The sequence below is a fragment of the Cynocephalus volans genome, chromosome X (assembly GCF_027409185.1).
Source record: "Cynocephalus volans isolate mCynVol1 chromosome X, mCynVol1.pri, whole genome shotgun sequence".
In the NCBI taxonomy this organism is placed as follows: Eukaryota; Metazoa; Chordata; class Mammalia; order Dermoptera; family Cynocephalidae; genus Cynocephalus; species Cynocephalus volans.
The window spans coordinates 20,034,802-20,178,980 of record NC_084478.1 but is presented as its reverse complement, the minus strand read 5'-3'; the positions used below and the strand labels follow the sequence as shown (position 1 = coordinate 20,178,980).

General features: G+C 36.0%; 1 protein-coding gene and 1 long non-coding RNA gene across 3 annotated transcripts; both read right to left on the bottom strand.

Moving 5' to 3' along the window:
- Nucleotides 1–4,570: 4,570 nt before the first annotated feature.
- On the bottom strand, nt 4,571–6,619 carry LOC134367787 (serine/threonine-protein phosphatase 4 regulatory subunit 3B-like). The gene is made up of 2 exons (XM_063084492.1): nt 5,413–6,619; nt 4,571–5,253 (listed from the first exon to the last, which is right to left on the bottom strand). The coding sequence occupies exons 1-2, from the start codon at nt 6,617–6,619 to the stop codon at nt 4,571–4,573; spliced, it is 1,890 nt and encodes a 629-aa protein (XP_062940562.1).
- Nucleotides 6,620–24,170: 17,551 nt separating this feature from the next.
- LOC134366629 (uncharacterized) lies at nt 24,171–123,071 on the bottom strand. 2 transcript variants are annotated; one of them, XR_010022351.1, is made up of 5 exons: nt 122,992–123,071; nt 122,806–122,893; nt 69,024–69,111; nt 44,593–44,663; nt 24,171–35,083 (listed from the first exon to the last, which is right to left on the bottom strand). It is a non-coding gene; the product is annotated as an uncharacterized LOC134366629 (long non-coding RNA). The 2 variants fall into 2 exon arrangements; XR_010022350.1 differs by lacking the exon at nt 122,992–123,071 and having other exon boundaries at nt 122,806–122,942.
- Nucleotides 123,072–144,179: the final 21,108 nt, after the last annotated feature.

Sequence of the window (144,179 nt, the reverse complement as noted above, 5' to 3'; positions counted from 1 at the left end):
GACAGCCATACTAAGACCCTCAGGTTTGCCTGTTATTTATTTATTTATTTTCAAAGAGAAAGACATTTTTATTGTTTTAATAATAAAAGATATAAAAATGGGATTGTTTACAGAAATTTACCTTTTGCAGAACAACCAGCTTGAACTCATGTATACTTCAAACAATGTTTACTGTACACGTGACATAATGAAGTTAGAGGGCACCATTGCAGTGGTGTCTTCTCCTAATCTTGCCAGCTGCGCACATAATTAATTCTTATTCGTGTCCATTACATTTGTGCTACTGAAACGTGGTCCATACACTGGCTGCCTGTCTGTGAACCGCCTGGTCCGCAAGATCAGCTCACATCAGAATGGAAACCGACTAAGGCATTAAGCACACTGTTTAGTCCAACTGACATTTTTTCCTTCACAGCAAGACTTTCTGCAGGAAGGACGCAGTGTGTTCTTTGACGTCCTGGCTCGAGCTCCTGCTCTCACTGTGGACCTGCTCTGCTGTGCCCCAATCACCACGTCCCTTCCCTTCACTCCTGTCCCACAGACGTCCTCGAACCTCCTCACCAGGGCCTCCAAGAAGTGAGCCCCAACCTCGATTGCCAGCGTGTGGTGCAGGATGCTGAGCAAGAGCACATGCTCAATCACCAGCCTGCTGGGCTTGGCCGCGTCACAGCCACAGGCGCCCAGTAGGGCAGCGGTCAGAGTGTCACTCACGTCTTTCCTGCTGGGCCATCACAGCGCCTCCCGCTGTCCCCTGATGGACGCTATGTCTGGTCCACTCAACCTGCTCATCAGACCCTTCGCCTGTTTCCTTCGCCTTTGCAGTTCTTCCTCTTCTGGACATCCACCGTCTGCTCAGCTCGCCTCCCGTGAGGGGACGTACTGAGGACTGTCGCAGAGCGCAGCTGCCCCGCCGTGTCCCCATCCTGCACGTTTCCACTCCTCTCTTCTTCTCCTGCAGAAGGGACTCTGTCTTCCCGCCTTTTCTCCTGCGCTCCACCTTCTGCGTCTGCGCCGCCTCCTGCCCGTCATCCTGGTCCCCTCCACCCCCTCATGTCCTCAGAGCCACTGTTGGAGCCACTCTCGGGGTGTCTGTCCTGGTCCCCTCGTCCCTCTCACGTCCTCAGAGCCTCTGTCGGAGCCACTCTCGTGGTGTCTGTCCGTCCTGGTCCCCTCGTCCCCGTCCCGTCCTCAGAGCCTCTGTCGGAGCCACTCTCGTGTTGTCTGTCCGTCCTGGTCCCCCTCGTTCCCCTCCCCGCCGCCCCCAGGACCGCCTGGCCTGTTATTTCAATTGCTTTAGGGGAAGGACCTGTGGTCTGTTACAAGGGACACGTTCTAGGTGACTGCTCTGCCTGCTGGGGTGAGGCATGGAGGGAAGAAGGCTGAGTGACTCTTGTCACCTCTACAAACCTTCCATTCCCTCTCCACGTCCCCTCCCACTCCCCTAATTTCCCTTTCACTCTTCACTCCTGTCACCACTCATTCCTTGTTCAACATGCCACACACAACGCTACCAAGTGTCCTCACTGCCACATGAGGGTCATTTTTCTTTTTTCTTTTCTTTATTTCAGCTGCACCTCAGCAGGGCCCATCGCATACACATAGACGTCTCGGCCAACCGGAACTGAACTCATTAGTTCTTAATCTATTATGTTGCTGTCAATCTGATCCAGAATATAAGATTATGAATTTTTAAGCATAATTTGTGATGTAAGTGCTTATAGCTGGCTTTGCCCCGCATCTACTTAAGAATGATTATACAGCTGCCGTTGTTGAAAATGAGTTTGAAAATCTATTTCTTGAGTATTTACTATCTTCTGGGTGATTTATACATAGTTTCTAATTTTAAGACAAGATAGAGAAACTGTGCCCAGAGAAAAAACAAGTGGACTAAGGTCATGGAATTGGTAAGCGTCCGAGCCTGCATTATCATCAAAGGCCGTCTCAATACGAAGCTTTTGCTTTATCTGTTATGTCACCCTCCCTTTCTGGTGGGTTTAGAAAGTCACCAAGACATACAAACTACCGGAAGTTGTTTGTTTAAAGCCCAGACCTTGGGCCGAGCCCGTGGCGCACTCGGTAGAGTGCTGCGCTGGGATCGCGGCAACGCTCCCGCTGCGGGTTCGGATCCTATATAAGAATGACTGGTGCACTCACTGGCTGAGTGTCGGTCACGGAAAAATGACAAAAATAAATAAATAAATAAATAAATAAAGCCCAGACCTTGATGAGTCCAGGGCACCTCTCCAAAAATGCCTGCCCGGAGTTTATAGTACATACAGTCCCATGTCAAACTGCTTCTTTTCATATCATTAATGACCTACTTAAGGGTCCTTTCGAAATTACTTCTCAAAAACTTAACTAGGAAATTACACGTTCTTGACATGGTTCTCTTCTCACACACCACAGCTAGACACACGGGACATTCTGATCAATGTTTCACTCAGTGTGTACACAGTAAGAATTGCTCTTCTGTGTTTTGTTGCCCACTTGGATGTTCTCTGCATAGTAGGTTCTGCCATCTGATGGGGAATTTGCCTTTGCACCATTTTGCTTGTCACACTGGTTCCACGAACATTAGGTAGGTGAGACTAGAAAAGGGCTCACAGAAGTTACTCAGCTCAATAGAACGCCTGTCCTGTTTTTCTTTTTGTACATTTTATTTATTTATTTATGTATTTATTTTTGCTTCCCATTCTTCTAAACCCTCTTTCATCTTTCCTTACAAATTCACTGTGAAAAATACAGCAAGAAATGCCAGTATTCTTTTTTTCTTTTAATCCTATTGTCCTCTTTTTTTTTTTTCTTTTCATGGCAGATTAAAACTAGCTGATAGGAAGAGAATAAACAGAAATAATGTCAAAAGAGAGATGTTCTTCTCTGTCCAGTCGTGAATAGCTGCTCTGCTAGGGACCTTCGGCTACACCCACCACAATAAAGACTTAAACATATTTTTTCAAAGCACAACTCTGTGTACATGTGTACTATAGAAAATCACCCCCATGACAGTCTAGCCAGAAGGAAATCATGAAATTCCTTTCTAACAAGCTATCTTTTTTGACATATAATCACAATGTGAATAATCCCGTTACAACATTTGATTTAACTAGCATGGCTTAAGAAGTGTAAAAATGCTGTTTCCCTACTGTGTTGTGTCCTCTGCAATGTGTATTTATATCTCCTGAGGTCATGTCCACACTCTAGTAGATGCTATATCGGATGAAATTATTGCTTGTTGTTCTTAGGAATATAGTCTCTTTGTAGCTTCTCAACTAGGCTCTTAGTTTTGCATAAGCTGTGTCTCCTGTTGGCACAATAGTAAATTTAATATGGTCTCTTTTATTTTTTGGAATTACAGGTCACATTTTAACTCCTAAATTTTATAGTTCAGCACGAATATCACCAAATGGTACAAAAAAGTACAGTGGTATTTTTAATATACGAAATAAATATCTGTTTTTATGGAAAACTGTACTTTCTATCTACATAGCACTAATTAACACTAACTCTGAAATCTTCAAAACACGAGAAAGTGCTTTTCAGTTTAAGAAATTCCAGGAAAAATAGAATAAGTTAACTTGTTCCTCTAGAAATGAATCCTGTTAACACTTTGCTACAACTAATTTTTAGAGATTCATCTGCATACACTCTTTTATAAAGTATTTTTTATAGTATACATTTATTTATTTACAGAAAAAAACTTCATGTGGAGTATGCTGACTTTGACACTTAGGTAACTTTTTCTTGGCCCAAAATGGTTTCTACATATGAAATGCCTTTTCATTCAGCAGTGTTTTTTTTTTTTTTTTTTTTGTATGTTAGTCTTTATAAATTACACTTTAACTCTTACCTCTGGTCTAGAAAGAACGATAAATTTCATTAATGAATCAGGAAATGACTTAAAAATATCTTTCACAATCTAGGCAGTTAAAAGTACTCAGTTCTACTTACTCCCAAGGTTCTAGAGAAAACCATGTGGGAATACTACCAAAGTGTTCCTTGCCATCTCTTGTCTAAGAAAAGAATTGGACCAACAACTACACATTTTGAATCCAGCTTGCTTTTTTTTATTCATGGAAATATACTCTGGAAGTTCCTTCCCTCTACCCATCAGGCTGAATTTTTGTTAAATGTTTGCAGAAAGATCTGGACAGCATAACTTTATTTTTTATTTTATTTGGCCTTGTTTTTCCATATAAATATAAACGTTTATTTCAAAAAGGCAACTGAAGGGAAGAACACCATGGCTACAACCATTGTGCAAGTAGACTTTGCAAGAACTGTCTAATATAAACCTCTGAAACAAAACTACATTAATATTACTTTATCAGCCTGTGTCTTCCCCCCAAACTAAGACTTTCTTGCTAACAAGTTATCAAGCAAGTCTGGTTACATTTGTTTTTTTTAAGGTTATTGAAAGTCTTGTTTTTTACAGAATTGAACCCTCTTAAGCTCATCATATATGCTATTGTATATCTCACACAAGAAAGCTTTTGGAATCAGATTTTTCTCAGCTCATTGAAATTTATACAATTTTAGTTGAAGCACATGTTGAGGGTCTTCCATAAAGATTTTATTTGCTGAGATAAGGTCTTTCCCTTGGGGATGTTTCTTCTTTTTTATCTTCTTCTTCATCTTCATCATCTGGATAATCCACTAAGCGAACTACGCTGCTACTGTTTGGGCTCCTTGTTCTATTACCAACAGCAGAAGGAGATGAAAACAATTTTAAGTCACCAGGTGATGTTCTTTTGGGAAGGCCTACCTCGTTCCAATCTTCTTTTGTTCTTTTCATCTCCATGAATTGATCATAAGAATCTGGAAAGTTATTTTCCAATGATGGCATGACTGCTACTCCCATATCTTCTTTAAAACACATTTCTCCCTTTACCTCCGAGACTTTGGCACCTCCTTGAGGTATGTTACCATATGGTATGGAACGCAAATAATTCTGTATTCGACTTTCTCTGTCTTTCTGATCGTCATATTTAATCTTCAATCCTTTGAATGTCTGGACATATTCAATCGATTCAAGTGCACTATAAAACCTTTCGACTATATGTGCAACAAGAGATGGGATATTTTCCACTCTTATGTATTCAAACAGCTCAATAATAGCTGAATTCAACATATTGTACCTGGTTCCATTATGCAGAAAAGCATTTACAACTGGGTCAAACAGATTTCCCCTGATGATGTAACTATTATAAAGTTCATCTTTAAGGCCAATCATCCTTCTCATAAAGCGAACAGCACACAAGACCAGGAAAGTGTGCTTTGAATTCATCAAAATCAAGACCCTTCTTAGCAAATCATTGCTCAAAATAGAGCTTTGTATGTAATGTGTGTGTTGTTGTAAGCAAAATGTGAGTAGGTCTAAAATTATAGCAAGCAGCTTTGCTGTTTGATAATTATTGGGGCAATTTTTGCTTTCGGTGGATATATTACCTCCTTCACGTTTGTCTTCTGAAGTGGTGGCCAAAAGTGGTGCTATCACGTTATGCAGACAATGTTTATAGAAGAAATTTAGAAAATCGCATCTTACGTTTTTATTGGATGCTGACAGCATGTTGTCCAGATCAAGCAAAGTGCGCAGATGTTCCATCACGTGCAGAGCACCTCCCAGCTCAGGATCAGTATCACAGGTCATTTGTTTAATCACTACATTAATGAAAAGATCATCACCTTCAGTCTTCTCTGCTTCCTCCATTACAAGTTTTCGGATCTTGGATGGACTGTACTCAACTAGATAAGTAAATATATCTGTAGCAGCCGATCTTATTAGCACATCATCAGCACTCATTATGATTTTAAGAGCAGGAAGAATTTCCAACTGTGTCAACTTTTGGAATAACTTATACTTGCTTTGAGGCCGTAATGTCTTAGAAAATGCACAGAAGTCCTTGAAAAAAAGCACCAATTCACGCCATTTGTCATCATCTAGAGTCTTATCCGTTAACTGTGCCAAAACTTCAGACAAACACTTGCGATCTTGCTGCAGCATGCTGGCTATCTCAACCTTCTTGAGGAAAATAAAATGTTTAAGAGTAGAAAGATTATCTGCAGATGTGGGTGGCTGAGGCACCAGAACGTCATATATGTACTGCACTCTGTACATCTGACGTATTTTTTGCCTAAGTTCAGAGTCTGTTATTGGTATAAATTCCTGGAACTTGGCAGTTTGGCTCAAGAATTCCCTATGCCGTCTTGGCTGAGCCAAAGCAGGATCGTATTCAAGGCATCCCATCACATCCATGATACACTCATCAGAAAGCATGATCTTAAAAAGAGGTTTGCTTTCGAAGGAGAACAGGCCTTTAATAATTGCATGTAAACGGTGTAAGCCTTCGGTGTTGTCTAGATTTTCACAAGTGCGGAACAGCTGCAGGAGTTTTTGAATATAATCCTCACTTTCCAGGACCAGAGCCAGCCTTTCCTTGCCGGTAGGCGAGGGGAGAACCGAGGTAACCAAAGCAGCGATTTGTTCAAGCCCATCGAGTTCACAGTTAGGCAGCTGGACCAGCTCAGTGGAAGCCCAGGACACGTCCCCGGGACCTACTTGGTCCCAGCGCTGGTCTTCATCCCGAACACAGACTCTGACGTGGCGCCGTCTGCTCGCCATGTCCACCTCCGGCCTCACCGCACCAGATCCGGGGTTGGCTCCGGCCACCGCTTTGCGTATCCTGGCAACGGTAGCTGCGGCGACTAGGACAGCTACGGTGGCTGAGGTGGCAGTTCGGGTTGGCAGTGGTGACAGGGGCAGCAGCGGCTCCTGGGAGGCCACAGGTCAGCAGGGTTCCCGGCGGCCCTGCTGTCTTCCACTGTCCCCACTTCAATCTCCCCAACCTCCATCCCTGCCTTCTGCCCTCCTTACCTACGATCTCCTAAAAAGGGAGTCTCTGGGCCTGCTCTCGGCTGTCTGAAATAGCCTCGATCCCGAAGGAATCTTGTGATCCCCACAGGATTCTGCCCCAAGAATGTGCTTATGTGACAGTAACTATACTTGCCACAGGGAGCTGCTGCTAAATGCACGCATGGAAGCTTAGAAGTTAGAGGATGTTCTTGCATAAAGGATTGTTGTCCCTCGGAAACATTTTTACTCATCTGGTGTGTGGGGATGGAGACTTAGGAACTTTGACAAAAGGGAAGCTTAATCCCTATGTCCTGACCAAGTCCACATCTGACGTTCTACAACAAGAAAAGGCTGGACCAAATAAGAAGCAGGAGCAAGTGACCTACAGACCATTAGCAAGAATCAGAGGAATAGGCTTGGGTCTCCTCCATAAGACTTGGCCTAAGCCTGGATCCCTCTCTTAATCCATCTTAGAGAGAGGATATTGTTCCAAGAGGGAATTGGGCAGCCCCTTTCCTCTGTTCACTTAGGCCTAAAGCTCTGTCTTCCAGCACACATTTTCTGACATTTTCCAATCCATAAGTTCGTTCCTTATTCTTAGGGAAGGACTGAGCCAAAGGGAAACGGTGAGTTGAAATTAGCTAAGAGTGGATATTGACAATTACAGATAAATTATTTTACTTCTTTTCTTAGTGATGATAATCATAACGAGCACAACAAACAAATAATAATAATTAGTGCTTATTATTATTATGAAGAAGGTAATAACATAATTGACCAAGTATAATATTTAAATGCTTACTATGTTCAAGACACTGTGAAAAGAATGTTATACATAATTTCTTACTTAATTTTCGTAATAATTCAGTGATACAGGAGTATTAAGAATCCTTTTAGAATCAGGAAACAGACTTAGGGAACTTAAGTAAACTGCCAAACGTCACACAGCTAATAAATTGAGGAACTCAGATTTGAACACACCTTTCTGATTCCAAAATTGGTTTTCTCAGCCATTGAACTGTGATTACCACTTCTTTTCTTGGCTTTCATCACACATTATTTCACATTCCTTCCATCTGTATAATTTGTAATAAAATTATCAAGACAAGATGAAAATAACGCACTTCCTCCTTTAGATACACATCTGTGTATGGCCAGCTTAAAAATAGAAGCTTGGATGTGGCAACTCTGTTAAATATAATTTTAACAGTAACCAAGTTGATTTTTGATGTAGCAGCAACTTCTGCAGTGTTCTTTTAAAAAATAATTCTCCAAAACCTTAACCCTGTTATTGCAAGGGAAAATCTGAAAACGGGGCCAAACGAAGCTCATTTGAGCTTGAATTGTCCTATTTGTAACAATCACTTCATTTTACATAGCATTGGAGATGTATGACAATTCTCAAGTAAAACAGAAAAACTTCCACACACCTCTGTTGTAGTGTTGCCTCCAGAAGATTCTGGCATGTTCCCTGGGACAGTATAGATGGGGTACACAGAGAATTGAATGTGAATTACAATCATTTTTTTTCTTTTCTTTTTCTGGTGGCTGGCTTGTATGGGATCTGAATTATTTACCCCAGTGTTATTAGCACCACACTCTACTGAGTGAGGTAACGAGCCAGCCCCCTTGTTTATTTGTTTGTTTATTTTATTTTGTTTTTTGTTGGACAGTCATTTCATGATAAAATTCAAATCAATGCCAGGATACTGCTGGTTTAGTAACATTTACAAATCATGAATAATATTTAAACATAAGAATTACTAAATGATAGGATGTGCCAATACACCGTAATAATAATGACATGGATGCTAAAGGCCCAATTTTTTCCTCTATTGTGCTTATATTAAAGTATGTATTAGAATCAATTCTAAAACTGTCAGTTCTCTGAATATGCCCTCAGGTTCTATTCTTCAAGAGGCATTCAGCACAAATCTGTGTGTTTTCATAATTTTGTATGCTTTATTTGCTTTTTCACTTAACCTTCATTCACTAATGGCATGAGGAAGATGTTATTACTGTCCTACTGGAGAGAAAAAAACTTGAAACTGCAAACTCAGTCAAATATTTGGTTTAAACCCTCACAGTTAGTGATGACGCCAGTATTTGAAACCAGGCCTTTTATAGAGTAGTTCCGACTCCCCACTTTGCTGTTCCCAATATGTAATGCTCTTTCTCAGACTATGAATAAATGGTTACAGCAGATGTTTACAACAATGCGATTTTTATCCCAATGATCACTGTTATTTGCTATTTCTCCATTTTGTTTTGTGAAGGAAAAACTTAAGAGCAGTTCAAAATCCAAATGGGTGGTATCAATCTTAAGACTCAGGAGGCTTCTTCCATGTTGGACGTCTGCTTTCCTCACACTTCTTCCCCCAGAACTTAAGGGAGTAAAAGGTATAGTTCTTGATGACTCTGCTCTGAAAATAAATACTTTCACACAAGGATTTTGCAATTCATCCACATCTTATGACAACTAAGAGCTTAATTTTTATACTTCCTGAGTTGTTTTAGAAGACATTAAAGAAATGTGTCACATATTTCTGAAGTTTAGATATAGGTAACCCAAGCAAATATATACAGATAGAATATTTAGTATTCTTTTTGTAGGAAGAAAGAGCATTTCATAGTTGAAACACAAGGCAAGCAGAGTCAACTCCATCCTTCCTTTTGTTCTTGTAAACAATATGGGGTCATTCTTGACTTTTCTCTTTCTGACTCTTTACGTTTAGTTTTTTCGTATATGCTGTCTGTCTGACTATCAAAAGGTATTCAATATCCTACTGCTTCTCACCACTACCACCAGTGTCAAAGCACCATCATCTTTCATTTGGAAATTTCTAATATTCTCTTCCCCTGGCTTCTACCTTTTTGCCCTACTAGTACATTCTCAGCACAATAACGAGAGCTGGGACTTTTAAAACACAAGTCATACCCTCCCACTTCTTTGCTCAAATGTGTTTCTACCCTACTTAGAATGAAAGCCAAAGTTCTACCTACGGTATATACAGCCTAACAAGATCTGGCCCCTTGAACTATGCAAGCTCTTCACCCTTTCCCATATTCTACGCCAGCCACACTAGCCACCTTGCTGTGTCTGAAGTACATCAGGCACACTCTTGCTTCAGGGCCTTTGCACCTGCCTTTCTTTCCATCCAGAACACTCTACTTCTCAGAATTGTATCTACGTGGCACACCCTCACCTCCTTCAAAAATTTATTCAAATGTCTTCCCGCTCAGTGAGACCTTCCCTAACCACCTCTTGAAAATTGTAATGTCCTCGCGACCCAACCTGCCCATCCCTTTTATATATATATATATTTATATTTTTTTCCTACATATCACTTAGTATCATCTGATTACTTTGTATTTCTCTTATTCTGTTTTTTAAACCAGACTATCAGCTGTATAAGGGCCGTGATTTTATTTTATTATTGTTTTAGTTTGTTCAGTTCTGTGTTTCTAGCACTTGCTGTAGGCATGGTTCATTATATTTTATCAACAATTATTTATGGTATGTATGTATGTATGTATGTATGTATGTATGTATGTATGTATGTATGTATGTATAAATATATAAATAAATTAAAAAACAAACAAACAAACAAACCTTTTTTTCTAGGATTATTTCAAATAATCCATTTATTTATTTCTCACATAGTCATTGAGCTGCCCCTATGTACAGGCCCTATATCAGGCACTGGGGACAAAACAGGGAATTTGAACTTTTATGTCCCGTCCTATTTTGGAATACTTTGATGGTTGTATCAGGAGATTTTTTTTTTTTTTTTGTCGTTTTGGTGACCGGCACTCAGCCAGTGAGTGCACCGGCCATTCCTATATAGGATCCGAACCCGCCGCGGGAGCGTCGCCGCGCTCCCAGCGCCGCACTCTCCCGAGTGTGCCACGGGCTCGGCCGGAGATATTTTTAATTTACAAGGTACACTTGGCATTTTCTCTGCTGCCCCAATTCCACCCTTTTGGATAGTTTACTTCTTACTGATAGTGACCAGGTGACTAATATCCTCCTGTTTTCAGCTTTTAGTTGCAAGAAAAGCTAGTGAATTGAATCAGGTGGATGTTTTCCTCCATGTTCTGTCAAATATTTCTTCCCTAACTTCGAGATTTCAGATGGAGGTTGCGGCTTTTCCATCCACTCTCAAGTACTGAAAGAACCTTAATTCTAGTATTGAAATGTTCAGTCTCTTTCAAGCTTCTGTTTGAGTCATATCTTGTCCAAAGAAAATTCATGGCCAAGACCAGAATCAAGGGATAAAAAAGTATGCTGCCCCTAGAGTGCGGGAACATAGCAAAGTTATGTAGCAAAGGACATGGGGAGAGGGAAGGGTGAAGAATTGGGTACATTGATGCAATCTTCCACAAACTTGGACAACAAGTATAACCCAGAACTTTTCTGGGCCAAGAGTGATGTGTGGTCCCTGTATACATAGAGTATTAGAGTGTGTGAACACTTAAAACCTTTTATTCTCAGCTGAAAGCGTCATCCTGTTGTGTGTGCACTGCAGCAGTACTGGCCCTCATCTTCCCATAGTATCAGAAGTGAGACTCAGTCTTAAGTATTTTCTCGGATCTACAGGCAGTTTGTGTCAGCACTAGCACATTCTCAGTTGTGTGCTTGGCTTCTGTGGAAGCTCCATAATCTTCTGCTCACACCTCAGAAACTTAGGAGAGGACGGAAAAGGAGAAAAATGTTGTCTTGGCCTCATGTAAATTTTAGAATCTCACTTTCAGTGCCATCCTCTCCTCTTTCTACTGTTCAAATACTTACTTCTACACTCATTTTGAATTTTGTTTTAAATTACATTATTCATAGATCTTCACTTCTTCTTCGTCTGGATAGACCAGGCTACTTCCTTTTCCCTCCTGGAACACTGGGAATAACATTAGCTGTCTTCTTACTAATTGTCCTATAACCATTTCGTATAAATAACAGCAAGGAGCCTAATTTGGAGTTAAAAACTGCTCAACTTTTACTTACAGATAGAAATAATCTCCATTTCTTCAGAAGAACACAAAACCTATTATGCAATAAAATATAAATTTTAATTTTATACGAAGCAGTTGATTTCAACTTAACATTTACTTCCATTATCATTTAAAAGAGTGCCTTGAATATAATATATTTGATATTTTGTGAGAGAATTGGACTGAGTCAGACACAGAAAAAAATGTTTTGATGATAAATAAGGAAAAATCCTAAACATCTTGGCTAATATAGATTTTGGGTGCATTGCTACGTGTGTGAAGATCTGGTTCATTCTTCCCGAGAAATAACCTTCTGTGTTTTGTTACTGCCAGGGGATCTGCTATCATTTTCTTGGGCAGGAGTGCTGGTATGGTGGTGTAGGAATGTATTTTTAAATTATACACTAAAATCACTCAAAAAATATCAAATTTTGGTTTCTAGTTACTTAAAAGTATAATTTAAGAGGCTTATCAGATTTACAGGCGATGCATAGAGTATCATGGTTTTTAGTACTGAATGTGTACTGCATAACTTCATAAATACAATAACTGTATTCCTATATCTTAGATGATTCTTACATGTTATGTTTCCCATGAAACAGGACCCTATGAAGTGAATTTTGTTAAAGATCTCAGGCCTGGAAAATGCCTACATTGGCTGGTTGGTTGATTATTGAGAGTAGGTGGAGTAGGGTAGTTCTTCTTTGTCCACAAGATGCCATTAGCACCCAGTCCCCCAGTTTTGACAACCAGAAGAATCTCCAGACACTGCCAAACATCTCTCTTGGGGGGGCGGGGGAAAGCAAAATTACTCCTAGTCGAGAAATACTGCTAGTAATAATGTTCAGTTCTTATCATTTACTAAGTTTCCAACATGTAAAAAGCAGCTTAAAAAACTCAAATATTACAGTTCTTATTTCATGTCTGATATAGTAAAACCAGCTTATTTGAACATTTGCTGTCCAAGATTTCTATTAACCAGGATCTCTGCATATTTATAATAAAACAGTAAATGTCATTTATTTTCAGGTCTTTCTCCAGGAAAATAATTAAAAAATGAATTTGTTTTAGTAATGTCTAGTGAGTGCTTATAGTTTTATGTTGCTTTGGCATCCATTTTTGAATATACGTTTACCTTTTTATACCAGAAGAAAAGTTCAGTCACCCTTGACACAGTTTCCAGTTCTATGCCCTGCCTGGATGGCTTCAGCTGGTGGCCAGAGGTAAAGACTTAGGGGCATGTCCTCTACCTAGCAGGCTGGGCTACCTGCTTTCCCACTGCTTCCTTTAAAGGGACCATTCAGACATCTGCCTGGAAACTTAAAGTGATGACCCCTCAGTCACAGCATGAGCTCCTAGAACTAATGCCTGCTTGCTTTAAACCCAATAATTAGAACTCCCTGCAGAAAACCTGTTTGGCTATAAAAGTGTTGGCCGAAGGGTCCCCACTCAGCCCACGTGGACTCCCTCCCTGACCTCCCGGTATATGTGGCCTCCTCCAGGCATGCCTTGTATCCACCAGGTTCGATAAGTACTAAAAACTCTTAAAGTTTTACATTGTGGTTGTGTCATTGAAGCCCTGCAGCAATTTGACCCCTGACACTGAGGCTCCCCTGCCCATGCAGCAACCCTCCACCCCCAGGAGACTCATGTGTGGACCTCTGGTGTCTGCTGGGGACAGTAGCTACCAAATAAATTAATAATGAAACTCAGGGAGTTGATTCAAGACACAACTCCCCTTCTGATGTCCTGCAGGTCTTTCCCTGCAGCAGGGAGAGCTTTCACACTTTCTACAAATCCACAGTCTAGAATTAGCAGGTCTCACCTCCTCACACTCATCTCCAACCCCTTTCCCCTCAGCCTACTGCTCATCTTGCTCACTGGCTTTCTTGCATATCTCTTTCCTATCTACGGCCTCTGTTCTTGCTGCTTCCACTGGCCAGAATTCCGTGCAACTGTATTTTCACATATCTCCCTCATCATCTTTCACATTTTGTCTCCAAAATCAGTCCCTGAAAAATACCTCTCGGCCTACAATCTGAGACAGCAACCCCTTCTCTTCTCTGACGTTGCCTTATTTTAGCTTATCAATAGAACTTTCTCAATCTGAAGTCACCACATCATTTGCTTACTTTTATTGTCTTATTCTGCCCCCACCCCACCAGAGGCAAAGATGGATCCTGGACAGTCTTATTCTCCCCTGTATCGCGTTGCCTAGAAGACAATAGGTATTCAGTGAATATTAAGAACGAGTGTATAAAAGAATGTGAAAAAAATCACTCTTTTCACTATGATGGAAGAATTCATTATAAAAAGAATTAAATTCCTTCTCATTTTATTAAAATCTATTAATTTAGTATCAATTTCAGAAACCAGTTTTTTTTTTTTTTTTTTTTTCAGGATCTTCCTTAAACTTCTTTCTGTCTGAGCGTATTGAGGTGAACAAACTTGTCCGTGTTTCCACAGTAAAACTCAGCTTAGATTTGAAACCTGGAGTCAGAGTCAAGAACCTGTGTGGTTAAGCTCTTTGCTCTACAGCATGTCACCGTTCTCTTTCCCTTCTCTTTAAATAGGTGCTGAAGCCAAGTTATATATCAATGTTATAAAATCATCAGGTTAGAATTCTCAGCTTTTCGGGACAGGCAAATATATGTCTCCATATGTCCCTTCCTTTCTCTCACCGCCCTCTTTTTCTCCTTAATGGAAAGAATAGAGGGCAATTAGGTATCAACTGCTTCTACTTGGTCATCTCTCTACCTTAAAGTATTTGTCTCCAAAACAGAACTATTCTTATCCTATTTCTTATTTTTGCTTTAAATAGAGGTAAACTAATTTTGAGTTTATTTCTTTTTTCCACATGCTTCTGATTGTACTAAGCTTCAGTTGAAATGCTAGCTTTACAAATGTGTGCTATTTGAATTTGCCTTCAGCATATCTTGCCCCTTGACTTTTCACAACTGTTTCTCTTTCCAAATGTATTTTTTCTCTCTTTATTTTTTCCCACTCTGAACTCATAAAAGATCTTTGTAAACATGGTTTTTACAGCCATTTGTCCCATTCACTCATCAGTAGGATCACTCTTTGTAGTAATCTCATTACGATGCTTGCCACTCATTTGCTCAAGCTGTATCTCTTTTAATGCAGGTGTATATGGAGAACTCATTTTAAAATTTTCCATTTGAGGGGCTGGCCCATGGCTCGCTTTGCAGAGTTTGGTGCTGATAACACCAAGGCCACGGGTTCAGATCCCTATATAGGGATGTCCGGTTAGCTCACTTGGAGAGCGTGGTGCTGACAAGACCAAGTCAATGGTTAAGATCCCCTTACTGCTCATCTTTAAAAAAATCCATTTGAGATTATCTCATTGATACTTTACTCTGTGCATCTCATGCCATCCATAGGTAGCATTAGATTACCTAGACTGGTTTTATTATACAGAGCAGAAGATTTTTTTTTTTTGCTTTTATTTTAAAGATGATGAAGTAAGGAGATGTGACAACTTGCATAGATAATATTTTCTAATATCATTCAGCTTGCACCAATGAGACCCTTTTTTTGCCTTTCCTCTCAAATAAACGTTCTGAACGTTCCTTTTGTAACTTCTCCTATTCTCTTTTCACTGCCCGAGGCAGAGAATGAGAGGTCACATGTGCTGAGTGGCTTCCTTTCATCAGAAGGTAAGCGCCAGTCTTCCCCAGGACAGTCACACCTGACCATGCCATTGCATTTATGGTGTCTGACTTTCTTGGTTGCATATATTTCTCTCTTCACAAAAGATAACTTTAGCAGCATATCTCAAGGAGAAATAGAATTCTACTATATAGCAATTCTATATATCTTCAAAGTACCCCCCATTATTCAAAAATTATATCTACCTAATTATCTAATTTCTGTGTCTTGTGTATTTATGCTGACTTCAGCAATATTAGCCTGTTTTTCACTTTAATTCAATAATGAAAATATGAGAGGAAGAATATGCCTTTTTTGTAATATTCTTGAGGTTGCTCTTGGCACATACTTATGGGAGTCTTTGCCATCTATTAAGAATAAGCAACAAAGGAAAGCAATGAAAAATGATAAGACATACCCATTCCCTAGGGCTCTAATGTTCAGGCTCAACTGGAGTCCCAAGGGTGTTTTAACACCTAAGGCCTCTGACTATAAATCTGTCCCTGGGGTCTTTTCAGTTACTTCAGGGAAGTGTCAGTTGCTTATAGTATAGGAAGCAATTACCCCCATGCAGAAAATAGATCAAGGAAAGGAAGGAAGAAACCTAGTTACTGGAATAAGGAACTGAAAAAAGAAAGCCTACAAGAAATGAAAATAAAAGAGCACATGGAAAAAAGTGCAATGACATATATTTACTATTTATTTTATACTTAGAAGATATATAAAGATAGATACAGTGGCATATAGTTATAGTCATCTATATGTTCATTTGCATCCATATTTATATCCCATCCACATATGTATACATATGCAGATCCACACTTCTCTCCTTATCTGTGTCTGTCACTGAGAGGAAGCAGTCTTGGTGATTAAGAGCTCAAACTCAAAAACAGATAGTTCAAGTTGAAACCCAGGCTCTGCCAGGCACTAGTCATGTGACATGGACAGATACCTAATATGTCTGGGCCTCCATTTCTGCATCTCTAAAGTGGAACCATTCTCTACTTCAGTTGATTGTTATAGGATTAAAATAGGTAACATGTATAAAACACAATGGTACCGGGTGAAGTCATTATTATACTATTTAAGGCACATTACTCCCGTTCAAAGAAAATGGGTCCAAGAAACTGAAGCCTTTTTGTTTAAGTGGGCAGAGTGGCTAGGAGTTAAATGCAAATTTATCAAGGCTTGCATATGCCTGTGAGCTGTTGAGAGACATAGTCTCCCTCCCTACTTCCTCAGCCCAGGCACTTTCTGAGGTGAAGGCAGCAAAAGGGAGGAAGCCTGTGATTAATCGGCTTAGAGCCTGGGAGGCTCTGGAGGAGTGGCTGGTCTAAGCTGTGTGCTTTAGAGCTGGATGGGGAGTTCTGTATAATAGGAGTCCTCTCAAAAGCCTGTGGTGCTCTAGGTGATCCTGCCATTTCTCAATACCCTTGATTTTAATTGGTTTTCTTGTGAAAATAGGTCAAATTGCTTGATTTCACTTACTGCTTGGGTCCAGAGCAGAGTCAATTTGTGCAACTCAAGTTTTCATGGGTTACTGCTTGTATTGCAGTGAGTTACTGTGAACTCACAGGTACAGGCAGGAAACACCAAGGATTAAAACAGGAAAACAGAGGTTATTGATATGCTGGCGTTGTCTCAGCAGACTCAAGTCCAAAGGCTGAGCTCCCCAACACAGTGGGGCAGTTATTTTTATATTGTAGTATTTCAGGGTTTCTTTGACTGAGCAAGAGCAGTGATCTTATGATCTTATGGGGGTATGACTCTGTCTCGGGGTGGAAAAGTACAGCAGGTGAGAAGCATGCTGAAAAATTCTGTTTTAGCAGTCTGTGGAAACCACAGGGTGAGACCTAGGGGGCCTGTAGCTGCAGCAGGGTGTTAGCAAGTCTGTGGTAACCACAGAGTGAGAGAAGGCGGGGTGACATGACATCTGGGTGGGGGTCTTGGTTACTGCATAGCGTGGCACAGCATGGATGTCTAACAACCCCAGCTGGGCTGGACACAGCCAGGTAAGTATGAGTGCCTCAATATATGCTTAGTTTTACAAACACACACAATCACACTATTTTGTTCCCTTTTATCTCCAGTTCTTTCTTGTGTGGGTTATTTCTATTATCCCAACTACAAGGACAAAAAAGGTAAAAGATATAGGTCTAAATGATGTTACTATAGACTGTAGGATGTTTAGCAACATTCCTGGCCTCTACCATTAGAGGCCAGTAGCACCCCTCTCTCCTGCCATTTGTACAACCAAAAATGGCTCCAGACATTGCCAAATGTTTTCTCGAGGACAAAATAACCCCCAACTGAAAACCACTGAGTTAAAATAGAATATTTTTGCACAGTGTTCTTGTCTCTCCATGCATGTAAATACTAATCAGTAATTTAAAGAGGATAAAATTATTTTGTTACCCAATTATATTGAAGATAGTGTATTAATATAAACATTTTGATGTTTATTATATAGTATACTGATTTTATTACAATTTAAACAACAAAGGATCACATTTCTTTAAAATTCTGTAGCTTGTACTCTAGAAAATCATTGATTGCAGCTATTTAATGAAAAAGTTAACCTAAAAAGTGAAAAGTTTTATCTTATAAAAAGTTTCCATGTTCAGTTAGTAAAGGCTTTATTTGATTTCTTTTAATGTGTCTCAGCCAGATACATTTCTCAGAACCCAATAAAAATATACAGAGTAATGTCACATTGGAAATAATTTCACAGTTTACTATACTAATTTTAAGCACTATAGGTTTACTAAATTCCTGTTTGTGACAATGAAACCGAATAATCAAGGTAAAAGTTTAAAAGCAACACTGACCCTCCCTACTTCTTGCTTTATTGCAGGTAAATGGAGCCTACGTATCCCCACATGCATTTATGGCTCTGGTGAAATTTAAAAGGCATCTTGCATGAACTGAAAGAATACACATTTTGTCTTTTTGTGTGATCTCATGTTTTACTTACTCCAGAGCAGTAGATCAATAGCTGTGTGCCCAGAAATCACTTTTCAGTAGTGTTGTGGAGTATCAAGAACATGGAGAAAGAGAATTTTTATTGTCTCAGGAAACTTGGTGCCCTTTTGTATTGCTCATGGCAACAGTAATCTGAACTTTTTAGTTACATTCTCTAAGCTCTGAACATTTAGAATTCAATGCTAGCATATTCAGAATGATTGAAACTGCTTTATTTGTCATCATTACCATGGTTACTAATAAGTTCTTAAACTCCCATACGTGAAATTGCTGAAATGAGCATTTTATGAAGCAAGTTACACAGATATAAATCTCAACATTTACTACTTAAAACTTGTATGTCAGAACAAATACTAATTTTGTGCAAAGTTTTGAAAAGTGTAAGCAAGTAAAGACATTATGTTGAGAGACAAGAACCCTAGTGTCTAGTTCTGTTTCCCATCTATTTTGTTGAGATCTCCATCAAGCTATATCACAATGAATTTGTTTTTAGTACCTTCCATGTGACATGTAACTTGTGGTGTCTTCATATTTGAAGTCGAGTTATTTACAGTGTCTCATATCTGTTATTTGAGCTTTTGGCTATTCCCCTGACATGATTTATAGAAGCCTGTATTTTGACTCATGCCATTTTGGGCTGCTGTTTCTTTTGCTGTTGTCAAACATTTTTTGAAGCAATTACTGGAATAAAGAAAAAAAATAAAACTATAATTGTAACCTATTTAGAAAATAAGAATGAGTACAATGTATATTTATATGTCTTATTTCATGTGGCCAATATAGTACTCCAAGAAAAAGTCATAGCTACAGATATTGTCGTTATTAATTGAGAAAGATTAAAAATAAATGAGCCTATTAGCCAAGTCAAGAGTTATCAAAAGAAGAAAACAAGTTTAATGACCACAGGACTAAGGACTTAACAAATATAGATAAGTCTGATGAATCAGAAAACAGAAAGAATAGAATTGAAAATTACATCCAAGATTTTTTTCTTTGATTAAACAACAACAAAAAATGGGTGAACTTTTGGCAAGTGTTATAGAAAAATGAGAAAAATGTATATACACACTAGAAAATATAAAGAGAACATAGCAACAAAGGTAGATATCCTATGGGAAATATTCTATAAATTCCATGAGAATACTAGAAATCTTAACACAATAAAATTTTCTTTTGGAACTGTAAACAGCCGAATTGGACTTAGAAAGAAGTATAAAACCTGAAATCAATGATGATGTCAGACGTTTTCAAAAAACTGTCCTCTAAAATATGCATGGTTCACTTAGATTCTTCATCTGTGAACTCATTTTTTTAATGCATTATAATTATTTCTAAACATAGACAATATTAGAAATCTTTCTATATCACTTTCAAGATGATAATGTATGTTCTGGGGGTGGGGGAAAGGGTTTCAAGGATCAGCACTTGAAAAAGAACCTACGTGATGTTCTTCTAAGAAAATTGGTTTTAAAATCCTAGGAGAAAACCCAGCAATTAATTCCAGCAACATGCTAAAAATAAACTTTAACAAATCCCAGTTTATGTAACGGTTGAATCAATGTGAAGAAATTTAATACTAGAATGCATGAAATGGTAAAAACTGTATGATCATGTTAATGGATACTGAAAAGACAGTTGATAAAATGCAACCTTAATTAGTTATAAATTTTTTTTTTTGTAATTGGAAATAAAAGGACACTTTTATCACATCATTATAAAGGGACTTACTGGATTGCATGGAGTAGCAGCATTCTCAGTAGATTAAGGAAGAAGACAAGGGGTATACGTTACTCCCGTCATTACATCACCCTATTCTGATAGTGCCACTACAATGAGACAAAACCACAACATCACACAAGAAAGTATAAGAAGACACAAGGCTAAGGAAATTTCCATTGCACCAAACAGTGGAATTGCTAGGACGGCTGGGCTCCCTTTTGGCTGCCTCTCCCTCTAGTACAGCTTTTCCTGACTCACTGTCCTTGCAAGCAAGGTGAGAGAGATGTGAAAAGCTTCCTGGGGTGGATTTATCTAACAGAAGTGCGTCACCTATGATAAAATACCAGACTTCCCAGGAGGGGGAAATATGTCTCTCAAGGCGCTGCAGAAGGGTCCGTGTGATTTTCCTCATTGTTGCTTTAAAAATCCAAATTTTCTACTTAACATCAGGGTTACCCAAACTGATTTTTCCATTCATGATTTTCGATGAGCGAGGTGTGATTTGGGAACTGAATTCATGAAGAGGCAGCACGGCAGAGAGAAAAGCCCTGACATGGACCATCGGGGGCTGCTGTGACATCTGTGGAACGCAACCCCTCTTCTACCACACCCCCTACCAGAATAATTATTTGCCTTGACTTTTATTCACTGGAACACTTTATTATTTTCCTACTTAAATATTACCTGCCTTTAGTATCTACAGTGATGGTGTTTATATTTTCACATTTTATTCTCCATCACTTTAAACTGGTTTCAAAGAACTTTGTGAGGGATAAGGAGATTATAACATTTTTAATTTATGCTGCTTGAACTTTGCGTATCTGCAATACTAGTGGACAAGGCATATTCGCACATTTGATACATAAATAACATGCTTTGACGGCAGGATATAATTACAAATCCCACTTCCCAGAAAACTTTCAAAACTATTTTTTATAAAATTATAATTAAAAAAATTTAAAAAATTATCGTGAATGCAATGATTACCAAAATGCAGAAATAATTTACGTGAAAGATACCTTCCTTAAAACAAAGTCACCTATGCTAAAATTCTTGTTGAACATTAATTTATGGTAAGCTCAAATGTCATTAATTTTCTACATCTTTAAAAAGTATTACTTATGGAACTTCATGAAGAACCAGTGCTTTGTATTTTAACCCTACATCTGCTACTGACTTAATTTCAGTAATTTTTTATATGTGATATATTGCAGTGCTTTATTTCTCATTATTATACAGAATTACCAAGTCGAAAATTAATAAATGATTTTGTACATTGCCTGGCTAAAGATCACCATGTCAAACATTTTTTTCCTTCAAACAATAGAGAGAGAATCCATTCAGATACAAACAACAACAACAAAAAACAGTTTCTAAAGGTCAAATAGTATTTTGTTTTCTCTGACTTACATTTCGATGAAAAATGTTAGCCTTACAAATCTGGTATACTAAAACAGCCCTTCACTAGAGAGAAGGAAAATAAAACAGAGGCCAGTCTTTTCATTTAAACGTTTCTGGACAAATAATAAATCCTTTTGGAAATCTTTTCTATTTATATTTACATTGCATATAGATGACAAAAGATCATTTAAGTCTCGCTACTATTATTGTGATGAAAGAATTGTTGACACTTTTAATTAGTTAAATAAACTCTTCTTTATTTAGAAACCAAGGAACTCATAAAGATAAAAGGATGATAAACATTTTGCTTCTTTTTACATATTCTGCATGCTATCTTCTATTTGTTCCAATAGATTTAACTGAGGAACAATAAAATAGTATTTAATAAAATCAAACAAAACTTTGTAAGACACATGACTGAAAACATATTTCTCCAGCTTATTCTCTATTGTGTATAGAAAAATAGATGCAAACTGACCATTGAACATCAAAATTAAAATTATAAGCCCTGGGCATTAAAATAAAAAAAATTTGGTTTCAGGATAGAGTATTTTAAGTACACTCTAATTAAATGAAAATGCATACTCTTTAGATATTCATTCAACTCTCCAAATATTCATTTATTCAACCAACCAACCAATAGGTTTCAGCATCTAATATGTGCTAAGAGCAGGAAAAGGTACAAGATAAACACTGACAGATAAGAAATTGTATTGTCTACCTGCAGAATCTAACAGGACTCAATATGGTTATGGATTCTATGGATGATAACAAAACAAACAGCGTAGATGGGGGCTCCATTCTACCTTGAAAGTTTAAGAAAGTCTTCATATATATGCCATTCTTAACCTCACCTTTAAAACTGCAAGTGGAAATTGAGGAAGTCCTGCTTAACACATCAAGTACTGTGAGCCCTAACATGGCTTTCTGAAAGACAATGCTACCAAACCTAAACATGAGGCTGAAGAGCTGGTCCAAGGTACAGATCGTGGAGGGATCGCTCAAGGCAACAGGAGCCACAAATGGGTACTTCTACCATGAACAGACATTCTGTTTTGAAGGACCAGGGTAGTGTGATTGTGGATGATGAATCTTAAGGATTTGAGTTTGGAGGCAGAGTGACAAGTCAAGACACCAGAGCAGGTGACTGCAGTGGAACTTGTGAAAAGCATACAGGTTTAAAAACTGTTTATAGCTATAAATGAATGGAATTGTTCACTAATTGAATGTGAAACACAGGGATTGAGGATGCCTCTTAGATTTTCAATTTTCCGAACTAGCACCTCACTTAGTTATCCCTGATAAATTGGTACTGACTTTTTAGATGCTAGGTCAGTCCACTGTACACAAATTTCTGCCAAAATGGTGGAGGAGTCCAACATTAATAAAGGAAAAGTATTTCACGGGACCTAACTTATAGCTCAGTGGGGCCACAGCCCTGTAGTTTTAGGCATAGCTTAACTTTTTCGGATTGCACGCAGAAATGCTAAGCTTGGGAAAAACAGAATACTCTCCCCGGACTAAAGTCTCTGTTGTAGATAAAAAAAATTGTAACACAGTAAAAATGTTGGCTTTAAGGGCAGTCGTCCTTGGTGCAGCTAAATCTAATGATGGGACACTATGTGAGCTAAAGGCTTCAAGTTTAATGGGTGGGGGATGTTTCACATCTTGCCTCCAGCTGTTTCTTTGACTTTCTTAAGGAACTAAGTGCTGCCATGATGATTATCTTACTGTTGTTTTTGTAACCATCTGTGTTCCTTTTCTGTAACTTTCTTGTCTGGACAATAAAAACTGAGAGAAAACCTGATTTGGGGTTATTTTCCTAGGAATCCTTCTCTCTTGAAGGAATTCTTCCTGGGATTAACCCTTTCAGGCCTCTCATTGCTCTGGAGAAATGGGCTTTGAGTAATCCTTTGTGCTCCATCACCCGGTGAGTGGTGACAAAAATAATTACTGTTGTAGAATAGTACTACATGCCAAAATATCCTCATCCCAATCCCATAACTTTTTGGCATATGTGAAATGTGAAAGTATGTTCTGATATAGTTTGAATGTTTATCCCCTCTCTAAAGCTGATGTTGGAACTTAATCCCCAATATGGTATTTGAAAGGTGGGGCTTTTAAGAGGACCATGCCCTCACAAATGGATAAATTAATAAATTAATGGTTTAATGGGTTATCAGGGAGTAGATTTGGGACTTTATAAGGAGAAGAAAGAATGTTGAAATGCCCTTGCTCAGCCATCTCACTATGTGATACCCTGCATTGCCATAGGACTCCATAGAAATCCCACCAAGAAGAAGGCCCTCATTAGGTGTGCCCCCTGAACCTTGGACTTTCCAGCCTCCAACACTGTAAGAAATAAATTCTGTTTCTTTGTAAATTACCCAGTTTTAGGTATTCTGTTATAAGCAGCAACAGAAAATGGGCAACACACGTTCTAAGAAAAGTCTTATGCACCACAGATAATCACAGATTACTCTACCACCTTCTTTTCATGCCTCCATATAGGGAATTCAAGAGATTTCAGGGCTGATCAAGGAAAAAGATAAGACCACAATAAGGCAGCATACACAAGCTTTATTTGGCCAATGCTTTGACAGGTTTGCATGTGGGGGAAGTCCCTCACAGCCCTAGACTGTCCAGAGGCTTCCGGGCAAGTGAGATACATATGGAGTAGTATTTCACTGATCTGATAGGCCATTACTTTCCCAGGGCTGGAAAAGTACACGAGCAAATGTTTGACTGTGGTGATAGTCTAGCATGTGCGGTAGGACTTAAACACAGCGGAAGTGATGCTCGGAATACCCAGTCAGTGACTTCCTACAGGCACCTTCACTGCAATCAACCAGGAGACTACACAGCAGAGCACTACTGGAAAGGTCATCAAGTGCTTGAGAAGAAAGGCATTGCCAAGGGCTTAAGAAAACTGGCACGCACTCAGGCTATGAGGAAAATGTAAAGCATCACTACATTAAAATGGTACACTATTTTCAGAACTGGTGAGGTACATTACCTCCAGTGGGTTGTGGTGACTGTCTCAGCAAAGCTGAAAGATTTTACCAAAGGGCAAGTGACTATGGCAATAACAATTCCAATGCACTGTAGTGGCAGCTACTTCACTGCCATCAAGTGAGGTGGCAAAAAGGCAGAGTGACAGTGGAAGGCATCACTCATATTGAGCAGAAAATTTCAGCAACATTGTCTTGGCAATCCTTTGGATTTCAGAGAAATACATGAGTCTTCATTACACTGCACTGATACACTGCCTATCCTGCCCAGGTCTGTACACAAACTGTACACAAACTCAGCACCGATTTTAACACTATTCGGTAGGTACAATAGGACGTAAACATAGAAAGTGATGTTTATAAAAATCAATGTAATGGATTGTAAACTGACATTGAAATTATCATCAAGCCAACCTGCATGCAGCAGGGGATTTAATAGGATAGATTTCAAACATCTGAACAGAAAGCATTCAGATCCGTTGGTAGGGCCGGACTGTGGCTCACTCGGGAGAGTGCGTTGCTGATAACACCAAGGCCATGGGTTCGGATCCCATATAGGGATGGCCAGTTAGCTCACTGGGTGAGCATGGTGCTGACAGATCCGTTGGTAAAACAGTTTTTCTGACCTGTGAGAAACAACAGAAATGGTACTACAAAGATATGATTTACTGTCCAGTCTTCCCAGTGCTGGTGAAGTAAATTCAGTCGGGTGTAACAAGTCAGATGTCACACATCTGAACAGAAGGGTGTTGGATACATGGATGTATCATTTTTTAGATGAAATGTGAGAAAAAAAACACAAATAGCACCACGCTGACTCGATAGATTGCCCTTTTTCCCATAGCTGAAAAAGTACATGTCTAGCAGGTGCTGAAAAAGGTGAACACAGGCAAATAATGGTTGGTAAAAACCGTCCAATGGAGTATAAAACAGGCACATTCATTGCCATTTAGTTGGGCTGTATCCAGCAGGGCATTATGGAAGAAGTCATCAAGCATTTTGATCAAAAGGGACACTGATTCATATCCATGACATAGCTTTAACTCTGCGAGGAACGCTTGAAGCAGCAGTATGATAATCTACTGGATCAGCCATTTTCTCTACTACTGCTGGAGTAAATTGACATATGGTTGGCTGTGGTCATTGTCCAACAGTTGCTGAAGAATATGCAAAAAGGTAAATTGACGCTTTACAAGACTAATTCACAGACTTCCTATAACCAATGAAAAAAAATGATCTCAGAAATACTTGTCGTCTTTGTCCAACAGATATGTAATGAGGTAAACAGGTGAAAAGTGATATTTTGAACAGAAATTCAGTGGATTGTAAGACAGGTACCAACGCTTCTTTCAAGTTTGTGAGCTTGGTAGAGTAACTCAGGAAAGAGAATGCAAGGTAAGTTCAGAGGACGAGACTGAGACTTGCTTCCATGAAATTCAAAAATAAATAGGGCACCTCTAAAGCAGAAATACTGATCACAAAGATGAACCATTTTTCTACATGAGATAAAATACAAGAAAAAAAAAAAAAACAACATCATTTCTGGTGACTATCCAACAAAGCCTGTAGAAAATGACCAACAGAGGGAGGGATGCTTGCAGACACTAATTCAGTAGACTCTCAGCAGTGCAATGTCATCCAGCAATACAGCAGGCAATGGGGATAGGAGCAAGAGGTCATGAAAAAACTAAACATGAAGAGAACGAGCCTCATGAGCAAAATACACCTTACCCACTAGTGAAACACATGAAATAAAACAAATGCATTGAAAAGAGAAAACCAGATACTTCAAAACCAGAAATCCATTGTAAAAAGTGATATGAGGTGCAACAGCCCTTCAGAAAATCAAGGCCGGGAATGCAGGGAGTGATTTTTGGGAAGAACCAGTACACTGCATTCTACCACATGCTCCACACATTCCTCCACAGGACAGCACCCAACTAACCTCCCCCTCATATCTTACACCACACGCCCAGCAATGACAAGCAAACAGTCCGTGCTGGGGTAAACGAAAGACAAGGCGCTTGGCACTGAAACCAATCACACCCTGCAGTCAAAGATAGGCACATAAGGGCCAGCTAGGCTGTGTCACCCGAAGGAGGCTGAATTCACAGCCCAAAGTACTCACTCCAAAAATGCAACACCTAAAAAAGGGACTGGAAGAGGAGACAATAAAGGAAAATAACTTGGATAACTTGATGTCTGAAATGCCAATTCTGGGCCCACACTTCTCACCAATCAGGGAGATACGGGCTCGGCCCCCTTCTGTACCGTAAAAGAACATCACACAGCAAAGCAAGAACATGACCCGAGTTGGGAACACAGGACAAGTAATTCTCAGGGAGACACACAAAAAGGCTTTGGTTCAGACACCCGCAATTCTAATACAGTGGAGGGAAACCCCGGGATTGGAACACAAGTGCAAGTGAAGCAATTAGAAGGGAAGACAAGCAAGCCCCGCCAGCACTATGGATTATATTTCTCCCCCCGCCGTGAGAAAACAAGGTGTCAAGGAAGGATGCATGCATTCATCTCACGGAAAAGACAATCTTGACTACCGTGCCAAGAGGTGTGACACTGGGGATGAGACCTATGGATGAAATATCTGCGAAGGATTGTACTAAAGGGAATTTCATTTCCTTGGAGGATAATGTCACACAATGGGAACATACGTGACCATTCCCAAAGCAGTACAGAACAGAAGATAGTCAGACTCTGGGGGAGAACGTCATTGAGACAGGCATGGGAGCCAGGGGAACAGGCCAGAGTGCACAGGAATGGCCAGCTTCCCTCACGGGAGCTGACAGAAAAGCGAACCCTGCCCGCAATGGACACGCCCCGCAGAAACAGGAAGCAGTCAAAGTGGGGGAACTGGCTCTGGGGTAAAACTGACTTTGCCTTCAAGGGAGGGCTAATCCTCTTCTCTCATAGGGAATAGGGAATATCTTGGCAGATGTGCTTTCCCAGCAGGGTGCACATGCTATGAGCACCCCGCTATGAGCCTTTGAGAGGAGTGAAATAGGACCTGTCGTGGAGGACACAACCAGGGTGAATACGAACCTACCATTCTAAGAATAATCACCATAGGGACAGCCGGTGGGGACAGAAGCGAGAGTCTATCCACTTGCTGAAGGACAAGAGGAGGAAGAGCAACTGCATGACATTTCTTCCATTACTGGCAACACCCTTCAGCAGCAGAAATTCTTGGAAATGTGCCAACACCTGTCTTCATACAGGACATTGACTAACCAGCTCCTTAGGGGACAACAGCACCTGAGAGACTGAAGGCCGTGAATGCAGAGAGTCATGTTCGGGAAATCCAGTACAAAGCATTCTACCTTCTCGACCATCACATTTAACCCTAGGGGACCTCCACATGGTTCTCCTTTCATATCCCACAGCACATTCTGGATGATTTCTAAAACTGGGTCCTTCGAGGAGCATTTACTCTGTGAATCATTCTGCACTGAAGGGATACCCTCTGTATTCATGATTGGAACTGTCTTTGTGGACAGGCCTGGCTCATGCAGTGGACGCTCCGTTTCTAGCACCAAAAACTTGGTGCACTGCGGCTGCAGCATGCACACTGGTAATCTAAAATAACATCTCTGACACCGAGCCCCAACATGCTGATACAGGCAACTCTACTGCTCTCATGTCCAGTGTCTACAAACAGGCACTTGAAAACCTGCCACCATACTCCTGGACGAGAGGACCCAGGAATTCTGGCTGGATAGAAGCTCGATTTCGGACCCTACACACAGCATCAGAGAGCAGTGCCAGCACCAGACTTAAGTTGGAAACACAGGACAGGTAATTCTCAGGAAGACCCACACAACGGATTCGCTTGAGACACCCTCATTTCTAATATAGATGTGGCAAACCCCGGGATTGGAATACGAGAGAAAACGAAGCACTTTGAGGAGAAGGCAAGCAAGGCCCGCCACCACTATGGATTACAGTTCTCCCACTTCTGAGAGAAAAGCCAGTTGTCAAGGAGCACGCATGTACTCATCTCACGGAGAAGACAGGCTTGACTACCCTGCCAAGACGTGTGACAGTGGGGATGAGACCCATGGATGAAATATCTGTGAAGGATTGTACTAAAAGTAATTTCATTTCCTTGGAGAAAAACTTCACACAATAGGAAGATGCGTGGGCGTTCCTGAAGCAGTACAGAACAGAAGACAGTCAGACTCCAGGGGAGAATGTCTTTGAGACAGGCATCAGAGGCAGGGGAACAGGTCAGAGTTCACAGGAATGGCCAGCTTTCCTCGCGGGAGCTGACGGAAATGAGATCAGTGGCCTCATTGGACAGGTCCAGCAGAAACAAGCAGTCAAAAAGGGTAACTGGCTCTGGGGTAACACTTCCTTTGCCTTCATAGGACCGTGAATCCTTCTTGGTACATAGGTACTAGGGAATATCTTACCAGATGTGCTTACCACCATGATGCACATGCTACCAGTTGCCCGCTAATGCCCTTGAGAGGACTGACACAGGACCTGTCACAGAGGGGGAGACAACCAGGGGGAATCCCAACCCACCATTCTAAGAATCACCAGTATAGGGACAGCCTGTCGCGACAGAAGCGTGAGGCTATCCACTCACTGAAGGACAACAGGACGAAGACTAGGGGCATGACTTTTCTTCCATTACTGACAACACCCTTCAGCAACAGAAATACTTGGAAATGTGCCACCCCTTGTCTTCATACAGGACATCGACTGTAACCAGCTCCATAAGGGACAAGAGCCCCTGAGAAACTGAAGGCCGTGATTGCAGAGAGTCATGTTCCGCAAATCCAGTACAAAGCATTCTACCTTCTTCACCATCATGTTCACCTCCACGGCATATACACGCGGTTCTCCTTTAATACCTCACAGCACCTTCTGGCACATTTTTACAACTTGGACCTTGGAGGAGCGTTTACTCTGTGAACCATTGTGCTGTGAAGCAACACCCTGTGTATTCATGAATGGACCCGTCTATGTGGACAGGCCTGGCTCATGCACTGGAAGCTCGCTCAGTCCATGACACCCAAAACTTTTTGTACTATGGCTGCAGGGTGCATGCTTTTGATAACTAATAAATTCTCTGATACGGAGCCCTGACAAAACGTCACACAATGGGAACATAGATGGGCGTTCCCGAAGCAGTACAGAACAGAAGATAGTCAGACTCCAGGGGAGAACGTCTTTCAGACTGGCCTCGGAGCCAGGGGAACAGGTCAGGGTTCACGGGAATGGCCAGCTTTCATCACAGGAGCTGACAGAAATGCAATCACTGCCCGCAATGGACACGTCCGCAGAAACAAGAAGCAGTCAAAGCGGGGGAACCGGCTCTGTGATAAAAGTGCCTTTGCCTTCAAGGGACGGCGAATCCTCTTCTCACATAGGGAATAGGGAATATCTTTCCAGACGTGCTTTCCCAGCAGGGTGCACATGCTATAAGTACCCAGCCATGAGCCTTGAGAGGAGTGAAATAGGACCTGTCGTGGAGAAGGAGACAACAAGGGGGAGTCCAAAGCCAGCATTCAAAGATTACTGTCCCCACTGGCTGTCCCTATGGTATTGATTCTGAGAATTCTGGGTTTAAGCAGGTGGGGACAGAAGCGAGAGGCTATCCACTCACTGAAGGACAAGAGGAGGGAGAGCAAGTGCATGACGTTTATTCCATTATAGGCAACACCTTTCAGCAACAGAAATACTTGGAAAAGTGCCACCTCCTGTCTACATACAGGACATGAACTGTAACCCGTGTTTAAGGGTACAAGAGCACCTGAGAAACTGAAGGCCATGAATGATGGGAGTCAAATTCCCCAAATCCAGTACAAAACTTTCTACCTTCTTCACCATCACGTTCACTCCCAGGGCACCTTCACACAGTTCTCCTTTCATAACCCACAGCACCTTCTCGAACATTTCTAAAACTTGGTCCTTGGAGGAGCGTTGACTATGTGAATCATTCTGCTGTGAAGCAACACCCTGTGTATTCATGAATGGACCCATCTTTGGGGACAGGGCTGGCTCATGCACGGGAAGCTCAGTCCAAGACACCCAAAACTTTTTGTACTATGGCTGCAGGGTGCATGGTGTCGATAATTAATAAATTCTCTGACACCGAGCCCTGACATGCTGATTCGAACAACTCCACCGCCCTCACGTCCTCAGTCTCCCAACAGGCACTTGATTACCTGTCATCACACTGATGCACGAGAGGACCCAAGACTTCTGGCTGGATAGAAGCTCGCTTTCGGACCCTACACACAGCATCAGAGAGCAGTGCAAGCACCAGACTTAAGTTGGAAACACAGGACAGGTAATTCTCAGGAAGACCCACACATCGGATTTGGTTGAGACACCCTCATTTCTAATATAGATGTGGCAAAACCCGGGACTGGAATACGAGTGAAAACGAAGCACTTTGAGGAGAAGGCAAGCAAAGCCCGCCACCACTATGGATTACATTTCTCCCACTTCTGAGAGAAAAGCCAGTTGTCAAGGAGCACGCATGTACTCATCTCAGGGAGAAGACAGGCTTGAGTACTCTGCCAAGCGGTGTGACAGCGGGGATGAGAACTATGGATGAAATATCTGCGAAGGATTGTACTAAAGGGAATTTCATTTCCTTGGAGGATAATGTCACACAATGGGAACATACGTGAGCATTCCCGAAGCAGTACAGAGCAGGAGATAGCCAGCCTCCGGGGGAGAATGTCTTTGAGACAGGCATCAGAGGCAGGGGAACAGGTCAGAGTTCACAGGAATGGCCAGCTTTCCTCGCGGGAGCTGACGGAAATGAGATCAGTGGCCTCAATGGACAGGTCCAGCAGAAACAAGCAGTCAAAAAGGGTAACTGGCTCTGGGGTAACACTTCCTTTTCCTTTCTTAGGACCTTGAATCCTTCTTGGTACATAGGTACTAGGGAATATCTTACCAGATGTGCTTACCACCATGGTGCACATGCTACCAGTTCCCTGCTAATGCCCTTGAGAGGACTGACACAGGACCTGTCACAGAGGGGGAGACAACCAGGGGGAATCCAAACACACCATTCTAAGAATCACCAGTATAGGGACAGCCGGTGGCGATAGAAGCGTGAGGCTATCCACTCACTGAAGGACAACAGGACGAAGACTAGGGGCATGACTTTTCTTCCATTACTGACAACACCCTTCAGCAACAGAAATACTTGGAAATGTGCCACCACTTGTCTTCATATAGGACATCGATTGTAACCAGCTCCTTAGAGGACAAAATCACCTGAGAAACTGATGGCCGTGAATGCGGGGTCATGTTCCGGAAATCCAGTACAAAGCATTCTACCTTTTCCACCATCTCGTTCACCCCAGCTGCACCTCCACATGATTCTCCTTTCATATCCCACAGAACATTTGGGAAGATATCTGTAACTTCATCTTCAGAGGGGCATTTACTCTGTGAATCATTCTGCCCTCATCAATAACCTGTGTGTTCATGACTGGCCCTGTCTTTGTTGACAGACCTGTCTCTTGTGGGTGAAGCTCTGCTTGCAGCACCCAATACTTGTTGTACAATTGCTGCAATGAACCTGCTTGCTATTTAAAATAACCTTTTGCAATCTGGTACCTGACATAATACGACCAGTATCTCCATTGCCCTCTGTCCTTTTGGAGCGGGAAATCATGGTCCCAAGAGGGAGGGATTCAGTCCCATCGCTCAGACCTTCATCCACCAATGCCAGGAACCAAGGAACCCCTGAACCACCAGTACTGTGCAGTGGTGATAAAGGTGGTCTGGCCTGTTCTTAGGAGTAGGTACACCCATAGGGAAAAGTTCTACTGGGATGGCACTCCTGGGATCATTAGGCACGCTTGCTGGCCACCATCAAAGCGGCATGATGCAAAGGGAACACACAAGAGGCTTCAGGATGTTGTGTGAGGAGGTGACAATTAGCCTCATGGGCAACCATTTACATCTGGCCATCACAGCATGGAACCTTCATTTCCCTGGGATCTCCTGGAAATAAACAGGTCGCTGTGTGTTTAAAGCCCACATGCCATGAGGAAGGATGATGTGTAGAAGCTCTGACCGGGGTGCACACATGACCAGTTATTAACCTGAGCACTGCTCCAAGGGAAAGATGGTCTTTTCTTGCCTGTGCACTAGATAGACTTGTGGTAGAATACTTCTAATAGTGCCTGCATGGCCCTGTCAATAAACAATGAGAAAGTATAGATCTTAGAAATCAGTGGCTGACATAGGAAACCTGGAGCATCCCCGTCATCAAGTGTTGTGGTATGCACTAGACGTAGGTTCGTATAGCACTGCACTTTTTGGCAAATGCAACAACCCCCTTTGATTGTAGATGACAAGGATGTCATTCTCTGTGAGATTCATGTAATGAATGTTCAACAGAGCCTATAATTTTCCTCATGCTGCTGGTTTAATGAAAATTTAAAATGTAGAAATGAAGAGTTTTAAGAGGAATTTAATCATCTCCTTGGATAACGAAAGTCTTTCAGTAATGTGAATATTCACTGAATCCCCCATACCTTTAACTGCTAAACAGGGCTTTCTTATGCGGCCCTGTAGTGTGCTGAATAAATGCTGCAATCTTAGGTACTTTTCCACGTTATTTTTAACCAATGTACCTGCATCACTCCTGTGGGGAGTCACCATGCTATGGCAGCATGCATGGTAGTTTCCAAATCAGTAGTGATAGAGGTCAATCTGTCTCTCTCATGGGCATATAATTTTTAGGCCCTAATTCAATCTCTATAGCAGATATAACGAGACCAACTGTTTTTCCTCAGGGAGGTGAGGGAAAAAAAACAAAACAAAACTCAGTACCAATGTTCACCTAGTTCAGCAGAAATTGAAGGTAGCCAACATATGGCAAGTGGTTCTAGTGAAATTATTGCCTGGTATACATAATATGGCACCGTTTATTTTCTCACATAGAAAATATTGTGCTGGGTAAGTGTTCAAAGCCTGCATCATATGCTGCATATATGACCGTAAGTGGACCCGAGGAAAGTGAACACGGAACAAGTCATTCATATGGAAACCAATCCAATAGACTGACCTTTTAAGTGGCATCCAGTAAAGGGGCAGGGCATGGGATGACAGAGGACAGCTCACCAAGCACCATGAGAAGAAGAGTTGGAGTTTCCTGAGCATAATTTTCACTCAGGCACTGGGGAAACCCCTGAAGCAGCAGTTCGTTGACACTAGACCACACTAGACCAACAATAAATTCTGATGTACACAGTAGTTGTAGTGAGTTACATGTGAGGTAACATCCACTAGAAACTGAACGTCATGAACATAGGGACTGATTCCGAGGAAAACAAATCCACTGCTTTCTATACCACACTCTGTATTATTCTCATCTATTGGACTTGCACCTGGTCCACTTTTTATGTCTTAAAGGACATACTAGAAAATGACTCCAAACAACCCTGAATAGGATAAATACTGGGCAAGTCATTCTGGAGTGGAACAATATCCGCTTAGGTAAGACCAACACATCACGGTAATCAAGCCTGTGTCATCCAGGGGGAGCTGTGTTCAGAGCCAACAACAATTGCTGGCCCTGTTAGGGTTCAATAAAAAAACAGGGAATCTGGGAAACCAATGACTGACATGCTAGTCTTGACAACTTCATTGTCAACAAGTCACGTGGCCTCCACTGGCTTCATGTTCACATCCGACATCACCACTCGACAATGGCAACAATTGGCTGAGTGGATAAATGCGAGGGAGCTAGTTTTCTGTTCGAATCATGCAATGGATTTGAGCCAGGCTTTATAATTTCCATCATGCTGTCAACATGAAGTGAACATTTAAAATGAGTTGATATGAAGCACTTAGGAAGGGAATCACCTCTGTTACTATGACGTCCTTCCAGTAACGTGAGGAATCACTGAAGTACCAGCACTGTGAATGTTAGACTGCTAGAGCAGTTCATTTTGTCTCACCTAAATTCCTTCTGGGAAAAAAAAAAAAAAAGCAACTCAACCTACGGAACACATTGGTATTAACAGATGTTCTCTGCTTAAATATTTGGCCCTACATTTCTCCTGTTTCCCATTTCTACCCACTTTACACACCAGGGACATTGTGAGGACCAAATTAAATAGTCATTTTGAAGTTACTTTAGAGTGATAAAGCAGCTTCTTGAACCTCATCTCTGCCGGACAATTACAAGGAGCAGCAATACCGTGAAATGACAGATCAGCCATTCTCCGCGGGTTTGGTGAAGTACGCGGGTCCACGGCGAGTTGTAGCTGTCGCTTAGCAGGCCGTGAAGGATTTGGAGACAGTGTGAATGAATCTTGGGAAGAACAATCCGACGCAGTGTATACCTGGCAACATCACTGTCACCAAGCTGAGAGGCACGAAGCAGGCATACAGGAGAGTTCATCGCGTGTTTTGAGCAGAAGGGATTCAGACTCACACCCACGAAGTTCCTTATGACCTATGAGGAAAACTGGAATCAGCATTACAATGACTCTAGAGACTGCCCGTCCTTCTTAGGTCTGATGAAGCACATGAACGCCGGCCAGCTGTGGCCACTGCTCAGCAGGTGCTGAGGGCGGTGAATGCAAAGGGGTTGTGAAGATTCCTAGTACGGGTTGAATCTCCCTTTGTGTTCACCACCTATGAAAGGAAGAGTAAAATGGTTCAGAAAATAATAGAAATAATTACAATATAATATGGTTATTGCTTCCATTGAAGAAGTGTGGAAGTTGGTGTAAAAGCACAGAGAATGAGAAAAATATTGTCCATTCATGTTTCTCAAACTTAGGCTGCACCACAATGACTTCAGGCTCTTGTTAAAACATAAACCTCAAGAGTTTCTGATTCAGTAATTTTGTTGTGTGGCTTGAGAATTTACATTTCTATCATTTTCCCAGGTACTTATGCTGCCTGTTTGGGGTCACAATGTGAGAATCACTGACTTACACTAATGGGGGACACTTGTAATGAGGTCAAAGTCGAGCTGGGTCTTCCAGAGCATATAGAGTCCCCACGGATGATTTTAGCAGAAGGATATTAGAGACAACAAACAGGCATCCTTTTAAGCCACGAAACAATAGCTATGGGGAGTACGGATCAGGAAAGACCTCACAGATACCGGGTTTCACAATTGAAGATGGAATATATGTTTACAAGTGAGACAAAGAGTAAGAATATTCCAAACAGAAGAAAAATATAACATATGCAGAACAGGAGAAGGGGAAAGAAGCTTGTTCCATTCAAATAATTTCTAATACTGAGATCATTCGTGAGGTCAGCAGAGGTGATGAGGACATGAATGAGAGATGTTCATAAAGTCAAAACCTGAGGTCGCAGTAGTGCGGGTGTAGAAGAAGAAATAAAGGTGCAAAACAAGGGAATCCTGAGGAATTCATGACCAGTTAGATGAGAGTGAATGAAAAAGCGAAGTACAGAAAGGAGTTTGATTATTCGTGGACTTTTCAACACGATAGTTTGTAAATGTTAGGTCTTGCTAGAGAAAACGTGAGGAAAACTATTCTGTGAGTATGTGTGTGTGTGGCAGTGCTGGGCAGGGGAGTTTGGTGGGTAGGGGCTGTTATGTGGAGAGGTTTGAAATGTATCAAAGAGGTAGCAAGATGATGAAGAATTCTCAGGCACAGATTTATGACGTGAGAAAAAAAAGAAAGAAGCCCACTACATTGTACATTGGGATAGTTGTGCTCTGGTGGCATTTACACATCCTTAAATGACCACCTGAGAAGATATTTTGCACTTTTGTTGGCCACAGGGAGATAAATGGACAGTGTGAGCCTGGGATCTGCTAGGGATCAAGTAAATGGTTAGTTCTTTCTATTTTTGGGATCGTCTGTTGATTTTGTGACTGACAGGGCATTTTTAGAGACTAAGGAGAAAAAGCAATGGAGAAGAAATGGGTGAAGATAGAAAAGGTCGGAGAAAGACTGCCTTCGAAGAACCTGTCCTAATTCCTAACATAAGTATGTTTTCAGCATACGTGTAAGTGATATATTTCTCTCTCTCACATACATGCATGTATAAAACAGAAGGACGCTGGTTTGGGTGTAAAAAACAATCTATTATGTAGCCACAATGAGTAGCTTTACCACTAACAAAGCATTCCTTATTGAAGTGTTTATCACTTTGGCTTCCAGGGGACTGTCAGATTTGGCCTTAGTGAACACTTATATCAACATTTAGGCAATTAATAATCATAGAATTAAATTGTAATTTTATCCGAAAATGTGCATAGATTAGATTAGTTTTAACATTGTATACTGAACTTAAGGAATTTTAATATAGGCATTTTATACTGGAAAAGAAAATATTATCAAATAATACTACTATATGAAATATTACAGAATTATAACTTTGAAAACAGTGAGAGTTTTTATTTTATATAATTTTAAATCTCAAATTATTTAACGAGGTTTTTGTTTTCTCATTATTTCTAAAGAACATGTGCTATTGACTTTCTTCCTGCACTCTAATGGATCAGGCCGCATCTCTCTGCAGGTGCCCTCACTCGACCTTGGTGCCGCTGTCGTGTGTCAAGAACCTACCGTAGATTCACGGGCCTCCTGACCACTGAGCTTGTTCTCTGTGCTCCCAAAGGATCCTCTGTGCCCTTTTCTCACTACTTGATATCATTTCCTACTCTGTGAACACTGTTTGTTTGCTTCTCCATCTCTCTCACTAAATGGTGAACCCAAGAGAAAAAGTTATGCCTTATTTTTCCTTATAAAACAATATCTGGCAAAGAGTAGATGTTCCATAAATGAGATGGGAGGTGTACAGCAGATAAGAATGTAGGAAAACGTATACACTCAACAGACATTTTCACCAAACAGTGGTAAAATGATATTTTAAACAATAAAAGATTGTAATATTTCATCTGTCATAAGAGTTTTCTCTGTAATAATACAATCTACTTAGTATATGCAATGACCACATTTGTATACAATATATATTTCTAGTTATTTCCAGATGATGATGTGGGCATTTCTTTTTCATTATAATTTTTCTCACGGACACTTTCAAAATTACTACTATGTAACGACACACACACACATACATTTTATAAATGCTACTACATAATCTAATATATAGCATTAGAGTAGTATATTAATATATTCATATAATACACCATGTATAGATACTTTATTCATCAAATTTAGACAAGGTACCTCAAATTTTAATATATCTGCATTTAAAAAATAATAATCATGAAAAGAAACTTTTTCTGCTTCTCTTCATAAAATATTTTATGCTTTCCTTTCTTCAAACTTAAAGACAAATGTTGACTTTTTTCCCAAATAAAACTACATTTATTTCGGGTTACACCCTTTCTAAGCATCTTCAATTCTCACCAAAAAGCACTCAGAGAGAACCAAGCTACAGCTCACATAATAGCACAGCAAACAACCAATTTTAATTCAGTTTTTAATTATTGCCATTTTTAAAATTTAGGTAGGCGAATCTCATATTGTAGAGAATAATCATGCTTTACCACTCATATATACTGATTATGATGATGGCTATAAAGATAAAGGAGGAGCAAGAAAAAAGCAAAGGGAAGACAAGGAGCAGGAGAGGAAAGAAGAAAAGGGAGAATAAAATCCTACACAATTATCAGGATATTATGAAGCCACAATGTCCTTACCGAAATTTCTGTTCCTAAGAACAAAAACTCCATCTGTGACTTGCCTTTACAATGAAAGTGCAAAAAGAGCAACTTCTGGAGTTCATTGTGTCAAGACTTAATTCTCAGCTGCATCAGTTTCCATGGCCAGATTACGTACGCCTTAAACCCCAGTAACGTCATCAAACACATAATATCGATCTGTTAGTGTCTGTAAAAATTAAAGTAAATAACCCACTGCAAGTTCTATGTGCGACACCTGGCACACAGTAGGCACTCAGAAATCGGGGCCTCTCATTATCACTGGTTCCATTCCTCTGTAAGTAATATCCTTCCCTTTAACACAGTATTGCTGTTGCTTAGGCATTTTGGTTTCATTGGTTAATTTGGATGTCCACTTAAGCAATGCTAAAACACAGTGAACATTTTCATAAGCCTGTAGCTATTGATCACATAATTGTTCCTTGATGAATTATAAGTGCCCTTTGAAGCTGAGATCAAGTCATGTTTATCTCCTAATGGAACAAAATAGGATATTCTTTTGATAAATATTCTTTCTGTGACTGCACCCATTTTCCTTTTATTGCTCCTATAAATGGCAGTACCTGGCACCAATAATGAAACAACAGGTTACAGTAAAACCACCCTTTTACAAAGCTAAGGGGAATGCAGAAAATGGTATCACACAAAGAGTACATTAGACAACCTGCTCGCAAAAGTGAATAATTGAGAGAAAAGTTGTAAGGAGATTTCAGCACCAATTCTTACTCTGTTATTACATTATGTGAAGTAAATTAATTCCAAGGCACCATTGTTTTTTCTCTTCTGTGTGGAAATGTAACCATTCTATTGAATAACCAGTACTCAATCTGGGACACAAAAAAATGTATTCCCTGGGCCTTCCACTGCCTATTTAAATTTGTTCACTGTCTAAACTGTGCACCCCATGGATAAAATCTAAGTATGTTCACAACTTTTTCATTCACTGATAGAAAAAATTATCTTCTGGCCACTTTGGTATACAAAAAAAAAAAAAAAGACTCATTTTAGTAAGTAACATATTCAAGTACGTATAATAAAGGTAAAAACTCAAATATTTATTTAAAATTATATCTTCTCTGTCTACCCTGAAAATCAACAACTCCGCTCCTAGCATGTACCCATGAAAAATAAGTGCTTATTTTCACCAGGACAAATGTACCACAATGTGCATACACCCTTATCCAAAGTAGCCACAGACAGGATAAATTCAAATGCCAGGCAACAACAGAATGGACAAATATCCATGTGATGGAACATTCAGGCAATAGAATACTACACACAAAAAGCAAATGGAAACTGATCCTACAAACGACTACAAAGATATTACTCTTAGAAAAAGAAGCTGGATACAGAAAGTACATATTATGTGTCCAGTTAAAAGAAGTTATCTCTTTAAAATGTTTTATTAGCAAACTATATATGTGGCATACACATGAAATACAGAAATTATTAATGAAGTGAACACATGTATACCTACCAGAAAGAGAACATTACCAATGTCTTTGGAACCCCATACATACACATCCAAAATTTTACCACTCTGCCTCCTAGAAAAACATACACAAACATACAAACACACATACACACACACACACACCAAACATTTAGTGATGATATTTCCTTGGTTTTCTAGGTAATATTTATTGTATTTATATGTCCTATGTATTTGTCTTTCATAACATAATATAAACAGAGAAGAGTGAAAAATACCAAATAACCAGATCCATGTACTTAAGGAAAGAGAACACAGCTTATAAACACCACTCGGGTGGAGAATGAAACATTGTCAGACTTCCAGAAGAAGAAAGAGAGATAATTCCCTTTACCACCTCCCATCACAATGCCTTCCCTTTTCTCCATAGCTAATCACTGCCCTGCCTCCTAACATTTTAGACGGATTTTGCATGTTGTAGAGCAAAGGAATAAAAGAAATCCTGTAACTATTTCTTCTCTACCTGGAAAGCCAGGTGGGAGGAAATGACCTCCTTATAAAAGTGCTAATGACATTGGTAATGACTCTTTGTAAACATGCTAATAGTTATCACTGTCTTACCAGAGCACAACTTCTCTAGCTTGTTTATTCTAAATAAACCTAGAAGGGCAGACTTCAGGAGAGATGTGCGAGGATCTGGGTGAATACTAATCCCTGTAAAACAATCATTGAACTGGTGAATATTATATCAAAAACATTTGAAGTTTCTGGAAGTTAAGGGCACATAGCAAACAGAAAAAGAAACATTCAATAAAATCTACTAAATCTTGGTAAGAACAGTAAGAGTCTATGACTGTGACATTTGAGTTATGATCTGCTCTCATGCACCCTCCTTCCAGCTCTGTTACAGAATCTCTACTGCAGGAAGTGAAGACAAGAAGACAATCACTCCCTCCTCTCACAGCATACAATGTAGAGCTCCAATTTCACCTTGGGAGGACAGGCTATGTCTCTCATTCACCACCTCCCCTACAAGCCCTCTGCTGAAGAAGCTCTATTCCAGGAAAGCACTGTCAAGATGACTGGGGTACATTTTTCTCACCTAGCTCCCGCTTGTAGGGCAAGGGCTCTGCCCCAGGAGGTAATTTCCCTCTCCTGTGTGTCTTGTTGGGCAGAAGTTGAGTTTTGGAGAAGGCAAGCCAAAAAGGCCAGGTGCTATCTCCTTCCCCCTCCAGTGCCCATTCTTACAGCAGAGATGTCACTCTGGCAGAAGTGGATCTCTATCCCCTACCCTAACTAAGAGACTTAGTAGTAGTGAGGTTTTGCCTACGGGAAGAAGTAGGCTGTACGGACTAGTATATCTGCAGCTGTGCCTAAGGGTACTGACTTTGTATGGGACAGAATGTGGACAGTTCATGCCCATGGGCTTCAAAAGCAATGGAGACATTGGTGACAAAATATTAAGGGGCTGCTGGCTCCATGGAAGTAGTAGCAACAGGGAAGTTGGAGAGCAGCTAGAAAATTAACAGAGAGAACCAGAGAAAGAGAAAGCCAGGAAGGGCCTATTTGTGATCACACTTATGCTTGGGGGTCCAGAAGGATGTTTGCATGTTTGAGGCTGCATCCACTGAGAAGTTATTGGAGTAGGATGTGGAGGAAGACTTTAAAGCATTCCCAAATTACAAACAGGTCAATCAGCAAAAGGTAAAAATCTCAAAGGCTCAAGTTGCTTAAACATAATCTGACAAATCAGGGGCTGAAGAATAAGCTATTCTCAACCCGGGGGATTCCTATAAAGCCAAGCTGAAAAATAAAATTATATTCAGTCTGTTCTTTCTGATGCTAAAAGATAAAACTTTGAACCTGGAATGATGAAAGCAGCCTCCAAGCAGCAAATAGATCCAAAAGTAAAGGATGAACATTTTTCCACTTTAGGGGCTCAAGTACAACTTTTCACCAACAAGTGTTTTCTGCCGATAAAGGGAGGATCCCTAGGAAGCCAGGCTAAAAAGATAAAAACAGAGAGAAAATCTGAGCAAGGATATCAGAAGCTTCACTATGAAGTAGAAACAGACTTCCAGTCAAGTCACTCAACAAACAATAAGCCTGTTTGGAGAATAGTATCCAGATATAAAATATTACTAATATGTCCAGTTTTTAACAACAACAACAACAAAACCTGAAGACATGCAAAGAAATAGGAAAGTGTGATACATATACAAAACAACAGGCAAACAATAGTCAATGCCTTTAGGGGAAACCATATGTTGGACTAGCGGAAAAATAGTTCATAACAGCTATTACATGGGGAGTTATTGTTTAATGGATCCAGAGTTTATGTTTACAATGACAAGAAAGTTTTGGAAATAGAGGTGATGGTCACACAGCACTGTAATTGTAATTAATTTCATGAATTGTATGTTTAAAACTGCTTAAAATGACAAACATTATGTTATATACATTTTTACCACAATGAAAGATATATGTATATCAGCTTCAAGTAAGTAGAGAGATTAAGTGTGTTTAACTGAAGAGTAAGTTTTACATATTCTTTAAGATCATTAAATGAAAAAATCAGCTTTGATAAATAGGTTCAAAGTACTAAATAAAACTATGTTTAAAGACTTAAGGAAAATGTGATAACAATGACTAATCAAATAGTGAATATCAAGTAAAAACAAATCCAGACTTAGGGAGAGACTTTCATTAGAAAAAAAGGAAAAGAAATCATTAGAAAGAAAGGGTAATAGGGAGAACACTCTGATCTCATTCTTTGCAAGTACACATAAAACATTGTCAAGAATAGACGATACATTAGGCCTAAAACAAAGCCAAATTAATTCAAAGGAATTGTAATAAAGCAAAGTATGTTCTCTGACCACAACGGACTTAAATTGGAAAACAACAGAAGGAAAATAGAGAAATTTACTAATAAGTAGATATTGAACCACACCGTGAAAGACACAGTGAGACAAAGAATAAATCACATAGAAAATTTGAAAATCTTTGAGATGAATGAAAGTGCAAACAAAACATCACAACAAATTAGGGGATGAAGCTGAATAAACAATTAGAGGAAAATTTATAGCTGTAAGCATCTATATTCACATAGTGAAAAAGATCTCAGATAAATGACTTTACCATAACTAGAAAAAGAAAAGTAAATTAAAACTAATAAAAGCCGAGGGCAGAAATAAATAAAGATTGTAGAAGAAATAAACGGACAATATAAAAAAATAAAAACATCAATGAGAGCAAAAGTTGATTCTTTAAATATACCAACACAATTGATAAATGTTTAGGTAGACTGACAAAAAAAAAAAAAAAAAAAAAAAAAAAAGCTAAAATAACTAAGATCAGGGATTAAACAGAGGAAATCACTCTCAAATTTGCACAAATAAATAAAAGGCTTATAAGAGTTTACTATAAACAACTACATGCTAAAAATTAGATAACTTACACAAAATTGACCAATTCCTAGAACGGCATGAACTAATCAACTTTTTCAAAAAAGAAAAAAACAAAACAAAACAAAACAAAACAAAAAACCAGAACTTCTGGATAGAACTATAACAAGTAAAGATACTGAATTAGTAACTTCAAAGTAATATCTTCCCATGAAGAAGAGCCCATACCCAAATGGCTTCACTGGAAAATTTTAAAGAACACTTAAACAATAAATAACAGTGATTCTTCACAAAATGTTCCAGAAAATTTAAGAGGAGAGAACACTTCCCAACTCATTCTATATTGCCAGTACTACCCTGCTACCCAAACCAGACAAACACATCACAAGAAAAGTATAGACCATTATCTCTTATGAATACAGATGCAAAAATCCTTGACAGTATATCAGCGAACTAAATCCAGCAACATATGAAAGATTAAACATTATGACCAAGTAGGATTTATGCTAGGAATACAAGATAGTTTCAATATCTAAAAATCAATCACTGTAAAACACCACCTTAACAGATTAAAAAACTAAAATCATATGATCATTTCAAGATATTCAGAGAAACACATGACAGTATACAACACACTTTCATAAAAGAAAACAAACTAGTAATAAAAGAGAACTTCCTTAACCTGAAAAAATGCATCAACAAAAAACCTACAGCTAACATTGCACTCAATGAGAGAGGGTATGTTTTCCACCTAATATCAAGAACAAGATAAATATGTCTACTCTGACCATTTTTATTCAATATGTTTCCCAGAAACAGACATAAGGTATACAGATTGGAAAGAAAGAAGTAAAACTATCTCCATTGGCAGATAACATTAAACTATATGAAAATTCTAAGAAATCCACTAAAAATTAGGAATAATAAATCAATTTCACCAAGGATGCAGAATATGAGGAAATACACAAAATCCATTGTATTTTTATACAGTCAATGAATAGGCCAAAACTGAAATAAGGAAAACAATTGTTTACATCACAAGATATTAATTACTTAGTAATATATTCAATTAAACAAATGCAAGACTTACAGATCTAAAAGCACAAAACAATGTAGAAAGAAATGATTAAAGATTTAAATAAATGAGAAACAATCATATTTAGAGATAGCAAGAATAAACATTTTTTTTTTTTTTTTGTCTTTTTGTGACCGGCCGTACCGCATCCAGCCAGTGAGTGGATCGGCCATCCTTATATAGGATCCGAACCCGCGGCGGGAGCACTGCTGTGCTCCCAGTGCTGCATTCTCCCGAGTACACCACGGGTTCGGCCCGAGCAAGAATAAATATTTTTATGATGGAAATACATCAATTGGAAAAGAATGTTTTCAACAAGTGGTACTGGGACAACTGGATATCTACGTGCAAAAGAAAGAAGTTGGACCCTTACCTCACTTCACACAGAAAACGGAACTCAGGTGGATCACAGATCTAAATGTAGCTGTCACAACCAAAAGGCTCCTGGAAGAAAGTACAGGAATGAACATGTGTTACCTTAGGTTAAGCAATGATTTCGCAATTATGACAGCAAAGCACAAGGAATAAAAGACTGATAAGTTGTAACTCATCAAAACTGAAAATGTTTTTGTTTCAAAGAACATCATGAAGAAAATGAAAAAACAATTCACAGAATGAGACAAAATCTTTAGAAATCATATGCCTGATAAGGGATCTATATACAGAATATGAAAAGATCTTTCTCAGTAAGATAAAGACAATCCAATGTTTTTAAATTGGCAAAGAATTCCAATAGGAGTTTCTCCAAAGAAGATACACAAATGGTCAATGTTCACATGAAAAGACGTCAAACATCATTAGTCCTTAGGGAAATGAAAATCAAGCCCAATGGTATACAACTTCACATCCAAAAGAATTAGTATAATCAAAAAGACAGATAACAAGTATTGGTGAGGAGAAATTGAAACCCTCATATGTATCTCTACAGTTTGGTAATTCTTCAACAAGTTAGACAAACAGTATATGACCCAGAATTTCCAACCTTACCTGTCCACTCCAGATAACTGAAAACATATGTCCATGCAAAAATTATATCCAATTGTTCATAGCACCATTATTCATAACAGCAAAAAGTAAAAACAACCCAAATGTCTGTCAACTGATTAATGAACAAACAGAATGTGATAGAACCATAGGATGGAGTATATCTGCTATTAAGAAACCTGAAATACTCATCATTCTGAATCTTGGTAAAACTCAGGAAAATTAGGCTGAAGTTATTCTCTGCACAAAATAGTGTATACTTGTCTCTCCTTGCTCCTTTCCACTAGATACAGCCAAAAACCCTGGAAAGAATACAAAACACAACTAAAAAGAAACTCTGAACAGTGGTCAGAAGAGGGCAGGCATCTAAGTGGAGGGCAAAGTGAAGGAGGGCAGAGCAGCAGGCATTTGATGACGACCCACCCTACAAAAGAAGGTGACCTAGACCTGGTATTTCTCAAAACCCAGCAAAGTAACATAGTTTGGCCCCTGGAGGCTCATTTCTCCCCAGGATCCAAGAAGAATTCTGCCCAAATCGCCAGACTAGCCAGATGGAATCAAAAAGAGGGGTGTTATTGGAAATACTGATGACAATAAAGAGCCAAGGAATGTGCTAGACTTCCCAACTTGACCTGAGACCCTGTTCCAATCAGTGCATGGCAGGATGCGCTGGCAGGGATCCCGTCACAACAACAGTTTGTATGTAGAAGAAGTCTGTTCATATTCATTGGTGAATGGCATTACATTGTGTGATATAACTTATGTTACCCATTCTTAGAAATGGTGAACTTTTAGATTGTGCCCAGCTACTAAGTATTACTGTTTCTATACATGTTTTGGCACAGAGGTGCATTTTTAGGATAACTATGTAAGTTAGAGTAGAATTACTGAGTCGTATTGTATGTGTCTATTCAGCTTAATAGAATCTGCCAAAATTGTGCCAGAGTCCTGGCTCTAATTTCTCTTTCCACAAACTATGTATGAGAGTTCCTCACTGACACAAGCTATTGTCAAGGTGAGAGATTTATGTTCGCCCAGGCTCTCTGGATGAGGCAATTTCACCTATGGCAGGAAGTTGGAAACAGGTGGAGCATGGCAGAGTTGTTAAGCTGATGAAACAGAGATTAAAATTCGAGGCTGCTGTGCACCTGAGATTTACGTGGTACGACACTCTAGATGAGGGAGCTGTTCACAGGACCAAGACAGAAGTCGGTGTGGAAGTTTACTATAGGTCCTTGGTCAGGGCCTGGGCTGAACATGTGCACAAGACTCATCAAGGCATAGCAGAAAGTGGATGTGAGGCTAAGAGAGGAATGGAAATAACAGAGGTCTTGCAGTGCCCATTGACTATGGGAAACTACAGCAACCTACAGCAACCTACAGCAACCTGTTAGATAATATTCAATCATCAAACATATACTTAATCAGAGTGCAATATGAGGAGGGAGAGGAACCGATCAGGAAAGAAAACCATATGATTTGTAGAAAAGAGGCAAAAAATTCCCAACTTTCCAAAAATATATTCTAATTAGAAATCCAAGATTAAAGGAACCAAAAAATCAAACTAGATATGCATGTGGTACATCATACTTAAGCAGCTAAAGCCAAATAATAAAACTCAATGTGCCAGAGAAATACAAATGAATTGCCTTCCCATCTGGGAATAATGATGTAAATAATGGCTGCTTTCTCAAGAGTATCCACGGAGAGCTGGAGAAAAATGGACCAGCATCTTTCCAATGCTAAAGAAAAAATAAGATTGTCAACTCAGAATTCTATATCCAGCAAAATTATCCTTCCAAACTGAGAATGACATAAGAAACATCCACATAATCAAACCTTAGACAATTGGCTGCTGGATAACCTGTAATGCAATTAATACTACAGTAAGTTCTTCAGACTAAAGTGAAGCAACACTTCATGGAAATTAAAAATTACAGGAAAAAATGAAGAGCACACACAATAAAGAAAATAGGAAAATATGTGGTGAGTGATCTTTTTCAAGGGCTGCTTGATTCAGTTTGATAGTATTTTGTTGAAATTTTTTGCATGTTTCTTCATGGGGATATTGGTCTATCATTTTCTTTTTCTGTTTTTCTTCTTGTCTGTTTAAGGAATTATCCCAGGGATGCAAGAATGGTTTGACATTTAGGTTGGTTCTGCATTTTGGCTATTTTAAGTACAGCTGTGATGAACATGGGAGTGCAGGTAACCTTCCACATGATGTTTTCCATTCTTTTGCATATATTCCTAGAAGTGGGATTGTACCCCCAAAACATGTACAATAAATTATGCTCCAGTTAAAAAACAAAAGAGTGGTTCAACAAATGCAAATCAACAAACTGATACATCACAGCAACAAAATCAAGGACAAAAAGCAAATGATCATCACAACTAACTCAGAAAATGTATTTTATAAAATTCAATATCCCATTATGACAAAAACACCAACAAACTTAGTATAGAGAGAACATACTTCAACACAATAAAGGCCACATATGACAAACTCACAGCTAATATCATACCAATGTGGAAAAGCTGAAAGGTTTTCCTCGAAGAACAGGAATGACACAAGGATGCCCACTCTCACCACTCTTACTTAACACAGTACTGGAAGTTTTACTGATAGCAATTAGGCAGGAGAAAGAAATAAGGGGTATGCAAATTGTAAAGGAGGAAGTCAAATTGTCCCTGTTTGCAGATGACATGATCTTACATATAGAAAATCCTAAAAGCTCCACCAAAAACTCTTAGACGTGATTAATGAATTCAGTAAAGTTGTAGGATACAAAATGAACATACAAAAATCAGTAGAGTTTCTATAAACCAATAATGAGCAAGCTGAAAAAGAAATTAAGAAAGCAATTCCATTCTCAAAAGGTACAAAAAAAGATAAACTACCTAAAAATAAATTTTACCAAAAGGATGACAGATCTGTACAAGAAAAACTACAAAACAGTGATGAAAGAAAGTGAAGACACAAAGAAATGGTAACACATACACATTCCACATTCACAGACTGGAAGAATCAATAATGTGAAAAATACCACACTACCAAAAGATGTCTATAGATCCAACTCAATCCTTATCAAAACGCCAATGACATTCTTCACACAAAATAGAATAACAATCCTATAATTCGTTTGAAACCACACAAAAACCCTAATAGCCAAATTAATCCTGAGCAAAAGGAACAAAGCTGGAAGCACCACAGTACGTGACTTCAAAATATATGCAAAGCTATAGTAACCTATACAGCATGATACTGGCATAAAAAAAGACTAGAAACTAATAGAACAGAATAGAGAACCCAGAAATAAAGCCACATATTTACAGCCAACTGGTTTTCTTTTTTCTTTTTTCAGACTATAAAATGATTAGTTGATAACTTTAGTTAAATCTTGAGTAATTTTTTTTTCTGTTGTACATCACAAATTATATATGTCATAGAAACGATTTTTTCTTCTTATTTTTATTTATACATATTTAGGGGGTTCATAGTTGATTACCAGTATTTGCGTATGGTGTGTGATGATCAAAACAAAACTGATTATGGACAAAGACACTAAGAATATTCATTAGGGAAAGGACAGTCTCTTCAATAAATGGTGCTGGGGAAACTGGATACCCATATGCAGAAGAATGAAGTTAGACCCTACCTCTCACCATATACAAAATCAACTCAAAATGAATTAAAGGTTGAAATGTAAGACCCAAAATTACGAAACTACTAGTAGAAAACATAGAGGAAATGCTTCAGAACATTGGTCTGGGAACAGACTTTATGAAGAAGACCTCAAATGTACAGGGAACAAAAGCAAAACAAACAAAAAAACAAACAAACAAACAGACAAATGGGATTACATCAAACTAAACAGCTTCTGCACAGCAGAGAAAAAAAATCAATGGAGACAACCTACAGAATGGGAGAGAATATTTACAAACTATGCATCTGACAGAGGATTAATATCCAGAATATAAGAAGAATTCAAATAACTCAAAAGAAAAAACCAGCAAATGAAAAATCCAATTAAAATATGGGCAAATAAGCTGAATAGACATGTTCCAAAAGATGACATGTAAATGGGCAACAGGTATATGAAACAAAGCTCCACATCAGTAATCATCAGGGAAATGCAAATCAAACCTACAATGCAATATTACGACATTCCAGTTAGAATGGCTAATATTAAAAAGACAAAATACCAAAGGCAGGCAAGGAAGCATAGAAAGAGGAATTCTTACATACTGTTGGTGGGAACGCAAATTAATATAGCCATTATGGAAGGCAGGACAGAAGTTTCTCAAAAAACTAATAATAGAACTACCATGTGATCCAGCAGTCCCACTACTGGATATATATATATAAACAAAGGAAAGGGAATCAGCATATCGAAGAGATGTGCGCACGCTCATGTTTATTGCACCACTGTTTATAATCACAAAGATATGGAATCAACCTAAGTATCTATCCACAGTTGAATGGATAAAGAAAATGTGGTATGTGTACACGTGATACTATTTAGCGATTAAAAACAGTGAAATCCTGCCATCTGCGGCAACACGTATGAGCTTGGAGGACATTGCATTAAGTGAAATAAGCCTGGAGCAGAAAGAGAAATACCACATATTCTCATCCATATGTGGAAGCAAAGAATTTTTATCACGTGTAAGTAGAGAATAGTATGGTGGTTACCAGAGATTACCATGCTGAATTCTTACCAGAAGGATAAAGGGGTAGGGGATAGTGAGAGTTGATTAACAAACACAAAATTACACCTAAGTAGGAGGAATAGGATTTAGTGTTCTATAGCACTGTAGGGTGACTGTAATTAAGAACAATTTATTGTATAAATTCAATCAGCTGGAAAAGAGGATCTTGAATGCACCTAACACAAAGAAACAAAAAATGTTTGAGGTAACAGGAAAAAAAAATACCAGTGGTTACCAGGTTCTCAGGGAGAGAGAGAGATGCACAGATGAACAGGTGGAGAACAGATGCTTCGTGGGGCAGTGAAACTATTGTGTATGATACTGTACTAGTGAATACATGACATTACACATCTAGCAAAACCCACAGAACTATACAACACAGAGAGGGAATCCTAATGTAAACTTTACTTTATAATAGTTTATCAATATTGTTTCATAACTGTAACAAATGTATCACAGCAACGCAGGATATTAATAATAGGATAAACTCTGTGTGTGTGTAGGGGGGTATTTTCTGCTCGATTTTTCTGCAAACCTAAAACTGCTATAAACTAAAGTCTACTACTCAAAAAAAAATAAAATGTATGGGGAAATATAAGACAATTTTTCTATTGTTTTTAAAATGCATTTCAATGTATAAAGCAAAAAATGAAAAAAATAATAACGTATATGGAAAATATATGACACCAAGACCACAAAGTCCCATGTCATGAGGGTACACTTACATGGAGTGGTACAAACATAACTCTCAGTACACCAGGGCAAGATAAAGGTTGATATGCCACTCCCTAGAGCAACAATTCGACATGGTATAGGTAGTAATCTGGTGACTGGCTGTATAATTCATTCCCCCAATCTAATCTGTTTAGTATACTCATTATTTACTGTTTTTGTTTCCTAACAAACTATACCTCAATAAAAGTACTTGCATCATATGGCTCATACCTTGTGCATGTTAAAAACTAAAGAATAATTTATTAAATCTATGAAATATTTAACTTGAAAGAATTATGTATAATGAAACAGAGAAAAAGCACTCTTCAGGAAGATCATTTGCCATAACAGCAATTGTTTATCTTATGGAAATATAGACTGAATTAACTTTCTATAAAAGAAATAAAATGTACAGATTCAAAACTATTTCAATAACTACTATTTGTAGAGATAAACTCTTGCTTAATAGCACACCAGCCTTTTCAGCTCAACCATCCTACTGAGAAAAACTAGGAAAGCTGGAAGATATTAAAGATATTGTTTGAAGGCACCACAAATCAAAGGAAGAAAGCATTCAAAAAGACAGAATCTCAATTAGGAGGGAAGACTTTGTCACGAGAACCATTCACATTTGTTACCGCTTCTCCCTTGAAGGCTTTTGCTGATTCCAAAGATGTGAGTGACGATCCAGGAGGCTTCAGCAGAAAGTTGGAGCTGAGCAGCTAAGCAGCTGAGAAAGACTTCTGGCAGTCTCACCTAACCAAGAGGACACAGGTTCAACCTGACAGTTCACAGACGAAACGAATCACAGAAAACAAACCAAGGGTTCATTTGGCATATCCCCAAGGGGTTATGTCCTAAGGTCAATATAAACCTAAAATAGAAAACTCCACACAAAGCTCGAGATCCAGCTTTAAAAGGACTCAATTTCTGACCGCAGCTTGATTAACTGTCCCCACCCTAACTGCCTGTCAAATGCAAATGTATGCCAGAGAATGATAAAATCACCCAGAAACTCCAGTTACCTCTACACTATTTCATACAGAAAATCCAGCCTGCAATCAAAAGTACCCACACATGCAGAAAGGGAATGGGGTAGGAAAGGACTAGCATCAGGATTGGGATCAATTTTCTCCATATAATGAGGATGTCTGGAACAGAAAGAACTAAGACTTGGTGATTCCCACACAATTTACAGCAACAGTGAGATACCACTACACACCTGCTAAATGAGAAACAATGAAAAATACTAACCATAATAAGTGCTGACAAGTACCTAATCAAAGGTGACTCTTTTACACTGCTGGTAGGGTTTAACACAGTATGTTCACTGCAGAATATTTACACAATTTCTAAAGTATCTGAAAGGCACAACTATCATGTGATCTAGCCATTCTGTTCCTTGAAATTTTTCAAAAAAATATAAAATTTTATGTCCATATAAAGACTCCTTCAAGAATGTCCATAACGCAGGAAAGAGGGGAGCGCTAGGGCAGGATGACAGGGGAGCAATATGAGGTTCATAAGGAACCTTGGTGGAAGAGGAGAGGATATTTATGTTATCTTGATTGTGATGACAGTTTCATTAATACATGAAAGTCTTTAAACTTTTATGATGACTTTAACATTATGTGGTTTATTTTAAATCAATCATACCTCAAAAAATTATTCAAAACGTGCAGTATGCACCAAATATGTGTCTCAAAGAAATTTCAGATCATTTAATTCAAAAAAGGATGTACTAAAATTTAGAAATCTGATAATCAAGCTCAATTATTTGTAAAAATACCCAGTAATTTTAATCTAAAAAAAAATGAAAAAAACATTAAGATTAAAGGATGAAATTTTTTCAGTTATAAAAAGTTGAATCAACATATCCATAAGTTATTTTAAGATGTTACTTTTGTTGTTTTTCTTTTTGGTAATAGGTTTAAAAATGATGAACGCTTGAGACACTTATCAATACAAAAACCAGACATTATTACCAGGAATGCAGAATTATCTGTCCAGATCCTTGAGACATACACATAATATTTTAAGCAAACTTACGCTGATAAATTGAAGTTACATGAAATCAGTAAATTGTTTAAAAAAATGAAATTAGAGAAAAATTTAGGAAGTCTCAATAATCTTACATCTATTTGAAAAATTGCATCTGTAATTAAATATTTCCTCCCAGTGATTCTATTCTACACCCTGGTGCCTGAAGACTTGCTGTTTTCCATATAATGAACAAGAACCCCAATCTTGCACAATTTTTTCCAGATAAAAGAAATGCTTCTCAATTCTATTATGAGACTGGTATAAACTTTACACAAAATCAATACTATAAGAAAGATAAGAAAATAAAATCAGTGGTTATAGTGGAGAACAGGAGAAATATAGCACCATCTTTCCAATGCTGAAGGAAAAAGTAAAACTGTCAATTGAGAATTCCATATGTAGAAAAATTATGCTTTCATGGAGAGTGAAATAAGAAACAACCAAACTTAAGACAATTTACCACTGGGAAAACTGTAAAAGAAGTAATACTAAAAGAAGTCATTCAGTCTGAGGGTAGAGTTATCTCTCCTGGTGCAAACTAAGAACTGCAGGAAGAAGTGCAAAGCTCTGATTAAGTAAAATATGTGAATAAATACACGATTATTTAATTCATAACTGAGTAGAGCTAACTACTCTGTTCAAGCAAAACATCACAACAAAATAGAGTTGCCATCTTCAACTACGTTATGAAAGGTCCACCCTGACCAGGCTGTATGTAGCTAGTTAACTCAAATCACCATCACACGGCATCCATAGTGGTGCAGTTGGAAGCTGGTACGTTCATACTTGCTGTTAGTAAAGAGTGCACCCTCCACCACACCACAGTGTTAATGGAGAGCAGGTAGAAAGTTTGCACTTCTACTCTATTGGAGTTAATGACATACTGCTCCCCTTCTTGCTGAAGTGCTATCAGAGGAAGCTCAGAGAAGAGTAACAGTTTTCACCACAGCCCATGGTAAAGAAGTCACTCTATATGGTGTCAGTAGTATGCCCATGAGGAGCTGTGACCTGCCACTCTCAGTGGAAGCCTAGTGGGCGGACAGAACTTCCAACCCTTCCCAGGAGTAACGAGGAACATCCCCCACTCAGGAGTCAATGGAGGCCAAGGGTTGAATCTGGACTTCTACAATCACCTGGCAACAGAGGCCGTGCCTTCACTTTCCCCCTGTTGATGTGGTGCAAAGGAAATAATCATTGACACTGAAGGCAGAAAAAGAGTAATTACCCAGTCAGGAAACAGAAAGGAAATACGAGTAAGGGGGTTGGTAGGAGAACAAAGTCTCAGAGACCTGTGAGTCAATAACAAAGGTTCTAACATTCCTGTCATTAGAATCCCATAAGGAGTGGACAGAGTATAGTACTGAGAATACTTTCAAAAATAATGCCTGAAAACTTCCCAATTTGTCAAACAAAATTTATACGTACAAGGCCTTAACAAAATTCTCTCAGGATGAACCTGTAAAATTCCAGACCAAGATACATCATATCAAAATTCTGAAAACTAAAGAGAAAAAAAAATTTATTGAAAGCAGCAAGAGAAATCCCATCTTACCTATAGAGGAAAAAAAAATACAAGAACATTCAAATTATGTTGAATTTATCATCAAAATCCAGGAAAGCTAGTAGAAAGTGCCACATTTTTCAAGTGCTGAAAGAAAAGAACTGTGAAATTCTAAACCCAGTGAAAATATCCTCAGGATTCAAGTGAAAACCAAGACATTCTTCGATGAAGGAACCCTAAAAGAATTTACTGCCAGTACAACTACCCTAAAATAATAACTAAAGGAAATTTTCTGAACAGAAACAAATAATAAAGTCAAAAAACTTGGAACATCAGTAAAGGTAAGCAAAAGACAGGTGAATAGAGTAAACCAAGTTTCTCTTCTTGAGTTTTCTAAATTATGTTTTACATTATAAGTAAAAATTATAACACTTTCTGATGTGGACTCCAAAGTATGAAGAGGAAGTATTTATGATAATTAAAAATAGGGAGTGGGTAGAGAGATGTAATAGGAGATAAGGTTTTTAACACATCACTAAAAGTGGTAAAATGATTACACCCGATTGTAATAAGTATACATATACATATATTTATATATATGTAATGGTCAGAGTAATCAGTAAAAAGAGTAAGGCAGAAAGACACACTCAAATACGCTATAGATAAACAAAAATAAAAAAAATGAATTGCTAAAAATTTTTAAAGTACCCACAGGAAGGCAGACAATAGAAAACGAAAAAATAAAAACAGAGAAAACAAACAGAAAAAATGTTATACCACACTTAAATCCTAACATACACATAATAACATTAAATAAAAATGACCTATACAATTGTATAACAACTAAAAGACAAATATTGGCTGAGTGAATTAACAAAAAAATGACTCAACTATTTTCTGTCTACAACAAACTTGCTTTAAATATAATGACATCAGCAGACTGAAAGTAAAGGATATGGAAAGATATACCAAAAATAATCAAAATAAAGCAGGAATGGCAATAAGAGTATTAGATAGAGCAGAATTCAGAGCAAAGAAAATTACCAGAGACAAAGATGGACATTATATTATGTAATAACAAATGGCCAATTCAACAAAAAGATCTAGAAACCCTGAATATGTACAAAGTATGAGAAGCAAAACTGATACACTTGAAAGAATAAATAGTTGAATTCACAATTATAGCTGGAGTCTTCAACCACTATATCTCAACAGTTGACAGAAAAATTACATAGATTCAGCAAAATTTCTGAAGAAATCAACACCACCATCATTCAACAGGATGTGTTTCACAATTACAGAACACTGCACCCAACAACAGCAGGAGACAAATTTGTTGCCACTGTACATGGAACATACACCAAGGCAGATCATATTGTCAAGCATAAAATAAACCTCAAAAAATTTAAAAGGACTGAAATCACAAGAATGTGTTCTGTGACCATAATAAAATCAAATGGGAAATCAATAACAGAAACATAACAGGAAAACCTCCAAAAACTTGCAAAAAAAAAAAAAAATTCACTCGCAAATACTATGCTAATAGCTTTATTTTCTGTTAAGCAAACAGAAAGACAAGCTACATACTGGGAAAAATATTTATAAGCCAAATATGTGACAGAAAACGAGTATCTGTAATATAGAAAGTATACTCATAACACACATTTTGAAAAATCCAACTGTAAAATGGTCAAAAGAAATAAAGAGAGATTTCACCAAAGAGAATATACAAATAGCAAATAATCACATGGAAACATGTTTAACATTATTGTTATTTGGTAAATGCAAATTATAATCACAATGTGATATCACTACACAGCTATCCGAATTCCTAAAATAAAAAATAGTGACACCATAAAATGCAGACAAACTCAGACAGTATTTCTTGGAATGTAAGATGGTGCAGCCACTGTTACAAATTTCAGCAGTCTAAAAAAAAAAAAAAAAAATCCCTGACTATGCAAGTACCATATGACAGAGCATTGCACTCTTTGGTATTTAGCAAAGAGAACTAAAGACGCATGTTTCCAAGGAAACATATACAGAAATGTTTGACCCAGATTTATTTGTAATAGCCCCAAAGTGAAAACACCCAGATGACCCTCATATAGTTAAACAAAATGTGGTATATCCATACCATGGAATTCTACTCAGCAATAAAACTTTAAAAACCTATTTATACACACAACAATCTTTATGAATCTCCAGATAAGTATATTGAGAGAGAAAAAAAAAAAAATGTCCCAAACATCACATACAGAATGATTCCATGAATATGATTGTCAATAAAATTTTTAAAAATTACACTAATGAAGAACAGATCATTAGTTGCCAGAAGTCAAGGATGGGGAGACGAACGACAGCGACCTGCCTATAACAGGGAAACGAGAGGGATTCTTGTGGCGATTGAAATGTTCTCTATCTTGACTGTATAAATATTAATATCCTGCTTGAGATAGTGCTCCATAGATTTCAAGATGTTAAAACTGGGTAAAAGTAAGTAAAAGGTACATGGATCCCTTCATATTAATTCTTGTAACTGCAAATGAATGTACACTGACCTCAAAATAGAAAGTTAAGTTAATTTTGTTCATAGTCTTGATATAGAATTGGGATTAGTTGGCTATGGGAGGAAAACACCTATTAATTAAAACTTATTTTAAATAATAGGTTTTTAGGGAAAAAAACCTGCCTCCTGTAATAATCTACGAGTCCAAGCATCCTGCTGAGAAAAACTGGGAAAGCTGGAAATATATGAAAGATATCCCTTTGAGGTATTACAAGTTTAAGGGGGCAAGAATTAAAGGTTCACAATCTCAGGAGGAAGAAAGCCCAAGTGGTGAGATCTAACTTTGGTATCATCTTCGCCACAAAGTATTTGTTAATTGAAAGATCTGAATGAGCACTCAAGATGCTAAGCACAAAATTGAAGCTGAGAAACTAAGCAACTGAGCATCTTCCAGTACTACCTCCATCACAGGCAGCACAAATTCAGCTCAGAGCCCACAAAGCAGAGGGCTAATTATTTTTTTTTAAATTTTAGGTTCTTTTGACATACTAGAGGGGCTATGTACTAAATGTCTATGTGAACAAGAAATACAATATAACTTGAAATCCAGCCTCAAAAGTTCTCAATGTCAGAAAGGGCATTCCACCAGGTTACTGCCTCTCAATAGCAAAAGAAATGGTCCCTGGAGGAAGATAAAATCACCCAGAGCCTGCAATTATCCCTATACTACATCAAATAGAAAATCCAGCATGCAATAAAAAAGAACTATACATGCAAAACATGAATGGAAAGGATTAGCATCAGGCCTTTAATCTGTTTTCTCCATTTACTGGGAATGCTTGGAACACAAAGAACTATGACTTGGTTACACCTTGCAACATAAAGCAACAATGTGATACCAGTGCATACCTATTAGAAGGGCTACAGTTAAAAGTTCTGACCATGACAAACAATGGCAAAGACGTTGAGCACCTGTGACACTCATATTGCCGGTAAGCTGTAAAATGGTATAATGTTGCAAACTACCTTGTCATACTGTAAAATAACTTAAAGAAACCCTAATCATGCGATCCAGTCATCCATTTCTGGAAGTTTACTTTTTTTTAAGAAAATGAAAGTATATGTCCATAGAAAGACTTACACAAGAAGGTGCATAGCATGGGGAAAATGTGGAGTGTTTGGGCAGAACCAGCAGAGAGGGAAGACATATATGCACAAGAAAACTTGGAAAAGAATGTGAGATGGATAGTTACATTATCTTGATTATGGTGACTGTTTCACAAATATATAATATCTCAAAACATATATTGTTCATTTAAAGGTTGTGCAGTTTTTTAAGTCAATTATACCTCAATAAAGCTATTACGAAGTATGAGTTGCACCAAAATATGTTTACATGAAAATAAATAGCATTACTCACACAAGTGGAAATACTGAAAATTTAAGATATAACAGCTCACCTCAAGAAATTGAAAACTGTGTAATTTACTAGTAAAAATAATTGAAGACACGAACCAATAAAATTAAGATTGGTGAATGAAATTTGAATGATTGCAAAGAGAAGATTGACGAATCCCAAATTTTTATTGAACTGAAAAGAAAATTGACAGATCCCTTGCACAAATTATGGAGAAAAATAAAAGAAACCCATTACCAGAACCAGAAATGTAGACTGAATCATCACTACCAATCCTGTAGACAAACACATAATACTACAAATTGATATTTATATAAATTTTATGCTAACAAATTTTTAAGTATATGGAATGATAAATAATTTTAAAAGGTTGGGAAATCTCAATAGCCCTTCAATTATTAAATAAATTGTGTCTATAATGAATATCCTTTTAATGAATGAATTCCAAGTCCTAGTGCCTGAATTCCTGAACTTTTCCATATAATGAGAAAGAAATAACGCCAATCTTGTACAAACTCTTCCACAGAATCGAAAAACAATCCCCCAAATGTTCTAGGAGACCCTTATAAACTTTACATCAAATTGAAGAGGATAGTATAAGAAAGTAAAATCATAGGTTTATATCCTGCATGACCAAACACAGAAAACAAGAACTTATGTTGGATAAACAAAATCAAAGATGCATCAATTATAAAACGCAATGAACAAATTGAAGTTAATCCCAGAATGAATTCTTCTTGGTTTAACATTTTGAAATCAAACCACTTAAAAAAAAAGAAAGAAAAAATTAATGTACTATTACAATGGGTCTAAATCATTTGACATAATTTGCCACACTTATGATTAAAAACTAAAACTCAGAACACTGCAACAAATATCATACTTAGTGAAAAAATATTCAAAACTTCCCCCTGAAATCAGAAAAGATACAACAATATCTCCTGTCCCCTGTTCTATTCAACATTTTATGGAGGTCCTAGTCAGGGCCATAATGCAAGAAAAAATGTAAAAGACCAGAAATTAAAAAGGAAGATATGCAAACATCATTATTCCCAGATGACATGTTTGTTTCCAGACTATCTAAAAGCAATCTGTAGAAAAATGCATTAGAATTAATAAGTGTTAGCAAGACTGATGGACACTAAAGTAATAATCTGGTTATTGTGGCTGTAGAATTCATTCCCCCAAACTTAGCTGTTTAGTATACTCATTATTTACTGTTTGTGTTTCCTAACAAACTGTACCTCAATAAAAGTACTTGCAATATATGGCTCATACCTTGTGCATGTTAAAAACTGAAGAATAATTTATTACATCTATGAAATATTTAACTTGAAATAATTATGTATAATGATAACAGAGAAAAAGCACTCTTCAGGAAGATCATTTCCTGTTCTGCACTAACTCAAAAAAGAAGAAAGAAAAGCATATGCCAACTTTTTTCTATTTCTTTCATTTTTCATTTATTAATTACACATACATCGTATGCTCATTGAACACTCTCCAAAATGCAGATCTACATTCCATTCACAAGTAACCATGAGCAGCAGTGAATTGTGTGTATTAATAGATCTACACACACATATGTATTCACATTAATAGTATATTTACAGATTGGAAAGTAAATTACAATTTGCTTACCTTTATAATAATATATCCTGGAAGTTTTTTCCATAAGTCTACCTCTAGATTGGTTGAAAAACCTACATAGTATTCATGGTACAGACAAAGCATAATTTACTCAGAAATAACAGTTTTGCCATATTCGGACGCATAATTTAATGTACATTTGTGAATAATTGTGTCAGATGTGGTATTAGGACGTGAATTACTTTATAGAACTTTAAGTAAAAAAAAAGCCAAATGAATTTCAAATAGCCAGTTCTATTTTATACCACTTTGATAACTTCGTATCAAGATATTATAGAGTCTTGCTATGAATAACTTGAACTAAGTATTAAGCATATTTAAGAGATTAATTGCCAATTTATACTTAGCTTGTGTATACATCAGTACTTAGATGCAATGTTAAGTCCATTTGTTAACCTATCATTATAATTATTTTAAATACCAAAACTATTACATATTAAGCCTATCAAATTGTTACACATATCCTCTCATCACTGGCCTGTGTTCTATCTGTCCATAGGAAGTATATGTCCATACTGACAGATTCGGCTTGCTACTCATAGATTCTGATATTTGCTACATTTCTATGAATCGCTTCTGATATGGTTTTGCCAAAGTTTAATGTTACCGAATGCTGTAGAATAGCCTTAGACATAAAATATTTTGCAATACAAGTGTCACTTCCTTATTCTCCCTCGAGGGGTTTTCGCATTTCTCATTCAATTTCTCATCCAAGTCACAAGTAATACCAGATCAGCAATAATAAGAACAAACCATTGGATGTTTTATGTGGAAATGTGCTTAATTTATTTCAAGTTGTGCACATGCAGATACCTTTACGTATTGAAGATAAAATTAAATGTTTGCTTTTTGGCTTTTTTTATTTTTCATACCAGCTATATGTTCTGCTTTTCCTTTGCTTTATTGTTACTGTCCAATAAATTATCCTTTTATTTACACATATGGAATAATCTGCATTCACATAGAATATATAGAAGTTTTTGAAGTCTTAGTAAACTATATATTTGACACCTATGTGAAATATAAGTAATATTAATGAAATAAGCAAATGTATACCCACGAAACACTTCAGAGAAATAGATATAAGTTACCAACCCATGAACAATGATTTAAATGACAGCTGCCTTCTTAGCAGGATCCATGGAGAACAAGAAAAATGGCATGCAATCTTTCCAATGCTTAGGGACAAGGTAAAATTTCAAACCCAGAACCATGACAGCAGTACCCTAGCCACAAACACAACCAGAGGTAAAGGATGAATACCTTTTTGGTAAGAAGCTTAAAGATAAAAACTGTGACAAAACAGTGTCTTACACTGACCAGACGAGGAACCCAAAAAAGCCAAGCTAGAAAATGACAACATGGGGGAAAATCCGTGAAAGGATATCAGAAGCCGTACTGTGCAGTAGAAACAGACTTCATAAAATTAGTCCAGTTATGTCACCAAACAAACACCAGACAAATGACAGCACCAAGCCAGGTGGGGGATAAATCCCCATAATTCCTACCTTATATTATCTAACATGTCCACTTCTTAACAACAACAAAAATTATGAGACATTGAAAGAAACGGGAAAGTGTGACACATATACAGGACAAAAGGCAAACAACAGACACTGCCTTTGAAGGGACCCAGATGTTGGACTAGCAGACAGATGTTACAACAGCTATTATGAATATGTTCAGAGAACAAAAGAAAATCATGTTTTAAAATTTAAACACATACAGTAAGAACAATGACTCATTAAGTACAGATTAATAAACACATCGAAATACTTTTTAAATTTTTTTCCTTTAATTTTATTTTGTCTATATACAATGTGGTTGATTATTGTGGCCAATTACCAAAACCTCTCGCCCTCCTCCCTCTGCCCCCTCCCACCCAACAATGTCCTTTTTGTTTGCTTGTCAGAAATACTTTTTTTAAAAAGCACTAAATTGAAATTCTGAAGCAGAAAACTATGATAAACAAAATGAAAAATCCACTAGATGACTACAAAAGTAAATTTGAGATGACAGTAGAAAAATCACCAAACTTAAAGATAAATCAATAGGAATCATGCAGTTGGAAAAACAAACGGGAAAAGGAATGAAGAAACATGAACAGAGCCTCAGATAAATTCTCGATGCAATCAAGAATACCAATATACACATAACTAAGAACCAGAAAGAGGCAAGAGAGAACAGGATAGAAAATATATTCGAAGAAATAATAACTAAAAACCTCCCAGATTTTATAAAAAACACTAAACTATACACCTAAAAACCGAATGAACTTCCAAGAAGTTAAATTTAAGGAGATTCACATCAAGAGATATCACAGTCAAAATGCTGAAAGCCAAAATGAAGAGAAAATATTGAAAGCAGGAAGACAGAAGTAAATCAGCACATAGAAGTGGTCATGGATAAAACCAGCAGATTATTTTTCATCAGAAACGCTGCCAGAATGCACTGGCATGACATATTCAAAGTGCTGAAAGAAAAAAGAAACTGTCAACCAAGATGCCTGTTTCTAGCAAGGCCATCTTTCAAAATGAAGGAAAAATTAAAACTTTCTCAGATAAATAAAAACAAAGAATTTGTTGTTAATATTTGGCAATGTAAGAAATGTTAAATGAAGTTCTTCAGCAGGAGAGGAGTGACACTAGATGGCAGGTAGAATCTGTATGGAAAAAAATTAAGATCTCCAGTAATAGTAATTGGGTAGATAATGATTAAACAAAGCATAGTGACTTACTGAGGTTCCTTTCTACTCATAACTGACTTAAAGGACAATTGCACAAAACAATATCAATAAAACTGTATTTTGGTCATATAGCGTATATCAATGTAATATATTTGACAATAAGCACATGATAAAGGGGTTTGTGAATGAAACTATATAAGAGTAAGAAATTAAGACCAGATGGTAACACAAATTCACAGAAAACAAATGAAAAAATTCAGAAGTAGTACATAAGTTTAATACAAAACGAAATGAACTCTACAAATATAATTCACTCTCCTTTCTTCTACCTTCTTCAATGGACATTAGATTGTATACAGCAATAAACATAAATGTATTTTGGGGTGTGTAACATACAAAAACATATGCATAAAATAATAGCACAAAAATGAGGGAGTTTAATGGTAGTAAATATTCTGTATCCTACTGGATAGATGTATAGAATGCATGTATAGCCTAATTTCGTGTAAATCTGAGAAGTGGTGGACTAATGTGTACAAAACTATGCTCTCTGTCCTAAGTGAATCATTGGGCAGTACATGCATGTATTGAATCAACACACTGGACCCCACAAATATGTAAAACTAAATGTTCAAATTTAAAAAATAGTGTACATCCAAACTAGATTCTGATAAAATTTATACTGTAAATCACAGAGAAACCATTAAGAAAATAACCCAAAAGTCTGATCATAATTATTAAAGAAATTAAAATGGTACACACAAAAGTCTACTTAATAAAAGGAAGTAAATGCGGAGTACAAGGAAAAAATAGTCATAAGTCATATAGAAAACAAAACCAAAATAAAGTGAGACATAAATCCAACCATATCAAGCACAATATTAAATGTGAAAGGATTAAGCAATCCCAGCAAAGGAAAAGATTGTCAGACTAAATAAAAGAACATATAACTCTATGCTGTCTACATGGGACACATTATATTCAAAGTTGCAAATATGCTGAAAGTAAAAGAATGGAAGAAGCACCATACAATGCACAACTGTGAGAAAGCTGGAGTGGTAGAACAGAACATGTAGGCACAAAATCAGGCAAAAAATCAACAATTATATGCAAGATGTGAACAACATCATAAAACAAGAAGGCCCAAAAGACACCTGTATAATACTCCATCCAACAATTGCAGAATACACATCCTTTGCATGTGTACATGGAACATTTCCAGCGTAGACCTCATACTAGGTCGTAGAACAAACCTCAACACAGTAAAAGTACCGAAGTGCAACCAAGTTTGTTCTCTAGCACAACACACAGAAATTACAAATCAACAACAGACAGAAATTTGGAAAATTCTTAACATGTAATAATTAAACCATATTGTACCACATAAAAATATGTCAAAAAGAATTCAAATGAAAAATTACAACATTAAAAAGACAACTAATTTTGCTAAGCAAAAATGTGAAGTAATATTTCATATATAAAATATAATTTATAAAATTCATTGGAATGTTAGATTCAGATCTACACATTTAACTGAATATTCAATTTTCTCATTTAAAATATTAATGGAAAATTTCCACAAGATATTTGAATATAATATAGGACAAAAAGACCACAAAGAAAAGGGGGGATAAATGGAATTTCCCTGTTAGGAGGTTGCATTTACATAAAGTGCTACTTTCTTAACTCTAAGTAGATCAAGATAAGTAAAGGATTCATTTGCCAAACTTTATTGCAACCAATAAACATAAATCACAACACAAAAAGGTATATGTAACAATTTGGTTACTAATGTAGCCTAATAATTACCATAAAACTTATATCCTATAATATATTCCAAATTTACTTCTCTGCTTTACACTATGCTATACCTCAATAATGTACCCCCACCACATGATCCATACCTGGCACATGTTGGCAACTGGAGAAACATTTAGGCAATCAATGAAAAATTTAAGTGCAGTACATTAAGCAAAAAAAGACAGAAGAGATCCACTCCTCAGAAGACTACCTGCCTTTAAAGAAAATTTATCTTATTGTTATAAAGATTAGGTTGATTTGGTATGAGAGCAAAAACAACTAAATTTCTACCATGCTAACCATTCTCTTGAGAAAAACTAGGAAAACTTGAAGACATTGAAGGCACTACAAACCCAAGGAAGCAATCATTTGAAGAGACCAGTTCTCAGAAGAGAAGCCCAAGGGATGACATCTAATTTTGGTAACTCTTTTTTTCCTTCAAATATATGCTAACTCAAAGGAGGTGATTAAGAACCCAACATGCTATGCAAAAAGTTGTAGTTTAGAAACTAAATAGCCGAGCAGAGATTCCAGCAGTCTCAAAAGTTCAGCTCAGGGGACACAAGTTGAGCTAATGGTGAACTAAAGAGAAAGGTTCTGGAAGACAACCCAAGGGGTCATTTGGCATCCCTCAGTGACTATGCCATAAATGTAATACCAACCAGAAATAGAAAACACCTCACAAAACCTGAGATATAGATTCAAAAGAACTAATTCCCTGAGATGAACTATGAGATGAACTTTCTGCATGCTAACTGCCTCTCAGAAGCAAAAGTTTCCCAATGTTTATCGCAGCACTCTTTACAATAGCCAAGAGTTGGAACCAGCCCAAATGCCCATCATCGGATGAGTGGATACGGAAAATGTGGTACATCTACACAATGGAATACTACTCAACTATAAAAACGAATGAAATACTGCCATTTGCAACAACATGGATTGTCCTTGAGAGAATTATATTAAGTGAAACAAGTCAGGCACAGAAAGAGAAATACCACATGTTCTCACTTATTGGTGGGAGCTAAAAATTAATATATAAATTCACACACACACACACACACACACACAGAAACCGGGGGGGGGGGAAGAAGATATAACAACTACAATTATTTGAAGTTGATACGACAAGCAAACAGAAAGGACATTGTTGGGGGGGAGGGGGGGTTAGAGAAGGGAGGGAAGTTTTGGTGATGGGGAGCAATAATCAGCCACAATGTATATCGACAAAATAAAATTAAAAAAAAAAAAGAAAAAGAAAAAAAAAATTAGCAAAAGCAAATGCTCAGTAAAAGAAGAAAAATCAATTCAGAGTTCTGATTATTTCTATTGTATTTCACACAAAAAATAAAGCGTACAATTAAAAAAATACATACATGCAAAAGTGTAAATGTGGGGAAAGGATTAGCATAAGATTGTCATCCATTTTCTCCATTTATTGGGGATAACTGTGACAGAAAAAATAATGACTCATGTACACCCGTACAATTTAGAGTGACAGCGAGATATCACTGCACACCTATTAGAGGAGCTATAATTAAAAACACTGACCATAAATATCTGTGAAATAACATCTCATATGACTCAGCCATTCCACTTCTTGAAGTTTATCCAAGAAAAAATGCAATTACACACCCATCAAAAGACTCATACAGGAATGTGCATAGCGTGGCAAAGTAGGGAGGGCTTGGGCAGAATTACGAGGGGAAAATCCAAAAGTACACTAGGAAGTCTGGGGAGCGGGATAAATATGCTCATCTTCTTAAATGTGGTGATGGTTTCTCTCTCTCACACACACCAAAATATATAGTGTTTATTTTCAATGGTGCAGTTTATTTAAAATCAATCATACTTCAATTAAGCTGTTAAAAATTGCGTGGTATATACCAAAATACATGTCTAATGGAAAATTTAGAGCATTAATGTAAAAGGTGAAATCCTGAAAGTTTAAGATTTAAAAATAATTTTCATAAAATTAAAAAATAAATCAGTAATTTAAAGCATGAAAAATTAAAGTTAACATCAGTTAATGAAACCAGAAACAAACAAAAAAAGGCAAATGCAAGAGCTGTCATTTTTTGTGAAACGATAAAAAGGTGATAAATCCCTGGCAACACTGATCAAGGGAATACAAAAGAAGACGCACATGATCAACAGCAGGAAGGTGGACGGGATCATCATGAGGATACTGAACACACGTGCATCACGTTATGAGCAAATTTGTGCCGATAAATTTAAAATCCATGAAATGAATTCAAAAAATATTTAAACTAGGAAATCTCAAGCATTCTTTATTCAATAAACTGCATCTTTATAGAGAAACTTTCCTATAAATGAATTCCATCTCTTGGAGCCTGAATTCCTGAGTTTTCCCATGTAATTGAGAATTAAATAACAGCCAATACTGCACAAACTCTTACTAGGAGAGAAACAGCAAAAACTGTCCAAAATCTTTTACAGGTCCTCGATAAAATTGATACCAAACTGATAAAGATATCACATGAAAAAATCAAATTCTGGATGCCTCATAACAACCATAAATTTAACTGGAACTAAAAGTTTACGTTTAACAAACAGAATTCGAAGACACTACAACTTCAATGCACCCCGAACAAGTTGGATTTAATACAGGAAGGCTGTTCTTGTTGGTTTCACACTTTCAAATCAAACATCTTTGACAAACAAAATCAGGTCACTCTGACAGCAGATACAGAAAAGCCGTTCGAAATAATTTACCACCTACATATGAGGGGTTTTCTTCCTAAAAAAGGACCCACCCAAATCTAGAAAACTACAGCAAATATAATGAGTGGTGAATGACTGAAAAACTTCTCCTTCATATCAAAATAGAGACAAGGATGCCTACTACCTCCAGTTCTATTTAGTCAGGGAAATAATGCAAGAAAAAAAGAAAAAAAAGCATGATGATTGGAAAAAATGAAACGAACCCAGCCATTATCATCCACACAATTATGCCTTCAGAGAATGTAAAAGCAACCTGTAGATAATGTAGTAGAATTAATAAGTGAATTTATAAGGATTGATGCATACCACACAGTTAAATATAAACACATTTTTCAGACAGTAGCAATTCTTAATACACTTTTCATACACATTATAAAACAGGAGAATAACCACCCTGCACAAGGTTATATTTTTAAGATTTTTTCGATATGCTTATCAGATAAAATTTGAGTCACCATAACTCTAAAGATTTCTATCATCTTTTCTGATATCATGAAAATAGAGGCCCTAACATATACAATAAACTTTTACAGAACACTTGACATTTAATACAAGGGGAACAATGAAAAGATCATTCTTTGTGCAAATTTTCCTACAGTCTTTTGTTTAATGATCTCACTGACTACTTAGACATCGGCTTCTTTAAAGTGAATCATAACTTTTTTTCTTATTTCTTAAACTTTTGTTTTCTTTTTTCTTTCCTTTCTATTTTCTAGTTCTATATTTGAGCATGAATTCTTAACTGTTTCTGTACTACATTAAAAGGAAAAGAAAAAAGGCAAAGGGTAGTTCCTTATAAAACAAGCACTAGGTACATGCAATCGTGACTATTTCCTTAATTTTATTTTACTACTTAAATTTGGTCAATGTTCAGTAAAATTTTCAAAAAAGGCAGATGTATCTTTCCTCTCAGAAGTAACGATGATGATCAGTGAAGAGTCTCCCAGAACAGATATTCACGTATGTTTGTATTTACATAAAGATTATATTTATACACGTGTGCACGCATGCAAAATTACAATTTGCTTTCTTTTTTTTATTGGCAAAATATACTGACGACATCCTCTGAAACTATATAAACTCTACCTGATTCGTCATATACCCACAAAATATTCATGGAATGAAAACGATGTATTAAAAAATCACTTTTGTTAGTTTTGTAACCATACACTTCTGCCCATTTGTAACTAGGTGTGTTCCATAGTCTTAAAAGGCAATATTTTCTTTACGTAGGTGAAAAAATACTTTGCTAAGACTAAATTAATTTCAAAAACCACAGTACCATTTTATACTCCCTCGATTATCTGTTATCGAGGTAAAGAAACATCTTGTAATTTATTTAATTTGTACTAATTATTAAGCATATTTTAAGAGTTAATTAAAATTTATGCTTATTTTCTGTAAATTGAAGTATCTTAGAACTACATTTTTAGTTAATAATTTAAAAATATTTTAAATCCCAAACATTTTATATATTGAACTTGTGCATATACTCTTCTCACTGTCACTTATGTTCTATATTTTTGCCTGTTACTGAATCAACTCCTATGTGTGCTATATTTAATCTATTTCAGACACGGAATATGATTTGACAAAGCAAATATTTTGCTATAGGTAATACAAGTGCCACTTTATTATTCTTTACAAAAAGTTTTCATTCCTTCCCACGCATTTCCTCATGCATGTCAATATCAGCAACACATGAGCAATTATAAAAACAACTTTTAGGTTTTTCTTGGGAATGTGCTTAAATTATTTTATTTTGTATATAAGTTGTAGATATTTATATACTTAAATAAAAATTAGATGTTTCTCCATGGGAGCTTTTCCTTTCCTTTGCTGTGTTTTGTAGTGATTGTCAGTCAAAATATGTTTTCTTTTCATTTACATAAATGGAATCCTCAGATTGACACCATAGGTATTGGAATATTTGATTTTTTTTTAATTAAACTATATGTTAGGCATCTATATGAAATATACAGAATATCAGTGAAGTGAGCAAATGTATACCAAGTGAAAACGTCTGAGAAATAAAGATACATTACCTATCCCAGAGGGACGATTGGAAAGACGGCGTCCTTCTAGACAGAATCCATGCAGAACCGGAGAAAACCGAGCAGAATCTTCCCAGTGCTGAAAGAAAAAATAAAACAGTCAGCACAGAATTCTACATGAGGCAACATTATCCTTTCAAACTGAGAGTTAAATAGGACATGGCCACATAATCAAACCTGAGACAATCTGTGGCGGGACAACCTGTACTTTGCGTTGTTACCTGAAGTCCTTCTGGCTGCTGGAAGTGACCCGTGATGTAAATGAGAATCTCGGGAATCCGTGAAGAGCACCCGGCGCGAGGGCCACGACGGCGCCCTCCGCTGGTGGCAGTTGGTAATGGCGGGTGATAGAATTTCAGCCCAGGAATTTGTGTAATGTCACAACTGCCCGCATTGTATGGGTGACCAGAGGCACTAAGCTTTCTCCAGAGTCCAGACAAGGGGCCATAAACCCTACTCTTGAAAGAAGGACGTGGCATAGAATGGGTGGGCGTGTTTTTAAAATGTGTCAAATAAAAATCCAATGAAGGAATTTAAATTGAAGAATAAAATTTTCGGTGATCCCAAAAGTAGACATGGAAGGTGGAATAGAGAAAAAAAAAGTGATGAAAATAAATAAAAAAATAAAAGACTGGCAAAATGGCCAACTTTAAATCAAACAATATTAATATAAACATGAATTTTTTAAAAGTCTAAACATTCCATTTAAAATGCAGAGTTTTTCAGATTAAGAAGAAATAAGTCCCAATTATATGCTAAATGAGAGGCAATTACAAGGAAAGGCACAGTAAGGTTGAAAGTAACAGTACAGATGATGATATACCACGTAAAATTAAGCATAAGACAACCGGAACTGGTAGAGTAATGCCAAACAAAGTAGACTTTCCGGAAAGGAAAGTACTAGAAGTAGAGAACACTGTCTTATGATTAAAGAATCCATTTATGAAAAATGGAAGAAACACATTATTTACAAAAGAAATATCACTACAGAATCTGGAAACAGACAAAATATAAGCATTTACATGCCAATAAATTTGAAATTCTATGAAATGTAGAACTCCAAGTAAACCCACCTTAATGAAAAACAAAACTGAGAAGGTCTGCATAGTCTTAAGTTTGTTAAATAAATTACACTTATGATGGAAAACCTTCCTCAAGTGAGTCCCGAGCTCTGGTCATGGAATTGGTGAATTTTCCCCTGCAGTTGAGAAATACATGACACTCATCTTACACAAGACACTGCAGAGAATAGAAACAGCAGGCATCGCCTCCAAATCTTTTATCTTTACACTGAACTGACTACATAAAATGAAAATGATAGGGTTATATCTTTCATGACCAAATGAAACAAAAAAGTTAGTTTAACAAACTGAATCCAAAGTTATATCAAGTCTGATACACCATGAAAACCTTAGATTTTATCCCAGAATTGATTCTTGTTGGATTAACACTTTGAAATCAAATGACTTCCATAAAACAAAGAGATATATAATAATGCTATGATTATTACAATAGATGCAAAACATTGACACAACTTATCTCCCACTTAGGATGAGGAAAAAACCATAAAGCTGCAGCAAGTATCATAATCAGTGATGAAATAGGCACATCTTCTCTGTGATCAGGAATGAGAAAAGGATTCCTACTATCATCAGTTCTACTCAATATTTATTTAGGGCAATAATACAAGAAAAAGAAAAAGAAATACATAAGGATTGGAAAGGAAGAAATGAAACTGCCCTTATTCACATATTGAATGTGTATATTTCTAGAGTAACGTCAATCTATATGTTACATATTAGAATTAATGAGTGAATATATAGCAACATTACTGGTTACCTGGTTAAAAACAGATTTTAACTGCAATTCCTAATACCAGCAACAAAAAATTAAATTAATTTTCTTAAAAATACCATTTACAACTGCATTAAAGTTTGTCAAACTCCTCAGTAAAATTTTAATGAAAGCTGGGCAAGATCATCACATAGCAAACCACAGGAAATTATTGAGAGGAATTCATGGAGATATGAATAACTGGAATGGTGAGCAATATTTACTAATGGAAGATTTGGGTTTTTCAGGGCAATCAATTCTTCCCACATTTTTTTTGTTCATTTTTTATTTTTATTTCTTTATTTTTTAAAATTTCATTTTATTTTATCAATACACAATGTGATTGTTTTTTGTGTCCCTTTTCCGAATCCTCCCTTCATCTTCCCACTTCTGCTCCCTCCCATCAACCTCATATCTAATCTCTTATCTTAACAATTTCAAGGAATTGGGATTTTTGTGTCTTCTTCCCTACACCCCCATTAGATTGTGTATTTATTTATATATTTTTCGCTTCCACAAATAAGTGAGAACATGTGGTATTTCTTTTTCTGTGCCTGACTTGTTTCTCTTTATATAATTTTCTCTAATTCCATCCATGCTGTTGAGAATGGCAGTCTTTCACTCTATTTTTACAGCAGAGTAGCATTCCATTGTGTAGATATACCACTTTTTCCATATCCATCATCTGATGATGGACATTTGAGCTGGTTCCAACTCTTGGCTATTGTAAATAGTGCTACAATGAACACTGGAGTACAGGGATGCCTTCGACATGATGATTTCCATTCCTCTGGGAATATTCTCAGCAGTGGGACAGCTGGGTCATATGGTAGATCTATCTGCAATTGATTGAGGAACCTCCATACCATTTTCTGTAGAGGCTGCACCATTTTGCATTCCCAACAAGAATGTATGAGAGTCCCTTTTTCTCCGTCACCTTGCCAGCATTTATCATTCACAGTCTTTTGGATATTAGCCATCCTAATGGGGTGAGATGGTATCTCAGTGAGGTTTTGATTTGCATTTCCCAAATGCTGCGTGATGTTGAGCATCTTTTCATGTGTCTATTGGCCACTCATATATCTTCCTATGAGAAAGGCCTATTTAGCTCCTTTGCCCATTTTTTAATTGAGTTACTTGTTTTTTTGCTGTAACGTTGTTTGAGGTCCTTGTATATTCTGAATATTAATCCTCTGTCAGATGTATATTTTGCAAATATTTTCTCCCACTCTGTTGTTTGGCTTTTCGCACTGTTAATTGTTTATTTTACAGAGCAGAAGCTTTTTAGTTTGATATAATCTCATTTGTTTATTTTTCCTTTGGTCACCCATCCTTTTGGGGTTATATTCATGAAGTCTGTACCTTGTCCTGCTTCCTGGAGTGTTTCCCCTCTGTTTTCTTTAAGAAGTTTTATTGTTTCAGGGTGTATATTTAATTCTTTAATCCATTTTGAGTTGATTTTTCTATATGGTATGATGTATGGGTCTAGTTTCATTCTCCTGCATATGGATATCCAGTTACCCAAGCACCATTTGCTGAAGAGGCAGTCTCTTCGCCAGTGTATAGACTTGGTGCCTTTGTCAAAGATCAGATGGCTGTAGGTGTATGGGTTGATTTCTGGATTCTCTATTCTATTCCATTGATCCGTGTGTCTGTTTTCATGCCAGTACCATGCTGTTTGGGTTATTATAGCTTTGTAGTATAGTTTAAAGCCAGGTAGTGTTATGCCTCCAGCTTTAGTTTTTTTGCTCAGAATGGCTTTGGCTATGCATGGTCCCTTGTTATTCCATATAAATGTAAGGATAGTTTTTTTTTTTTTTTTTCCATTTCAGAGTAAAATGTCATTGGAATTTTGATGTCCTCTATTAAGTATTTTATATCTACTTGATTTGTTGTAGAAGCTTCATAGTATTCTTGGTATGGACACAGCATAATTTATCGAAAAATACCTGTTTTGACTTTTTTGTGCCCATATTCTAATGCACATGAGTGAGTAGCTTTGTCAGATACAGTCCTAGAAGGTGAATTACTGTGTCAAACGGCATGTAAATTCATAAACTTTTAAAGAACATGACAAATTACACTCCAAAAGCCCATTACCATTATATCCTCTTTTGATCAGCTGGTATCAAGATTTTAAAAGAATATATTGTTACTTAAATAACTTACACAAGGTATTAAGCATACTTAAGGTAGAAATTGTCCATATATATTTATTATTCATCTACTATTGGATACACACTATTGATCCCATTTTCTATTGTTTCATAATTTAAGTTATGAAACAATATTATTATACATTACAGGTAAAAACATACATATTTACAAATATCTACACCTGACTTTTTTTTTGTTTTATATACTTCCTTGTACCAAACAGATTTTCATACATACTATATGCTGTTTTATATAAATTACTTTGCTTTTACAATACATTGTATTTATTAAAATTATGATAGGTATAAATGTTTTGATATAGTTAATACAGTGTCTTTTCATTATTCTTTATCAGAAGATATTGGCTGTTATACATTATTACATTCATATCAACATTACCACAGGATGGGAAATAATAATAAAAAAGTTCGGCTATTTTATATTTGTGATGAAAATATTTTAATTTGTATATGAACAGTACAGATACATGTATGTATTTTAATAAGAAAACTATTGGTCCTCTTTTGGTTATGGTAGTTTTCATGCAGCTTATCTCTGTTTTTCTTTCTTTTTCTATTGTTGATCAAAAATTAACCTTTTTTACACAAATGGAATCATATTTGTTTACAACATAGCTAGCGAAGATTTGAAATAGTTCATTAGCAAACTATATACTTGGCACCCCTATAAAAAATAAAGTATTTTAATAAATTGAACAAACGTATATCACCAAAACCTTTAATAGATACACTACCTACCTGAAAATGATGACTTAAACGTTGCCTGCGTTGTCCACACAATCCACGGAGATTTGGAAAATAAAACACTATTTTTCATATGCTGAAAGATGACACAGAATTTTAAAACCAGAATTCTATATCCAACAAAATTGTCCTTCCGAACTACAAGTGAAGTAAGTCACATGCAGATAAGCAAAACTGAGAAAATTTGTTGCTAGTCAAACCTTAAGCAATGCTACAGGAATGTATTAGTTTCTTAGGGCTGCCATGATAAAGTCCCACTAACTAGGAGGCTTACAATTAGATGGCATTTAAAAAAAAAAAAAAACAGGAATTTTTTGTCTCATACTTCTGGTGGCTGGAAGTGTGAAATCATGGTGTCTGCAAGGCCACGCTCTGTTTGAAACCTGCAGCAGACTCCTTCCTTGCTTCTTTTGAGTTTCATGGTGTTTGCCAGCGATCTTTGACATTCTTTGGCTTGCAGCTGAATCACCCCAATCCTCCATCTTCACATGTTATCCCCCTGCATGTATCTTCACATAGACTTTCCTCTCTGCATATCTGCATCTGTGTCCAAATTTTCCCTTTTTGCAAAGACACCATTCAAATTGGATTAGGGCTCATCCTAACAACCTTATCTTAACCACATCTTGCAAAGACCCTATTTCCAAATAAGGTCACATTCTGAGGTAATGGGAGGTGTAGGACACTTTTGGGTGACAGAATTCAACAAGTAGCAAGAAAGTTCTTCAGGCTGAAAGGAAATGACACCTGATGGAAACCAAAAACTACAGGACTACAAGAAGGCGAGAAGAACACTGGATGGGGAAAATAAGTGGATAAATATAAAAGACATCTTTTTAAAATTTATTTAAGAGATATTTGCCTCTTTAAAACAAAAATGATAAACGTTGCTACTGATCTAAACTATAAAGCAAGAACTCAAAGGAAAGAGGAAATAAATAGAATTGTAGTGTAGTAAGGGTACATACTCAGGACGTGACACCACCTAATTCTATGACGATGAGGAAAGTAAAGAATTTAATATCATTCAGTCCCTGAGGAATCACTAAACACACCACAAAAATGTATACATAATATTCTAGTTACTATCACAGGATAACAAATTATCACAAAATTTATTTTCTATAATATAATCTATATACAGTTGTCTGTTTTTTCATTAGGCTTTCTAGCTCAACAGTGTAACTATACCATATCATCTGTACTTGGCTCACATTTGAAATTGAAGAAATACTTATGGGAGGAATAAATTAACTACAATGAAAGAAATTAAGCAAATCACTGCCAAAAAAAATGAAAAATTAAAAAGATCCACTGCTTCTTCATAAAGATCATTTGGTAAAAAGAAAAAAAGATGTTGATGTCTGCTTTCAGAAAGATGGAATATTTTCCCTATTTCTTCCCCTAAGTCCAACTTAAATCCCTGGATATTATATACAGTGAACATAAAAAGGTGGAAAAAATAGGGAAGACTGACTAGGATCCTCAAAACTCAGGAAACAACGTGGTGTTTCCACAGTCTTTTGTTTTGTCTTGTTTTTGCCTCATAAATCCAAGACCTGGAGCATAAAAATCCAACAACTCGAAAACACCGAAACGTGCTAATAAAAGCCTTTAAAGCCTGTTCTCTCTAAACCAAGGACTAGGAAAGTCACAGATAAAAGAGACAGAAAGCTTGTAGACAGTAAGTGCTCTATGCCAGACAAACACCATCGTCATCCACACCAGCAGAGACTCTGTAGTGAACCTAGACCCGGTGAGGACCAGGCTCCAAAGAGTCACCCTTAAATGTCTCTCCCCATGCTAATTAATTTTTCCATTTACTGGACACGCATGGGAAAGAAAGAACTATGACTTGATTACACCTATGCAATTTAGATAAATGGTGAGATACCACCACACACTTATTAGATGAGACACAGTAAAAAACAATGGCCATTACAAGTGCTGATAAGAGTACAGAGAAATTGAGACTGTTGGTAGGATATAAAATGGTACAACCACTTTGCAAAAGTCTTTGACATATTCTGATATAACATAAAGGTTCACCCACCATGTGATCCAGCCATCCTTTTCCTTCATCCCCATCCAAATAAATAAATATATATAAATACATATACATATACATACACAAACACACACACAAACCTGCCTATACAAAACCTTGAACAGTAATGCATACAGCATGGTGTCTGAAGTCATGATCTTATCCATATAACAGTAAAAGAAATAACATCATATTTGCACAAGGCTTTCCACGTAAAAGAAACTGTAAAAGTGCTACCCACAAATGCATTGTGAGAACCATATCAACTTTACGTCAAAATGATAAGAAAAATGAAATTCAATGGTGTGCATCCATCAAATCCCTAGCACTTCCCAACACCCAATCACTCCTCTCCCAAAACACAACTTATGTTTGACAAACAGTACCCAAGGGTACTTCCACTATTCATGTACCATAATCATTATGGGTATATCCAAGAATACATTCAAATCAGATAAAAATTTTGGTATCAGACAACTATAACACACAAAGGGCAACATTATGTCACTGTCACTATCACAGTAGAGAAACAATATGGCCAAATTTAGCATCCAATCACAGAAAACACACAACACAAAAACTGCAGCAAATAAACTTAGTCGTGAAATATTGAAACTTCTCCCTGAGGTCACACAGTGGAATCAATCGGTAAATTTAGCAAGACTGTCTGATTAAATAAAGTTAAATATTAGCTCATATTTCCAAGAGCAGCAATTGTTACTAACCTGTTTTTACACATCATAGGAAATGGTAGAAAACCCTACACTACAAGGTCACATTTTTATTGCTTTTTCCGAACAAAACTTGACAGGGTTTTAACCCTTATTATTGTTGTCATTTTTTCTGCTATCGTGGTAACTGAGACCCTGAAATATGAGAAAGTTTACTATACATTTGACAGTGTATAATTCTAGTGGAACAATAAAAAGATGATTCTTTGTGACCATTTCACAAATGGCCCCTCGTCTCATGATCTTACTGACTGGAAGTTCAACTTTACAATTCAATTAAATTTGTTCTTATTTTTATTATTTTTCCCTTCTAACTCCTTTTTTTCCTTTTCTGAATCCTCTAACTTTTGCCTAACTTCCTATCTCATTCTGTACTACATTAACATAACAAAGCAAAGTTCAGGTTTTTAAAAAATTAGGAAATGTCATCACCATGGTGCTTTTATATATGTTATTATATATATAGTTTATTATGTATATAAGTATGACATCTGTTCAGTGTAAAAGTTTCAAAACCTGTGATACATAACTGTTTTAGGAAGTAATTATGATTAGCTATAAAGTATGCATATTAAACTGGTGTAAACATATACATATATTTACATGAGTAATATATTTACTAATTGTACACATATCTCTATGTAAATTACAATTTGCTTCCCATATTAGCAACATACCTTGAGAATGTATTTTTGAAAGTACTTAACATACACCTATTTGGTTTTAAAAGCTTCATAGTACTCATAGTATAGACACGGCACAATGTATCAAAAAATAGTTTTGAATTTTGGGGCCCATACTTTATTGCTGTGTCACGTATAGTTCTGGAAGGTGAATTATTATGTATTACTGAAGGTTAATTTATACTAAGGTAATTTATACTAAGTATAGAGCCTAACTAATAGGCAGTTGCCCATTTAAATTTATTTTTGTATATCCTTTGAAGGGTAATACTAATCCCACTTTTAAGAACTCTATCAGTTCATAATTATTTGATTACTGAAATTATTATATATGAAGTCTATATACATTTATATATATACACACATATGAATCATATATAGATAGTATTACATACATTCATAAACCATCATTGCTTTTACTTACGTTTTATATATTGCATTGTACCTAATACTTGTGTATTATATTTATGTAAATAATTTTACACTTAAAACAAATTTTGCCAAAGCACAACAGTACTGTATACTACAAGAAGCAATACTATGTAACTCTAGGTAGAAAATAAAAGGTAAAGAATTCAAACATCAATCCCTTGAGAAACCACTAAAAGTAACACAAAAATATACATTAATATACTAGTTACTATTACTACATAAAAAATTACCACAAAATTTATCTGCTATTATATATTCCACATTTAATTGTTTGCTTTCCCACAGGGCTCTCTCAATAATAAAAATGCAGCACATAATCCACACCAGAGACACTATGGGAACTGAATGAATATTTATGGGATGAACGAAATAATTAGTTTGAAAGAAATTAAAGAAATGACGGGCAGAAAGAAATCCACTGTTTATTAAGATCATTGTCTAAGAATATTCTTGAATGTCTGTGTGTGAGAAAATGGAGTAGACACACCTTTCCTATTTTTCGCTCTAGGTAACACTAAAAATGTTGATGTTATATATAAAACAAACATGAGAAGGCTTGGACAGGTGGAGATACGATGTGAGATTTGTTAGGGAGCTTATGACCCCATTAAACATCATGATGATATTTTCCGTATTTTTCGATATTTTTCCGTATTTTCCCTATTGCTGTTTGTTTGTTTCTATTTCTTCATTTTGTTTTGGTTTGGTTTAATTTTGCCTTATACATCGCAGATCTGTAGCTGAAGATTCCGGCAACCCAGAAATGCCAGAGTGTGTGACAAAAAAAATAAACAAAAAAACAACAAGGCTTGCTTTCTGAAACAAAGTGCAAGAAAAAGGACAGTCTGACATTACGGAACACTTTTAGACAGTAGCCACATGACTACAGCCAAACTCTATCCTCACCCATGCCTGAAAACTTTTAGACAACAGACACATAATGACAGCCAAACACTATCCTCACGCATGCCAGCAAAGGCCAATTGAGAATCTAGAATTCACACTTTCTGGGCTGTAAGCAGTCACCTCAAACTGCCCCCAATGTTGTCATGGATGTCTCAATAGAGAGCTGGGACATTCACCCTGGAAGGATAAAAATAAAGAGCATGCCACACAACATTCAGTTAATGCATCTGTACCTGGATAGGATAAGGGGAGCCTTGATTACCATTCTCCCTGGGAAATCATAAAGTTCCTCTTCTCTCCTTGCTGGAGTGGTGTCAGAAGCGGCCTGATGGAGATTAATAAGTACTATGGATTGAATGTTTGTGTGTCCCCCAAATTAATATGCTGAAGTCCTAACCCCCAATGTGATGGTATTTGGAGATGGGGCCTCAGGCAGATAAGTTTAGATAAGGGCATGAGGGTGGGGTCCTCATGATGGGATTATTTGTGCTTATAAAAAGTGGCACCAGAAAGTGTGTACTCTCTCTCTCTTTCCTTCTCTTTCTGAAACAGTGAGAAGGCAGTTCTCTGCAAGCCAGGAAGAGAGCCCTCACCAGAATCCAGCCATGGTGGCTCTTAGATCTTGGCTTCCCAGCCTCCAGAACTCTGAGAAGTAAAGTTCTGTTGCGTAAGGCACCTAGTCTACGGTATTTGGTTATGGCTGCCCGAACTGACTAAGAATGACTTTTAAAACAGCTTAAAGGAAGGCAGAAAACGGAAAACAGTGAAAAAAAAAAAAAAAGAGACAACGAAGAGAAAAATAAATAGATGGCAGACTAGAGCAATAACACATTAATAATAACATAAATGTAAATGGTGCACACATAACATTTACAAGACAGACACTGGCACAGTAGATTAAAACAACATTCCTCCACTATTGGATGTCTACAAAAAACACTTTAAATACAATGATAGAGGCAGACTGAAAGTAAAAGATGAGAAAATATGTATCATGCCAATGATAAACAAAAGCCAGCAGAAAATAGCTATCTTAATGTCAGATAACAGAATTCAGAGCAAAGAAAATTCTCAGAAACAAAGAGCATTATATAAGGATTGAAAGTTTAATTCAGTAATTAGACACAGCCATCCTAAGTGCATACACCCTAAATAACCTATCCGCAAAGTATGTGAACTAAACTGATAGACCTAATGGGAGAAATAGAAGAATCTAGAGATTACTGCTCCCCTTTCACAATAATTCATAGAACAACTGGGCAGATTCAGCAATAATACAGAATATCTCCACAACACTGTCAACCAACAGGTTCTAATTGATAATAATTGAACACTTCTCTCAACAGCAGCAAAATTCCGTATTTTTCAAATCTCTACAAAACATACACCAAGAAGGAACATATCCTGGGACAGAAAACAAATCTCAACAAATTTAAAAGAACAGAAATCATACAGAGTTTGTTCTCCCATCACAATCTAAGCAAGCTGAACCCACCGAAACATAAAGGAAAAACTCCAAAACTTTGCAATGTGAACAATATACTTTATACGTAACCCATGAGTCAAAGAGGAATTATCAAGGAAAATCAGAATATCCACTCAAATAGATGCAAACGCAACATTTCAAAATTTAAAACAGAAAACAGAAATAGAAAATGAATAAAGAAAAAATGAAACACTTCTCAATTCATTTAATGAAACCACCTTTACTTTGATAAAAGCAGAGAGAAACATTAGAGAAAAATAAAAAATACAGACTAATATCCCTTGAATATAGACACAAAATCCTTAATGAAATATTAGCAAAAAGAATCCAGCCATATATAAAAATATTATAAACTATGACCAAGCAGCATTAATTCCAGTGACACCAGGTTGAGTCCATATTTGAAAACCAATGAATGTAATCTACCATAATAACGGGCTAAAGAAAAATAAAAATCACATGTATATCATATATATATATATAAATATATATATATATATATATATATATATGATATACATATATATATATATTTTTTTTTTTTTGGCAACTGGCTGTTACAGGGATCCAAAGCCTTGACCTTGGCGTTACAATGTCATGTTCTAAGCAACACAGCAAACCAGTAAGCCATTTAAAGGAAATGTATTATTTCATTAGGGAATCTAAATCTAATATTTTATTTGTGGAAAAGCAGAATATAATATGTGCCCAATTCTTTCTTTGTTTACCGAATTTTTGTATTAACAATTTATTTATTTATTTTTCTGTGCCTGGCCAGCATGGGGATTCAAACCCTTAACCTTGGTGTGATAACATCACCCTCTAACCAAGTGAATATGATTGTATCAATGGATGAAGAAAAACAATTAACAAAAAATCAAAACCTGTTTATAATTTTTTAAATGCCCTCATGAAAACAGGAGCAGAGAAAAACTTTTGAGACTTTATAAAGAGCATCTAGAAAAACCCATAGCTAACATTATGCTTAATTGTGAAAAACTGAATGCTTTCCCCTTAGGAAACAGGGAGGGAACGTGTACTCTCTTCACTCTTATGCAACACAGTGATGGAAGGTAAGTTAGGGTGGTAAAGGAACAAAAAAGGTGTAATAGGCATACATAAAATTGGCTCTATTTGCAGAGGGCATGATGTTTATATAGAAAATCATAAGGAACCTAAAAATAACCTCATAGAAGTAATGACTCAATTCATCAAGGGCGCAGGACAAGACAAGCTTACATAATCAACTCTATTTATGTATACTAGCAATGAATATACACTGCTTTTAAAAATACAATAAAATTTATGATTGCTGAAAAAATAAAGCACTTTTGTATAAATCAGATGAATCATGAGTAGGCCTTATATGCTGAAAACTTCATGATGCTGATAAAAAATAATCAAAGTAGATCTAAACAAATGCAGAGACGTACCATGTTTGTTGATGAGAAGACTGAACACAGTAACATTACAATTCCCTCAAATTGATATATTGGTTTAGTAAATTCCTAACAAAACCATAACAAGATTTTTCTTTTTACATGCAGATAGGATAGTTCCAATAAAAATGCAAATGCAAAGAAATGAGAATAGATAAATTTCAAATTAAAAATAAAGTTATAGGAATCACAGCACTCAATTTCAAAATGTATTGTATAGCTACAGCAATCAACAAAGTGAGGTACTGGTGAATGGATAAACATATAGATCAACAGAATGGAAGGACAACCCAAAATGTCCCCACAGCAAGGCCAGCTGATTTCCAATCAAGCTGGAATGGGAAATCAACAGAGGAAAGCATAATCTTTCAACAAATAGTTCTGGAACAATAAGATATCCAGAAGCAAATACATGAACCTTGATCTAAACCTCACAGCTCATACAGAAATTCACTCATAATGGATCATAGATTTAACTGTAAAACGTAATTAAATAAGAAAAGGAAATCTCTGGAATAACGCAAAAGAAAGAATCCTTAGGCTTGATACCAAAAGCATGAACCATAAGGGAAACACTGAGAAATTAGGCTCCAAGAAAACTGAAGACTTTTGCTATTCAAACAGTTTTATCCTGTGCTAAAAACATGAAAAGACAAACTGCAGACTGGAAGAAAATATTTTCATGCCATATGCCCAAAACAGACTTCTATCTAGAATATATAAAGAACTCTCAAAGCTCGACAGTATAAAAGGAACAATTTGAAAATGAGAAAAAGACATAAACAGAAACTTCACTAAAGAGGCTGTACAGATTGCAAATGAAAATGAAAGGATGCTACTGGCCATCGCATCTTGGGCACAAGTGGTGACAATCAGCTCTGTATCTCATAACCAATACAATAACGTGGTAAGAAAAAAAATGTAAAAAGAAATAGAAAATGAAAGTATGCTCAACATCACAACCACCAGATAAATGCAAATGAAAACCACAGTGAGCCATCATTACACGTATATCAGATTTACTATTTTTTTTTTCAAATAGTGACCTCACCAAAGACTGAGAAGGCTGTAGGCAGTCCAGATCACTCACACATTGCTGTGGGAATGTAAAATGTCTCATTATGGAAAACAGTTAGGTTCTTTAAAAATAAAGAAACTAAACTTGCAAATATCATACAATACAGCAATTGCAGTCTAGGGCATTTATCCAAGAGAAATGAAGACTTTTGTTCACGTGGAAACATACATGTTCATTGCAAATTTTTTAAATTTTGAATTTTTTTAAGTTTATTGTTTTCATTGTATATATTTATGGGGTACATTTTTTTGTTTCAATACATGCATATATTCTATAATGTCTAATCAGAATAATTAGCATATCTATCATCTAAACAGTTATCATTTCTTTGTACATATAACATTCAAGATCCTCTTTTCTGGCTATCTTGAGATATACAATACAATATTATTAGCTATTGTCACCCTAGAGCACCAGAACTTATTCTTCTATGTAACTGTAACTTTCTAACTTTCTACTGGCCTACCAACCTTTCCCCGGGCCCCCCATCCACTCACTTTCCCGGGCTTTGGTAATCACTATTCTATTCTCTATTTATCTCTTTTTTTCTTCTATTCCTTATTTATTTTTCTTAATTACATAGTAGATTTATCTGTATTGCCTAAACCTGAAACAACCTGAAGTCCATAGAAGTGTAAATGGTTAAACTAAATGTGGTACAGCCATATCAGGAAGTACTATTTAGCAAGAAGAAGGAACAATCTACTGATACATGCAAAAACCTGCATAAATCTCCAGCAAATTACGCAGTGAACTAAAAGAAATACCAAGCTGACATACAGTATTATTCTATTATACAGCATTCCTGAAATGAATCATTCATGTATACACATGCACACACACATACATATATGATGAACAGATTATTGGTTGCTGGAAATCAGGGATGGCAGGGAGGTGGGGGCTGGAGTGGTGGGATGTGGGTGGATTTGTAAAGTGCAACACGAAGATGCTTCAGACGACTCAAACATACTTCAACCTGGCTGGATCAGTGTTAATACCCTGGGCGGAATATTGCACTATGGCACTGCAAGATGATAAAACTGGCTGGAAGTGGATAAAGGATTCTTGGGATGTCTCTGTATCAGTTCTACATTTGCAAGTGAATCTAGGATTATCACAAGATGAAAAGTCCCAGTGACATTTTCCAAATTTAATACCCCTCCCTCCCCATAGTGTCCTAACTCAAAGGAGGATATTGAAGACCCAAGATACTAAGTAGGGTGGCACTATATAGCACTGAACACCTATCTGCATTTTAAAATAATGACCATAACAAGTGGTAACAAGAATAGAGAACAAATGTAAATCTCATACACTGCTAGTAATCTATGTAGAGTATAAAATACACAAAAATATGCAAAAACATTAAAATTTTCTAAAATAGCCACACCATGTCTTCATGTTTATACAATAAAATAAAAACATCCATCACACAAACACTTGTAGACAGGGTACACCTTATATGAGAAGGACAGGGTTATGGCAGGAGGAGGAGCAGGAAATATAAAATTGCACAATGAAACTGAAGTAGAGGGATGAATACACACATGGCCTGGCTTTTATTGATGGTTTCACAAATAAATGTACATATGTATGTGTGTACATATCTATATACTTATTTATACATGAGAGAGTACTTCCAAAAGTTCATGAAAAGATTCCTGTAATCTCTTCATTGTAGTTTTCCTGAACTTTTTGAAGTACGCTTGCATACACACATATGAAGCTTGTATTATTTGAAGTTGAAAATTTTATTGAAATACAATTATATTCCAATGAATCTGTTATAAAGAGTAAGATGAACCAGTATATGCCCTAAAGGGACATCTATAGCAATAAATGCAAAATGGAAATCCTGGATATTTGTAATCTGATAATATATCTCAAGGTATTGAACAAAAAGCAGTAATTTAATATTAAAAATTGGCAGAAATGAGACAAAACCTCTAGTTCCTAGGAGACATGTAAGGTGCTTGGAAGGTGTCACTCTCATCCTCACAACAAGAAAAGAGCTGAACAAACTGGAAATTAACTCTTCTTAATCCATTTCACAACTGATGATGTTACAGTGTGAAACGCTGCCCCAAGTACTGAAGAGAGGAAAATAAAGAGTCACAGCTTGCTGAAGCAAAAGCCCAGGAGCAGAAGGCCACCGCTGCAGCTAGTACCAAGGGTATTACAATGCAAAGAACTGCACATCTCAAACCTTATTTAAGTCTCTAGGGAAACTAAAAGACAACAGGGAGTCCAAACAAGGACCCTGGAAAAATTTTTGACCTATGACACCTACAGCTACAACTAACAGTAGATGCAGTCTAACACTCAGCCAGATAAAAACATAACACCTTACACTAAAGACTTATTTACCTCAGTTCCTTATACCCAATACCTTATGTTGGGCTTTCAACTAAACATTACAAGGCACGCTAAAAGGTCAGAAATAAAATAAAATAACAGTTTGAAGAGTCAGCATCAAAAGCATCAAAATAAATCCAGATATGGCAGATATTTTGGAATGCTCAGACTGGAAATTTTAAATAACTATAACTAATACGTTAAGGGTTCCAATGGAAAAAGTGGACAACAAGCAAGAGCAGATGGGTAATGTAAGCAGACGGATGGGAAACCTAAGACAGAAGCAAAGGCAAGTAGAACAATATAAGATTAGAAAGAGATATTAATTTTAAATTAAAAAGAACAAATCATCTAAAAAATTTTATTTTCATAAAGGATTAAAAAAATTGATAAGTCCCTAGCAAGACTGATCAAAGAAAAAAATCTGAATAATTTATATCAGCAATGTAAAGGAAATCCTCACACAACATCCTGGATGCATATACATAATTATATAGGAACATTTATACTAAAAAATATGATATTACACACAGTGAGAAAGTTCCAAGAAAAACAGAGCTCGACAAATCACAAAACTAGGAAATCTCAATTGCCCTGCAGCTCATAAAAAAATTGCCACTATATTGAAAAATACTTTTACAAATGAAATACAAATGAATTCTATGCCTGAAATCATAAATTTTCTATATGATGACAATAAAATAAGAACAATCTTTTAGAAACTCTTCCACATTATAAAAACTGTAGAAACCCTGCCCAGATGTTTCATGTGACCTTTATAAATTTTATGTCACAATGACAAGTACATTATAAGAAAATAAATTCAAATATTTATATTCCTCACGAAAGCACACTGCCCAACCAACATCTCCTCCCGCCCCCCATCTCCTCCCGCCCCCCCCCCCCAAATAAACCAGAAACGACTTATGTTTGACAAACAGAAACAAAAGCTTCAGTGATATAAGATCATGAATAAACTGGGTAGAATGCAAGCACGAATTATTGCTGGATTAGCATTTTGGAAAGAAACTACTTTAATAAAGCAAAGGAGAGAGTTATATCACCATCATAATAGATACAGGGAAACCATATGACAAATTTACCATTCTGTTATAATTTTTTAAAAAAATTACCAAACTTAAGTAAATATCATAATTAGTGGTGAAATATTGAAAACCTTCCCCCTGAGATTATAGAGATAAGAATGCCTACTATAACCAGTTCCATACAGAATTTTAGGTAGGTTACATAGCCAGGACAATAATGCAAGAAAAATAACAAAATGCATAAACATTGGAAAGAACAAAATGAAACCCCCTTTACTCACAGATTGAATGATTATGTTTTCAGGCTATTAAAAAGCGATCTATAGGTAATACAGTAGAATTTTGAAGTGAAATTAGCAAAAACGCTGAAATTCACAGAGTTAAACCTTAACATATTTTTTCTAGGAATAGCAATTCTTATTTAAATTTTTTAACACACATCATAAGAAATGGCACAAAAATCATACAAGTTCTTAATTTAAACATTTTTTTCTAGGTATTCATCAGCCAAAATTCAAAAGTCATTCTACCCAGATTCCTGTTACCATTTTTTTCTATTATCATGGGAACAGATGCTTCTAAATGTATGATAAACTGCACAAAAACATACTTAATATTTAATCCTAGTGGAACAAATAAAAGGGCACTCATTGTGACAATTTTAGTTGTGGCCACTAGGTTAATGATCTTGCTGACTAATTAGAGATCAGCTACTTCTAAATGTTTCACTATTAAATTATATTCTTTTTCTACATAAATTCTTTATGTATTTTCTTATTTCTTTTTTTTAACACTTTACTGTTTCTGGCTTTAAATGTTAGTGTCTTACCTGTTCTGTACTATCTTACCAGGAAAAAAAAAAATGAAAAAAAAGAAAACAGTAGATCCTCCAAAAATATCACTAGGGATGTGCCTTTATATCATATTTCTTTGATTTTTCTCTTACTAATTATCAACCTGTCATGTACTCAATGTAAAATTTTTAAAAAAATAATGTAACTGTATATTCCTTCACAGAAGGAACCATGATTAGCAGTGGGGTGTATTTTTAAGCAAGATACATACAAAAATATTTACATATGTAATACATTTATACACTCATGCACATGAGTGAAATAAAGTAGTTTGCTTCCCTTTTTATTTCCTTGTGATTGCTTTTGCAAGTATATTAGATCTACCTAACTGGTTGTAAAAGTTACATAGTATTCATTGTATTAACACAGTATATGTTATTTAAAAAATATTTGTTTTGCCTTTTTGTATCCACACTTTTATGCACACATTTAACAAGGTCTGTCAGACACAGTGGTAAAAAGGCAATTACCAGGATAAAAATAAAATGATCCAGAGCATACAATTATCTTTAAAGTATTTCATACAGAAAATTCAGCATGCAATAAAACATAAGTATACATGCAAAATGTAATGGGAAAGGGTTAGTTTCAGGCCAACAATCTATTTTCTTCATTTACTGGGGGTACCTGAGACAGAAAGACATACGACCTGGTAATTTACAGTCACGGTGAGATACAAAAGAACTAACTATAACAACTGCTGGCAAGGAGGTAGAGCAACCGCAACTCTTACTGCTGGTAGGATGGAAAATAGTACACTCACAACCCAAGACACTTTGACATGTTCTAGAAAAAATTAAATATACAACTCTCATGTAATCCAGTCATTTCTTTCCTTCATGTTTTTCCAAGACAATACGAAACAAACAAACAAGCAGAAATACCCAAAGCATATGTTAATACGAAGTTCTGTGCAAGAAGACTTCTAATAGCATGTGAATGGTGAAAGGGCTTAAGTAGAAACAGGAAGGAGAAATACAATGGCCGAAAAAGAAACTTGATGAGGGCGGATGGACATTTACATTATTTTGCTTGTGGTAGGGATTTCATAAATATATAAATATTAGAACTTGTACTGTTTCTTTTAAAGTTGTACAGTTTACTTTAAATCAATTATAGCTCAATAAGTTATCAAAAACTGTGTAGATGCATCAACACATGGGCATAAAGGAAAATTCATGCCATTATTGCAAAAGAGGATGTACTGAAAATTTAAGACTTGATAAAACACAAAATTAGAAAATAAATGAGGAATATAAACCAAAACTTGAAATAAAAACTTAAAAGTATGATCAATTAATCAAACTAAAAAATATTAAATAATCAACAATACTCAATGGATTTTTCCCTAAGGTTAAATATGTTAGATAAACCCTGGCAAGACTGATCAAAAAAGAACACCACCACCTGCACCACCAGCATCACCAGCAGACATACAGAAGGGATCATCACTATAGATTCTGGAGACACAATAATTATATTACAATCAAGTTTATACCACTAAATTTTAATTTCATGTAATATTAAAAAAACAATAAAAATAAAAACACCACTCATAAAACAGATAAACTAGGAAATGTCAGTAATTCTGTATTTATTAGATAAAATGCATCTGTACTGAGAACCTTCTTACAAATGAATTCCATGTCCTGATGCCTGAATCCCTATCTTCTCCATGTAACTCAGAAAGATGTAACCACCAATCTTGCACAACCTCTTCCACAGAAAAATAACGTCAAAACACTCCCAAAATGTTTTATGAGACCCCTATTAACTTTGGACCAGGCTGATAAAGACATTATACATAGGGAATCTACAAAGGTTTTTATGCCTCATGTCAAAAAAACAAACAAAAATAAATAAATAAAATGTAAAGCTTTCGTTTTACAAAGAGATCAAGAAAAATACCCTATTCAAAAAATGTGTTTCATCCAAGAGAAGATTTTTGTTGTCTTATCATTTTGAACTCAAACTACATCGGCAAACAAAGGAGTAAAATCATATCACTATCACAACTAAAGATAAAGAAAACCTTTGGACATAATTTACTACTAATTTATGATTTTTAAAAACTTAGAAAGCTGCAGCAAATATTGTAACTATTGGAGAAATATGGAAAACCTCCCCCTGAGATCAGAAGACAGAAGAATGCCTACTGTCACCAGATCTATTCAACATTTTCTAGATGTCATAGCCAGGGCAATAATGCAACACAAAGAGGGGGAAAAGGCATAAACACATTTTTCTGAGAATAGCAATTCTTTCTTTTTTATACACATTTTAAGAAATGGCACAAAAACCTACACAAAAAGGTTATATTTAAATGTTTTTTCAATATGCTTATTAGATAATATTTGAGAGTCATTATAACCCTGATTATTGTTGTCGTATTTTCTGAATCCTTGTGAATAGATGCCCCAGAATGTAAAATGAACTTGATAATACACTTGGTGTTTAATCCAAGGGAAATGAAAAAGCATTCTTTTTGAGAAGTTTACTTATGGCCTCCAGTTTATTGATCTCATTTACTAATTAAATATTTGCTCTGTCTCACTTTTAGGTTTGTCTTTAAGCATAACTTCTCATCTATTCTGTACAACTTTAAAAGGGAGAAAATTACATCATTAGTGATATCCCTTCATGTGACTATTTCTTTGATTTCCTTTTACAAATTAAAAATTTAGCAGGTGCTCGGTGTAAAATTTCCAAAATTGCAGATCATATCTCTTCACGGAGGTAATAATGATCAGCAGTGAAGTTTTATATGAACAGATATACACATACACATTCACTTGCACATATGATATAGTAATACAAATGCACACACGTATGGAACAAACTACAATTTACTTTCTTTTTTCGTTAGTGATATAACTTGGACATATCTTCGGCTAATGTATAAGAACTACCTGATTGGTTGCAAAGCTTTAAATGCTATAAACCATAATATTCATGCTTTGAATAAAATATAATTTACTTAAAAATAGATCTCTTGTCATTTTTTAACCAAATTTTTATGAACATTTACGAGTAGCTTTGTTGACTGTAGCCCTAGAAGGAAAATTACTGTTTATAAACGGTTGACATTTTCTAAAATATCTTAAACATACAAATATCATGGGATCCAGCCATTCTATTCCTTGATGCTTTCCATGAAAAATGAAAGTGTCTGTGCACATCAGGATTGTATTAAAATTTTCAGAGTATGAAAAATGGGGAAGGGCCCGGGCAGGACCAGAAGGGGTAAATCCAAAGGTGCACCTGGAAACCTGGGTGAAGAATGAATATGTTCATTCTATTAATTGTGATGATGGTTTCACAAATATGTACATATCTCAAAACGTTATATTATTACAAAGTTCTGTAGTTAATTTTATGTCAACTATAACAAAATAAAGTTGCTAAAAATGTGTAGAACCCATCATAATATGAGTCTAAAGAAACATTTCAGCATTAAAAGCAATAGACCAAATCCTGAAAATTTAAGGTCTGACAGCCACCTCAAAACTTGGGAACAATAGAGTCGATGTAAACCAAAAGATAATTGAAATAAAATAATAAAATTAGAATCAGTTAATGAAACTCAGAAGAAAAAGGTAAAATCAACAAATCCAAAAGTCAGTTTATTTTTAATTGCTTTCTTTTTGAAAAGGTTCAAAAATTATAAATCCTGACAAGACTGATTGGGAAAAAAAAAAAAAAAAAAGGAAGACATACATTATCAACTCCAGAAATGTAGAGTAGATCATCATTAAAGATGCTGGTGATGCTTATATAATAAATGAAATTATACGAAATGACAAAATTCCAAAAAAAAAAAAAAATACATCTTAACAAAACACGAAATTCAGAAAATCTCAATGATACTTATGTGTATTAATTGAAGCCCATAGTGAAAATCCTTCCTACAAAGTTTCCACAGCCTAATGCCTGATTTTGTGAACTGTGCCATACAGTTAAGAAAGAAAGAATACCAAACACGCACAAAATCTCCGCAGAATAAAAACAGTAAAAACACTCCACAGAATGTTAGTAAGATAATTATCAACTTTACACTTAACTAATAAGGACACTAGTATAAAAGAAAATCAACGGCTAATATGCATCATGACAAATTTTTTTTAAAAATCATATGTTCGACAAAGGGAATCCAAAGACACTTTCAATTATAATACCCCATGCACGAACTGGGTTTAATCCGAGGGACTGGTATTGGTTTAGCACACTGAATCTCTTTAACAAAACAAAGGACAAAATCATGTCATGATCACAACAAATACACAGAAACCATTTCATAAATTTACCGTCTAGTTATAGTTAAAAGAAAAAACTCAGCATACTGCAGCAAATATCATAATTAGTGATGCAATGTTGAAAAGCTCACCCTGAGATCAGGATTGAGACAAGGGTGTCTACTATTTCCATCTATTCAGCATTTTACAGAGGTCATAGCCAGGGCAAAAATGCAGGGAAAAAAATGTGTAATGACTGGAATGGAAGAAATGAACCCACTTTTGTTCACAGATTTTATGTTTATGTTTCTAGCATATCTAAAAGCCATTTACAAGTAATAAATTAGAATTAATAACTGCATCCAGCAAAATTACTGGATTTCATACAGTTAAATCTAAGCACACTTTTCTGAGAACAACAATTCTCGCTATTTTACAGATATCATAAGAAATGGCATGAAAACCCTGCACAACAAGGCTATATTTTAAGTCTTTTTTCCTTTACTAATTAGATAAAAACTGAGAAGATTTTAACCCTAATTATTGTTGTCAATTATTCTGATATCATGACAACAGTGGCTCATGAATATTAGGTAAATTCTAGCTTACACTTGACATTTAATCCTAGCAGAACAACAAACAAATCATTCTTTGTGACAATTTCTCTTATGGCCTCCGCTTTAATGATTTCAATGACTAATTAGAGGTCAGCTTCTTATAAATCAATCACAACTAAATTAAAAATTATTTCTCCACATAAATTTTCGATATTTCTCTTATTGTTTTTTTTTCCTTTATACCTCTGTTCCAACTCTGGCTTTAAGCATAACTTCTTACCTGTACTGTAATGTAGTCATTAAAAGAAAAAAAAAAGATCGCCCAAAAGAATCATTACTAATATGCTGTCACGTAAACATTTTATTTTCCTTTATTAATTACAAATAAAATGTTCACTCAATGTCAAATTTCCAAAAAATACAGACTCATAATCTTTCACAGGACCAATCATGATTAGCAGTGAAGTGCATAATTTAACACATATACATATCACTATATACATACATAAATAATACATTTATGTACATGGAAACACGTGGAAAAATTAGAGTTTGCTTGTTTTTTCACTAACACTATATAATGAAGATATCTTCTATAATTATTAAAGATTTACCTGATTGGGTGTAAAATCTGCATAGTACTTATGGTATCAACTCATCTTATTTTATTAAAAATAGCAGTTTTGCCTTTTGATATCCATATTTTTATGCACTTTTCAAGAAGAGTTCTGTCAAATACAGTCATAGAAAGGCAACTACTGTGGAATAGGATAGGTGAATTTAAAATATTCTGTAAAAAAATCATATTGATTTCCAAAACAATAGTATTTATGTGCTCTCCAGAATCTGGTATCAATGGATAACAATGTGATATCTTGATATTTCATTTACACTAATTATTAAGTATTTTGATACTAATAGCCAACTAATACTTATTATTGTGTATTTCATATATGAATTTTACTAATATCATTTATTAGAGTGTGTCATTTTATAATTATTTACATACGAAAATTATTACATATTATGTACATAAATATATGCATAAATTGTTACTTTCACTTACATTCTATACATTCCTTGTTACTGAATTGGTTCTGATATGCACTCTGTTTACATAAATCATTTCACTAATAGAACATGTTTTCCAAAGCATAAAGTTATTATATATTATATAAAGTAATTTAAATTATTTTGCTATGGGTAACACAAGTGTGTCATCTTACAGTTTCTCACACTATTCAACATTAACATCAGATCAACAATTATGACGATTGACTTTAATATATGCTTGTAAATGTGCTTACATTCATTTAATGTGTGTACATATAATCGATGCAGATTTTTAATGTTTTTTAGTGAGAAATTAAAAAATGGGACGTTTGACTTTTGTTTTTCTCTATATGTGGGGTTTTATTAGCTTTTGTTTTGTTGCTATTTACAATCAAATAAATTATCCTTTTATTTACACAGATGGGAAAATTTGAATTGAATTGCTATTGAAAATAGCTATTAAAATTTGAAAAATTTAAGCTGCCAGATAAAAATCTAAAAGAACAACTTAAATATAATAATAAAAAAATCCAATAAACACAAAAGTAGGTACAAAAAGAGGGACAGGAAAAAAGTGAGGGGAAAAATAGAAAACAAACAGCAAGATGGTCAATTATAAAACAAACTATATTAATAGTAACACTGACTTTAGAAGGAGCAGGTCAGGAAGGGTGAAAGCAATTCAATTCAAAAGGAAACTCTCTGAGAACTAAAGATACATCACCTGTCCAGGAATGACGATTTAAAGATGGCTGCCTTCACAACAGAATCCATGGAGTACCAGAAATAATGAGCACAATATTTCCAGTGCTGAAAGAACAAATGAAACAGTCCACAGAATTCTATATCCAGCAAAATTTTCTTTCCAAACTAAGAAATAAGACATATCCACATACACAAACCTGAGACAGTTTGTCACTGAATTGTCAGTAATTTCTGTTGCTACAGGAAGTTCTACAGGCTGCAGTAAGTGGCACGTGATGAAAACAGAGACTATCCCATATGCCAGAAAAGCCCTGGGCAGGAAGATTGAGATTGCGCCCTCTACTGACAGAAGTTAGTAATGGCAGTGGGCTGGAACTTCAGTCTAAGAATTTATGTAGCATCACAACTGCTGCACTGTATTACTGGTCCTGAGAGAGTCACTAAGCTTGGTCCAGAATCCAAGCAGGGGCCATAGCTCCATCTCCTTTCTCTTTTCATGACTTTCGCTTGTTTGTTTGTTTGTTTGTTTGGTTTGGTTTGGTTTTTGTGGGTACTGCGATCTGGCCCCATGACCTTGGTGTTATAGGGCTCAACTCTAACCAACTGAGCTAATGGCCATCTCCAAACCCCATCTCTTGGTGGAATGTATGTCAGTGAATGTGTGGGCATATTTTTAAACCACCACAGGTAACAATCCAAAAGAGAAATTCAAATCAAATAATTTAAAAATTTAACAACCATAAAAGTAGGTATAAAAAGAAGAACAGAACAATAAAAAGTGATGGGAAAAACAGAAAACAAATGGCAAGATGTACAACTTTAAAACTAACTATATTAACAATAACACTGAATTTAAAAAGAGAGGGTCAGGAGGGGTGATTACACAACTCCATACAGAAATTTGGCAGATAACAGTTATGTTTATTATCTTGATTGTGCTGATAATTTCATTAGTGTAGGCATATTATAAACTGCATCATATTGCACATTTAAAAACTGCACTTTTTTTGTATGTCAATTATACTTCAATTAGTCCATTTTCAAATATGTGGAATTAGCCTCAGTATACATCGAAAGAAAAGTTCCCACATAAAATACAAAAGAAAAAATGCTGAAAAAAAAAAAGCTAAAATACCTAAGATCAGGGATTAAACAAAGGACATCACTCTCAAATTTGCAAAAAAAAAAAAAAAAAAAAAAGGCTAATAAGAGATTACTATATACAACTACATGCTAAAAATTAGATAACTTACATAAAATGGACCAATTCCTAGAATGGCATGAAGTAATTAACTGCGCAAAAAAAAAAAAAAAAAAAAAAGAAATTCTGGATAGACTTACAACAAGTGAAGGTATTAAATTAGTAATTTGAAATTAATTTCTTCCCATGAAGTAGAGCCCATACCCAAATGGCTTCACTGGAAAATTTTAAAGAACACTTAAACAATAACTAACAGCGATTCTTCACAAAATGTTCCAGAAAATTTAAGAGGAGAGAACAATCCCCTACTCATTCTATATTGAAAGTATTACCCTGATACCAAAACCAGACAAAGACATCACAAGAAAAGTATAAACCAGTATGTCTTATGAATACAGGTGCAAAAATCCTTGACAGTATACCAGCAAACTAAATCCAGCAACATATGAAAGGATTATACACTATGACCAAATAGGATTTATGCTAAGAATACAAGATAGCTTCAATATCCAAAGATCAATCATTATAAAACACCATATTAACAGAAAAAAAAAATCATACCATCATTTCAAGATATGCAGAGAAAACACGTGACAATATCCAACACATTTACCTAACAAGACAAGAAACTAGGAATAAAATAGAACTTCCTTAACCTGACAAAATACATCAACGAAAAACCTACAGCTAATATCACACTTACTGAGAGACTATATGTTTTCCACCTAATATCAAGAACAAGATAAATATGTCCACTCTGACCAACTTTATTCAATATGCATTAGCAAGAAACAGACACATAAGGTATACAGATTAGAAAGAAAGAAGTAAAACTACCTCCACTTGCAGATGACATTAAACTGTATATAAAAAATTCTCAGAACTCCACTAAAAATTAGAACAATGTTCAATTTCATCAAGGTTGCAGAATACGAGGAAATACACAAAATCCATTTTATTTCTATACAGTCAATGAATAAGCCAAAACTGAAATTAAGAAAAATAATTGTTTACATCACAAGATATTAATTACTTAGTAATATATTCAATTAAAAAAATGCAAGACTTACAGATCAAAAATCCCATAACAATGTAGAAAGAAATGATTAAAGATTTAAATAAATGAGAAATAACCATATTTATAGATTGCAAGTATAAATATTTTTATGATGGAAATACACCAATGGGAAAAGAATATTTTCACCATGTGGTACTGAGACAACTGGATATCTACATGCAAAAGAAAGAAGTAGGACCCTTACCTCACATCACATAGAAAACGGAATTCAAGTGGATCATAGATCTAAATGTAAGGGTTACAACTAAAAGGCTCTTGGAAGAAAGTACAGGAATGAACATGTGTTACCTTAGGTTAAGCAATCGTTTCTTAATTATGACAGCAAAGCATAAGCAATAAAATAGAAGACTGATAAGTTGTAATTCATCAAAATTGAACATGTTTTTGTTTCAAAGAACATCATTAAGAAAATGAAAAGACAAAACAAAGAATAAGAAAAAATCTTTAAAAATCATATACCTGATAAGGGATCTGTAAACAGAATATGAAAAGAACGTTCTCAATAAGAAAACGACAATCCAATTTTTAAAAAGTTGGCAAAGAATTCCAACAGGCGTTTCTCCAAAGAAGATATATAAATGGTCAATAATCACATGAAAAGACGTCAAACATCATTAGTCCTTAGGGAAATGCAAATCAAACCCACAATGGTATACTACTTCATATCCAAAAGAATTCGTATAACCAAAAAGACAGATAATAATTATTGGTGAGGAGAAATTGAAATCCTCATATATAGCTCTACAGTTTGGTCATTCTTCAAAAAGTTAGACAGTTAGTATATAACCCAGAATTTCCAACCTTATATGTCCACTCCAGATAACTAAAAACATATGTTCATGCAAAAACTATATCCGATTGTTCATAGCACCATTATTCATAATAGCAAAAACTAAAAACAACCCAAATGTCTGTCAACTGATGAATGAACAGAATGTGCTAGACCCATATGATGGAGTATATTTGCCATTAAGAAACCTGAAATACTCGTCATTCTGAAGATTGGTAAAACTCAAAAAAATTAGGCTGAAGTTATTCTCTGCCCCAAATAATGTATACTTGTCTCTCCTTGCTCCTTTCCACTAGATACAGCCAAAAACCCTGGAAAGAATAAAAAACACAACTAGAAAGAAACTCTGAACAGTGGTTAGAAGAGGGCAGGCTTCTAAGTGGAGGCAAAGTGAAGGAATAACAGAGCAGCAGGCATTTGATGACCACCCACCCTACAAAAGAAGGTGACCTAGACCTGGTATTTCTCAAAAACCAGCATAACAACCTATTTTGGCCCATACAGGCTCCTTTCTCCCCAGGATCCAAAAAGAATTCTGCCCAAATCGCAGGACCAGCCAATTAGAATCAGAAAGAGGGGTGTTATTGGAAATACTGATGACAATAAATAGCCAAGGAATGTGTTAGCCTTTCCAACTTGACCTGAGACCCTGTTCCATTCAGTGCATGGCAGGATGCGCTGGCAGGGATCACGTCACAACAACAGTTTGTATGTAGAAGAAGTCTGTTCATATTCATTAGTGAGTGGCAGTACATTGTGTGATATACCTTATTTTACCCATTCTTAGAAATGGTGAACTTTTAGATTTTATCCAGCTACTAAGTACTAGTGTTTCTATACACGTTTTTGGCACAGACGTGCATTTTTAGGATAACTATGTAAGTTAGAGTAGAATTACTGAGTCATATTGTATGTATCTATTCAGCTTAATAGAATCTGCCAAAATTGTGCCAGAGTCCTGGCTCTAATTTCTCTTTCCACAAACTATGTATGAGAGTTCCTCACTGACACAAGCTATTGCCAAGGTGTGAGATTTATGTTCGCCCAGGCTCTCTGGATGAGGCAATTTCACCTATGGCAGGGAGTTTGAAACAGGTAGAGAATGGCAGAGTTGTTAAGCTGATGAAACAGAGATTAAAAGTCGAGGCTGCTGTGCAGCTGATATTTATGTGGTACGACACTCTAGATGAGGGAGCTGTTCACAGGACCAAGGCAATAATATGTGTGGAAGTTAACAATAGGTCCTTGGTCAGGGCCTGGGCTGAACATGTGCACAAGACTCATCAAGGCATAGCAGAAAGTGGATGTGAGGCTAAGAGAGGAATGGAAATAACAGAGGTCTTGCAGTGCCCATTGACTGTGGGAAGAGTACCGAAACCTATAGCAACCTGTTAGATAATATTCAATCATCAAACATATACTTTAATCAGAGTCCAATATGAGTAGGAAGAGTAATGGATCAGGGGAAAAAACATATGATTTATAGAAATGAGGTCAAAAATTCCCAACTTTTGAAAAATATATTCTAATTACAGAACCAAGATTAGTGGAACCAAAAAATCAAAATAGATATGCATGTGGCACATCATACTTAAACAGCTAAAAGACAAATAATAAAATTAAATGTGCCAGAGAAATAAAAATGCATTGCCTTCCTATCTGGGAATAATGATGTAAACAATGGCTGCTTTCTCAAGAGTATCCACGGAGAGCGGGAGAAAAACGGACCAGCATCTTTCCAATGCTAAAGAAAAAATAAGTTTGTCAACTCAGAATTCTGTATCCAGCAAAATTATCCTTCCAAACTGAGAATGACATAAGAAACCTCCACACAATCAAACCTGAGACAATTTGCTGCTGGATAACCTGTAAGGCAAGTAATACTGTAGCAAGTTCTTCAGACTATAGTGAAACAACACTTCATGTAAATTAAAAATTAAGGAAAAAAATGAAGAGCACACACACAAAAAAGAAGATGTGAAAATACGTGGTGAGTGATCTTTTTAAAGGGCTACTTGATTCAGTTTGCTAGCGTTTTGTTGAAAATTTTTGCACCTTTTTTCATCGGGATATTGGCCTATAGTTTTCTATTCTTGTTTTTGTTCTTGTCTGTTTTAGGATTGATCCCAAGGATGCAAGAATGGTTCAACATTTAGGTTGGTTCTGTATTTTTTCCAGCGTAAATAAAGCTGTGATGAACATGGGAGCGTAGGTATCCCTTCAACATGATTTTCATTCTTTGGGTATATTCCCGGAAGTGGGATTGTACCCCCAAAATATGTATAATCAATTATGCTTCAGTTAAAATGCAAAAGGGTTGTTAAACAAATGGAAATCAACAAACTTGATATATCACAGCAACAGAATGAAGGACAAAAACCAAACGATCATCTCAAATAATGCAGAAAATTTATTTTATAAAATTCAATATCCCATTCTGACAAAAAGCCCAACAAACAGGGTATAGAAAGAACATACTTCAACACCATCAAGGGTACATATGACACACCCACAGTTAATATCACACAAATGTGGAAAAGCTGAAAGTTTTTCCTCTAAGAACGATGCCCACTCTCACCGCTCATAACACAGTACTGAAGCAATTAGGCAAGAAAAAGAAATAAAGGTCATGCAAATTGTGAAGGAGGAAGTCAAATTGTCCTTGTTTGCAGATGGCATGATCTTATATGTAGAAAATCCTAAAAGCTCCAGCCAAAACTCTTAAAACTGATAAATGAATTCAGTATAGTTGCAGGATACAAATGAAAATAAAAAAATCAGTAGTTTCTGAACACCAATAATGAGCAACCTGAAGAAGAAATCACGAAAGCAATCCCATTTACAGCAGCTACAAAAAACATAAACTACTTAAATATAAATTTTACCAAGGGAATGACAGATCTTCAGAAGAAAAACTATAAAACACTGATGAGAGAAATTGAAGACATCAAGAAATGGTTAGACGTGGACATTCCGCATTCACAGATTGGAAGAATCAATAATGTGAAAAATACCACACTACCAAAAGCTGCCTATAGATTCAACTCAATCCCTATCAAAGTGCCAGTGACATTCTTCACACAAAATAGAAAAAACACTACTGTAATTTGTTTGAAACCACAAAAACACCCTAATAGCCAAATTAAACCTGAGCAAAGGGAACAAAGCTGGAAGCACCACAGTACCTGACTTCAAAATATACTGCAAAACTATAGAAACCTAAACATCATGATACTGGCATAAAAAAAGACTAGAAACTAATAAAACAGAATAGAGAACCCAGAAATAAAGCCACATATTTACAGCCAACTAGTTTCCTCTCTTCTTTTTTCAGATTATAAAATAATTTATTGATAATTTTTTAAAAATCTTGAGTAATTTTTTTTCTGTTGCACATCACAAATTATATATTTCCCAGAAATGATTTCTTCTTATTATTATTTGTATTTTTACATATTTATGGGGTTCAGAGTTGACTTACGAGTATTCGTGTACAGTGTGTGATGATCAAATCAAAACTGATTTTGGACAAAGACCCTAAGAATATTCATTAGGGAAAGGACAGTCACTTCAATAAATGGTGCTGGGAAAACTAGATACCCATATGCGTAAGAATGAAATTAGACCCTATCTCTCAGTATATGCAAAATAAACTCAAAATGAATTAAAGGCTTAAATGTAAGACCAAAGACTATGAAACTACTTGTAGAAAACATAGAGGAAATGCTTCAGAATATTGGTCTGGGAAAAGACTTTATGAACAAGACCTCAAATGTACAGGCAACAAAAGAATAAAAACAAAAACCAAGAAACCGACAAATGAGATTACATCAAACTAAACAGCTTCTGCACAGCAGAGAAAAGAAATCAACAGAGACAACCTGCAGAATGGGAGAAAGTATTTGCAAGCTATGCATCTGACAAAGGATTAATATCCAGAATATAAAAAGGACTCAAACAACTTAACAGCAAAAAACAAGCAAACTAATAATCCAATTAAAATATGGGCACATGAGCTGAATAGACATGCTTCAGAAGAAGACATATAAATGGCCAAGAGGTATAGGAAACAATGCCCAACATCAGTAATCTTCAGGGAAATGCAAATCAAAACTACAATGCAATATCATGTCATTCCAGGTAGAATGGCTAACATTAAAAGACGGAAAATACCAAAGGCAGACGAGGATGCACGGAAAGTGGAATTCTTACACACTGTTGGTGGGAATGCAAATTAATACAGCCATTATGGAAAACAAGATGGAGGTTTCTCAAAAAGCTAATAATAGAATTAAAATGTGATCCAACAGCCCCACTATTGGATATACGTTTAAACAAAGGAAAGGAAATCAGTATATCGAAGAGATGTGTGCACACTCATTTTTATTGCAGCACTATTTATAATCACAAAAATATGGAATCAACCTAAGTATCTATCCACAGATGAATGGATAAAGAAAATGAGGTATGTAAACACACAATACTATTTAGCCATTAAAAAGAATGTAATCCTGACATGGGCACATGTGTGAGCTTGGTGGATATTATGTTAAATGAAATAAGCCATGAGCAGAAAGAGAAATACTACATGTTCACACTCATATCTGGAAGCAAAGAAAGTTGATCATGGGTAAGTAGAGATAAGAATGGTGCTTACCAGAGATTACCATGTTGAATTTTTGCAGAGGATTCTTAAAGCAAATGTTCTTCAGAGGTCCTGGTTTTCTAAAGCCATGCAGTTTCAAATATTGACCTTGCAGAGGACTGGACATTTTCCTCAGGCTATAAAGTCTGCTGTAAGATAAAGATTTGTGGGACAGCAAGGCTGCTGGCTCAAGGACAGAAAGATTACTGATTGTTATGTGAAGATACTGGAAAATTTCTGGAAAGAGAAGGAATGTTTGCTAAGATCAAGCTTTTGGTGGTGGATCACTTAATTGTCTAAGGGCATGTCATCTGACTTGTTTCACTGAAAGGTACCAGCCAATATTGTTAAACTATAACCCCACCTTTGTTCTCTTCCTGTAACTTCCTGCTCTGGAAAATATTTTAGTATATGTGCTGCCGAAGCGAGCACCTGCTCTGGAAAATAAATGCAGGAAGAGAACCCCAATTCGGGGTTGACTTCCTAAGGAAGGGATGCCTCTCGCTTGAGGGTTCTGGGGAAGTTAACCACTTTGGTGCTTCTCACTGCTCAGAAGAGATGGGCTATGAGTAATCCTTTGTGGCTCCGTCACTCAGGGGACGTGGGGTGACAATTCCGTGGGCAAAGCAACAAGTTTTTAGCAGAAGGATAAAGTGGTAGGGGATAGTGAGAGTTGATTAACAAATACAAAATTAGAGCTAGGTAGGAAGAATCGGATTTAGTGTTCTATAGCACTGCAGGGTGACTGTAATTAACAACAATTTATTGTATACATTCAATCAGCTGGAAAAGAGGATCTTGAATGCACCCAAAACAAAGAAACAATAAATGTTTGAGATAACAGGAAAAAAAATACCAGTGGTTACGAGGGTAACAAGGAGAGAGAGAGAGATGCACCGATGAACAGGTGGAAAACAGATGCTTATTAGGGCAGCGAAAGTATTCTGTATGATACTGCAATAGTGAATACATGACATTATACATTTAGCAAAACCCATAGAACTATACAACACAGGGAGGGAATCCTAATGTAAACTTCACTTAATAATAGTGTATCAATATTGGTTCATAACTGTACCAGCAATGCTGGATATTAATAATAGGATAAAGTCTGTATGTGTGTAGGGTGGTATTTTCTGCTCGATTTTTCTGCAAACCTAAAACTGCTATAACATAAAGTCTACTACTCATTAATAAAATAAAATGTATCGGGAAATACAAGACAATTTTTCAATTGTTTTTAACATGCATTTCAATGTATAAAGCAAAAACCGAAAAAAAAACAGTATTGTATACGTAAAATATATGATAACAAGACCACAAAGCAAAAAGGATTAAAAGAAAGGACGAAGTCATGAGGGTATATTTACATGGAGTGGTACAAACATAACTCGAAGTACACTAGGCTAAGATAAATGTTGATGTGCCAATCCCTAGAGCAACCATTCGTCCCGGTGTAGGTAGTAATCTGGTTACTGTGGCTGTATAATTCAATCCCCCAAACTTAGCTTTTTATTATACACATTATTTACTGTTTTTGTTTCCTAACAGACTGTACTTCAATGAAAGTACTTGCATAATAGGACTCATACCTGGTGAATGCTAAAAACTACAGGAAAATTTATTGAATCTATAAAAAATTTTAACTTAAAATAACTAGGTATAATGATAATAAAGAAATGCACTCTTTAGGAAGATCATTTGCCTTAACAGCAATTGTTTATCTTATGGAAATATAGACTGAATTAACTTTCTATAAAAGAAATAAAATGTACAGATTCAAAACTATTTCAAAAACTAGCATTTGTAGAAATAAAAAAAAAACTTGCTCTAATAGCACACCAGCCTTTTCAGCTCAAACATCCTACTGAGAAAAAATAGGAAAGCTGGAAGATATTAAAGATATTGTTTGAAGGCACCACAAATCAAAGGAAGAAAGCATTCAAAAAGACAGAATCTCAATTAGGAGAGAAGCCTTTGTCATGAGAACCACTCACATTTGTTACCACTTCTCCCTTGAAGGCTTTTGCTGATTCCAAGGATGTGAGTGAGGATCCAGGAGGCTTCAGCAGAAAGTTGGAGCTGAGCAGCTAAGCAGCTGAGAAAGACTTCTGGCGGTCTCACCCAACCAAGAGGACACCGATTAAACCTGACAGTTCACAGACAAAACGAATCACAGAAAACAAACCAAGGGTTCATTTGGCATCACCAAGGGGTTATGTCCTAAGGTCAATATAAACCTAAAATAGAAAACTCCACACAAAGCTCGAGATCCAGCTTTAAAAGGACTCAATTTCTGACCGCAGTGCGATTAACTGTCCCCACCCTAACTGCCTGTCAAATGCAAACGTATGCCAGAGAATCATAAAATCACCCAGAAACTCCAGTTATCTCTACACTATTTCATACAGAAAATCCAGCCTGCAATCAAAAGTACCCACACATGCAGAAAGCGAATGGGGTGGGAAAGGACTAGCATCAGGATTGGGATCCATTTTCTCCATATAATGAGGATGTCTGGAACAGAAAGAACTAAGACTTGGTGATTCCCACACAATTTACAGCAACAGTGAGATACCACTACACACCTGCTAAATGAGAAACAATGAAAAATACTAACCATAATAAGTGCTGACAAGTACTTAATCAAAGGTGACTCTTTTACACTGCTGGTAGGATTTAACACACAGTATGTTCACTGCAGAACATTTACACAAATTCTAAAGTATCTGAAAGGCACCACTATCATGTGATCTAGCCTTTCAGTTCCATGAAATTAAAAAATAAATAAATAAATAAATAAAAATTTACATCCATACAAAGACACCTTCAAGAATATCCATAACACAGGAAAGGATGGATGGCTTTGGCAAGATGAGAAGGGAACAATATGAGGTTCATAAGGAACCTTGGTGGAAGAGGAGAGGATGTTTATGTTATCTTGATTGTGATGACAGTTTCATTAACACATGAAAGTCTTTAAACTTTTTTGATGACTTTAAAATTGTGTGGTTTATTTTAAATCAACTATACCTCAAAGAATTGTTCCAAATGTGCAGTATGCTCCAAATATGTGTCGCAAAGAAATTTCAGATCATTAAATTTAAAACAGGAAGTACTAAAATCTGTAAATCTGATAATCAAGCTCAAGTATTTGTAAAATTACCCAGTAATCTTAATCTGAAAAAAATGAAAAACAAAATTAAGATCAATGGATGAAATATTTTCAGTTACAAAAAGCAGAATCAACAAATCCAAAAGTTGTTTTTAGATGTTACTTTTGTTGTTTTTCTTTTCTGTAATAGGTTTAAAAATGATGAACACTTGAGACACTTATCAACACAAAAACCAGACATTATTACCAGGAATGGAGAATTATCTGTCCAGATCCTTGAGACATACACATAATATTTTAAGCAACCTTACGCTGATAAAATTCAAGTTACATGAAATCAGTAAATTCTTTAAAAAAATGAAATTAGAGAAAAATTTAGGATAAAAGAAATGCTTCTCAATTATATTATGAGACTGGTATAAACTTTACACGAAATCAATACTATAAGAAAGATAAGAAAATAAAATCAGTGGTTATAGTGGAGAACAGGAGAAATATAGCACCATCTTTCCAATGCTGAAGGAAAAAGTAAAACTGTCAATTGAGAATTCCATATGTAGAAAAATTATGCTTTCACTGAGAGTGAAATAAGAAACAACCAAGCTTGAGACAATTTACCACTGGGAAAACTGTAAAAGAAGTAACGCTAAAGGAAGTCATTCAGGGTGAGGGTAGAGTTATCTCTCCTGGTGCAAACTAAGAACTGCAGGAAGAAGTGAAAAGCTCTGATTAAGTAAAATATGTGAATAAATACACGATTATTTACGATTATTTATTTAATTAATAACTGAGTAGAGCTAACTACTCTGTTCAAGCAAAACATCACAACAAAATAGAATTCCCATCTTTAACTATGTTATCTAAGGTCCACCCAGACCAGGCTGTATTTACCTAGTTAACTCAAATCACCACCACATGGCATCCATAGCGGTGCAGTTGGAAGCTGGTACGTTTATACTTGCTGTTACTAAAGAGTGCACCCTCCACCACACCACAGTGGTAATGGAGAGCAGGTAGAAAGTTTGGACTTCTACTCTCTGGGAATTAATGATATACTGCTCCCGTTCTTGCTGATGTGCCGTCAGAGGAAGCTCAGAGAAGAGTAACAGATTTCACCACAGCCCATGCTAAAGAAGTCACTCTATATGGTGTGAGTAGTATGCACAAGAGGAGCTGTGACCTGCCACTCTTAGTGGAAGCCTAGTGGGGGGACAGAACTTCCAACCCTACACAGGAGTAACGAGGAACATCCCCCACTCAGGAGTCCATGGAGGCCAAGGGTTGAATCTGGACTTCTACAATCACCTGGCAACAGAGGCCGTGCCTTCACTTTTCCCCTCCTGATGTGGTGCAAAGGAAATAATCATTGATCCTGAAGGCAGAAAAAGAGTAATTACCCAGTCAGGAAACAGAAAGGAAATACGAATAAGGGGTGGGTAGGAGAACAAAGTCTCAGAGACCTGTGGGTCAATAACAAAGGTTCTAACATTCCTGTCATTAGAATCCCATAAGGAGTGGACAGAGTATAGTATTGCGAATACTTTTATAAATAATGCCTGAAAACTTCCCAATTTGTCAAACAAAATCTATATGTACAAGGCCTAACAATATTCTCCCAGGATAAACCTGAAGAATTCCAGACCAAGATACATCATGACCAAAATTCTGAAAACTAAAGATAAAAAAAAAAAAAAAAATTGAAAGCACCAAGAGAGAAATGGCTTACCAAAAGAGAAAAAAAATATGACAACACTCTAATTATGTTGAATTTATCATCAAAAACCAGGGAAGCTAGACGAAAGTGCCACATTTTTCAAGTGCTGAACGAAAAGAAATGTGAAATTCTAAACCCACTGAAAAGATCCTCAGGAATCAATTGAAAACCAAGACATTTTCAGATGAAAGAAAACTAAGAGAATTTATTGTCAGCACAACTACCCTAAAATATTAGCTAAAGGAAGTTCTCTAAACAGAAAGAAATTAAAAAATCAGAAATCGTGGAATATCCAAGAAGAAGGAAGGACAAGGTGAGCAAAAGCCAGGTGAATACAATAAACCAAGTTTCTCTTCTTGAGTTTTCTAAATAAGGTTTTTCATGAGAAGTAAAAATTATAACATTTTCTTATGTGGAGATCAAAGTATGAAGAAGAAGTATTTAAGACAATTATATTAAAAATAGTGGGCGGGTAAAGAGATGTAATAGGAGATAAGGTTTTTACCACATCACTAAAAGTTTTAAACTAATGACACCAGATTGTGATAGGTATACATATACATATATATTTGTGTGTATATATATATATATATACACACATATATAAGGTTAAGAGTAATCAGTAAAATAGTAAAATAGTAATGCAGAACAACACACTCAAATACACTATACATAAATAAAAATAAAAAATCAAATTACAAAATTTTTTAAAATACCCTCAGGAAGGCAGACAAAGGAAAATGAAGAAAGAAAAACAGAGAAAACAAACAGAAAAAAAGTTATAGCGCACTTAAATCCTAACATACAGATAATAACATTAAATGAAAATGATGTATACAATTGTATAACAACTAAAAGACAAATATCGGCTGAGTGAATTAACAAAAAAATGACTCAACTATTTTCTGTCTACAACAAACTTGCTTTAAATATAACGACATAAGCAGACTGAAAGTAAAGGATAAGGAAAGATATACCAAAAATTTTCAAATAAAGCAGGAATGGCAATAAGAGTATTACATGAAGCAGAATTCAGAGCAAAGAAAATTACCAGAGACAAAGATGGACATTATGTTATATAATAACAAATGGCCAGTTCAACAAAAAGATGCAGAAATCCTGAATATGTATGCACCCAAAACAGAGCTACAAAGTATGAGAAGCAAAACTGATACACTAGAAAGAATAAATAGTTGAATTCACAATTATAGCTAGAGACAACAACCACTGTCTCTCAACAGTAGACAGAAAAATTACATAGATTCAGCAAAATTTCTGAAGAAATCAACACCACCATCAATCAAGAGGATGTGTTCCACAATTACAGAACACTGCACCCAACAATAGCAGGAGACAAATTTCTTGCCATTGTCCATGGAACATACACCAAAACGAATCATATTGTCAAGCATAAAATAAACCTCAAAAAATTTAAAAGGACTGAAATCACAAGAATATGTTCTGTGATCATAATAAAATCAAATGGGAAATCAATAACAGAATCATAACTGGAAAACCTCCAAAAATTTTCAAACAAAAATATTCACTTGCAAATAATCCATGGGTCAAATAAAATTTATTTTTAAAAAAGTCACTGAAATACATATAAAATAAAATGTATCAAATCAACATTTAAAGCAGAAAACAGAAATAGAAAAATAGCAAGCTAAATAGGCGGAAACACTTCTCAATTCACTTTATAAAGCTACTATTATCATTATATCAAAATCAGACAATAATGCATCACGAGAAAAAACCGATCTACAGACACAAAACTATAAAATCCTTAAGATAATGGCAGCAAATAGAACTCAGCAATATATAAAAAGTTTATGCACCACAAACAAGCACATAATTCCAGGGATACACACAAAAAGGTAACCGTGGAATGTGATGGGTATGTAAATTAGTTTGACTATAGCAATCAGTTTGCTATGTCCGTGTATATCAAAAAATCACGTTGTACACCTTAAATTTATACAATAACTAAAAAACACAATGTAATCTACCATATTAACGTGCTAAGAAATGAAAATAAAATGAGCACAGTAACTGATAAAGCAAAAGCAATTAAACAAATTGAACACCCATTTGTGATAAAAACTCTCAGAAAAACACGAATACACGGGAGTTTCCTAAACTTGATGGAGCAGCTGCAAAATGCCTACAACATTCAGTATATATAATGGTGGAAAAATGAATGCTTCACTGGTAGGTTCAGGAATAAGGCAAATATGCCCATTTTCACCACTCTCTATTCAAAAAAGTGCTGGACGGTTTTTGAGGGCAACAAAGCAAGAGAAGGAAATAAAAGGCATATAAACCTGAAAGGAAGAAAAAAAAAAAACTACCTATACTTGCAGGTGTCGTGATGTGTACAGAGACAATCTCAACGAAACTACGAAAAAGAATCCTTAGAAATAAGAAGTAACACTGGCAAGGTTATGAGACGCAAGAGGAACATATAAATCCCGTTGTATTTCTATATACTCATGATAGACATATGGACACGAAAATAAAAAATACTACAGAATTTACAATTGCTTCAAAAGTTAAATACTCAGACTTAAATGTAACAAAGCATCTACTGGCATTCTACGCTAAAAGTTACATAACACTGATGAGAGAAATCAAAGATTATGGAAAGACAAATCAAACAAATGGACAGACATACTCTGCACATGGATTGACGGCTAACCATGGTAAAGATTTAAATTGTCACCTAAGTGATGTAAAGGTTTAATACAATTTCTAAGTAAATTCTAACAATACTATTTGGAAATATTCAGAATACTGTCCTAAGATTGATATAAACGGGAAAAAGAGCTAGAATACTTAACATTTTGAAATAACAAATTATGTGGGAAAACTCACTCCACTTAATTTCAAGATGTATTATACAGCTATAGTAATCAAGACAGTGTGGTATTCATAGTAAGATAGACACACAGATGAAAGAAACAGAAAAAGAACCCAGAAATAACCCTACACAGCATGGCCAATTAATTTTTGATAAAGCTACAAACAATTCTATTGAGAAAGAGTATTTTCAAAAATTATGCAATAGCAATTGGACATTCATAGGCCCATAATTTGATTTCGATCTAAACTTCATGATGCCTCATACAAAAATAACATCAAAATGTATCATAAATTTTTTAAAAAATCTATAAAATAGACTTTTAGAAAAGAAATAAGATTAAAAACATTCCAGACATCGGGCAAGACAAAGAGTAATCAGATTTGACATCAAATATACAATCCATACAAGGGAAACGTGAGAAATTAGGCTTGGTCAATATTAAACACTTACTATGCTAATAGCTTTATTTTCTATTAAGCAAACAGAGAGAGAAGCTACATACTGGGAAAAATATCTATAAGCCGAATATGTGACAGAAAACGAGTATCTGTAATATAGAAAGTATTCTCATAACACACATTTTAAAAATTCCAACTGTAAAATGGTCAAAAGAAATAGAGATTTCACTAAAGAGGATATACAAATAGCAAATAATCACATGGAAACATGTTTAACATTATAATTATTTGGTAAATGCAAATTAAAATCACAATGCGATATCACTACACAGCTATCCTAATGGCTAAAATAAAATATAGTGACACCATGAAATGCAGACAAACTCAGACACTCTTTCTTGGAATGTAAGATGGTGCAGCCACTGTTACAAATTGCAGCAGTCTGAAAAAAAAAAAATCCCTGAATATGCAAGTACCATATGACAGAGCATTGCACTCTTTGGTATTTAGCAAAGAGAACTAAAGACGCATGTTTCCAAGGAAACATATACAGAAATGTTTGACCCAGATTTATTTGTAATAGCCCCAAACTGAAAACACCCAGATGTCCCTCAAATAGTTAAACAAGATGTGGTATATCCATAGCATGGAATTCTACTCAGCAATAAAAACTTTAAAAACCTATTTATACACGCAAAAATCTTTATGAATCTCTGGATAATTAAATTGAGAGAGAAAAAAAAATGTCCCAAAGGTCACATACAGAATGATTCCATGAATATAATGTTAATAAAATTTTTTAAAAATTACACTAATGAAGAAAAGATCATTAGTTGCCAGAAGTCAAGGATGGGGAGACGAACGACAGGGGCCTGCCTATAACAGGGAAACGAGAGGGATTCTTGTGGCGATTGAAATGTTCTCTATCTTGACTGTATAATTATTAATATCCTGCTTGAGATAGTGCTCCATGGATTTCAAGATTTTAATCCTGGGAGAAAATAAGTAAAGGGTACATGGACCTTTTCATATTAATTCTTGTAACTGCAAATGAATGTACACTTATCTCAAAATAGAAAGTTAAGTTAATTTTGTTCATAGTCTTGATATAGAATTGGGATTAATTGGCTATGGGAGGAAAACACCTATTAATTAAAACTGATTTTAAATAATAGGTTTAGGGAAAAAAAAAAAAAAAAAAACCTGCCTCCTGTAATAATCAACGAGTCCAAGCATCCTGCTGAGAAAAACTGGGAAAGCTGGAAATATATGAAAGATATCCCTTTGAGGTATTACAAGTTTAAGGGGGCAAGAATTAAAGGTCCAGAATTTCAGGAGGAAGTAAAGCCCAAGTGGTGAGATCTAACTTTGGTATCAACTTCGCCACAAAGTATTTGTTAATTCAAAGATCTGAATGAGCACTCAAGATGCTAACACAAAATTGAGGCTGAGAAACTAAGCATCTGACGGTCTTCCAGTACTATCTCCATCACAGGCAGCACAAATTTAGCTCAGAGCCTACCAAAGCAGAAGGCTAATTAGTGTTTTAAAATTTTAGGTTCTTTTGACATCCTAGAGGGGATATGCACTAAATGTCTATGTGAACAAGAAATACAATATAACTTGAAATCCAGCTTCAAAAGTTCTCAAGGTCAGAAAGGGCATTTCACCAGGTTACTGCCTCTCAATAGCAAAAGAAATGGTCCCTGGAGGAAGATAAAATCACCCAGAGCCTGCAATTATCTCTATACTACATCAAACAGAAAAGCCAGCATGCAATAAAAAAGAACTATACATGCAAAACATGAACGGAAAAGATTAGCATCAGGCCTTTAATCTGTTTTCTCCATTTACTGGGAATGCTTGGAACACAAAGAACTATGACTTGGTTATACCTTGCAACATAAGCAACAATGTGATACCAGTGCATACCTATTGGAAGGGCTACAGCGAAAGTTCTGACCATGACAAACAATGGCAAAGATGTTGAGCACCTGTGACACTCATATTGCTGGTAAGCTGTAAAATGGTATAATGTTGCAAACTACTTTGTCATACTGTAAAATAACTTAAAGAAACACTAATCATGCTATCCAGTCATCCATTTCTGGAAGTTTACTTTTTTTTAAGAAAATGAAAGTATATGTCCATAGAAAGACTTACAGAAGAAGGTGCATAGCATGGGAAAAGGTGGAGTGTTTGGGCAGAACCAGCAGAGAGGGAATACATATATGCACAAGAAACTTGGAAAAGAATGTGACATGGATAGTTACATTATCTTGATTATGGTGACTGTTTCACAATATATAATATCTCAAAACATATATTGTTCATTTAAAAGTTGTGCAGTTTATTAAGTGAATTACACCTCAATAAAGCTATTACGATGTATGAATTGACCCAAAATATATCCAAATGAAAATAAATAGCATTAATTGCACAAGTGAAAATACTGACAATTTAAGATATGACAGCTGACCTCAAGCAATTGAAAAATGAGTAATTTACTATAAAAATAATTGAAGACATGAAACAATAAAATTAAATCAGTGAATGAAATTTTAATGATTGCAGAGATTGACGAATCCCAAAGTTTTTATTGAAATGAATATAAAATTGACAGATCCCTTGCACAAATTATGGAGAAAAATAAAAGAAACCTATTACCAGTACGAGAAACGTAGATTGAATCACCACTACCAATCCTGTAGACAAACACATAATACTACAAATTGATATTTATATAAATTTTATGCTAACAAATTTTATAGTGTATGGAATGACAAAAAATTTTAAAAGTGGGCAATCTCAATATTCCTTCAATTATTAAATCAGTAGTGTTTATAAAAAAAAACTTTTTTACAAAAGAATTCTATGTCTTAGTGCCAGAATTCCTGAACTTTTCCATATAATGAGAAAGAAATAACACCAATCTTGTTCAAAGTCTTCCGCAGAATAGAAGAACACTCTCCCAAATGTTATAGGAGAACTTTGTAAACTTTACATCAAATTGATGAGGATATTATAAGAAAGTAAATCAACCGTTCATATCCTGCATGACCAAACCACAGAAAACGACAACTTATGTTTTATATTAAAAATCAAGGATGCATTAATTATAAAACACAATGCTCAAATTGTGGTTAATCCAAGAACGAATTCTTGTTGGTTTAACATTTTGAAATCAAACCACTTTTTAAAAAGTAAGAAAAAAATGTACTATTACAAAGGGAATAACCATTTGACATAATTTGCCACACTTAAGTTTAAAAACTAAAACTCAGAACACTGCAGCAAATATCCTACTCAGTGGAAAAACATTGAAAATTTACCCCTGAAATCAGAAAAGATACAACAATATCTCCTGTCCCCAGTTCTACGCAACATTTTATGGCGGTCTTAGCCAGGGCAATAATGCAAGAGAAAATGTAAAAGACCAGAAATTTAAAAGGAAGATATGCAAACATCACTATTAAAACATTACATGTTTATGTTTCCAGACTATCTAAAAGCAATCTGTAGGAAATTCATTAGAATTAATAAGCGTTAGCAAGATTGATGGACACAAAAGAGTCAAACATAAACACATTTGTCAGAGAATAGCAGTTTTTTAATGAACTTTGTATACATATCATCAGAAATGGCAGACAAACCCTAGAGGACAAGGATTTGTTTTTTAGGCTTTTTCTATATACTTATTGCATAAACTTTGAGAGTCGTCATAACCCTGATCATTGTTGTCAATTTTCTCCGATATCACGGTAACAGAAGCCCCTTAATATAAAGGAAACTATATAATACACTTGACGTTTAATGTCAGTGAAACTTCTAATTCTGTAGTTTTTAAGCATAGCTTCTTTTCCTGTTCTGCACTAACTCAAAAAAAGAAGAAAAGCATATGCCACCTTTTGTCAATTTCTTTGGTTTTTCATTTATTAATTACACATACATCGTGTGCTCACTGAACACTCTCCAAAATGCAGACTAAAAAGCTTCTGCACAGCAAAAGAAACAATTAAAAGAGTTAAAAGACAACCAACAGAGTGGGAGAAAATATTTGCAAAATATACATCTGACAAAGGATTAATATCCAGAATATATAAGGAACTCAAACAACTTTACAAGAAGAAAACAAGCAACCCAATTAAAAAATGGGCAAAAGAGCTAAGTAGGCATTTCTCTAAGGAAGATATCCAAATGGCCAACAGACATATGAAAAAATGCTCAACATCACTCAGCATCCGGGAAATGCAAATCAAAACCACATTGAGATACCATCTAACCCCAGTTAGGATGGCTAAAATCCAAAAGACTATGAACGATAAATGCTGGCGAGGCTGCGGAGAAAAAGGAACTCTCATACATTGTTGGTGGGACTGCAAAATGGTGCAGCCTCTATGGAAAATGGTATGGAGGTTCCTTAAACAATTGCAAATAGATCTACCATACGACCCAGCCATCCCACTGTTGGGAATATACCCAGAGGAATGGAAATCATCAAGTCGAAGGTATACCTGTTCCCCAATGTTCATCGCAGCACTCTTTACAATAGCCAAGAGTTGGAACCAGCCCAAATGCCCATCATCAGATGAGTGGATACGGAAAATGTGGTACATCTACACAATGGAATACTACTCAGCTATTAAAACGAATGAAATACTGCCATTTGCAACAACATGGATGGACCTCGAGAGAATTATATTAAGTGAAACAAGTCAGGCACAGAAAGAGAAATACCACATGTTCTCACTTATTGGTGGGAGCTAAAAATTAATATATAAATTCACACACACACATACACACATACACACACAAACCGGGGGGGGGGGAAGAAGATATAACAACCACAATTATTTGAAGTTGATACAACAAACAAACAGAAAGGACATGGTTGGGGGGGAGGGGGGGAGGGAGAAGGGAGGGAGGTTTTGGTGATGGGGAGCATTAATCAGCTACAATGTATATCGACAAAATAAAATTTGAAAAAAAAAAAAAAAAAAAATGCAGATCTCCATTCCTTTCACAAGTAACCATGACTAGCAGCGAACTGTGTGTATTAATAGATCTACACACACATATGTATTCACATAAATAGTATATTTACAAATTGTGCACAGATTGGAAAGTAAATTACAATTTGCTTTCTTTTTAGCAATATATCCTGGAAGTTTTTTCCATAAGTCTAGCTTTAAATTGGTTGAAAAAGCTACCTAGTATTCATGGTACAGACAAAGCATAATTTACTCAGAAATAGCAATTTTGCCATATTCGGACCCATAATTTCATGTACATGTGTGAATAATTGTGTCAGATGTGGTATTAGAAGGTGAATTACATTATAGAAGTTTAAGTTAAAAAAAAGCCAAATGATTTTCAAAAAGCCAGTTCTATTTTATACCACTTTGACAACCTCGTAGCAAGATATTATATAGAGTCTTGCTATGAATAACTTGAACTAAGTATTAAGCATATTTAAGAGAGTAATTGCCAATTTATACATAGCTTGTGTGTACATCAGTACTTAGATGCAACGTTAAGTCCATTTGTTAACCTATCATTATAATTATTTTAAATACCAAAATTATTACATATTAAGCCTATCGAATTGTTACGCATATCCTCTCATCATTGGCCTCTGTTCTATCTGTCCACAGAAAGTACATGTCCATGCTGATAGATTCTGATTGCTACTCATAGATTCTGATATTTGCTACATTTCTATGAATCGCTTCTGATATGGTTTTGCCAAAGTTTAATGTTACTGAATGCTGTAGAATAGCCTTAGATATAAAATATTTTGCAATACAAGTGTCACCTCCTTATTCTCCCTCAAGGGGTTTTGGCATTTCTCATTCAATTTCTCATCCAAGTCACAAGTAATACCAGATCAGCAATAAGAATAACAAACCATTTGGATATTTTATGTGGAAATGTGCTTAATTTATTTCAAGTTGTGCACATGCAGATATCTTTACGTATTAAAGATAAAATTAAATGTTTGCTTTTTGGCTTTTCTTATTTTTCATACCAGCTATATGTTCTGCTTTTGCTTTGCTTTATTGTTACTGCCCAATAAATTACCTTCTATTTACACATATGGAATAACCTGCATTGACATAAAATATATTGAAGTTTTTTTTTTTTTTTTTTGTCTTTTTCGTGACCGGCACTCAGCCAGTGAGTGCACCGGCCATTCTTATATAGGATCCGAACCCGCGGCGGGTGCATCACCGCGCTCCCAGCGCTGCACTCTCCCGAGTGCGCCACAGGCTCGACCGTATATTGAAGTTTTTGAAGTCTTAGTAAACTGTATATTTGGCACCTATGTGAAATATAAGTAATATTAATGAAGTAAGCTAATGTATACCCAGGAAATACTTCACAGAAATAGATATAGATTACCCACCCATGAACAATGATTTAAATGACAGCTGCCTTCTTAGCAGGATCCACGGAGAACAAGAAAAATGGTATGCAATCTTTCCAATGCTGAGGAACAAGGTAAAATTTGAAACCCAGAACCATGAGAGGAGTACCCAAGCCACACACATAACCAAAGGTAAAGGATGAATACCTTTTTGGTAAGAAGCTTAAAGATAAAACCTGTGACAAAACAGTGTCTTATGCTGACCAGACGAAGAACTCAAAAAGGCCAAGCTAGAAGATGACAACATGGGGAAATATCTGAGAAAGGATATCAGAAACCGTACTCTGCAGTAGAAACAGACTTCATAAAATTAGTCCAGTTTTGTCACCAAACAAACACCAGACAAATGGCAGCACCAAGCCAGCTGGGGGATAAATGTCCATGTTTCTTATCTTATATTATGCAACATGTCCACTTCTTAACAACAAAAAAAGTTATGAGACATTGATAGAAACAGGAATGTGTGACACATATAAAGGACAAAAGGCAAACATCAGACACTGCCTTTGAGGGAACCCAGATGTTGGACTAGCAGACAGATGTTACAACAGCTATTATGAATATGTTCAGAGAACAAAAGAAAACCATGTTTTGAAATTTAAAGAGATATACTATTAGCAATGACACATCAAATACAGAATATTAATAAACACTTAGAAGTTCTTATTTTGAGAAAGTACTAAATTGAAATTCTGAAGCAGAAAACTATGATTAACAAAATTAAAAATTCACTGGATGACTACAAAAGGAAATTTGAGATGACAAAGAAAAATTACCAAACTTGAACATAAATCAATAGAAATCATGCAATTGGAAAAACAGAAGGGAAAAGGAATGAGGAAACATGAAAAGAGCCTCAGATAAATTCGGGACACAATCAAGAATACCAATATACACATAACTAAGTACCAGAAAGAGGCAAGAGAGAATAGAATAGAACATATATTCAAAGAAACAATAGCTAAAAACCTCCCAGAATTCAATGAAAAACACTAATCTACACACCTAAGAACCCAATGAAATTCCAAGAAGTTAAATGCAAAGAGATTCACTTCAAGAGATATCACAGTCAATATGCTGAAAGCCAAAAATGAAGAGAAAATTTTGAAAGCAGGAAAAGTAAATCAGCACATAGAAGTGTTCATGGGTAAGGCCAGCAGATTATTTTTCATCAGAAACGCTGCCAGAATGCACTGGCATGACATATTCAAAGTGCTGAAAGAAAAAAGAAACTGTCAACCAAGATGCCTGTTTCCAGCAAGGCCATCTTTCAAAATGAAGGAAAAATTAAAACTTTCACAGATAAATAAAAACAAAGAATTTATTGTTAATATCCTGCAATGTAAGAAATGTTAAATGAAGTTCTTCAGCTGGAGAGGAGTGATAGTAGACAGCAGGTAGAATCTATATGGAAAAAAAATTAAGATCTCCAATAATAGTAATTGTGTAGGTAATGATTAAACAAAGCATAGTGACTTACTGAGGTTCCTTTCTACTCATAACTGACTTAAAGGACAATCGCACAAAGCAATATAAAAGAAATTGTATTTTGGTCATATAGCATATATCAATGTAATATATTTGACAATAAGCACATGATAAAGGGGCTTTTGAATGAAACTACATAGGAGTAAGAAATTAAGACCAGATGGTAACACAAATTCACAGAAAACAAATGAAAAAATTCAGAAGTGGTACATAAGTTTAATACAAAACCAAATGAACTCTACAAATATAATTCACTCTCCTTTCTTCTACCTTCTTCAATGGACATTAGATTGTATACAGCAATAAACATAAACGTATTTTGGGGTGTGTAACATACAAAAACATATGAATAAAAAACAGCATGAAAATGAGGGAGTTTAATGGTAGTAAATATTCTGGATCCTACTGGATGGATGTATAGATTAATTTTGTGTAAATCTCAGAAGTGGTGGACCAATGAGTACAAAACTATGCTCTCTGTCCTAAGTTAATCATTGGGCAGTATATGCCTGTATTGAATCAACACACCGTACCCCACAAATATGTAAAACTAAATGTTCAAATTTTAAAAATAGTGTAAATCCAAACTAGATTCTGATAAAATTTATACTGTAAGTCACAGAGAAACCATTAAGATAATAACCTGAAAGCATGATGGAAATTATTAAAGAAATTAAAATGGTACACAGAAAAAGTCTACTTAATAAAAGGAAGTAAATGCTGAGACAAGGAAAAAATAGTCATAAGTCATATAGAAAACAAAACCAAAATAAAGTCAGACACAAATCCAACCATATCAAGCACAATATTAAATGTGAAAGGATTAAGCAATACCAGCAAAGGAAAAGATTGTCAGACTAGATAAAAAAACATATAACTCCATGCTGTCTACATGGGACACATTATATTCAAAGTTGCAAATATGCTGAAAGTAAAAGAATGGAAGAAGCACCATACAATGAACCACTCTGAGAAAGCTGGAGTGGCAGAACAGAATATGTAGGCACAAAATCAGGCAAAAAATCAACAATTATATGCAAGATGTGAACAACATCATAAAATAAGAAGGCCCAAAAGACACCTGTATAATACTCCATCCCACAATTGCAGAATAAACATCCTTTGCATGTATACATGGAACATTTCCAGTGCAGACCTCATACTAGGCCGTAGAAAAAACCTCAACAGAGTAAAAGTACCAAAATGCAACAAAGTATGTTTTCTAGCACAACACACTGAAATTACAAATCAACAACAGACAGAAATTTGGAAAATTTTAAACATGTAAAAATTAAACCACATTGTACAACATAAAAAATATGTCAAAAAAGAATTCAAATGAAAAGTTAGAACATTAAAAATAGAACTAATTTTGCTAAGCAAAATGTTAAGTAATATTTTAAATATAAAATATGATTTATAAACTTCATTGAAATGTTAGATGAAGATCTACACATTTAACTGAATATTCAAGTTTCTCATTTAAAAAAATAATGGAAAATTTCCACAAGACATTTAAATAAAATATAGGACAAAAAGACCACAAAGAAAAGGGGGATAAATGGAATTTCCCTGTTAGGAGGTTGCATTTATATAAACTGCTATTTTCTTAATTCTATGTAGACCAAGATAAGTAAAGGATTCATTTGCCAAACTCTATTTCAACCAGTAAACATAACTCACAACACAAACAGACATAGGTAACATTTTGGTTACCAATGTAGCTTAAAAATTACCACAAAACTTATATCCTATAATATATTCCAAACTTACTTGTCTGTCTTACACTATGCTATACCTCAATAATGTACCCCCACCACATGATCCATACCTGGCACATGTTGGCAACTGGAGAAACATTTAGGCAATCAATGAAAACATTTAAGTGCAGTACATTAAGCAGAAAAAGACAGAAGAGATGCACTCTTCAGAAGATTACTTGCCTTTAAAGTAAATTTACCTTATTGTTATAAAGATTAGGTTAACTTGGTATCAGAGGAAAAACAACTAAACGTCTACCAGGCTAACCATTCGCTGAGAAAAAACTAGGAAAACTTGAAGACATTAGAGATATTATTTGAAGGCACTACAAACGCAAGGAAGCAAACATTTGAAGAGACAAGATCTCAGAAGAGAAGCCCAGGGCATGACATCCAAGTTTGGTAACTCTTTTTTACTCAAAATATATGAGAACTCAAATGAGGTGATTACGAAGCCAAGACGCTAAGCAAAAAGGTGTAGTTTAGAAACTAAACAGCTGAGCAGAGCTTCCAGCAGTCTCAAAAGCTCAGCTTAGGGGACACAGGCAGAGCTAACGGTGAACCAAAGAGAAAAGTTCTGAAAGACACCCAAGGGTTCATTTGGCATCCCTGAGGGATTATGCCGTAAATGTCAATACCAACCAGAAATAGAACACACCTCACAAAACCTGACATCCAGTTCAAAAGGACTAATTCTCTGAGATGAACTATGAGATGAACTTTGTGCCTGCTGACTGCCTCTCAGAAGCAAAAGCAAATGCTCACTAAAATAAGTAATATTAATTCAACTTTCTAATTATTTCTATTGTATTTCACACAGAAAATAAAGCATATGATTAAAAAAATACATATACGCAAAAGCCTAAATGTGGGGAAAGGATAAGCATCACGATTGTGATTCATTTAGTCCATGTATTGGCGATAACTATGAAAGAAAAAATAATGACTCGTGTACACCATACAATTTAGAGTGACAGCGAGATATCACTGCTCACCTATTAGAGGAGCTACAATTAAAAACACTGACCACAAACATCTCTGAAAGAACACCTCTCATATGACTCAGCCATTCCACTTCTTGAAGTTTATCCAAGAAAAAAAGAAATTGCAGATCCATCAACAGACTCATACAGGAATGTGCATAGCATGGCAAAGAAGGGAGGGTTTATGCGGAATTATGAGGGGAAAGTCCAAAAGTACACTAGGAAATCTGGGGAGAGGGATAAATATGCTCATAATCTTAACTGTGGTGATGGTTTCTCTCTCTCACACACACCAAAATATATAGCGTTTATTTCAATTTGTGCAGTTTATTTTAAATCAATTACACCTCATTTAAGCTCTTAATAATTGTGTGGTACATACCAAAATACATGTCTAATGGAAAATTTAGGGCATTAATGTAACAGATGAAATCGTGCAAATTTAAGATTTAAAAATATTTTTTCATAAAATTAAAAAATAAATCAGGAATTTAAACCAAAATTTTTAACATGAAAAACTAAAGTTAACGTCAATTAATGAAACCGAAAACAAACAAAAAAAGACAAATGCACGAATTTTCTCTTTTTTTTTTTGGTGAAAGAATAAAAATGTGATGAATCCCTGGCAACAATGATCAAGGTGATAAAAAAGAAGACGCACATTATCAACAGCAGGAATTTACAAGGAATCATCATTAGGATACTGAACACATGTGCACTACGTTATGAGCAGATTTGTGCCAATAAATTTGAAATTCATGAAATGATAAAATTAAAAAAAATAGCAAAATAGTTAAACTAGGAAATCTCAAGGATTCTTTATTCAGTAAACTGCATCTTTATAGGGAAACTTTCCTATAAATGAATTCCAAGTCTTCCATCTAGAATTCCTGATTTTTCCCATATTTGAGAATTAAATAACATCCAATATTTCACAACCTCTTAATAGGAGAGAAACAGCAAAAACCGCCCAAAATGTTTTATAGGACCCTTTAAAATTGACACCAAACTGATAAAGACATCATATGAAAAAAATCAAAGGTCTGTATTCCTCAGAATAAACATAAAAATTTAAGTGGAATTAAAACTTTACGTTTTACAAACAGAATTCGAAGACACTACAACTACAATGCACCATGAACAAGTTGGATTTAATACAGGAAGGCTGTTCTTGTTGGTTTCACACTTTCAAATCAAACATCTTTGACAAACAAACAAAATCAGGTCACTATGACAGCACATACAGAAAAGTCATTCGATAAAATTTATCTACTACAAATGAGGGTTTTTTCTCCTGAAAACAACCCCCCCAAACCTAGAAAACTACAGCACATATAATAAGTGGTGAAATATTGAAAAACCTCTCCTTCATATCAAAATAGAGACAAGGATGTCTACTACCACCAGTTCTATTTAGTCAGGGAAATCATGCAAGAAAAGAAAGAAAAAAAGCATGAAGTTTGGAAACAATGAAATGAGCCCCGCCATTATCCACTGCATAATTATGCCTGCAGAGAATCTAAAAGCAACTTCTAGATAATGCAGTAGAATTAATAAATGAATTTATCAAGATTGATGAATACCGTACAGTTAAACAAGACACATTTTTCAGAGAATAGGAATTCTTAAAACATTTTTCATACACATCATAAAAAAGAGCAGAATAACCACACTGCACAAGGTTATATTTTGAAGACTTTTTTGATATGGTTATCAGATAAAATTTGAGTCACTATAACTCTAAAGATTGCTATCATTTTTTCTGATATCATGAAAAAAGAGATACTAACATATAAAATAAACATTTATAGAACACTTGACATTTAATCCAAGGGCAACAATAAAAAGATCATTCTTTGTGCAAATTTTCCTACAGTCTTTTGTTTAATGATCTCACTGACTAGTTAGACATCGGCTTCTTTAAAGTGAATCACAATCACTTTTTTTCTTATTTCTTAAACTTTTTTTTTTCTTATTTCTTTCGTTTCTATTTTCTAGTTCTGCATTTCAGCTTGACTTCTTAACTGTTTCTGTACTACATTCTGTATTACTAAAAGGAAAAATAAAGCAAATGTTAGTTGTTTAGAAAACAATCACTAGTTTAGTCCTAAAAGGCAGTATTATTTTTAAGTAGGTAAAAAAATACTTTGCTAATGCTAAATTAATTTCTAAAACACCAGTACTATTTTATACTCCCCTGATATTCTGTTATCAAGATAAAGAAACATCTTGTAATTTATTTAATTTGTACTAATTATTAAGCATATTTTAAGAGTTAATTAAAATTTATGCTTATTTTGTGTAAATTGTTTGATGTCTCTTATTATTACATTTTCACTTTATAATTCAAAATTATTTTAAACACCAAAAATTTTATATATTGAACTTGTGCGTATACTCTTCTCACTTTCACTTATGTTCTGTATTTTTGCCTGTTAGTGAATCAACTCCTATGTGTGCTATATTTAATCTATTTCAGACACGAAATATGATTTGACAAAGCAAATATTTTGCTATAGGTAATACAAGTGTCACTTCATTATTCTTTATAAAAAGTTTTCATTCCTTCCCACATATTTTCTCATGCATGTCAATATCAGCAACACATGAGCAATCATAAAAACAACTTTTAGGTTTTTCTTGGGAATGTGCTTAAATTATTTTATTTTGTATATAATTTGTAGATATTTATCCATTTAAATAAAAATGAGATGTTTCTCCATTGGAGCTTTTCCTTTGCTTTTGCTGTGTTTTGTAGTGATTGTCAGTCAAAATATGTTTTCTTTTCATTTACATAAATGGAATCCTTAGATTGACACCATAGGTGCTGGAATTTTTGAATTTTTTTTATTAAACTATATGTTAGGCATCTGTATGAAATATACAGAATATCAGTGAAGTGAGCAAATGTATACCAAGTGAAAACGTCTGAGAAATAAAGATACATTACCTATCCCAGAGGGACGATTGGAAAGACGGCTTCCTTCGAGACAGAATCCATGCAGAACGGGAGAAAACGGAGCAGAATCTTCCCAGTGCTGAAAGAAAAAATAAAACCGTCAGCACAGAATTCTACATGAGGCAACATTATCCTTTCAAACTGAGAGTTAAATAGGACATGGCCACATAAACAAACCTGAGACAATCTGTGGCGGGACAACCTGTACTTTGCGTTGTTAAATGAAGTCCTTCTGGCTGCTGGAAGCGACCGGTGATGGGAACTGAGAATGTCGGGAATCCGTGAAGAGCACCCGGCGCGAGGGCTACGACGGCGCCCTCCGCTGGTGGCAGTTGGTAATGGCGGGTGATAGAATTTCTGCCCAGGAATTTGTGTAATGTCACAACTGCCTGCATTGTATGCGTGACCAGAGGCACTAAGCTTTCTCCAGAGTCCAGACAAGGGGCCATAAACCCTACTCTTGAAGGAAGGATGTGGCAAAAAACGGGTGGGTGTATTTTTAAATTGCCTCAAATAAAAATAAAATGAAGGAATTTAAATTGAAAAATAAAAAAGTTTCAATAATCCCAAAAGTAGACACGGAAGGAGGAATAGACAAATAAAAAGTGATGAAAAAAAATCAATAAAAAAGACTGCCAAAATGGCCAACTTTAAATCAAACAATATTAATATAAACATGAATTTTTTAAAAGTCTAAACATTTCAATTAAAATGCAGAGTTTTTCAGATTAGGAAGAAGTAAGTCCCAATTATATGCTAAATGAGAGGCAATTACATGGAAAGGCACAGTAAGGTTGAAAGTAACAGTACAGACGATAACATACCACGTAAAATTAAGCATAAGACAACCAGAACTGGTAGAGTAATGCCAAACAAAGTAGACTTTCCGGAAAGGAAGGTAACTAGAAGTAGAGAACATTGTCTTATGATTAAAGAATCCATTAATCAAAAATGGAAGAAAGACATTATTTATATAAGAAATATCAGTACAGAATCTGGAAACAGACAAAATATAAGCATTTACATGCCAATAAATTTGAAATACTTTGAAATGTAGAAGTCCAAGTAAACCCACCTTAAAGAAAAATAAAACTGAGAAGGTCTGCATAGTCTTAAGTTTGTAAAATAATTACACTTATGATGGAAAACCTTCCTCTAAGTGAATCCTATGCTCTGGTGATTGAATTGGTGAATTTTCCTCTACAGTTGAGAAATACATGACACTAATCTTACACAAGACAATGCAGAGAATAGAAACAGCAGGCATCGCCTCCAAATCTTTTAACTTTACACTGAACTGACTACATAAAAGGAAAATGATAGAGTTATATCTTTAATGACCAAATGGAAATAAAAGTTAGTTTGACAAACTGAATCCAAAGTTATATCAAGTCTGATACACCATGAAAACCTTGGGTTTTATCCCAGAATTGATTCTTGTTGGATTAACACTTTGAAATCAAATGACTTCAATAAAACAAAGGAATATATAATAATGTTATGATTATTACAATAGATGCAAAATATTGACACAACTTATCTCCCACTTAAGATTAGTAAAAAACCCATAAAGCTGCAGCAAGTGTCATAATCAGTGATGAAATATTCACATCTTCTTCTGTGATCAGGAATGAGGAAAGGATTCCTACTATCACCAGTTCCACTCAATATGTATTTAGGGCAATAATACAAGAACAAGAAAAAGAAATACATAAGGATTGGAAAAGAAGAAATGAAACTGCCCTTATTCAAATATTGAATGTGTATATTTCTACACTAACATCAATCTATATGTCACAACTAGAATGAATCAGTGAATATAGCAAGATTATTGATTACCTGGTTACAAAACAAATTGTAACTGTAATTCCAAATACCAGCAACAAATAATTAAATTAATTTTATTAAAATTACCATTTACAACTCCATCAAAATTTCTCGAACTCTTAGGTAAAATTTTAATGAAAGCTTGGCGAAATCATCACACAGCAAACTACAGGGAATTATTGAGGGGAATTCATGGAGATATGAATAACTGGAATGGTTAACAACATTTATTAATGGAAGATTTGGGTTTTTAAGGCAATCAATTCTTCCCACTTTGAAGCATACGCAATCCTATTCAATGTGAACCCAGGTCAAATCCCAACAGTAACTCAGCATGTCTTGTAAATACTTTAATTTAAAAAATGGGCTAATGTAGAGTAACATGTTGGGAAACGATTAATTAGGCCAGTTCCGAAAACTGCGGATTCCTGAAACTGGTGTTCAACTACGAACTGTACGGACCGTTGATGAAGATGTTCTACTTGGAAATTAAAGATAGGGTGGCTGGCGGCTTGTGACACTTACACTTTATATTATATCTGAGCTGATATGATTCCATTGCTTAAGAGTATTTGGGTATCTGATAACCTACCTACTGGATTTTCTTTCCTTTTTATTTTCATTACTTTTTTTTAATTTAGAAAACTTTTTTTAAAATGATGACATACTGAATTTGAATATGTATGAATATATATGAATTTGATTGTATATAGAATTTTCTTATAGCATATTATTCAACAGTGCATCTTTTAAACCATGGAGAGGGTTTTCATTTTTATGATGATTTTAAAATGGCATGCTTATCCAAGGGTGGACATTTATCGACAAGTGTGCTTCCCTGTAAATGAGAGGCAGACACATTCAAAATCATCACAATCAGATTCTCGAATTTGCGTTAAGTGTTGTAATTGAGATCTAATCTGGCCCAGGTCACAACTAAACATTTTTTTCATTTCTCCAGTATGTAATCACAAACAAATGAAGCATTGTGTTTTTAAAAAGTATTTCTGAAAGCTGGATCTTTTTATTCACTATATTCCTCACTTTCAAAATAAGCTCAAAGGTCCACTGATTTTAATGTCGCCTACATGGTTTTCTGCACTTCACTATGGCCCTATCATACAGTCTAACATAAAAGCATTTTTCTCTTTTTAAATTTTAAATGTTTAGATTTTAAAAGTTCTTACGACAAAGAAGCAATAAGTATATGAGGTGATGGATGTTAATGAGTCTGATTTGGTCATTCCACAACGTATACATGTATCAAAACATTACATTGTACCCCATGAATACATGCAATTATTATTTGTCAATTTAAAATAAAACAGTTTCGTTCTTCAAGTTCTCTGCCTCAACTAGCAGGCCGAGCAAGCTGTCCCTGGAGTGTAGCACTGTAACTGCTTCCCCCGATAGCCTAAGGTTTCTGTCTCCCCAAGTCTGCTCCCATAAGCAGGCTATATCCGGAGTAGAAAACTGTGACCGTCTTCCTAGGCTAGGCCAGATGACAATCTTATCCCTAGAAAAATGACACCCTGCTGTCTCTCGGCGCTGACGCCATTTCTCGGCTCAGGCAGGCAGGTCTGCATGTTGCTTGCTAACAAAATCTTCTCTTCTTCCTTTACCTGTCTAGTGTCTCTTTCCTCAGCGACCTTACACAAAGTACTAAAACTTGAAGTGCTGTAGAGACATAGCTTTTAATAATGGCAGAGAGACTTTATAGCCCAACCATGCTACTGAGAAATACTGGGAAAGCTGGAAACTTCAAAAACATATGTTTAAAGGCACCTTAAAGCCAAGGAAATAAATATTTGAAAAGACAGGGTCGCAATTAGAAGAGAATCCCAGGTGGTGAGACCCAAACCTGGTACCCTTTTACTCCCAAGGCTTTTGCTAACTCAAAGGACATGACTGAGAAGTCGAGATGCTAAGAAGTAAACTGGAGCTGAGAAGCTAAGCAGCTGACCAGGGCTTTCAGCAGTTTTACCATCCCAAAAGACACAGATTGCACCTAAGTGTGCACCAATGAAGAGAGGTTCTCAAAAACAACCCAGAGGTCCATTTGACATCCTGGAGGGGCTAAGACCTAAATGTCGATATGAACTCGAAAGAGATCATTCCTGACAAAACCTGAGACTCAGCTTCTCAGTTCCTGACTGCTGTGAGTTAAACTGCTTCCATGTTAACTGCCTCTCAGAAGCAAAATTAAATGCTCGCTGGCTTCAAATTACTTTCATAATATTTCATACAGGTGATACAATTTGCAATTTAAAAAGAACCATACATGCAAAATATGAATAAGAGGGAAAGAATTAGCATCAGGCCTTTGATCCATTTTCTCCATTTATTGGGATGCCTGGGAAAGAAAGGACAATGACTTAATTATGCCCACGTACTTTAGAGGGACAGTGAGATACCACTGCATACCTATTAAGAGAACCACAATTAAAAATATTGACCATCATTTTGTACACATGAAACTTATAAAGGAAAATATAGTGCTGACCACTGCAAGTGCTGCAAGGATGTACAGCAACTACAAGTCGCATGTACTGCTGGTTGGGTGTACAATAGTATAAGCATATTGCCAAACACTGACATTTTCCAAAATAACTGAAAGGTACACCAATCATACAATTTCATTTATTGAAGTTTATCCAGGAAGAATGAAATTATGTATATATACAAAGACACAAGAATGTTTATTTCAAAGGAAAGGGGTGGGTACACAGGCAGAAATAAGAAGGGGGAAATGAAAAGATACAGAAGAAACCTTGGACATGTGAGAGAGAGATTTACATTTTCTTAATCGTGAATATGGTTCTACAAATATACACACATTTCAATACTTGTTAATTTAATACTTGTTAATAAAGTAACTTTTTACTTGTTAAATTCAATACTTGTTAGCTTAATAAATATGGATTATTTTAAGTCAATTATATCTCCATGAATCTGTTATAAAATGCATGTAAATTATACGAAAGTACATGTGTAAAGGAACTTATACACCATTTCAAAGCAGCAGAGGAAATCTAGAGAATTTAAGATCTGATAATCAGCCTCAAGAAGATGAAATTTAAAAAAAGAGTAATTTAGTAACAAAAAAAAAATAGAAACAAAACGGTAACATTAAGATCTAGAAAAGAAATTTTGAACAAAATTACAGAGAAGATAAACTAATTCAACAGTTGGTTTTCATTTTTGTAAGAGTTCAAAAAAGTAAACTCATGGCACAACTGGTTAAGAAAAAAAGAAGGCTACCGTTAGCAATACCAGGAATGTAGAAAGTATCGTTAACTACAGATTCTGGAGACATAAACATAATACTATAAGCAAATTCATCTTAATACATTTGAAATGACACAAAATGATGAAATTCAGACAAGCACACATAATATATAAGAAAAAACTTTAGGAACTATAAATAGTTTGATATCAACTAAGTAAATTTTGTCTAATCAAAATCCTGCCTAAAAATAATTTCCATGCCCTGGTGCCCTAAGCCATAAACATTTCCATAAAATCAATTGAGAAAGAAATAAAATCAGTCTTGCAGGAGTTCTTCTATAGAAAACAAAGAGTAAAAGCACTTCCCAAAATGTTCTATGAGACCTATATAAACTTTACACCAATCTACTAGGGACAATATGTGGAAGGATAAACTTATCTCTGATAGAAAACAGCAATCATAAAAATTACTGTGATATTTGTACATTTATCATTAACTTACAAAAGCTAAAATAAACAAACAAACAACAACAACAAAAAACTTATTTCTGGGCTGGCTGGTCAGCTCAGTTGGTTAGAGCACAGTGTTAGAAAACCGAGGTCAAGGGTTTGGATCCCCATATCGGGCAGCTGAAAAAAGGAAAATAAAAAACAAAAAGCTTTTTTGTGAGAAATGGATTCCCAAGACACATCAAATATCATGTATCTTACAGCACTGTTCATATGACAGGGAAATCTGGGTTTAATCCAAGACTGAATTATTGTAGATTTAACACTTAGAAATCAAACAACTTTAAAAAACCAAAGGAACAAAAATGTGTCACATCACAATAGATAGAAAAACTATTTGACAAAACTTATCACTTACTTATTATTAAAAAAACAACTCGGAGAATTAAGAATAACATGATTAGTGGTGAAATATTGAGAATCTTCCCCCTGAGATCAAGAGTGATAAAAGGATCCCTACTATCACCAGTTCAGTCAACATTTTATAGAGTTCCTAGCCAGGGCAATAATGCAAGAAAAAAAAAAAGAGCATGATCGTGTTTGGAAACTAAAAGGAACCTGTAGGTCATATATTAAAATTTCTTAGAGAATTTATCGAATTTGTTAGATTACATTCAGTTAAACACAAACATATTTTTCTAAGAATATCAGTCCTTACAAAACTTTTATTACACATTACCAAAAATGGCACAAAAAGTCTACATAATAATGGCATATTTTTTGTATATACTTATCAGATAAAACTTGAGAGTTTATTATAATCCTGAATATTATCATTATTTTCTGACATTATGGTAACAGAGGTTCTAATCTTTAAGATAATTTACAATACATTCGAAATTTAATACAAGTGGAATTATAAAAGAGAATTTTTGTGACAATTTTACCTATAGTTTCTTGTTTAATGATTTCACTAACTAACTAGAGTTCAGCTTCTTTTCAATAGCTCACAATTCATTTAAATTAATTTCTCCACATATCGTTTTTCTATTTTTTTCTTAAAATTTTTCCTTTTTAACTGTTGTTAAAAATCTCTATAGAGGCTTACCTTCTTAAGCTATCCTGTACTACTCTGAAATAAAAGCTGTGTAGGTTTTTCAAAAAAGTTATTAATAAGAAGTCATCATGTGACTGTTTAAGTCTCTTACTGCATACAAATATGGCATATGCTGAAAGTAAAATTTTCAAAAAATTGCTAATGCAGACGCCTTTTAAGAAGTGATTATAAGGTGATATCTCAGAGTGGTTTTGATTTGCATTTCCCTGATGAATAGTGATGTTGAGCATTTTTCATGTACCTGTTGGTCATTTGTATGTCTTTCTCTGAGAACTGTCTATTCAGTTTCTTTGCCCATTTTTTAACTGGGTATTTGTTTTTTGCTGTAAAGTGGTCTTTGCTCTTTGTATATTCTGGATATTAATCCCTTGTCAGATGCACGTTTTGCAAATATTTCTCATTGATCAACAGACACAAAGAATTATCACATATTGTAACAATGAATAAGCTAACTATACTGATCTAACCACCACACATTCTACACAATTATTGAAAATCAACGTTGTACTGCACATGTATGTACAATAGCAAATAGAAATAAATAAAAAAAGAAAATTTAAAAAAGAAGTGGTTATGATTGGCACTGCAGTTTGTACACAAGTATACACATGCATTTAAACAAACCATATATTTACATTTTTGTACTCAAGTTTGTAAGTAAATTGCAACTTGCTTTATTGTTATTAGCAACATGTCTTGGAAATATATTCTGTAAACATTTAATACCGAAACGAGTGTAAAAGCTGCACGGTATTAATAGAATAGACATAGGATAAGTTATTTTTAAAATAGCAGTTTGGCTGTTTTGCTCTTTTTACTTTTTCAAAACTGAGGTAAAATTTACATAGTTAAATTAACCAACACAAAGTGATGAATACAGTGATTTTTTTTGCCTTTTTGTAGCATATGCGTAAGTAGCCTTTTGTACCATATATGTGTAGTAGTTTTTGTGCACGCGTGTAACTTTCTCAGAGAGTCCTTCAAGGAAAATTAATATGTCAGTTAACAATTGAACAACAACGAAAAAATACTTTTCAAAACCCAGTACCATTTTATACTCTATCAGTAATCTGTTATCAAGATAAAAAGGGTATCCTGTTACTTAAAATTTTTGCACTAAGCATTCAACATATTTAATACACTAATGGCCCATTTATATTTATTCTCCTTAAATCTTTGGATGCAACTTACTAATTCTGTTTGATTTTTTTTTTGGCAGCTGGCCAATATGCACATTTGAACTCATGACTTTGGTGTTATAACACCATGCTTTAACCAAAGGAGCTAACTGGGCCCACCCAACTAACTCTATTTTTTAAAGTCTATTATTTCATAATTACTTGAATATCCAAACTATAAATTAAGCCTCCCTTTTTTCTCTCTATCTTCTTCTTTATATATATATAGAGAGACACAGAAAGGGAGAGAGAAGAGAGGTGCTTAATTCATAAGAGTATTTATAACATATATTGTATATATACACCCATATATAAACTCTTGTTATGTTCATTTATATTCTATGTATCACATGTTCCTTAATTGATTGTGACATTTTAGTATATTTAAATAAATAATTTTTCATAAAGAACATATTTTCCCAAAGCAAAATGTATTGTATATTATATAACTATATTAGACATAAAATATTTGCTGTAGTAAATATAAGTATCACTATCAGGATATTTTGGCTATCATACAATATCAAGTCCAGGATACTTAATGATCACATTATAAGTTGTAGCAACAAACTTTTTCGATATTTTGCTTGTGAATGTGCTTCAATTATTTTAATTGGTATATATCTATGCAGGCATTCTTACATATTTAAGTAAGAAATCATTTTTTCTATTTGGTGCTTTTCATGCAGACTATTGCTTACGATTTTTTTTTTTTTGCTCTTTTTGATTAGGTTATTTTCTTATATAAATAGAATAATTTTCAGTGGTAAAATAACTAGTTATGTTTTTGAAATATTTAATAATAAATTATACATTGGACATCTATATAAAATATAAAGTACATTAGTGAACTGAACAAATGTATATCCACCAAAAAATTCAAATCCATCTGTGCTTGGCACTTTTTTGAGGGGAAGAGTAAAGTGCTTTTGAAGGGAGAATTGTCACAATTAGCTGTTTACTCTAGTAGGCCGGTAGGCTAGTTTCTCTTATAATTATACCCTCCTGCTTTTGTGATTTAAGGTGAATACTGACCAACCTTTTTTCATTCCCAAATCTACTTTGGACAAGTGTATCCGTTATAGTTATTTCATTTAATGTTATATAAACTAATAAAATAAGAGCAAACAAAAAATAAATAAAAGAAATAAGCACACAATACATTCCCAGGAAAAATGATTTAAATGGTGCCTGTCTTCTCAACAAAATTCATGGAAAACAAAAGTAAATGGGGAAGCACCCCTCCAATGACAAAAGAAAAGATAGAACTTTCAACCAATATTATATATTCAGCAAAATTATCCTTCCTAATTTAGAGGGAAATCAGGCATAGATACATAACAGAATCTGAAACAATATGTCACTGGCTGACCAGTAATAACAGTCACGCTAAGGAAAATTCTTTATGCTAAAGGGAGATAATACCTGAAGAAAAACATTTGGATAAATTTAAAACGGCAAAATTTCGAATATTTTTGAAAGACAACTGATTCTTTAAAGCACAATGATAAATGTTATTGTAAATGAATATTATATAAGAAGAACATAAAGGAAAGGGTGAATATATGAAATTGTAGTATTATGAAGTTACATTTCTAAAAAGTGATTCTATTTAACTCTACATGGACCATGAAAAATAAATAATTCAAATGCTAATCCTTGAATCACTGAATCTAATGCAAAAAGTTAGGTAAAATCTTAATTAGTATTACTGCGGAATAAATTAACACAAAATTTATCCTCCATAATAATACCCACATTTACATGTCTATATTCTTACTAGGTTGTTCCTCAATAACATAATTCCAGCACATTGTCTATACCTGGGATGTGTCTAAAACTAAAGTCACATTTATAAGATGAATGAAATAATTACATTAAGAGAATTAAACAAATGAAGCTCCCCCCCCCGAAAAAAAGATCCGCTGCTTCTAAAGCTAATTTAGCTAAAAAATATTGCTGGATATCTATGGCAGAGAAGATATAGTCAACGTCTTCTCCCCATATTTTACCCGAAGGTCAACTAAAAAATCCAGATATTATATATAAAACAAACGTAAAACTGTAGGTGGAGAGAATTCAAAACTACTAGGGAACTCAGGACCCAAGGAACAATAAGATGGTAAGTTCCCTTTTGTTTTGTTTTGCTTTGTTTTGCATCATACATGCCAGATCCAGACCTGAAGAATCAGGCAATCCCAAAATGCCAAAGGGTATAAACAAAAACAAGAACAAAAAATGGAAGCCAACAAAAGCCCACTCTCTAGACAAAGAACTAAGAAAGACACAGCCAAACAAAACAGAAAACCTGTAGACAATAACTACTCTTCTGTAGCCAAACATCATCTTCACCTACACCATGAAAGGTCCAATTGAGAGTCTAGACCTCCACTCTCAGCCCAAATGTGCCCTTTCCTTACCCCAAATGGCTCCTCCCCATGGTGATCTATTTTCTCAATTTACTGAGAGTGACCAAAAAAAAAAAAAAAGTATGACTTGCGTACATACATGCAATTTAGATAGACAATGAGATACCAATGAAAACCTATTAGAAGGGCTCAATAAAAAACTTTGATTATAGAGGTTTCAAGATGGCAGTGGCTGCAGCGGTTGGCGCAGAGTAGCTGAGGTGGAAAAGGCGGCCACTGGGCCTCAGGCAGCCGGGAAACCTGTGGACCTTCTTCTTGCCATCTCTTAAGGGAGGACCGCAGCTGCTGGCCGGTCATGGGGGCTGACTGCCACTTTGCCCCCGGCAGGAGAGGCTGCCTCATTTACAGGCAACAGCTTTGAAGTGTGGAGCAGGAAAAGAACTGTTTCTTAGCTGCAGTGAGTCTCGAAACAGGGAACACGGCACCAGGGCTGCCATGGATGCAGACAGGATCCTGGAGGCCAGGGCCGTGCTGAAGGCGGCCAGCTGCCCTATTCAGAATCTGAGGTTTCAGGCCGGCTTTAAAGAAGCTTCCTGGGAGCGCCCGAGCCGTGCCGCGACAGAACAACCCGAGGCGGCAGCAGCCAAGAACGGGGACGGCGGCAAACCAGAGGCAGAGAGTGAGCGCTGGACCTGGCACAACCCTGTGAGTGAACCCTGGACCAGCCCTGTTTCAGGGGCTGACGCCCACCTGGCTCCCGCCTGCATCCATTTTCCCAGGTGCTAGCAGCTCCGCCCAGCTCGGCTGTCACTGAGCCTTCCCACTTACTTGGCCCGGCGCGGGGCTTTCTGGAGCCTGTGGGCTGGCCTCCCCTCCCACTCCCTCCACGGTTCTCTGGCAGGTTGGTGGCGTGGAGCATCCCCGGCCAGTGTTGGGAGGGCAAGGAAGTACGGGTGGGCCGACTGTCACTCCACCAAACCCAGGACTCCGGCCCCCGGTAAACTTCCTGTTATTGGGAGGCAGATACCATCACTGCGGCCACCAGTTTGGAAAAAAGCCTAACCAATTTCTGGTTGGGAATAGTGTGGTAGGAGAGTTCCCAGATCCGCTTGAACCTGCCGGAGAGCTGGCTGCAGGCGGGCGCTAGACTCGGTTTATACCGGGGGGATACAAAGGTGAACAAGTCTCGAGAAAGATCTACACAGTACTACAAAGGCACCCAGAGCGACCGGTCGTCTGTGCCTACAAGAAACCTGGTAGACTTCCTGGGCGAGGCGGTGCCGAGCAGGGTCTTGAAGGCCCAGCTGATAGATGAGGGTTGCAGAAGACACGCCCCAGCCCAACACAGTGCGCACAGAGTGGGGAGAAGTGCAGCCAGGGAGGCGGAGACTTGACAGAAACCACACACCCTGTAGGGTCACCACTGCACGATCCAACAGCCTGGGCCAGAGCACACGGAACAGGTAGAAGTCCTGCACAGGAAGTGAAAGCTCAACAGCAATCACACACCCTGTGGTAGGTGATCCACCAGCCCAGCAGAGTCCAAGCTGACCAGAAAGGTGGCTCCCCAGAGAAGCCCAAGACCCGAGGCAACCACACACTCAAGGCACTAGAGGCCAACTGAGCAGCCACGGAGGCAGCCATACGAAATTGGCAACCACAGCAACATCCTAGTTATTCATTAGTCTCAAACCGGTGGACTGTGAAATCCCCTGCCACAATGAATAAACATCAAAAAAAAGATACCAGAAATACAAAAAATCAAGAAAGTACACCAACAAAAGTTAATAAATCTCAAACCCTAGATCTTATAGAACAAGAAGCCCTTGAAATGACTGACAAGGAATTTCGAGTGATAATTCTAAGGAAACTGAATGAGATACAAGAAAACACAGCTAGACATCATGATAAAATGAGGAAAAGTATACAGGTTCTGAAAGAGGATATGTACAAGGAAATCAATGTCCTGAAAAAAAATGTAGCAGAACTTGCTGAACTGAAGAAGTTATTCAGCGAAATGAAAAACACAACAGAGAGTTTAACCAGCAGGCTTGTCGAAGTTGAAGAGAGAACCTCTGAACTTGAAGATGGGCTGTTTGAAATAACACAAGCAGACAAAAAGAAAGAAAAAAGAATCAAGGACATGGAAGAAAATCTGAGAGAGATATCAGACAACCTTAAGCGCTCAAATATCCGAGTCATGGGTATTCCAGAAGGGGAGGAAAATGGAGATTCCATTGAAAACATATTCAACAAAATAGTGGCGGAAAACTTCCCAGGTATAGGAAAAACCACAGATCTTCAGATCCAGGAAGCTCAACGATCTCCAAACGTATTCAACCCAAAAAGGCCTTCTCCAAGACATGTCATAGTCAAATTGGTAAAACTCAGAGACAAAGAGAGAATCTTAAAAGCTGCAAGAGAGAAGCGTCAAATCACCTATAAGGGAGCCCCAATCAGGCTAACATCAGACTTTTCATCACAAACCCTAAAAGCTAGAAAGGAATGGGATGATATTTTCAAATTACTAAAAGACAAAGATTGCCAGCCAAGAATACTCTACCCTGAAAGGCTATCCTTCTGAAATGAAGGGCAAATAGTATATTTCTCAGACAAACAAAAACTGCAGGAGTTCACTACCACAGGACCACCCTTACAAGAAATCCTCAAGGGAGTACTGGGTTTGGTTCCTGAAAAATAACTACCACTGCCGTAAAAACCCAAGAAAAATAAATGTCCACTAGTATAATAAAAATGGCATTCAGGAAGAGAAAACAAGCAAAGAAAAATGCTATCTACAACCTAAGGAACCAACAAACACAGAAACCAAACAGTAAATCAGAAAGCAAGGAACAAAAGACACCTAAGACAACCAAACAACCAATAAAATGCTAGGAATAAATCAACACCTTTCAATAACAACTCTTAATGTAAATGGCTTAAATTCCCCAATCAAAAGACACAGACTGGCTGACTGGATCAAAAAGGAGGACCCAACTATATGCTGCCTACAAGAGACCCACGTCACCCATAAATATTCACACAGACTAAGAGTGAAAGGATGGAAAAAGATTTACCATGCAAACAGAAAAGAAAAACGAGCTGGAGTAGCTATTCTTATATCTGACAAAATAGACTTTAAACTAAAAACCATAAAAAGAGACAATGAGGGACACTACTTAATGATAACAGGACTGATGCATCAAGAAGACATAACAATCATGAATATGTATGCACCCAATGTTGGAGCAGCCAGATTTATAAAACAAACTCTATTAGACCTAAAGAAGGAAATAGACACTAATACCATAATAGCAGGGGACCTGAACATCCGACTGTCAATATTAGACAGAACATCTAGGAAAAGAATCAGTAGAGAAACACAAGATCTAAACAAGACTCTAGACCAATTGGAATTGGCAGATATCTACAGAACATTCCACCCAACAACCTCAGAATATTCATTCTTCTCATCAGCACATGGATCATTCTCCAGGATAGATCACATATTAGGTCACCAATCAAGTCTCAATAAATTCAAAAAAATTGGAATTATCCCATGTATCTTCTCAGACCACAATGGATTGAAATTAGAAATTAATAACAAACGAAACTCTGCAAACTATACAAACACATGGAAATTAAACAGCATTCTAATTAATGAGATATGGGTCCAAGAATAAATCAAGCAGGAAATCAAAAAATTTATTGAAACTAATGAAAACAATGATACATCATACTAAAACCTGTGGGAAACTGCAAAAGCAGTACTTTGGTGGAAATTTATTGCATTAAACGCTCACTTCAGAAGAATGGAAAGAAGGCAAGTGAACAACCTAACACTTCACCTTAAAGAACTAGAAAACAAGAACAATCCAAACCTAAAGTTAGCAGACGGAAAGAAATGATTAAGATCAGAGCAGAACTGAATGAAATTGAAAACCAAAAAACAAGTCAAAAGATCAACGAATCAAAAAGTTGGTTTTTTGAAAAGATAAATAAAATTGACAAACCATTAGTATGGCTAACAAAAAAAAGAAGAGAGAAGACTCAAATAACAAAAATTAGAAATGAAAAAGGCGATATTACAACTGATTCATCTGAAATACAAGGAATCATTCGAGACTACTATAAACAACTATATGCCAACAAATGTGAAAATCTGGAGGAAATGGATAAATTTCTGGACACACACAAGCTCCCAAAACTGAACCAGGAAGATGTAGAAAATTTGAACAGAACAATAACAATAAAGGAGATTGAAGCTGTTATCAGAAGGCTCCCAACAAAGAAAAGCCCAGGACCAGATGGATTCACAGCAGAATTTTACCAAACATTCAAAGAGGAATTGACACTGATTCTTTACAAACTATTCCAAAAGATTGAAACGGACGCAAATCTCCCAAACTCATTCTATGAAGCAAACATCATCCTGATACCAAAACCAGGTAAAGATATAACCAAAAAAGAAAACTACAGGCCGATATCCTTGATTAATATAGATGCAAAAATCCTCACTAAAATACTAGCAAACAGAATACAGCAACACATACGAAAAATTATTCATCACGATCAAGTGGGATTCATCCCAGGGGTGCAAGGTTGGTTCAACATACGCAAATCAATAAATGTGATACACCATATTAATAAACTCAAACACAAGGACCATATGATCATCTCTATAGATGCTGAAAAAGCATTTGATAAAGTTCAGCACTCATTCATGACAAAGACCCTCTATAAGTTAGGTATAGAGGGAAAGTATCTCAACATAATTAAAGCCATATATGCCAAACCCACTGCCAATATCATCCTGAATGGGGAAAATCTGAAAGCTTTTCCTTTAAGAACAGGAAGTAGACAAGGATGCCCTCTCTCACCACTCCAAATAAACATAGTGTTGGAAGTACTAGCCAGAGCAATCAGAGAAGAGAATGAAATAAAGGGCATCCAGATTGGAAAACATGAAGTCAAACTGTCCCTGTTTGCAGATGACATGATCCTATATATCGAACAGCCTAAAACCTCTACAAAAAAACTGCTGGAATTGATAAATGATTTCAGCACAGTAACAGGATACAAAATGAACACACAAAAATCAGTAGCATTTCTTTTCTCCAATAGTGAACATGCAGAACGAGAAATCAAGAAAGCCTGCCCATTTACAATAGCCACCAAAAAAATAAAATACTTAGGAATTGAGTTAACCTAGGAGGTGAAAAATCTCTATAATGAGAACTACAAACCACTGCTGAGAGAAATTAGAGAGGATACAAGAAGATGGAAAGATAGCCCATGCTCTTGGATTGGAAGAATCAACATAGTGAAAATGTCCATACTACCCAAAGTGATATACAAATTTAATGCAATCCCCATCAAAATTCCAAAAACATTTTTCTCAGAAATGGGAAAAACTATCCAGTCATTTATATGGAACAATAAAAGACCACGCATAGCCAAAGCAATGCTGAGCAAAAAAAATAAAGCTGGAGGCATAACACTACCTGACTTTAAGCTATACTACAAAGCTATAATAACCAAAACAGTATGGCACTGGCATAAAAACAGACACACTGACCAATGGAATAGAATAGAGAATCCAGAAATCAACCCACACACTTACTGCCATCTGATCTTTGACAAAGGCACCAAGCCTATTCACTGGGGAAGGGACTGCCTCTTCAGCAAATGGTGCTGGGATAACTGGATATCCATATGCAGGAGAATGAAACTAGATCCATACCTCTCACCGTATACTAAACTCAACTCAAAATGGATTAAGGATTTAAATATACACCCTGAAACAATAAAACTTCTTAAAGAAAACATAGGAGAAACACTTCAGGAAATAGGACTGGGCACAGACTTCATGAATACGACCCCAAAAGCACGGGCAACCAAAGGAAAAATAAACAAATGGGATTATATCAAACTAAAAAGCTTCTGCACAGCAAAAGAAACAATTAACAGAGTTTAAAGACAACCAACAGAGTGGGAGAAAATATTTGCAAAATATACATCTGACAAAGGATTACTATCCAGAATATATAAGGAACTCAAACAACTTTACAAGAAGAAAACAAGCAACCCAATTAAAAAATGGGCAAAAGAGCTAAGTAGGCATTTCTCTAAGGAAGATATCCAAATGGCCAACAGACATATGAAAAAATGCTCAACATCACTCAGCATCCGGGAAATGCAAATCAAAAGCACATTGAGATACCATCTAACCCCAGTTAGGATGGCTAAAATCCAAAAGACCCTGAACGATCAATGCTGGCGAGGTTGCGGAGAAAAAGGAACTCTCATACATTGTTGGTGGGACTGCAAAATGGTGCAGCCTCTATGGAAAATGGTATGGAGGTTCCTCAAACAATTGCAGATATATCTACCATATGACCCAGCCATCCCACTGCTGGGAATATACCCAGAGGAATGGAAATCATCAAGTCGAAGGTATACCTGTTCCCCAATGTTCATCGCAGCACTCTTTACAATAGCCAAGAGTTGGAACCAGCCCAAATGTCCATCATCAGATGAGTGGATATGGAAAATGTGGTACATCTACACAATGGAGTACTACTCAGCTATAAAAACGAATGAAATACTGCCATTTGCAACAACATGGATGGACCTTGAGAGACGTATATTAAGTGAAACAAGTCAGGCACAGAAAGAGAAATACCACATGTTCTCACTTATTGGTGGGAGCTAAAAATTAATATATAAATTCACACACATACACACACAAAACTGGGGGGGGGGTAGAAGATATAACAACCACAATTACTTGAAGTTGATACGACAAGCAAACCGAAAGGACATTGTTGGGCGGGAGGGCGGGAGGGAAAAGGGAGGGAGGTTTTGGTGATGGGGAGCAATAATCAGCCACAATGTATATCGACAAAATAAAATTTTTAAAAAAAATAATAAATAAATAAATAAATAAATAAATAAATAAATAAATAAATAAATAAAGCTTATGTCTCATTATGTAGTAAAAATGATAGATGACTCCTGCTAGTGTAACTGTGTATAAACTATTAAATCTCCAAGGACAAAAGTATCTCCTGCATTTTAAACAAAATAAAAATTCTTATGTGAGTTTTTTCTTATCTATTGGGAATAAATTGAACTATACCAAATTAAACACGTCAAGCTTAAAGGTGGGTTTCCTTATTTAGCCTTTAAATATATCATTATGTCATAACATTAGCTATCTTCAAAAATAATCATGGTTGAACAATTGTTTATGCCTCAGAAGCATCTTTGTGATTTACATTCTGCTACTTATATTAATATTCCTATCAGTAATTTCAGCAGAAACTGTATTTACCCTATTTTATGGACATCAAATTCATTTCATGAGGGGTAAAGATACACTTACTAGCAAACTCAGACAGCTTGAAATGCCATTAAATCTCTCAGTGTTTTCCCCCTAATCCTCCTTCCACAACAGATTACTATATCATAACACCTCCAGGGTAGAGAGATGAAATTGTGTTTTTGAATTATTCCTGAGAAAAAAGGTGTGGAGAACACATGATCAAGAAACATTATATCACTAAAATCCAGACAGTGACAATCCCCCAGCTGGCCACATTCAGCAAATTGTCTTCTCTTTAATGCTTCTTAATGAAATGCATTAGTGGAATTTTTAAAAGAATGCTTCAACTTACTCCAGACTTGGGAAGAATAAATCTTCAATAACTCTTCATTACTCAAAACCCGAAGGCAGCTTTTTATCTTCTAATGGCCTGCTTTCCTATCCTTGCAAGATGCCTGCTTTGTCTTAATCAGTTCAGCTATATAATAAGCCTTGCGAGAAATCCTTCTTTGCCACCCTATGAAAATTGTAGAAAAGCATGTAAATTTTCTTGGAAAACAAACCAAACAAAACTGACCAGAGTTTTGAAGTCAATTGCACTGAATCTACAGGTCAGCTTGAGATAAATGGGGCACTTTAAAATTTAATCTTTCAAGATAAGAGTATGGTTTATTTCTCCTGTGTTTTGGACTGACTTAATTCCTCTCAATAATGTATTATGATTTTCTATGTATGATTTTCTATGTAGAGGTTTTTACATATTTGTTTAGATTTTTTCTAGCTATTCAAATTTTTTAAATTTCTTATTCTGTTTGTTTCTAATAAAGAAGTGCTTATTTTTCTTTAATTACTTTGTATCTAACAAACTTAATGAACATATTTATCAATTCTCATAATCTTTTCATATAGTCTTTGTAATTTTCTAGAAACACAACCCTACCATCTCTGGAAAAAATGATTTTTATATCTTATTTTCCATTCTTTGAATTTTATGTGTGGTATATGGTTACAAGAAAAGTTTCTTTTCAGAGTACTGGTTTTCATTTGTTTTGGATCATTTATTGAAAAGGCTATTCATTCCCCATTGAATTATCTTGGGACCTTGGCCCAAAATAATTTGAGCATGTGTATGTGGGTCTGTTTCTGGACTCTACTCTGTTCCATTTTGTTTGTGTCCAGGGCACACCCCAATACAGACCGTCTAGACAATGATGGTGACTTGGTCTCTTTGACCCAATTCCATGAACGGAGCTCACAGGTCATTTACATTGTCTGCTCCAGTGCCCCTTCCTCCTGGGTATCTGATTATCACTGATTAAGTGTTAATCATTTTAGCAGAAAAATTGAAAAGAAAAATAGATCCTTCTTCTCTTATTCCACTGAACTAAGATGAGAAGTAAGAAAGAAATATGTTTGCTCTGTTAGGTGTCTGCAAACTCCAAACACTTGGGGGTTCTCTGGGCCAGTTCCAGGAGCTGAGCTGCCATCAGTGGGAGGACCCGGTCCAGGTGCACTGTCCTCCGCAGACAGCACATGAGCTTCCTGACCTGACCCAGGGCAAGGTGACCACAGGCTCTGCACCCCGCCCCTCCCCACCCCATCGCTAACGTCCAGCCTCTGCATCTCTGCAGCTGGGAGACATCCCAAATGGTGCTCGGCGGTCACACAGAGCCGCTGTCTCTTAGGAGCCCAGGAGGTGATATCACCAATAAGATCCTGACCTCTGCGACGGTCGTGTGGGGAAAGATGTGGCCACTAAACAACTGCAAAAGTTTTGAATAACGGGCCGAGCCCGTGGCGCTCTTGGTAGAGTGCTGCGCTGGGAGCGCGGCGACGCTCCCGCCGCGGGTTCGGATCCTATATAGGACGGACCGGTTCACTCACTGGCTGAGTGCCGGTCACGAAAAAACGACAAAAAAAAAAAAAAAAAAAAAAAGTTTTGAATAACGACATATTTTAAAGCCACATACAACCCTCAGTTAAAAGCTGCTCGTGCATAAAAAAGTGAGTGGCTTTCAACTGCGTAGAGTCCTCGTTGCTAGTTATAACTCCGCTTATATCTTCCTTCCATCGAGCTCTTTATAAAAACAATAATTTCATTTATGTAGCTCTTTTCATGTAAATAATTCAAACTCTTCTGCCAATAGTACATTAATGTTACCTTCCTTCTCTGAGATCATCGAGGAGGTAGTAGAAAGTTTGATATTTAATTTTAACCATAGAATTGCAGTTTTAGAGGGAATCGAAGGTGATCTTCAGTCTCACTCATGCTGCACTTGAGACACATCGATAAAATTCTCATTGGCTGTTGGTCCAGGATTTGATTAAAACTAACACTGGAAGAGTGGCCTTTCCTGCAGGACGGTGATCCTGGCCGGTGGGCCCCACTGTCTCCAGGGCTGTCCATCTCCAGCCTTTGCTTCCAGCTTTCCCTGGGGGAAGCCTTCCCGACGGTGCCTCCCAGGACTTGGTACACTACGGCATGCCCCGTCTCTTCCTTTTCTCTAGGATACTTTATGCATTACTCATCCCGTAGTTCTGAGTCCTCTCTCTGTCCCCCTCACCAGCCCCAGAGCTCCAGGGGACAGTTGTCCTCTGGGCTTCTGTTGCCCACGGGGGGCATTGGGTAGTATCTGGATGCATCTATGGTGTCACCCATGGCCTATATGGGTGGGAGCCAGGATGCCACTAAACACCCCACGAGGCACAGGACAGTCCCTATGGCCAAGAAGGACACCAAAGTGCCCAGGTGGGGAAAGCCTGGCCTGTGCCCGCAGGATGCCTTCCCCAGCAGCTGCTCTCTGACCACTAACCACAGAGCAATGCTTATTTTACACCAGCCGGTAGCCTCTGTCCGTCCAGCATGTGGTTATAGAGTCACACTGACTCCTGTGGCCGAGGACAAATCGAGACTGGATGTCCAGGGACGTCAACCGCCTCCTCCCTGTGCTTACCAGGTGGACTTTCAGTCCATGTGCAGGGCCATAGAGGTGACAAATAAAAGTGTGTGTGTGCACACGTGTTACATGTGAGGGCATGCTGTGTGACACACACACAACAAGCTTGCGGTGCACCTGCCGCAGATGCATGCACATCTGCAGGACACGCTGGGTGATCTCCTGTGCCGACAGCTGATGCACATCTGGTGTTTCCAGGTGGTTGCACAGACTGTCTTTGGGAATACCCCATCTTCCTGGGGGTCTCCCCTCTTGTCCTTGCCGTGGACTTCATTCCTCCTCATCCAACATCCATGTGCTCCACCCTGACCTGTCCTCAGAAACAGGCTCCTTTCCTTCCCTCCTCTCAAAATTACCAACCCTGTGTCCTGCTGCTCACCTGCTAATGGGTCAGCTGAAGCAAGGTGTCAGGGGACAGCTACGGCTCAAAATGCTCCTTTTGGGGGGAATATCTGAATTTTAATAAGAACTTTCAGTGACCTGACCTTAAAAAGAGAGTTCTGTGAGGATTTTAGGTACAGGTTTGGTGGAGTGGGGACAATTGTTTTGATAACTTGTTTCTGAGACTCTCAGATGGTGTGACCGCTTGGAAAGCCAAGCTGAACTGTCCTGCCTCAGGAAGGTCTGTGCAGGGCTGACCACAGCAGCTAGAGTCCTGAGCACAGTGACAGGCTTGGATGGATGCAGCCGCCACGCAGCTGCCATGGAGCTCCGCAGTGGAGACTCGTCTTTGGCTCTCGCTTGCTTCAATGGCAGAGCAAAGTACAAGGAACATGGGCATCAAAGATAATTTTCAAAGAAAAATAGTGACAGAAGGTCTTTTCTATCAGGAGAGAAACTAATGTGAAATGTCATTTTTCTGACCATTGGACTGAATAATCAAATACCTAAAAGAATTTTCTCATTCATCAG

Coding starts and splice junctions, on each gene's coding strand:
- LOC134367787 (XM_063084492.1), bottom strand. CDS start 6,619: ATGGCGAGCAGACGGCGCCACGTCAGAGTCTGTGTTCGGGATGAAGAC. Junction 5,254..5,412: donor CGAAAGCAAAAATTGCCCCA/ATAATTATCAAA, acceptor TCCTGGTCTTGT/GTGCTGTTCGCTTTATGAGA.